This window comes from Capra hircus, chromosome 17 (assembly GCF_001704415.2).
Source record: "Capra hircus breed San Clemente chromosome 17, ASM170441v1, whole genome shotgun sequence".
NCBI lineage: Eukaryota > Metazoa > Chordata > Mammalia > Artiodactyla > Bovidae > Capra > Capra hircus.
In genome coordinates, this window is record NC_030824.1 from 14022012 (window position 1) to 14149627 (window position 127616).

General features: G+C 43.8%; 4 protein-coding genes and 1 pseudogene across 8 annotated transcripts; 2 read left to right on the forward strand and 3 right to left on the reverse strand.

Annotated features, from left to right (window-relative positions):
• On the forward strand, positions 10253-20658 carry RFC5 (replication factor C subunit 5). 2 transcript variants are annotated; one of them, XM_005691464.3, is made up of 11 exons: positions 10254-10456; positions 11957-12021; positions 12286-12422; positions 13557-13636; positions 14283-14356; positions 15542-15701; positions 16435-16516; positions 16890-17019; positions 17544-17621; positions 18657-18711; positions 19760-20658. In XM_005691464.3, exons 1-11 carry the CDS (start codon positions 10395-10397, stop codon positions 19854-19856), a joined length of 1020 nt encoding a protein of 339 aa, XP_005691521.1. In that variant the 5' UTR covers positions 10254-10394; the 3' UTR covers positions 19857-20658. The 2 variants fall into 2 exon arrangements, with proteins under 2 accessions (XP_013826065.1, XP_005691521.1); XM_013970611.2 differs by lacking the exons at positions 17544-17621; positions 18657-18711; positions 19760-20658 and adding an exon at positions 17368-17533 and having other exon boundaries at positions 10253-10456; positions 16890-17045.
• WSB2 (WD repeat and SOCS box containing 2) lies at positions 19336-41089 on the reverse strand. Of its 2 annotated transcripts, XM_018061223.1 has the most exons (9): positions 40894-41089; positions 34759-34927; positions 28391-28635; positions 28112-28243; positions 25392-25492; positions 24084-24256; positions 23270-23380; positions 23049-23156; positions 19336-22460 (listed from the first exon to the last, which is right to left on the reverse strand). In XM_018061223.1, exons 1-9 carry the CDS (start codon positions 40904-40906, stop codon positions 22298-22300), a joined length of 1215 nt encoding a protein of 404 aa, XP_017916712.1. In that variant the 5' UTR covers positions 40907-41089; the 3' UTR covers positions 19336-22297. The 2 variants fall into 2 exon arrangements, with proteins under 2 accessions (XP_017916712.1, XP_013826064.2); XM_013970610.2 differs by lacking the exon at positions 40894-41089 and having other exon boundaries at positions 34759-34961.
• VSIG10 (V-set and immunoglobulin domain containing 10) lies at positions 44139-83975 on the reverse strand. Of its 3 annotated transcripts, none has more exons than XM_005691462.3 (9): positions 83645-83965; positions 74535-74822; positions 61774-62076; positions 59592-59852; positions 52681-52974; positions 49787-49897; positions 49457-49472; positions 47760-47974; positions 44139-46912 (listed from the first exon to the last, which is right to left on the reverse strand). In XM_005691462.3, the coding sequence occupies exons 1-9, from the start codon at positions 83721-83723 to the stop codon at positions 46860-46862; spliced, it is 1620 nt and encodes a 539-aa protein (XP_005691519.1). In that variant the 5' UTR covers positions 83724-83965; the 3' UTR covers positions 44139-46859. The 3 variants fall into 3 exon arrangements, with proteins under 3 accessions (XP_005691519.1, XP_013826063.1, XP_013826062.1); XM_013970609.2 differs by lacking the exon at positions 44139-46912 and adding an exon at positions 46942-47403 and having other exon boundaries at positions 49457-49469; positions 83645-83975; XM_013970608.2 differs by lacking the exon at positions 44139-46912 and adding an exon at positions 46944-47403 and having other exon boundaries at positions 83645-83971.
• Positions 96491-96699, reverse strand: LOC102184179 (annotated as a pseudogene).
• Positions 117137-121586, forward strand: PEBP1 (phosphatidylethanolamine binding protein 1). Its single transcript, XM_005691461.3, has 4 exons — positions 117137-117406; positions 118546-118655; positions 119048-119148; positions 120762-121586. The coding sequence occupies exons 1-4, from the start codon at positions 117272-117274 to the stop codon at positions 120977-120979; spliced, it is 564 nt and encodes a 187-aa protein (XP_005691518.1). The 5' UTR covers positions 117137-117271; the 3' UTR covers positions 120980-121586.

The window sequence follows — 127616 nt, forward strand, 5'->3', positions numbered from 1 at the left end:
TGAAGATAACCATATTTAACAAATCAGTTCGGGTTGACATTTGCCAAAATATGACATATTGAATATGTTCTCTTTATTCAATACCCCTTAAATTGTGAAAAAATTAAAGCAGAGAGTATAAAATAACTTTCTCCTATGAGATGGAACTTTAATTAGATACCCCCTTTGAGAAAGAAATTTGCTTCTGTTGAGTTTTTTAAAAATCTGTACCTTAAATGACCTTCAAATTTCAAGACTTCTTCAAGATACAATTGCCCAATCCTCATATTAATGAACAAGCCAGATATTTTAATTTCCTGCACATCTGCCAAGTATCTTCAGTTTAGAAAAGATTCAATTCTAAGGTGACTCCCCATTTAAAAAAACACAATTTCTCTTAAGTAAAAAGAATTTTAAAAATTATATTTTGACCATCTATATCATTGAAACACTTAAAACACTTTCAAGTTTAAAAATTCTCCTCCAAGCTGACTTGCGGCAGTCTTCACTCTTCAACTTTCAGTACTACTCTCTTGCTGTACTTTTCAGCATTGCAACTGATTTTAAATACTCATTTTTTTTTTATCACATTGCCATTGAACTTGGGCCAAATGCTTTGAAAGAGTGAGTTTAGGGGGATTGGAGGAACAAGATGAAATGTCTATAAATAGCAGTTATCTGTGTAGCATGCACTGTATAATAAAGTGTTGTGTAATTCTGCCATACAACGTAAATAATGATAGTAATTTGCATTTTCTTATTACTATTTGTCCTCGAATTGAATCTGTGGTCTTTTGCCAATATTAAGGTTTATTTCTCACTTCCTTATGTGTCCAGGGTCTCTACTATGATGGAAGCAAGTGGTCAACAGTCCCCTTTTTAGCACACAGCTCTTACAACAGGTACACACTCAGATGCTTTCTTTTTTATTTTTTGCCTCTGCGTTTCCAGTCTCACAAACATAAAGACAGTATGGTCCATGACTGGACCAATGCCAAACAGAGTCATACCAATGTAGCCACACTTCCATCACCTCTTTATTAACACTCCTTTCTCTTTTTAAATCAGGATGACCCCAGAGATTCTAGCCCGAGGCAATTAAGCTGGCCTCCAAGTAGGGAGAATCCGGAAAGGTTCCAGATGAAGAAATATCTTTAAAATTTTACTAGCCTGGAGGGCCTATTATTAGTGTGACAGAATAATATGATTGTGAATTAACTGGACTTATTTTCTACTCTAGACTCATCACAAATGACTAAGGGGGAATTTTTTTTCTCCAAGCAATTAAGTCTTAGAGTCCTGGGGAGCTGGGCTCTCCTTGCTCAAGAGAGCTAGGATGCCTAGGAACTTAGGGAGATGAATTATCAAAATGAAGGGCCCTTAGAGGAGAAGAGGTGGGAGTGCTGTTTGTGAGAGAGGAATGGCCCAGCTCCCTGAAGATCCACACTAGGGATGCAGAACAGAGATGGGGAGCAGGATGCGGGGAGAAAGATACATTCTGCGATCCAGGTGTCATCTGAAAGGTGCATGCAAACTGGCTGGAGAACTTGTTAAAATGGAACTCTGATCTGGGTGGTCTGGAGTGGGTCTAGAGACTCTGCATTTCTAACAAGCTCCTTGGTAGTGCCCGTACTAACGGGTCCTGGGGCCTCACTTGAAAGAGTAGGAGGAGGTGGTGGAAGGACTTTGAAGGAGGGACACAGGGAAGTCTAAACTTCATACTCTGTAGCATTGGGAGGGATGACAAAAGTTCTGGGTGGCTGAGTTGTTTGTTGAGGGAAAGGATACTATTACCAACAGAACTGTCCATCTTCAAAAGGATCATTCCCATCTGTACAAAGAGTATCTACTCCAACAGACTATGTAAAGAACTGAAAACTAAGAGTCCTTCCTCAAATTTTCTGGCCTGTTTCCCCACAACCTCTTAGACATCTTGAATGACCCTAGAGAAGGGAAGGAAACCAACTCCCAACCCCTCAGTAGACTGTTTCCAAACTACCTTCCCCTGTGGAAGGAACAGTAGAGGACCTTGAGCCAGATGTATTTAATGTAGAAAAACTGAACTTTTTGAGCACTAGTGTCATGGAGCAAATTCAAATGAGGTACCCTTTCAATCTCAAACTTGAAAAGAATCAAATTCAGGAATCTATAAATAGCCATTTCATTAGTTATTCAGTCAAAACATGTTTCAATTCAGTTCAGTTCAGTAGCTCAGTCGTGTCCGACTCTTTGCAACCCCATGAATTGCAACACGCCAGGCCCCCGTCCTTCACCAAACTCATGTCCATCGAGTCGGTGAAGCCATCCCATCCTCTGTCATCCCCTTCTCCTCCTGCCCCCAACCCCTCTCAGCATCAGAGTCTTTTCCAGTGAGTCAACTCTTCGCATGAGGTGGCCAAAGTATTGGAGTTTCAGCTTTAGCATCAGTCCTTCCAATGAACACCCAGGACTGATCTCCTTTAGAATGGACTAGTTGGATCTCTTTGCAGTCCAAGGGACTCTCAAGAGTCTTCTCCAACACCACAGTTCAAAAGCATCAATTCTTCAGCGCTCAGCTTTCTTCACAGTCCAACTCTCACATCCATACATGACCACTGAAAAAACCACAGCCTTGACTAGATGGACCTTTGTTGGCAAAGTAATGTCTCTGCTTTTGAATGTGCTATCTAGGTTGGTCATAACTTTCCTTCCAAGGAGTAAGCATCTTTTAATTTCATGGCTGCAGTCACCATCTGCAAGTGATTTTGGAGCCCCCCCAAAATAAAGTCTAACACTGTTTCCACTGTTTCCCCATCTATTTCCCATGAAGTGATGGGACCAGATGCCATGATCTTCGTTTTCTGAATGTTGAGCTTTAAGCCAAATTTTTCACTCTCCTCTTTCACTTACATCAAGAGGCTCTTTAGCTCCTCTTCACTTTCTGCCATAAGGGTGGTGTCATCGGCATATCTGAGGTTAGTGATATTTCTCCTGGCAATCTTGATTCCAGCTTGTGCTTCTTCCAGCCCACCATTTCTCATGATGTACTCTGCATATAAGTTAAATAAGCAGGGTGACAATATACAGACTTGACGTACTCCTTTTCCTTTTTGGAACCAGTCTGTTGTTCCATGTCCAGTTCTATTTGTTGCTTCCTGACCTGCATATAGGTTTCTTAAGAGGCAGGTCAGGTGGTCCGGTATTCCCATCTCTTTCAGAATTTTCCACAGTTTATTGTGATCCACACAGTCAAAGGCTTTGGCATAGTCAATAAAACAGATATAGATGTTTTTCTGGAACTCTCTTGCTTTTCCCATGATCCAGTGGATGTAGGCAATTTGATCTCTGGTTCCTCTGCCTTTTCTAAAACCAGCTTGAACATCTGGAAGTTCATGGTTCATGTATTGCTGAAGCCTGGCTTGGAGAATATTGAGCATTACTTTACTAGCGTGTGAGATGAGTGCAATTGTGCGGTAGTTTGAGCATTCTTTGGCATTGCCTTTCTTTGGGATTGGAATGAAAACTGATCTTTTCCAGTTTATGGGATGCTGAATGAATTTCCCTAAGTTCTGATGTAGACTTCTGACAAGAGAAACTGTAGGGGACAATTACCCCCAAAGATCTGAGGACTTAATTTCATCAGTCAGTGAATTTGCCATGGTCACCAAATAAGATGGCCCTTCCCCCTATATAAACTCTTTGAATTGTCCTTTGAGATTTTTTCCCTCCTTCAAGACCTTGCTCTTCATTTAAACATGATAAATTTCACCAGTATAAACATGTTGAAGAGAAAGACCCAGTTTGATTTTCTTCTGCCAGCCTCTTCCAAAGATAGTCCTTGAATCCCATTCTCTCATAAGAACAAGTCTTAAAAATAAACTAAGGCAGTAAGTGCTGTGTGTCCAAAGCCAAGTTTGTTCCAAAGCTGAGAATAATAAAATTCAGGGTTCCCTTTCCCTAATTCAACTTTAAGAGCAAATGTCTTTTGTTGTTAATCTTGTTTGCAACCTCTGATCCTACCATCTCCAGAACCTGATGTTTTATTAAAGCATTTCCAAGTCTGGTTCTGATTATACAAGAAAAGTTTGTGCCTGTGTTCATCAATGTCACAATTCACATGGAGATACCAGCCAATTTGCCATATTCCTCCAGAAGGTCTAAAATCAAGGTAGAGGATAAGAAGGATATTTTGATCATCTGTTCTTGTGAAATCAAAAGTCACAAGTGCTCCTACAGTGTTTTTATTTGGCCAGCAGTTTTATTTTCTTTAACTAGTTTTCAAGGTTTAACATACCAAATTTTCACATACAAATCCAGGTTTCTGGTTTCTCTAGAAATTCAAAAGAGCTGGCAACATTTACCTGCGGTCCCTCATGGCTCAGTACTGGTATAGTGGACATTTGTGAACCTTTTGGCTGCCAGCATCTGAACCCCTTTCCTATTATTTAGGGATGTTACCAGTTCACAAGTGTTGGTGGGAGGCAGATGTCACTTTCCTCTACTCAAGCTATATACCTGGTACTCACTGGCACATGACCCAGGCCTGGCTAATTAGGCATGTCTCCCCAAAGTTTTGTTGTTGCTGTTGTTTTAAAACATTTTAGTCTGTACTGGAGTACAGCCTATTAACGTTGTTGTGATAATTTCAGGTGAACAGCAAAGGGGCTCACCTATGTGTCACTGGCTTTAGGAAGACTCCAGTACAGGAGAGAACTGGTGAATTCTTTCTGATATTAGACATAGTGAAAGCAACATCCAGTGAGTAGGGGCAGTAGGGTCCAACGGTAAGCAGCAGAAAGAGTTTCCTTACTGGCTTGGCTCTATGGAGTAATTTTGACCATGGTTCCAGTTACATGGCCTGTCTTTGTTCCATTTTCCAAGCAGGGTTCTCCAAGATTCTTACTGACTGTGAGTTATCCAATATTTCATTGCTACAATCCTTTTCTGCTTATATCTTTCATCTACAAACTCTGCTCCCTTTGAGGCAGGGCATAGGGTCCACTCAAACTTCTTCCTTTATATATTAACTTCAGGCTGCTAATCAGATATGTGAGCTTGGAACTTACGTCTTCTCTCTCTCTTTCTCTTTGAAGTTATAGAATTTTGTCACTGGGAGAAAAGCTAAGGATCATCTAGCGCAACGATGAGCAAAGTAAGGAGCAAAGTTTCCCAGAGGCGCCTTCCCCACCCACCGCCATTTCCTCTTACATCTCACTGGAAGGAACTGGGTCACATGTTATGTCTTAGGCCAATCAAGGAACTAGGGTCACTGTGATTGGCTTAGCCTAAGGAAGTAGTCCAACTTTGGCTGAATATTAGAACAACTGAGCAGTTTTTAAGATGCCAATGCCTGGTGGTGCACCCTAGGCCAAACTTAATTGATCTGATTGGACTTCTGGTATTGAAATTAAAAAAAAAATCCTGTTGTGCTTCTAATATCAACCCTCTTTCTAGTTCAGTCCCCCTAACCCCATCCATTTCACAAAAGCCAATACTGACCCAAAGAGATACTAAGTTGCCTAAAGGACTGCATCTTCAATTAATAGCAAAAACAGATACAAGCAAGACCACACCACACACACACACACACACACACACACACACACACACACACACACACACACACACACACACAGAGAAATGACATTTACTAATCGTTTTTCCAAAATATGCATGAGTACCCATTCCTTTTCTTAGAAAGTGAACTCCTGAGGAGCTCAAGGACTGAGAAGCAGTAGAGTGTAAGGCACTGTTAATCAAATTTGAGCACATCAGAATCCTCTGGAGGGCTTGTTAAAACAGGGAGGGCTGAGCCCACCCCCAGAGTATAAAATTCAGTGGTTTTGGTTGGGGAGAGGGGGTGGATAATTAGCTTTTCTAACAAGTTCCCAGGGGCGGCTGCTGCTGGTCTGGGGACTACACTAGCCACTGGCAGAGTGGCTAAGACTTTTGGCTATAGAATCACAGCAAGATCCAGTTCTGTACCTTACACCAAGTCAGAACATGGGCAAGTTACTTAACATACCAATGAAATGGGGTCAATAATAACAGAATGCTGGCCTTATGACAACAACTAAATATGAACTTAGAATGTAAAGCAATTAGAACAGTGTTTGGCCCACAGCAACTGCCTAATGAACATTAGCTATTACCATTCATTTCTTCCTTCATCAAACAATTATAAATTGAGTTTTTCCTTTGAGACATGCACTGTTTCAGGCACCAGGAATACAGTGGTGAGGAAAGCAAAGCCTTGCCTTTCCATGAGCTTACAATGCACTGAGGAGGAGCATGATAGATGACCTTGTAAATATACAGTATAACACAGAGGAATTTTGCATTCCAAGCAAACAATATCAGCTGTACATAGAGCTTTATGAAAACTTGGTCCAACCTTGTTCACATTTTCCAGCTCAAGGAGGCGGTGGCATTGTTTCTTTCTAATGCAAAAACTTCTTAGCAGCATGGCTTTTACCATGGCAGCTGAATAAAGCTCAGGTTATGGCTTTTCCAGTCAGGTTCTCCAGAGAAACAGAACCAATAGTGTGTATGTGTGTGTGTAAAATTTAAATTTACACTTATGTTTAAAGCATGTTCAAATATAATTTGGGAATTCCCTGGCAGTCCAGTGGTTAGGACTCTGAGCTTCCACTGCACAGGGTATGGGCTTGATCCCTGGTTGGAGAACTAACATCCCACAAGCCAAGTAACGTGCCAAAAAAAAAGTTTAAAAAAATATGATTTATATTTATACTTATACTATATAGTATATTTATATGTAGATTTAAAAATACTCTACTTTAAATCACTAAAATGTACTACATGAATTAAAGAGCCAAAGGAATTGTGAAAGAAAGCAAAACATGCACAAAATCCTGACTCTGAGCACCTTCTAACATTTTTAACAAATTCCAACTCCATCAAGATCCAGATCTTTGATATCAGGTGCTCTCTCTCACTTCTCCCATCCTCAGAAACAAGGGAAACAATAGCTCTAAGATGAATCATGAGAGACCAGGGTAGATGAAAGAGATAACTTGCCTCCTCCCCCTGAATAGATCCAAGGTTGTCACTTACGCCCCAAGGATTTCTCCCAAATAATGCTGCAGGCATAAGGATAAGATAGAAATTTGGCAATTAACTATTCTTACTTAACTCTATGTTTACTGGGTGAGGAACTCCATCAAAAGCTATTAGAATTAATCAGCCGGTTCAATGAAGCTGCAGGATATAAAATCAACATTTTATATACTAACAATGAACTATCAAAAAGAGAAACAGAGAATATAATCCCATTTCCAACTGCATAAAAAAATAATAGAAATGCATTTACAAGGAGATGAAAGATCAATACAGTGAACACAACACATTGAGAAAAGAAACTGAAGAAGACACATATAAATTGATATTCTGACCTCACAAACTAGAAGAATTAATATTCTTAGAACCCAAGGCCATCTATAGATTCAACATAAGCCCTAGCAAAATTCCAATAATATTTTCCACAAAAGTTAAAAAACAAAAGTCCTAAAATTTGTATGGAACCACAAAGGACCCTAAGAGAAAAACCAAATTGACAACATCACAATTCCTGATTTCAAACTTTATTACAAAGCTTTAATTATCAAAACACTATAATACTGGCATAAAAAAAAAAGACACACAGACCAATGGAACAGAATTGGCAGCCCAGAAAAAAACACATACATATATGATCAAATAATACTTGTCACCATGAACTTCCAGATGTTCAAGCTGGTTTTAGAAAAGGCAGAGGAACCAGAGATCAAAATGCCAACATTCGCTGGATCATGGAAAAAGCAAGAGAGTTCCAGAAAAACATCTATTTCTATTTTATTGACTATGCCAAAGCCTTTGACTGTGTGGATCACAATAAACTGTGGAAAATTCTGAAAGAGATGGGAATACCAGACCATCTGACCTGCCTCTTGAGAAACCTATATGCAGGTCAGGAAGCAACAAATAGAACTGGACATGGAACAACAGACTTCTTCCAAATAGGAAAAGGAGTACGGTCAAGGCTGTGTATTGTCACCCTGCTTATTTAACTTATATGCAGAGTACATCATGAGAAATGGTGGGCTGGAAGAAGCACAAGCTGGAATCAAGATTGCCAGGAGAAATATCACTAACCTCAGATATGTAGATGACACCACTCTTATGGCAGAAAGTGAAGAGGAGCTAAAGAGCCTCTTGATGAAAGTGAAAGAGGAGAGTGAAAAAGTTGGCTTAAAGCTCAATATTCAGAAAACGAAGATCATGGCATCTGATCCCATCACTTCATGGGAAATAGATGGGGAAACAGTGGAAACAGTCTCAGACTTTATTTTTTCAGGCTCCAAAATCACTGCAGATGGTGACTGCAGCCATGAAATTAAAAGACTCTTACTCCTTGGAAGGAAAGTTATGACCAACCTAGATAGCACATTCAAAAGCAGAGACATTACTTTGCCGACTAAGGTCCATCTAGTCAAGGCTGTGGTTTTTCCAGTGGTCATGTATGTATGTGAGAGTTGGACTGTGAAGAAAGCTGAGCGCTGAAGAATTGATGCTTTTGAACTGTGGTGTTGGAGAAGACTCTTGAGAGTCCCTTGGACTGCAAAGAGATCCAACTAGTCCATTCTAAAGGAGATCAGTCCTGGGTGTTCATTGGAAGGACTGATGCTAAAGCTGAAACTCCAATACTTTGGCCACCTCATGCGAAGAGTTGACTCACTGGAAAAGACTCTGATGCTGAGAGGGATTGGGGGCAGGAGGAGAAGGGGACGACAGAGGATGGGATGGCTGGATGGCATCACCGACTCGATGGACATGAGTTTGGGTGAACTCTGGGAGTTGGTGATGGACAGGGAGGCTTGGCATGCTGCAATCCATGGGGTTGCAAAGAGCTGGACACGACTGAGCGACTGAACTGAACTGAACTGAATACTTGCCAAAGAACCAAGAACACAATACTCATTGGATAGTTTCTACAAAAAATAATGTTGGAAAAACTGGATATCCATATGATAAAGAATAAGGTCATTATACTAAATGAAGTAAGTCAGACAGATGGACATTGTCATATCACAGCCCCATCTGACCCCCTTCCTGTCCCCTCCCCAGGAAGGGACCAGGGTGAAGCCATAACTGTCATTTTATATTTGCCCTCTGTCCCTCTATTCTACTCCTAAAATGGGTGACAGTGTGGTAGTAAGAGGCAAGGAGCAGCTACTTCTAAATCAGAACACTTGTAATCCTGGGTCAGCCTCATCTCCTCTCAGGATTGTTGTCTTTCTCAGCATGGCAAAAAAAAAAAAAAAACAACAACCAACAAACAAAAAACAGGGACTTCTCTGGTGATCCAGTAGCTAAGAATCCGAGCCTTCAAAGCAGGGGCCTGGCTTCCATTCCTGGTCAGGGAACTAAATTCCACATGCCACAGTGAAGAGACCGTATGCTGTAACAATGATCCAACAGGCGGCAATGAAAATCTCGCGTGATACTGCGTGCCACAACTAAAACCCAGCGCGGCCAAAACAACAGCCACACTTTATTACGGATATAATACACACTTATTGCTGGGAACTACAGACCAGCAAAATAGAAAACATAAGTGGTTCATAATCCCCTTACCTCAGAAAAAAATACTAACATTTTGATACCAATTCTCCTCAGCAGCTTCACGTCAGAGGGACCCTGTCCTCTTCGCTTACTAACTAGCCCTTTCCAGTTACACATATTAACTTGGAGGGAAGTTACTTATTATTTATTTTTTCCTCTCTGGAGTTGTTTCTGGAGGTCGTTCTGTAAATTTTGTTGGGTGAGGGGCATAGATTTGAGAGACAGACTGAAGTTGGAGTTGTGCTTGGAGTTGTTTTTCAGTTTGAAGTGCTCACCTCCTAGCTTTGGGGGCAAAAAGTATTTCAAGCCTTGTTTTTTATGGTATCTGTATTCAAGAACTGGTCATGTCATTTGGGGTTGTTTTACCTCAGAATTTTTTAGCGCTGGCCGCTTTCTGTTCCTTTGAAGGGTAACAGCTATAACTCTGGTGACGACTGGAACTGGCTTTGGCCGTGAGACTTTAATTTGTAATGACGATTGGTGGCTGTAGGGGGTGGCCGTGCCTCTCCGGCGCACTCCCTCTGGGTTCAGGACTCTGGTCCACACCAGAGAGAGGAGATCCAGCTAGAAAAGGGCGGAGCTGGGGCGAGGCGTCCGCCCGGGCCTGCCGGCAACCAGACAACATGGCCTTAGCAACGGGGAGGGGGCGGGACCTAGGGAGGAAGTCCGATGGCCGCTAAATCTCGCGAGAGTTGAGTTTGCGCGCTAACTCTAAGTGCGAGGGTCCCGGGGTCTGGTTGCGGCTGCTGGCGAGGTTCGGGCCTCTGGGAAACGCGACAAGCCCACCGGCCACCATCATCACCATCATCATTATGGAGACCTCAGCGCACAAGCAGCAGCAGCCTGAGGCGGCCAAGATCAGAAACCTGCCCTGGTAGGAGGGGGCCTGGCTGCTGCGGGGAAGGGGATCGGCCGCGCGCGGAGGCGGTGGCCCGAGTGAACTAGTGGCCAGTCTCCAGCCCGACCTCGCCCCGCAGTCCCCGGACTTGAGGCCGGGGTGGAGCCACAGAAGTTCACCTGCCCTCAACTCCCCAGTCCTGCTCCATTCTATTTATAACTGGCTAGGTCTCCCTTCACCCCTAACCCTGGGCCCCCTTTCCTGTTGCGGAAGAGGAAAACGGCTTCCCCACTTGGGTGACAACATGGGTTCGATCCCATGTCTTCTGACATTGCCTTGGCCTCTGTGGCAGAATATTCTCTCTTGCCAAAATAGTCTCTTCTCTCGGTGCGATTACTGGTCACATTCTAAGCTAGAATAATGATGAAGATGATGACAGCACTTCCTAGTTAACTTACATTTCAGTGACTTTGTTACACGCACCCTATTAGATGTTGGAATTTTGCAAAGACCCTGGGAAGAAGATACTGTTATTCCAGCTTTACCAAAAGGTTAAATGACTTGCTTAAGGTCTAGGGTTGGAAAATGGGTTTGGATTTGAACCCAGGTGGTCCAGATTCAGAGCTTGCATTCTTAGCCAGTCTGCTTCCACAACTGTGTCTTACTGTTGTTTTAAAGACTGATAGGATTTGGCTTGATTTTGAAAAGCTCTTGTTTCGTTTCAAAAGTTTTCAAGATAATGAGTTCGGTTTGTTGTTACTACAGTAAAAATACATAACATACAATTTACAGTTGTAGCGATTTTGTAGTGCATTCAGAATGTTGTGTGATCATCCACTATCTAGTTGCAAAGTTTTTCATATACCTCAAATGGAAACAATATACCTATTGGCAGTCACTCCCCATTCCCCTCTCCCTCAGCTCCTGGCAACCACTCATCTACTTTCTGTCTCTATGAATTTGCCTATTCTGGATATTTCATGTAACTTGAATCATACAATATGTAGCCATTCATGACTGGCTTCTTAGATCAGCAGTTCATGTCCTTTTATTGCCAGTAACATTCCACTGTATGGCTATACCACCATTTATTGATCCATTCATCTGTTAATTTATATTTGGATACAGGTTCAATTTTGGATTAACGTTAGGTGCCCATCCAGGTTGAGATTATAGGCAGATAGCTGGAAAGGTGAAATGAGAGCAGTTTTTCAGCATTATTGACATTTTTAACCAGATATTGGGGGGGGGGCGTGGCCACAGGGGTTAGCCTGTGCATTTCATAATGTTTAGTAACTTCCCTGATGATTGTCTACTAGATGCCAGTAGCACCTTCCACCCAGTTTTGACAGGGGAAAAGTCTGTAGATATTATCAAGAGTTCACTGGAGGACAAAATTGCCCCAATTGAGAACCACTGGGTTAGAGGTTTTTGTATCTCTCTTTTAGTTAGGATATGTATGAAAGGACTCTTCTGCACCTAACAAAATATTCTGGCCTTTATATATGTTGTAATACATGCTACATTGTATTTTAGGGTTGAAAAATACCGGCCACAGACACTGGATGATCTCATTTCTCATCAGGACATCTTGAGTACTAGTAAGTATCCCTGTGTCAGTGGCTGGTATCCTAGTTGAAGAACCTGGATACATTGCTTAGGGATGTGGTCTCTGCTGTGATAACCTTAAAGAATCTGACTAAGCTTTTGGGATGTGGCTCTGACAGCTGCATCCTTCAGACGTTTCATTCCTGCCCGTGCCCTGGATTTGAACACAGATGTGAAGTAGACTCAGCCCAACTCTGGCCCACGGTGAATGAGGCGACTGAGACTGATAGCATCTCTCTTTCTCCCCCCATCTTCAGTTCAGAAGTTTATCAGTGAGGACCGCCTGCCGCACCTCCTTCTGTATGGTCCTCCAGGGACAGGAAAGACATCCACCATCCTGGCCTGTGCTAAACAGCTGTACAAAGATAAGGAATTTGGCTCCATGGTCTTGGAGGTAAATGAGAGGATTACCCTTAACTTTCAGCGGACTCTGGTTTCTTATTTTTATTTCTGCTAGTTTTGTTTTCCAAGTTAGTTGCCCTGCTGGTGGTTGGGAAAGAAGCAGATATACAATATTTCAATTCACTTTTCCTATAATTGACATTTTTGCCTGGAGATTTTGTGTGTAGCTAGAGGGCAGTGGTAGGGCCAGGTGTTTTTGTTTGCTTTTGCCAGCTTTTACTCAAACACTCAGGGGTCACTTGGTTGCTAGCTGTATCCATGTGCCCTTCTCCATGTTGCTCCACACTGTTCTTGTCCCAGAAGACTGGGCGGTGTTGCAGACAAGCTCCCTTGCCCTCTGGCTCCTATTGGGTTTGGCCAGGAGTTGGGGGGAAAATGATGCCTGGTCCAGCCCCGGGTCACCACAGACAGACAGTGTCCCCACCCACAGGGCACAGCACCCAGCATTCCCCAGGAGCCAGCACCACTCCCCCAACAACCCCTTAAGACTTGGGAGTGGTAATGGGCCCCAGTAGCCCATAAGGTATTGCATAGCTCTTGTGGTTTCTCCCACACCTCACGAGCACCTTTTAAAATATCTCTTCATTTAATTCTCTTCAAATTACCGAATTTGAGTGTGCTGTTTACTGCTGGGACACGACTGATCCACTTAGATTATGAAATTTTAAATATTGTCTATTGTTAAGAAAAAAAATGGTTTAACTTACTTTTTTTGTTATAGATCTTAGAATCTTTCTGCTACCAAGATTCTTAATTGTTCTTACTTCAGTTTATTAAAGACTTGCTAACTTCTGGGTTGCTCTGGGTTGTGGTAGCTAAAATTAGTATCATTCTGCTCCTGCCTGGGGTGCTATTCACTGTGACCAGACCAATTAATTATTCCTCCAAAGCATGTCAGTGATTGTCCTCAAAAGGGAGAAGAAAGATAGTCATTGGCCTTTCAGAATATAGTGGAATGATCTAGTGAGCTGTTTTAAATATAACTGCTATCTTTTTTTTAATGATCGTCTCTTTATCTGTCCTTAGACCTAGAGACCTAGCTTGCTGAGCAGGACTGATAAAAAGATACATTAATTCATAGCACACTAATATGTTTTCTATTTATTCTGGCTTCTTTCACATTTAGCTGAATGCTTCAGATGACCGAGGAATAGATATTGTTCGGGGACCAATCCTGAGCTTTGCTAGCACAAGGACAATATTTAAGTAAGAATTCTTTGCATAATTTCTCTCCTTAAAGATTTTGATCAGTGAGTTGTTTTTTAAATCCTCTCCTTTGCCAGTTTATAAAAGTGTAAAAAAAAGAGGGGGGAGGTTTTGTCAAAAGCAGCCATGAGAAAGACATAAAGTACAGGAATGGTGGTAAGAAATACTAAAATGAAAATACTATCTAAATCTATTTGCAGGTACTCTCGGGCAGCATTAGTTTCATTTTATTGGTTAACAGAGAACTGATTACATCATGAGACTGGGTGAGCTAGTTTGAATTTAAACAAAAATGAATTGAGATCAGGGTGGATAACTAGGATGGTGGTGAAAAAAGAGAGGAAAAGACAGTAAAGGTGGTGGGGAGAAGGCAGCACTAGGATAATAGGATTCTGGGTGGAAGAACGAGGAAGGTGCCAGAGGACAGAATCTGACACAGAAGTTAGACCTCTGTTCCCTGTAAGAGTTGAAGGAGCAGTGGGGTATTTGCTCTGTGTGACCACAAATGTCTGCTTTGGTCAGAGTTCTAGGAAAAATGAACTTTATGAGCTAGGGCCCAATGGCACAAATGTGAAGGTGTAGGTTTAGGCCTGGAAGTCACAGTGAGATTGCAGAAGCTTTTAGAAAGTACCACTTGTTTTCCTAGGAAAGGCTTTAAACTAGTGATCTTGGATGAGGCCGATGCCATGACTCAGGACGCCCAGAACGCCCTGCGGAGAGGTAAGGAGTATGGCCATGTACAGTGTGTTGGTGAGGACAGCTCTAGAGGAGAATTAGCATCTTTGGACATGAGATAGGACATGGCTTCTTTTCAGTTTTCATTCAAATCTCTGTATGCCTTTCACTTCATATCCCATCTGATGATCTAGACAAAAATCTCTGCACTGGGGTATTACCTCTTTTAGTAACTTAAAGACATAAACCTTTTGGGGACTCTTAGGTAATGACCAGACACTGTTGTTTTATCCTCCTTTCCCCCCCGGGTTCAGTTTCAGGGTTGGGAATTTGTACTGATGGATGGGAGTGGGTAGGAAGTTGTTCATTCCTAAACTGCTAGATAGGCCTTTCTGCTATTGGTACCCTTAGATACAAAGGAGCCAGGAAAATAATACTAGAAATTTAGTTGCATCAGTCATGTCAGAAAGCTGATGTGATTTCACTTCTTGCTGGGAGAATGATTTGGCTGGGAAGGGAGAGTACGCTGTAATTTGTCAGTCTTAAGGGGCCTGGTGCAGTTAGTTTCTTTGCAAGGACATTCTTAATCTCTCTCATTAAGATTCTGCAGTGAACAGCTAAGAGAGAAGAGAATCTTTAAGAATCTGAGGGAGGAGTAGATTCCAGCCCATGTTTAAGGAGGAGGAGAACAGAATATCTTCTGGTCCTAAAGGCGTTGGCAGTCTTTCTGCAGCATCTTGTTCTGTTGTCAGTTTGGGCAGATCCCAGCGTGAGAATGTTGGTACAGAATGAAGCTGATGTCTTAGGCATCTCTGAATTCATATTAATGCTTTGCGAATGCTCTAAGAGTTTGAGACAAAGTCCATTGGAAAGTCTTCAAAAAGCCATCCTCTTCCCCTGCCCAGTAAAAGTTGGGGCAGCATCCATCTGCCAAGTAGAATTTTATGCAAAAGGGAAGGAATACTGGATTTCACATCTTAATGGAGTAGAATGGCAACAGTGCCAGAATCATGGCCAATCGTGGAAGAGGAAGCGTTCTGTACTGTCCTGTTCATCAGCTCAGGAAAGGATGGCTGGTCTCCAGGGACATCCTCTCTCGCTACCATAGCATCTCCACTTGTCTGCATTCTTGTTTTCTGTTCCTTTCACATGACCCTAGAAAAGTGCAGGGTTTCTGGGTCCCTTGAAGAATCAGAATGGAAGTGAGGTGGTTTTCTTTTCCCTTGCCAGTGATTGAGAAGTTTACTGAAAATACCAGATTTTGCCTCATCTGTAACTATCTGTCAAAGATCATTCCCGCCTTGCAGTCCCGGTGTACAAGATTCCGATTTGGACCACTGACTCCCGAACTCATGGTTCCCCGCCTGGAACACGTCGTAGAAGAAGAGAAGTATGTTGAAAAGCAGGGAAGAAGGGTGGGCCTTGGGAGACTGAGTGTTGGGTAAGGCTACTGGCTGGTATGTTTTAAGGTGATACCGTTTGTAGACAATTCAGGAAACCTGGCACTGAACTTGAAACCTGGCATTCAGGTTAAGCCTCCCTGTCTGTCAGCTGCCCTGGCATCTCACAGACATTCTTCATGAAAGTCATTTGGTTCTTCACTGGATTCCATCCTTCTCCCCTGGAAGCTGTCCCACCTTCTTCCTGCTCTTCTTTTGTTGTTGGGAACTGCACATTGCCAAGTCCCCTCTGCTAAGATGCCTCTAGCCTTTCTTGACTAGAAGGGAGGGTCCTGAGCCATCACATTCTGTGTAATCAGATGCCAAGCAAGTAAGCAGCCCAAGCCGCTGCTGTTGTTAACAGGTGCCTTGGCTCTACAATTGCAGATCTCATCAGGACCCTATCCTCCCAGAGAACAGATTTCAAAGCTACCTGCGCAACAGTTGATTAAGCAACACTTGATCCCAATAAGAGTCCTTCTAGACTTGGACTGGACTGTGACTCAACATGAGGCCAGTGTCCCCAAAAGCCAGTGAATTCTGGAGTCTGTAGATCAGGAGAGTATTGTTAACTCTATCCTTCCCTTTTCTTTAAATTCCTTGATCATCCCAGGCCATCTTGTTCCCTCCATAAGCACTTGTGTTCTCAGGACCTCTGAATCCCTTCTGCCTGTTTCCTTTCAGAGTTGATATAAGTGAAGATGGGATGAAAGCGCTCATAACTCTTTCCAGTGGAGACATGCGAAGGGCTCTGAACATCTTACAGGTATGGCACTACTCCAAGCAGATCTCTAGTTGCTTTGGAATAGTTTTCCAAGAAAGACATAAGCAACAATACAAGAGAACTGGTAAAAACTTGATCTTGTTATATATTAAAGATGTACCCCACCCTTGTGTTTCAATTAATTGAAAGAATAATTTGTTGCAAACAAGGGAGAGATAGGGAAGGACTCTGCAGCAGTAACCAGTAACATAGCTGATAAGCAGCAGCATCCTCCGGACATGGCCAGATCTTAGCAGTGTAAGAAGTACAGGGTTCAGCCTGCCGGGTGCCTCCCCACCCCCACATTGCTGCCACTGAAACTGCCTCCTGATCCGCCTGCAGCAGCCATGGTGATTCTCCCCCTCTGTCTGCACAGAGCACCAACATGGCCTTTGGGAAGGTCACAGAGGACACCGTCTACACCTGCACAGGACACCCACTCAAGTCAGACATCGCCAGCATTCTGGACTGGATGTTGAATCAAGACTTCACCACGGCCTACAGGAGTATCCTTTCTCATGCCCTACGGTCGGTGCGTAAGTGTCCAGGGTCTGAACATGGAACTCCTTTCAGCTCATGATGGAGCACGATGTCTGTGGGCGGAATGAGTGCTTGTCTTTAATGCCACAGAGTTCTTCCTGAAGGGCCCTGACCTGGGTGTGGCTTGCAGCCACTCCACTCACAGATGGGAGGGAAGCACTTAGACATTGGATGGAAGATGCAGTCATTTTCAAGATGTCAGTGTTACTCTTGTTTTCCTGTAAAATTAAGAGCTAGGTGTAGTGATGTAAAGCCTTTTAGGGAACGCATTTGGTTCTGTTCTCTACTAGACAGATACAACTGTTATCTTTCAGAAAACCCTTATTGGACGGAGATGAAAAGACAGAAAAATAAGAATTTGGGTCCAACATATGCCACTTCAGATGGAAAGCAACAGCTGTGTTGGGGTGAAAAGCCCTGCTTTCAAAAGTCACTCTCTACAGTGTTTGTCCTGGAACTTGGTCCCTTTGCCTTAACTGCTCCTCTCTAGATATCATGGAGTTAAAAACTCTGAAGGGGTTGGCGTTACACGACATCCTGACGGAGATACACCTGTTCGTGCACAGAGGTAACTCATGTTCCTCCCCAGTTCAGAAGCTGTGTATAAGGCAGCATGCTTTGGGGTTGGGGGTGGTTGGAGAGGGAACCTGAAGCTCCACTGTCCACTTTGGAAACAAAGAAACAGGAATGAAGAGGTGTAAACCTGGTCCCTCATTTTTTATCTTGCTATTTAAAACCTTGTTCTAAAAATACTCTTGACCTCTAGAATGCTAGGGGGAAAGAAGAAATTCGTGAAAGGCTAACTTATTTCCTCCAAGGGTTCATATTTTAAAGCAATAAGTAGGATATTGTAATTCGTATTTCTAAAAGGGTATTTTCCCCAAAAAGAGAGGGAGAAGGAAGATCTAGCTTCACGTCAGCCAGAGTGGTCTCACCTAAACCACCTTAAGTTCCCCACTTGGTCGTGTGTTCTCTACAGAAAACTGCTGCTCGACCCTGGCCCACATACTACCCACCCCAGGCCAATCCAGTTAGCCCTTTGAGGGAGGACCAGACACTTATGTCTCTGAGCTCTGAGTGGTCTGTTCAGCCTCATGGAGAAGCTCCTCCCTGACCCACAGTCACCTGCGGACAGTCTGGTCCATGAACACTGGTTCTGCCAGTTCCTTTCTAAGCCACTGGCTGGTGTGTGAAATTCTGCCCAAGAACATGGTTGGCTCAGGCCCAGCTCTGCACTTTGTGGACACTGAGAATGAACTGACCTTTAAAAATCAATCGTTTTTAAAATTGAGATAGCAAGTGAGAACTCGGCTTTGACAGTAACTTAAGAGTGACCCAGTGGCTGAAACAGCATTGTGGATGGGTCTTCCACCTTCTTATGATCACTCTGGAACCTGCTCATTTTTTTAGCTACCCTACAAAGACTCAAAAAGAACAAAAACCTTGAAAACCTACACACTTTGTACTTCTAGAAGCATGGTGTCTCAAGATCTATAGCTTCAAGAGATTAGTCTTATCTGATGTGGAAACTCATACTTGTCCTCTGTGATGTTTTTAACAGTAAATAATGACTGACCCCACTCATTTGATTTTTTTCTCCCAGTTGACTTTCCATCTTCAGTTCGAATACATTTATTGACCAAAATGGCAGACATTGAGTGAGTATTTATTTTCCGGTTTTGTTTTCCTGCTTTCCCTTTGTTCTGAGTTTTTTATTTCTACTTGTTTAGTATCAATGGTTTGGTCTAAATCATTCATACATAGTGGAGTTTAGTTTTGGGTGGGATTACTGAACAAAGCGGGGGGGAAGGGCGTGGAGCTGCTTTTTTAAAGCACAGGGGTTAAACAAGGACAGGTACAGCTCAGTTACATATTTGAGATAAAGGCCTCTCCTTCAGCCTCAGAGGCCGGGTCCACCCTTGTTCTCCATGTGCTCTTGTTATTTGGGAGGCCTGCTTTAGTTCAAACATCCAGGTTGTTTGGGGACAGCCAGCTATCCAGCTGTTATTAAGGCATTTTGGCATACGAAAGCATATTGCAGGGAAAGTAAACATAAACTCAATTTTCCACTTTGGCTGCTTCAGTAAACACAGTTATTAGCCCCCAGTGAAGCTGGCAGCTCTCATCTGAGTAGACAAAAAGCACTGGGTTCAAAATAGACATCCACATCAGCCAACTCCAATTCACCATCACTGGCATTCACACGCACCAATTAGGTCACTTCTTACTGCTACACTGTGAATTGCATGGTTTCACTTTCAATAGCTGGGCACTTGAAAAGGTTGCAAGATAAATACCAGTGTCTTGCTTTATTGACTAGACCACAGAACCACAGATACGGCAAACCAGACTTCCCAGTGAATTAGGAGGAAGGAAACTTAATTAAAATCCCTCTCAATGCATTTTGTAGGTGAAGAAATAATCCCTAGTCACATGCATTTTGCATATTCACAAAGAGCTTGAACAAAGTTCAGTTCAGATCACCGCTACTGGCAACAATTTTTAAAAAAATTTTTCCTTTGTAGTCTGAATCAGATTTATGAATGAGTATTTGAGGCAGCAAATAAACTGTCTGGGACAAGACTGCTGCCTGGGATGACTTTCCATTCCCTCCTTCCAGTCCTGCAGCCGACTTTAGGTCTGATTGCTATTGTTCTTTGGTCAAAAGGCAGTGCTATTCTCTTACTTCGGTTTGCTTTCTTTTAGGTACAGACTTTCTGTTGGCACCAGTGAGAAGATTCAGCTGAGTTCCCTCATTGCCGCTTTTCAAGTCACCAGAGACCTGATTGTCACTGAGGCCTAGATGCTGGGGACCACACGCTGCCAACTCACTCTCAGGCCCAGCAGTGACAGGAGAGCAGGGGACTGTGTCACAAATGAACAGCTGCCTGGGCTGGGTGTTTACACAGTCACCCTCAACTGTGTAAAATTGTTCCAGGCATGGATGGGCAGACATTTAAAAAGTACTATGTGTGTGGCTGTTTGGAGCAGGGCTATACAAAGCAGTTTTAATGTCCAGCTCTCTTCCTGCACTATGCATATGTGTCTTACAAGGGAACAAAGCAAAACCCATTTTTAGCCTTAAGGCTTTTACTCTTCAGTTGCTTGGATGATAGGAAATTGGCGTACCCCACTTGAAACATCAGGCTTTCAAATCTAATACGGCCCAAGTATCTTCCAACACAAGGTAAAAAGAACATCACCAAAGTCACATTTGTAAATCTAATCTGTGGTATACTTTAAATAGGTGTTAATGGGTTTCTGGTCCAAGCCATTATGCTTTTATAAAATGAACTCAATTTTCTTCCTTTAAAACCTGGCCTTTTTATTTTTGCTCTTGAAGTAGAATAATTGTTTGTTGGTTCCTAACTGTAGTGTGGACAGGAGAGAAAACGTTCGTTTGAAATGATGCCACTGGGGCCAGAGATCATCCAACACTGACTTGTATAACCCAGGGCACATGAGATGAAGCCTGACTAAGCCTGCAAGTGCTGAAAGGATTGGAACTCTTTGTATTTAAATAGAAGACAGTTTATCTGCAAGCATTTGTGCTACATCTGTGACAGGGTTGTGCACAGTAAAAATAAAGCAGCTTACTTACTGTTTAAGTGACTCCTCTTTCCTTAGCCAGCTATACAGAGGCTGCCTTGTTTGACTTGCATTTATATGAAAAAGCCGCCTCTGACCCTGATTATCACAGAATTAACTTTCTTTGGAGGCTGTTCTTTATAAAGGTGTCTAATTCTTATACCGTCAAAAGGGAGAAGTTGGTTACACCCATCACTCATGTGGGCCTCGTCTGAAGCTAATGGCCTAGGGGTGGGGGTGGGAGATTGTCTCAAGGAAGCTGCCCAGGGCCTCTCAGACTACACCGTTTGATATTTCAAGATGAACATGAAATCTAAATGTTGCCCAATCTATTCCCAGCTGCCTTGTACTTACTTGTTTTAAAAGGTGATTTTTTGTGTTTTCCTTAATGGAAAAAATGAAACGGCGAGCCAAAAGCGTTCTACCTTTTTTCCTTCAATGAAAGCCTCTCATCTTGAAAACAAATGTTTTTCTTTCAGCAACAAAGGCAACAGAGGAGAGGCTCCTCTACCTTTCCAACATGTTTTTTTCATAATACACAGGCCTCCACCAAGTACCTAGTAAGAAAGCCAAAGGATAAGATGTTGCATTTCTTTTAAAATAATTTAAAATATATTAAATTTTCCAAAGGCAGATTTTGTTTGAATGAGGTGGCTTGATTAGATAACTATACACCACTGAAGGAGAACAGTACTTTTAAGGAGCTAGTTGTGTTTAGGGGCAGAGTTGAGACTGGCTGATGAGTCCAATGAGTTGAAGCAGTCAAGTCAGATCTCGTACAGAAGAAAATCAGCTGAAATGACACCAATTCTTCACACAATTAAGAAGAGACATCTTCACAACTGTTGGAATTGAGTACTATGGTTTTTAGATACCATTGAGAAAAACACAGCTGTACCTTAACATCTGTTGAGGAAATATAAATATATGCTAACTGGCAAACAACTGACAGATAACTCAGCAGCCACTGCAACAGTCATGCAGTTGAATACGTTCTGCGTAACCTGACACAAATCTGTCGCCTCCAGCACATGCACACCATTATTTTTTAAAAAAAGCCAAATCTACTGTCTATCAGGAGCACGGCCTCTTGAGTCACCTGGACTTGAGCTGATAATGCCTCCCACCAGACATCTTGATGACACCTGTCCTGTGGGCCAGAGAGAAACGGGGGGAAGGAAAGCCCTTGCTCACTCACATCAGAGCTGCTCTGACCAGCAGGACAGAACTTCACCAAGGCCTCTTCTGCATCTGGATCAGTGACAAGACACTTAGCAGAAGCCACACTCCAATCAAGGGAGTGGGAACTTTCCTGCTGCCACAGAGGCGTGAGGCCCAGGCGCTCCTCTCAGTAAAACAACTGCACTTGGAATCAAAATGACCAGAGGGCCCAGCACTGCTGTGCATAAGTGGACTGAAGGTAAAGCTCAGGCTCCATCATTCTGTTCCTCTTCTAAGACTGACACTCGTGTGTCCTGGGGAAGAGACCCCGGCGGGTCCACTGGAATCTGGCTTTGCTACATTCTGTTCATAGCTTCCCAAACAGAAATTGTATTTCAACCCAAGGCCAGATGTTTGGCCCATTATTCCACCTACTCCTTTGTCAGGAAGATTTATCCTGCTACAAAGAAAACAAGTAAGACTATGGAGACTGGGTTAGAAAGTCCTGTACGTGAGGAACTCTTTCATTTTCTTGGGGATTGGCAGTGCTAGCACTTGGTATGTCGTGAGGAAACTTCGAAGGGCTTTCCGGCATAAGTGCTTCAGTGATGACAGGACCCGAGGAGCCGTCCAGAACTGGACGTGGCCATCCCTTGTCCTGAAATGAAACAAAAGACAGACCTAGGAAATGTCTTTTCACTGTGATTATTAACATTTCTACTGACTTGCAGGAGACTGCAGAGAGTGAAATGCAACCTGGACCTTGGAAATACATGTAAAGGCTGTGGTGCTGAATAATTAAGGCTGCTGAAAGCATTACGAGAACTCTAGACACCTTTGAGTCCAAAGTGCTATCTCTGGGAGTGCAGGCCTTTATAAATCATACTATGGCTTCAAATGTAATGGGGCAGAGTACCACTTACTGAATTATAGATGTTCCCTGTAAGGTGGTCTCTGCCCAAAATGGTTTCCATATAAATTCTGCATCATCTTAATTTCTGTTTCCTTGCAGACTTGGCCTGTTTGGTAGCATGAATTGTAGATCTTTCATTACATTTAGGTTAAATATTAAAAGTGAATGATAAACTACACTGGCAGAAGTGAATATTAAAATTTTATGTAGTCTCAGATTTCCTTAAAGCCGTCCTCATAAGCAAGAAAATTCTAGATGCTTTCTTTCCTTAAAAAGCTGCATGGAATACTCAGCAGAAATCGCCACCCATCTGTTCAACTAACAGATACATACCCTGTGGCAATAACTCCACCATGTGGAAAAAATGTGCAGCAAAGACCATTGGTCATAGGAGCAAACGCAATCGGAGTCTTCAGTTCCAGGGCCCAGATCCTGAGGAGCCTGGAGGAGAATGGGACGCGTCAGTAGGCCTGAGGTCAGACCCTGAAGGTGATGGTACAAGTCCTTTCAAGCACTTGGCTCTGAGGCTGCATAAAGAGGTTTCTCTTCATTACCTGTCATCTGCCACTGTGGCGAGGTACAAGCCTTCGGGGGAGAAGCACACAGATCTCAGGGAGCTGATGTGGACGTCGCTGTCATCCATGGGGGGGTTGAGCTGGGTGTGGCTGAGGAGGACACAGGACAGTAGGTGGGCCTGGAGTTGCGGCCACCCTGCACCCTTCAGTGTTCGTCCCCAGGCAGGAGGCCAAACTGCCTCAGCCATGAAGAGGTTCCAGACATGTCTTAGACCCTATGTGGAAAACCTGGGGATTTGCAGACTGGGTAAAAGACACCTGGCAACAAGTGCATTTCATAGCTCCAGTGTCTCATGGAGAGGGCTGAAGAGTTACCAACACTCCCTGTGCTAATTTCCTTATGCAAAGTAGGTCAGCCCTCACTTTAATGCCCCAGTACAAACTGAAAGTCTTTTTTAGGCTAAGATACATGATAATTATAGGACTACCTATTATTTGCTTCAGAAAACAACAGAGACAAAGGGGGAAAGGAGACCAAGTTGGTGAGAACATGAAAACTCACTTTGGAAATAACAGTTTCGATAAGAGGATCATTCTGAACCTGTTACTACAGTTATTAGTAAATGGAAAGAGAGAGTCACTGTGAGGTTTCGTAATGCTGAATCCAAGCAATACAGTGAGCCTCTGATCACAGGAGACTTGAAGGCACTGGGGGCTCATTTGAGAATGCCACTGACAAACACTGCTGCACACCAGTGCCTTAGAACAGGCAGGACCACACTGCATCCGGCACCAAGATAGGTTTCTCATCGCTCACCCCACCAGGAAGCTGAAGCAGGGGAGCGGTCCTTACTGGAGTGATCGCAGCCGCTCGCCGGTGTAGGGGTCCCACATGATCACATTGGTGTCATAAGAAGCCGTGACGAGCAAGGCAGAGTCAGGGGAGAAGTCACAAGACACCACGCTGCTCTGGTGGCCCTCCAGCTTCCGGATTAACGTGTAGGAACGCATGCTCCACAGAAAGACCTATGGGAAGAGCAGGTGCCTGGTCAGGGTGGAGACAGCACTCAGGACACGACGAGTGAGGGGAAGGTACAGCCCTGCCTCTCCCGGCTCTACAGCCAGGGGAAGCCAAGCTCTCTACCCGCTCTTCTACGTTTCTTCCAGAGCGTGTCATCGGAGCTTAAATAAAGTGACGGGTCTGAATTCTTGAGGCGCCTAAGCAAGGGACATGCTCAAGACGCTTACTTTAAGGGAGATCAATTGACTGACCTCAGGAAGATGGCCGCCAACATGGCTCAGGGGAGGGATCTGGGTTCTGCTTCTGAGCTCTCTTAGCAAGTAGGGCAATGCATGCTGAAGACCTAAGCCAGTGGCTCTCTTGCCCTTTCACTTAAAACCAAAAACAGGGGTCAGAGGTGAATTCCAGGGTACCCAACAGAGCCATCTGACAACCCCCTCCCCTTTGGTTTATAGGACCACAGAAATCTGCCCCAGAGCTGTAGGTTTGACCTAGCTCATTAACTTAAAACTTCTCAGAATCATTAAAAGAATAATCTTTTTTCTTTCCTTTAAGAAAACTCTCGTTTTCACCTAGTTCCAAACCTCAAATCAATGATTAACCTCCTAGGCCATACCAAATAGTGGACTCTCTAACTTTCCCAAGTCAGTCATAGCAACCAACAGCCCAATGCAGATACAAAACTCAAACGGTTTCCAAACTGTTCCTGGGTTTCCAGTACTTTTCCTATAATAGATAGGATTTCAGGACAAAGTTCAAGAAGGTTCTCTATGTTTTATGATTTGAAATGGAAATCCTAATCAGATGGATTCAGATTAGATGGTTCGAAGGAAATATGGATCCAAGTGTGGGTTGCAACTTTTAAAATCTTAGACTCTGAGGGGGAAAGACATTTTAAAAGCACCACTTTTCCATCTTGTGAAGGCAAACGGCCCTCCAGTGATGGAGCGGGTCCATGTCACAGTGCAAATCAGAAGGCAGGCGTGCAGGAGGGGCCTCAGCGGGCAGCATGGCTCCCGCTGGGGTGGATCTGCAGGCGAGCTTCAAGGACACTGGCTCGCTTACCCTCTCACACACAGGCCTCCACGTCTCATGGAACTGAAGCAACACAGCAAAGGGCACCCCTAGTTTGAGACTCACCGATTTTTCTCCGGCCGCGGAACATAGCATGCTGCAGTCTGGTGAGATGGAGCAGCAGTAAACCCACTGCAGGTGGCCCGATAACACCTGGATCTGTTTACCTGGGAGAGAAGGGGGAGCACACAGTTAGCCAACTCCCAGAACCACAAAGCAGGAAGCCCAAAAACCAGCGGTGGTGGCCCCCCTACCTGCTATATCCAGTGGTTCTCCAGCAGCTGAGCCCACACTCCCCCGTTTTTATTTTTATTTGGAAGACAGTTGCTTTATAATATTGTGTTGGTTTCTGCCATACATCGACATAAATCTGCCATAGGTATATATACATCCCCTCCCTATTGTGTATCCCCTCCCTCCCACCGCATCCCACCCACTCTGGGTTGTCACAGAGCATAGGTTTGAGCTCCCTGAGTCATACAGAAAATTTCCACTGGCTATCTCTTCTACATATGGTAGTGTATCTGTTTCCATGTTACTCTGTCCATTCATCCCATCCTCTCCTCCCCCACTGTGTTCACAAGTCTGTTCTCTGTCTACATATCCACTGCTGCCCTGCAAATAGGTTTTATCAGTACCATCTTTCTAGATTTGGGCTCCTTTTTTAATGCAGAGACGTATGACAAGACTTGTCATTTAAATGCCTGAAACCTATTAACGTGACATTACAGTGCCCAAGGGAAATCATCACCAACGGCTTCACCAAAATCCACAAGGTCAATGGGATAAGGGCTGGCCACAGATTAGATTGGACACATTCCTTTTAGAGCAGACTATTCTTTTCAGGTCCTCCAACCACCTGGATTACTCTGAAGCATCCTCTCAAATTTGAGACCTTCAATTCTCTGTCATTCATGCTCTGTAATGGTATCCCCCAGTCACAGGACCCCACTCTCCACACCTCACCAGGATGAATGGATGGGCAGTGGTGCAGGGTCATTAGGGCCACGTGCTCTGAGGCAGGCAAACTTGGGCTTGAACCCTGGCTCCACTGCCTACTCAGTGCATTATGCTGGGACACTCATTTCATCTCTCCAGGTCTCCATTTTGGGAAAAAATCAAATGCCCATCAACAGAGGAATCGATGGATAAAGGGTAGTATTTCACCTGTTAAGTCACATGAAATTAAGGAACTAGATTTTCTATGGAGTGTTTAATTAAAAAAAAAGAGCAAGAAGCAAAAAAAATGTAAAAAACGAGATTCCATTTTTGTGAGACAATGACCCCCAAATCCATAAATGGAAACGTGAGTGTCTGAATAGATTATGTAAGTATAGGGAAAAGCATGGAAGGAAGCATGGAAGGCTCTTAGCACGGGTGACAGCACTACAGGGGGGGCTATGGAGGAATACAGTTGAGGGGAGGCGAGACTGCTTAGGGGGAGAAACCCCAACAAAGGCGGGGAATGTCTATGGTCATATATATGCATTTATGAGTTATGTGTATGTGTGAGTATATATTGGAAATAAATTTTTTTTAAGTCGGTCATGGTTTCTTTAGTTGTAAGAAGTGCACCTGCCCCCGGGTAGGTGTGAGTGACTATATCAAGGCAGGGTAGCAAGGCAGGGCCTGGTACCTAGGGACACAACTCTAGCCCTTCTCTCCTTGAAAGGCCCTAGTAGTTGGCCAAGGCCATTCTGTCCCCTCTCGGTCCCTTCCCCTCCTTGCTGGTGGCAAGCTGCCTGCGGACACACATTACAAATGGTGTTGCCTCTGAGCAGTCCTCCCAGTCTGCAGGCCCGTCTCAGACCACGCAACTACGAGCTCCACAGCAACAGGCAGAAAAGGTTCCAGGGCTCTCTGGGTGATGAGATGCCTCCAGGTAAGGCCACCACAAGCACCTCCTTAGTTGTCTGACAAGCTAGCAGGCTTGTTTCTGAGAGGAAAGGGGCAGGTAAGCTGGAGCTGGAACAGTCACGACGCCACTTCCTCTTTCTGCCACCTCCCTCCACACCCATGTCCCTGCCCACATGAGGGAGAAACATCCTGGAAATAAATTCCTCTTCCCTGTGTCACCATTGCAGCTAAGGATCAACACCAGAGATGAATGGAATTCCTCAGGCCACTCCTGGATACTGTTCTGCTTAAAGGAAAAATGAACACCCTGCTCCGCCCCACCCCTAGCCTGAGAGAATTCTTCTAACCTAGATTCTAACAGGAAGTACCCAACATGGATGATTTCTTCTCAATCACTGGTTCTCAACCCAGGGAGACTGTGGCCCTCCATGTGGAAACCAGGCAATGTCTGGAGACATTTTTGGTTGTTATCACTGGAGAAGGTGCTACTGGCATCTCATGGGTATGAGAAGTATACTGCTCCACAATCAAAAACCCAAAGGTTGGCTCATAAGAAAGAATTATCTAGCCCAAAGTGCAAGAGTGCCAGAGCTGAGAAAAGCTATGATATACCATGTATTTTCATCAGGGATGAAAACTGGTTCTTGATGGTCAGAAAAATCTTACCTTTTTTATGTACAAAGCATAGATAAGCATTCAGCACTTGAAGAGACACAGTGTATCTCTGTATCTCTGGTATGAAAATCTCCCAGGTAGTCGGGGGGTGGGGGTGGTGACTAGGAAAAGTATGTCTAAAAAGTCTCCTTAGGAGGCACTAATGGAAAAAAGGTTAAGAAACACTGTTCTGGATAAAATGACACTGGTCAAGCAGAGAGAGGGGCAAATAAAGAGTATATGGCAGCTTCCAAGTCATCCCTTCACCTCCATACCATGTTTATTCAGGTCCCAAATGCGAAGAGTCTTATCCCGAGATGCAGAAACCAAAATCAAACTGCCACTGGGTGTGAAGCTGAGATCTCTCACGACATCCTGATGGCCGGAAAGATTCAAAAGCAGGAGCCCTAGAGTGAGAGAGCGGGGCACTAAGTCAGGGGGAGACGAAGCCCTGGTCCTCAGGTCACAGCCACACCCCTCAGTCAACAGGCCGTCCCTGATCAGAATGCACAAGCGAGCCCTAGGGGCCTTGATCCCAGCCAGAAATGACCTACCTGTCTGTACCTCCCAAATCTTGATCTGCCCATCGTTGAGCCCAGTAGCAAGGATCAGGCAAGAGACGTCTGGCACCTGTGGATGGTGGCGAGCCCAGAGTTTCTTGCTGGGTGGAGAAGGCCATGGGCTGAAGGCCAAGCCCCAGACAATCTGCCCACAGTCCAGTGTCTTCTCCTTTGGGCTGCCTCGCCCTTTTGTCTCATTTTTGCTGCTTCGACTTTTGGCTTCAAACCCTTTAGGGATGCTAGGGAAAGCAGAAGAGTTCTTAATGAATCTGAAACTGCCACCAAGTCAACCAACCTTTCACTCTGGGCCATCTAAGCCTTTGAAGTCCTAGAAACAACTTTGGTGAATTCTAGCATGACTTTTGGAGAAGGCCAACGGCAATGCACTCCAGTACTCTTGCCTGGAAAATCCCATGGGCGGAGGAGCCTGGTAGGCTGCAGTCCATGGGGTCGCGAAGAGTCAGACACAACTGAGCGACTTCACTTTAACTTTTCACTTTCGTGCATTGGAGAAGGAAATAGCAACCCACTCCAGTGTTCTTGCCTGGAGAATCCCAGGGACAGGGGAGCCTGGTGGGCTGCCATCTATGGGGTCACACAGAGTCGGACACGACTGAAGTGACTTAGCAGCAGCAGCAGCATGACTTTTCTTCCTGTTTCTTTTTAGAATGCTTGTAACAGGGACTTCATTGGCCGTGGCTCATTCCACTTCTGACAGCCCTGCAGTGACGTGACCTGCCTTGTGGGAGAGAACTAGGTCACAGATGCTCCAGGGAGTCATTCTCTTCTTTGGAAAGTTCTCCCAGGTTTTGGTGCATGGAAGGAGAGAGACATTCAGTGTTCCTCATGAGAAAGAAAGCATGCTGTAGGTCTAGAACTAGGACAGAACTTAGAGCCTGATTACACATTTGCTACTCTTCTGCCTCATAACACTCCTTTATCTCTGGCTTAGAAAGCACCCTAAGAGCAGAAAGTAAACCCCTTTCTGGCCAACAGTTTGCTCAGTACACATGATTTCCACCTTCCCTCACTTTGCTCTGATCCATGAGTGAGGCTCTTTCATTTCTTTTCTGATGACTCTTCCAGCCCAGGAACCAACCAGCAGGGCATCAAGGAAACAACTCAGAGCTGTTCAGAGGTACGCTGACCTCAAAGATCTTGTAGCGCAAGCCTTGCCTTTTACCTTCTACTTATGCTGAAACACAGGCCTAGACAAGCTAAATAAGACTCTGTCCCTAAGAAACAGGGCCCTGCCCACACTCTGCCGCACATACCTCTCAAAGGAACAAGCAATTAAACTGCCCTGCAGTTCAGCCTGCAAACGCAGTTTCTGGCCTGTGGTATACTTTGTCAGTGCAAGTACTCAGTCCTGCTTTTCTAGACTCTGATCACACTCTCGGGTTTATCAAGCTGAAGGAACGGTGATGATAAAGCTGCAACTCATTTCCATGAAGAATCCTATAGTCGACGTACATGCAGCTGAACCTCTTTCTGTATTACATTTGTTCCCCAAAAATTAGGTAAATCACGCTTTTGTCAATCACGTGGTTGAAATATATTAAAGATTTTAACCAAGTTCACCTACAAAACTGGCAGCAAGAGACTGAGGCCAGTGTAGGTTCTTTCAGCTCTGGAAACTCTATTATTCCATAGCAGAGGCTGGCAGGGAGTGCCCAGGTGGGCAGTCTGTTTTGCACACGAAGTCTGCTTGTTTGCCTGCATCTCATCAAGGGTCGCTTAGACACTCTAGCAGCAGAGCTGACTTGTCCTGATGGAGACATATGCCCCAAAGCCAAAATATTTACTATCTGGGCCTTTAAAGAAAAAGTTTGCTGACTCCTGGTCTAAATGGCCAAATGTGCTCGGAAAATTTGTCATTCTGACAGAACACCTGAATACGACAGTGAACGTCTTTTCAGTGAAGGCTGCCTGGTGCACACGTGGCCCCAGACAGGCCTACACATGCACGTCAAAGACCTGCTCTGACTTGGGAGCCCAAGCTGGCCATGCGACAGCTCTGCAGGACAGCTTGGAACCTCCAAAGTTACCTTTTATTTCTTTTATATAATCCTAACTTCTGTATTTGAAATAAGAGATACATCTGTAGCTACTTTAGTCCAAATGAATTAAGGCACATTTATATTTCAATTCATTTTAACATCATAGTTTTTCTTTCTGGAACAAGATTTTAAAATCTCCATATGTGGGATAGAGATAACTTTCCCAGGGCCACAAAATCAGAGGCAGAATCAGAGCCAAGTCTTGGGTGTCCTAGCCTAGTGTCCAGCAAATGCCTTGGACTTCAGAGTCTGCAATGAATTCAAAGGGTGAGCCACATGGAAGGTAGGGGGTAGCTCGGGGCCAGGGTAGAGTCATTAGAACTTAAATTCATCAAAATTAAAGTGTCTGAAAATGTTATTTCTAAAAGTAGTACATTATTTCATTAATATCAATTATTTGCTCAATCTTGAAAGCACTGTATGATTTCTTGTGTGTAACAATCCTAATAAGAATATAAAGGACTCAGATCTTCTCTTTTAAAGAACTTTTAAAATAACAATTATTTCAAACTATAAAAATAATAGTGGAAAATGGGGAAATTTTGGAGATGAGAAAATTATAAAAATTACCCAGATCCTAATGACAAAGATCCATCTAGTCAAAGCTATGGTTTTTCTAGTAGTCATGTATGAATGTGAGGGTTGGATTATAAAGAAAGCTGAGCACTGAGAATTGATGCTTTTGAACTATGGTGTTGGAGAAGACTCTTGAGAGTCCCTTGGATTGCAAGGAGATCCAACCAGTTCATCCTAAAGGAAATCGGCCCTGAATATTCACTGGAAAGACTGATGCTGAAGCTAAAACTCCAACACCTTGGCCACCTGATACAAAGAACTGACTCACTGGAAAAGACCTTGATGCTGGGAAGGATTGAAGGTGGGAGAAGAAGAGGACAACAGAGGATGAGATAGTTGGATGGCATCACTGACTTGATGGACACGAGTTTGAGCAAACTCCGGGAGATGGTGAAGGACAGGGAAGCCTGGTGTGCTACAGTCCATGGGGTCGCAAAGAGTCAGACATGACTGAGCGACTGAATTGAACACCACTCTAACCACAGTAAACACTGTACCATGAATTTTTATTTATGTATATACATGTTTTTCAAAAACAAATTTGGGATCGTACTGCACAGAGTTTCATAGCTTGCTTTTCTGAGTAAGCCTTGTACTGTAAATATTTCCTCAAGTTATTACTCTTCAAAATATATGGTTTTTCCCTAAAATAAGTAACATGCCATTTAACATGCTAAACATGTTCCCTTCATTATATTAAACAAAAGATGCACAAAAAGGGTTAATGCTCAAATTTCTATTTTCCTTAATTAATATGGGAAAGACATATTATGTCTAGGAGATCAACCCTGGGATTTCTTTGGAAGGAATGATGCTAAAGCTGAAGCTCCAGTACTTTGGCCACCTCATGCAAAGATCTGACTCATTGGAAAAGACTCTGATGCTTGGAGGGATTGGGGGCAGGAGGAGAAGGGGACGACAGAGGATGACATGGCTGGATGGCATCACGGACTCGATGGACGTGAGTCTGAGTGAACTCCGGGAGATGGTGATGGACAGGGAGGCCTGGCGTGCTGCGATTCATGGGGTCACAAAGAGTTGGACACAACTGAGCGACTGAACTGAACTGAATATATATATATATTTGAATACAGAAGTGATTTTCAAGGAAGTAACAGATTTTCCACTTTATGCTTTTTTAAAAAATATTTTTCAGACTAAATCTACGTCATACCCAAGTCTGGATACGAAGCTGAATCCCTTGCATTTAGACTGGGGGATTAATAAATAATGAATGATCTTAACATTTTCATTAAACGAGTATAGAAGGAACTGAAAAATGTGATTAAAAAAAAACAAACCCCAGGGCTTCCCTGGTGGCTCAGTGGTAAAAAGTCCCCCTGCCAGTGCAGGAGACACGGGTATGATTCCTGATCCAGTAAGATCCCACATGCTGTGGAGCAACTATTGAGCCTGTGCTCTAGAGCCCAGGCACTGCGACTACTGAGCCCACCGTGTGGCAACTACTGAAGCCAAAGCAACCGAGAGCCTGTGCTCTGCAACAGAAGCCACAGTAACGAGGAGCCCTCGAACCACAGCTACAGAGGAGCCCCTGCTCGCCACAGCCAGCGAAAAGTTTGCACAGCAATGAAGACCAAACGCAACTGTAAATAAACATTTAAGAAAAAAGCCTATACTGCAATCTTTGATGGCTGCAAAAATATCAGATGGCAATGCCATAATTTCTCCTTAACTGTTCTTGTTCCCAGTTTTTAAGCTATTTCTGATTTTTAACTATCATATGATTAATTTCATGTTGAAAAGCAGTGTATGTAATACATGACCTCCCATTTATAGCAACATGGGGGAACCTAGAGGCTGAACTACTGAGTGAAGTAAGTTAGAGAAAAACAAATAACACAGTATAGCACTTATATGTAGAATCTAAAAAAAAAGCTACAAATGTACTTATTTTACAAAACAGAAACAGAGTAGCACATGTAGAAAATAATGTTATGGTTACGGGAAAAAAGGGGTGGGATAAATTAGGAGACTGGGATTGACAAATACGCATTACTATATATAAAATAGATAATGAATAAGGACCAACTATACAGCACAGAGAACTCTATTCAATATTCCATAATAACCTATATGGGAAATAAATCTAAAAAAGAGAGGCTAAATGTGTATATATAACTGATTCACTTTGCTGAACAGCAGAAAATAATACAAGATTGTAGATAACTATATGCCAATAAAATTTTTTAAAAAAACAAATAAATAGATGACCTCATTTCTGAGATTTTTTTGATTGCAGGAAGAGCAGTTTTAAGATCGTTGAAATGGCCTTCCTTCCAGAAAATGCGCAGATGTACACTCCTCAACCCCTGCAGCACGCACAGTACTCATCTCAGCAAACTTGCATCATCATTACCTATTATCAAGGCAACAAGCTTCAGACCGGACTTATGAAAACCTTTAATAAGCTACTTATAAAATGCTTAAAGCGAAACAAATGAGACCTTCAAGAGCAGGGGCCATGTTTAATATATTTCAGAATTCTCAGCCCTTGGCTCCTGGTCAGGCAAGGGAGACGTGCAAAAAATGCTGGCTGAATCAATAAATACAGACATAGAGTTGCCCTGGGACAAATGAAAAAAATGCAGATGCTCCCATCTGACTGGGAGCTCACAGCCTTCAAACACTGAGACTTGTCCAGCGCAGAGAAAGAAAAGCTAGTTAATATCAGAAACAACTTGGTTGATAACAAAAAATGCAACTAGCCCATTTTAAAATGGCCCAAGGATCTGAATAGACATTTCTCCCAAAAAGATAAGCAAAGGGCCAGTAAGCACATGGTGTGGGGAGAGGGGGCGGGGGGCCGGGAGGCACAACATCAGCAGTCAATAGGGAAATGCAAATCAAAGCCACAATGAGATGCCACTTCACACCCACTCCGATGGCTATCCTGCAAGTGTTGGTGAGGTTGTGGAAAAGTCTGGGAATCTCCAACACTGCTGCTGGGATTATACAATGGTGCAACCACTCTGGAAAACAGCCTGACACGCCCTCAAATGGTTAAATGTATAGGAAAACATACATCCACACAAGATACGAAAACATATCCACACAAGAACCAGTGTGGAAGTGTTCGCAGAAGCGTTATTTTTTATAGACAGAAAGTGAAAACAACCTAAATGCTCACCAGCTGATAAATTTATAAAACAAAATGTTATGTCTCCATAAAAAGGAATATCATTTGGGAAATTAAGTCATGGACCATGCTAAAACACAGATAATCATGAAAATAGTACCTAAGTGAAAGAAGCCAGTCAGAAGATGACATAATGTATGATTCGATTCATATGAAATGCCTAGAATAGGCAAATCTTTAAAGACAGAAAGCAGATTAGAAGCTGGTCAGGGCTGGAGAGGAGAAAGGTATTAAAGAATGATGGGTTTCTTTTGGGGGTGACAAAAACGTTCTAAGATTGGTCATGATGATGGATGCACAACTCTGTAAATATACTGAAGTCACTTAACTGTACACTTTAAATGGGAAAATTGTATAGTATGTAAATTATACCTCAATAAAGCTGTTTAAAAAAACACTTGGGGCTATCAACAGAATGAGGTTTCACAGGTACAGGACGAAGGACCCTGGAAACCCCGATGATCAATTTCTGAACTGTTCGGCCACCTTCCCTCTCCTGCTCTTGGGCAGGAAGTCGTTTGGGAAAGTTCCCAGGACATCTTCATTCCTTTGGGTGTGAAAGAACTTACAACTGCTCCTCCAGAGGCCAGGGGATCAGCTTCACAATGCAGTGTCCTTGAGACCAGGCGAACCAGGAACCATCTGGGGAGAAGGCAACGCTCCACGTTTCACAGCTCGACTTCCAATCAAACTGGTGGGGGCGCCCGGGCTTCAGTTCGGCCAGCAGCAGCGGCTCCTCTGGGGCAGGAGACAGCATACTTCAAGAAGGCACCCTCGCCTCACCGGAAAGGGCAGAGCCCAGCCCCCCAGCACCTTGCTGACTCAGACACAGGAAAGCAGAGGTCATCCCCTGGCAAAAAGTGACAGTCTGGATTCCGAGAGGGAGTTGTCATTTAAATGACCCGGGGCAATAACAGTAGCCACAGGCCAAATTCCAGTGGGGTTACTCAGTTCTGGCACTGCTGGTTAACCGTGACTCAGAGTAACCTTTGTCAGGGTGAACCCAGCGAAGGGGGGGGCCTCGTTTTCCCATGAAAGCCCAAAGAGGAAGAAAGGAGGCATGCCAGGCAAGGATCGAGCTAGAAGGTACTGATCAGGAGGCTTTCAGATGTACTTAAGTTCTCTCCCGAAAGAAGTATTTGAAACTCACAGACTTCCCCTCACTTGCCACCATCCCTCCCATCACCAAGGCTAACACCAGCCCTGCTCACCACCTCTTGATCTACCTTCCTCCTTCCATCTCCTCTCTGTTCTGGCTGAAATCTTCATCCCATCTTGCCCAGATTTTTTACAAGATTCATTTTTTTTTCCTGCCCCTAGGGACCCTGCTAAAGCTGAAACACACATTACATCACAACATTTCTTTCAAATACATTCCAAGGCACCCACCTGCCTACCACTAAAGGCAACCTTCCTCCCCACCCCACTGGCCCCAGCCTCCCCTTTCCAGTCCGTGCCACGTGCCGGCCACACACGTCTCCCTGTCATGCCCCAAGAAGCTCATTCGAGTTCACACCTGGACTCATATTCTGCTTATGAGAATCCCACCAAGATTAGCAACTGAGAAGCGTACCCAGATCTCACACTATCAAAGCGGAAGTAAGTCCTACCCTGTTTATTTCACTGCTCTTCTGTAGTTATCAATTCCCTCTGTCCCAACCGCATCTCCAGCTCGGAATTTATACAGCCTCCTTCAAACACCAAGCCAATTCAATCCTTATTTCTTAGGGTGAAGGGTAGGGGCTGGACTGGTGCTTCTTCAACAACTTAAAGGCCAGTCCCTAATTCAACTCTATCCTCTGACAGAAGATTCTCAATGGCTGACAACGTCCGTAAGTTCAAGGCCTTGAGAACTGATCCTTTGATTGCGATACATATGAATATAAAAACTGGCTTCCATCCTGACTGAGGTCACTGTCTGATGAGTATGTTCCACTTAGCAGTTGAGACTGACCCGTTTATAGCTGTTACCAGATAGATACTAATTTAACAGCTCCTGTTTTGTGTATTTTAGGACATATCTCTATATGTCTTCTCATAGTTTGACCTTGTTAAAATCAGGATGCGTCAAGTGATGACTTCTCATAGTGTAACAGGCAGTATTTTTTCAGTGATACATAACGGCAATATAATCCATGATCTCTTAGATTCAATGAATCAGATGGTAAACATGCAAATATGTATATAATATTTTTATGTGTGCATATATATAATATTTCCTGATGTATGCATTATAAGAAAATATAGGAGTACATCTTATTTACATGGATATATTTTGCTGAAAATTCTCTTTAAATAGAATTTTAATAAATTATATCAAGACTTTGTGGCTTTGCTATTTAAAGAAAAATTTTAAAGTTTCCTTTGTAAAGAGAATATTCATTCCCTGAGGTTCTATGTGGAAATCTAGGTTTTGAAATATTAGGTCTGTCTAAATTGGCATTTGTACAGGCCTAGGTAATTCCTCCTAGAAATTTGTATTTTTGTATATGTGACCCTTTAACTTACACAATTACTTGTGTAATCAAGCATACTCCTCTGGATGTGAATATTTGCATGGTAGGACATTATATTTCAAATTGAAAACAAGACTCAATGTTAAGCAGCAATCCTGTAGTGTTTTCTTTATTATTTCTAGGTATCTTAAGGTAACAAGGCCCTACCCTGTCAACGCCTCCTTCATGTAATCCAGTTCTCAGCTGGGGGCACTTCTGTCCCTTGGGGACATGTGGCAATATCTGGAAATATTTTGGTTGTCCCGACTGGGGGTGGTGATGGTGCTGCTGCTGCTAACTTGCTTCAGTTGTGTCTGACCCTGTGTGACACCACAGACGGCAGCCCACCAGGCTCCCCCATCCCTGGGATTCTCCAGGCAAGAACACTGGAGTGGTTGCCATTTCCTTCTCAAATGCATGAAAGTGAAAAGTGAAAATGAAGTTGCTCAGTCAAGAAAATTTTCTTGTCCGACTCTTAGCGACCCCACGGACTGCAGCCTACCAGGCTCCTCTGTCGATGGGATTTTCCAGGCAAGAGTACTGACCGGAGTGGGTTGCCACTGCCTCCTCTGGGAGGTGGTGCTCCTAGTATCTAATGGGTGGAGGCCAGGGACTCTGCTAAACATCTTACAGCACACAGGACGACCACCCTCGACTCCCACAAGAAAAAAATTATTTTGCTTAAAACGTCAATGGAATGGTGTTGAGGCCGAGAAACCGGGAGTAGTCAAATATTAAACGACATTGACCTGGAGGTACATTTTTATCACCTGACTTTATTCCATCTTGGTAAGAGCCACACTTGGTTCGCTTCCTCCAGGATATGTATGTCATCCATTCTTTCAACGCCATGCAGGCTCCACACAATACGAAAAGGGGTCATCCCCGACTTCTCTCTTTTCTTGACCTCCCAATCCAGACCCATGAACAAGTTCTATCGAGCCTGCTCCCAAAAGACTTGGCAAACCTAACTTCCCTCCACCTCATGGCTGTTTATTCTCAACTATGTAACACCATCTCATCAGCATTAGCTCATCTAGCCAACATTGTCTCTAAGCAGCTTCCGACTGCTCTCCTAGCCCCTTCTCTGGCCCCCACCACCCATTCTCCTCACCCCTCAGTGATCAGTTTTGATCCACCTCATAATAAAAACCTCACCCTACTCTAGAAGTCCTGCACACAGGCCTTTTCTCACCCCTTGGTGGTGCTCAATTAGTTCCAACCTCAGGGCCTTTGCACCAGCTATTCTCTTCACCTTAGAATATGTGACGAGAGAGAGCCCTTCTCTGATCTCAAGTCAAGGTTCTTCATAACTTCTCACTTTATTTTATTTACAGCACAAACACCATTGTGATCGTTATCTGTCACCTTCCAACTAGGACATCAATGCCACAGAGTCGGGACCTTGTATGTTTATCTCCAGTGCCTAGCAGAGTTCCTGGCAGAGAGCAGGCCATCAGTAAATATTTGTGGAATAAATATACATGGTATCTCTCTATAATATACATGAAATGAAGTCCCTTAGACTGTTATGATGCCTTTGCCAAAAATTTAACATGAAATGCTTCTTAAACATAAGCCATATCCAGATTTCACACTCTATTTTTGTCATTTGGGGATTTAATCTCTTGCTATCTCAGGCTCGATAATTCAAAGACTAAAATAAGGAGGAAAAAAAAAATGAAGGAACTATGAAGATTCTGAAAGGGAGTCTGGGCCCAAACTAAACTTGGCAGCTGGAAGAGAAAGCCATAATTAGTGCAGAACTTAAAAAAAAAAAAAAACAACAAAACAAAAAACCCAGAGGCAAGAGGATCCAGCTTCATCTGGGATTGTACCTGCCCTGGACCTTCTTGGTGAAAAGACCTATGGATCCGAGTTTTTTAATTAAACATTGGGATGTGTTTGGATAATCAGGCGGAGTGGAAAGATACGTACCATGGGCCTCTTCTGTGGGAGGAGATTTGCCTGTACACAGAGACGGAAGCTATGAAGGACTCTAGCTGGCAGGAAGCTTTATGATTTATCCTGCCTTAGAATCTTTACATTAGCCATTCCATGATCCTAGAAAACTCTGCCTGGCTGGCCCCAGATCCTTGTCCAGATTAGGCCTCAGTGCTGGTGTCAAGGTCCAAGGGACCTTTCCTGGCCTCACTACCCAAAGTGGCCCAGTGACTTGCGTTCACTGCACTGAATTTTCCTTTTAAGCATCACTCACCCATCTTCTCTTGATTGCTTGTTTTTAGGTGACTGTAGTTTCTCTCTTCCCCACCCTCACTTCAAACTGTTCATTGCTATCAGGCTGTACTGTCCTATGTGGTTACTAACCTTCTGAAATATGGCAAGTCCCTATTAAGATGGGTTGTTAGCTACACAATACATGCTTTATTTTGAAGACTCAGTACAAAAACAAAAATCTAAAAATGTTCAATAATTTATCACGATTATATGTTGAAACAGATTGACAAACATTTAATTTTAAGGTTAAATCCACCTGTTTCACTTTTTTTTTAACACTGCTACTAAAATATTTCAAATTGCTTATGTGGCTTGACGTTATAGTTCTCTCAGCCAGCGCCGGCCTAGAGTGCCTGACATACAGTAGATACTCAATGAATATTTCAACGTATAAATGCATTCTAACCACTGCTCTGAAGATATCTACTGTTGCCCATTGTAATCCCATCACAAAGGCCTTTATTCAGTTTCAAAAGAACATAAAACTGACCTTTTTTTAAAACAGTAGCTTGGCAGCTCTCAGTAGGCTCAGCCCACACCCCAAAACACAGTCATCAATCATTAGGAAAAATCCAGAACTGGAAACAGATTCCTGCTAAAAAGGGAGACTAGCTCCAGATCACTGTCAGATAGAAACTAAAAGGAGTCAATGGAAATGACAGCGGAAGCTAGAAAAAGATTCACGTAAGATTTCAGGCAAACAATAGAGGCCATTTAATAAGAGTTCTATGGGTAACACACTCACTGAAAAGAAAGCCCTTATCTAGATGGGAAAGTAGAGAGAGCTACCTCTACACCTGGTATTGAATAGCCTGACTCCAGCAAACAAAGAAATGTCATTTCCCAAATTAAAAAGTTACACCACCCTGGGGGAATCCCCTGATTTCAACCCACCCACCCACCAGTAATCCCTATTCCATCCAAGGAGTCAGGGAAACACAAAAACACCCACAATCATAATCTTCCAGACCAGAATGAAGCTTGCACTTCACTGGAAGAATACAAAGAGGTTCTGGAACAAATTCTGAGCCCAGGCCTTGACCTCTTCAGAGAAATTTCCCCTAAGGAAACTGCCTTTAAGCAAGGGAGTATATTCAAGAGTTGGGACTCCCAGAATAAACCACAAGCCCACCCCAAGTTTCTATATTAGCGGGGTTTAGAGGCAAAGTGGTTGGAAAGATTCTGAAGCACGCGCCTTGAGGTTTGGCCTTAGCACAAGCACACCATTCCCACTGAGGCTTATGTTCATTTGGGCTGACCCTCCAAGTGCTTCCAATATTCTCTGACTTCTACACCGTTTTCTGATACAGCTGTTAACAAGGATAAAGGCAAGTACCTCACTCATCGGTGTATCCTAACTTGTCCCCCCATCTATGTCACCAGGCTCGCAATATGGGTTTTCAAATGGAATTCCAGACCCGATTTTCATGCGCAGGCAAGTTTGAAAAGCTCCCAACCGCCCGCTAAGGCAGATACTATTATTAGCCCATTTTGCAGATACAAAAGAGACTTGTGTTAAATGGCTCGTCCACGATCACACAGCTTCTATGGGGCAGAGCGGACTCCCACCCAGACCTCGAGTGCGTCACCTGACACCTGGGCACCCACCCCCTCTCGGGAATCAAAACACCCACACCTCCGAGGGCCTGGCGTCCCAACCGGGCGGTGGCGTCTGGCCCCAGGCGCCCCCCGCACTGTCCCGGGGGTGGGGATCCCCGCTGCACAGAGGCCCGTAGTCCCCGGGTCCGGCCGGGAGACGTTGGAGACGGGGTGGGGGCCGTTGACAGCGAAAGTGAAACAAAGCTCGGCGCCGGGCGTGCACCTCGCCGGCCGCCGACGCGGACGTCCCAGGCCCGGCGGCCCATGCCACCCCACCCCCGCGGACCGTTCCCGGGCGAGCCTGCACCCCCCGCCCCCAGGGGAACGGGCCCTGCCCCGCCGGCGGGGAACGCGCGCCGCGGCCCCACTCACCTCCGGCCTCCATGGAGGACGCGCGCGGCCTCGCGGCAGGCGGCGGGCGCCTCAGCCCCCCGGGCCGCCGGCCCTCATGCCGCCCCCACGCAGCCCGCCCCCGCCCCGGCCCCGCCGCCGCCGCCGCCGCGCCCGCCGCCACCCGGAGAGGCCATCAGCTGCTTCCCGTCACATGGCGGCGGGCGCGGGCGGGGACGCGCGGGGGGCGGGGCCGGGGCGCGCGGGGGAGAAGCCGGGAGCCGGCGGTGGGCGACGCGGGGCGGGCAGGTGGGCCCTGGGGGCCGCGGGAGGCGAGGCTGAGCGGGAGTCGGGGATGTGGGGGCAGGTGGCCTCGGGCAGGATCGAGCGCGGCTGGAGGGGCAGCGGGGCTGATAAGGAGATGGGGAGGGTGGTGGGCAGAAGACCCTGGGGTTTGGAGGAGCCTGGACCAGGGGAAAGTGGGGGCGGGGCGGCGTAAAACCCGGGGTGGGGGTGGGGCTCGGAGGAAAACGGGGGTCGGTGCGGACAGGAAGTAATCTTGGGCGAGGGTGGTACTGAGGGAAAAACCGGCGTGGGAGGCGGGCAGGTGAGGCTCGCAGGATAAAAAGCGGGCGGTGGAGAGCTGGGCTGAAGGGAAACCGGGGCCGACGAGGGCACGGTGGAGGGAGAACCCAGGGGCAGAGGGAACGCCTGTGGCAAAGCTGGGAGGAGCGGGGCTCGGGTGGAAAGCGGGGGCCTGGCTGGGGTAGAATCTGGGTTGGGGGAGAGATGGGTCAAACGGAGTGGGGAGGACTATAAGGGCCAGATAAGGACTGGAGATGGAGGGAGGAGGTGTGGGTTAAAAAGGATGCGGTGGAGCTGAGGGAAAAAGGAAGGCTAGGGTACGGAAAGGCATCGGGAAGCTGAGGAGATGGGGGGAAGCTGAGGAGATGGGGGGAAGCTGAGGAGATGGGGGGAAACGAGGCAGGGTGAAAATCGGAGGGGGCGGGGCGGGAATCAGTTTGGAAGGTGAACCTGAAGACCCAAGGAATCAGTATTGGGAAAACAAAAAGTGAAGACTGAGGAAAGAATTGGGGTGGGAGGGCGAGGGTCTGGGAACCCCGGAGAGAGGGAAGAAATGAGAGGAATAAAACTGGGGACCTGAGGCGGCAGGGAGCTCAGAGGTTAAATGGGAGCCGCGGTAGAGGAATAAAGGGGCTGAGTGCAGGGTCAGAGGAAGGGGTCGTTTTATAAAAAATGGGAACCAGAAAAAGAAAGCCCATTGGAAAATGGAGGATGAACACAGAAATGCTGTGGTTATAAGGGGTAGAGGGCAAGGGGCGAACAGCCAGAGAAAAAGAGGTGTTGGCGCTGGTAATACACACACACACAGGATGCTGGTAATACAGAAGCTGGTAAGACACACACACACAACATGGAGTGAAAATTGCTCAGTCACGTCCAGATTTTTGGGACCCCATGGACACAGTCCATGGAATCCTCCAGGCCAGAATACTGGAGTGGATAGCCTTTCCTGTCTCCAGGGCATCTTCCCAACCCAGGGATAGAACCCTGGTCTCCCGCATTGCGGGCAGATTCTTTACCAGCTGAGTCACAAGGGAAGCCCCAGCACATGGAGAGACTGGATTTAAAAGAACCTGGGAAACAGGTGACAGTAGGAATCATGGGTTTGGTTAGAACGTAAGGAACTTGAAAATGGGACAGCTTTGATTAGAGTTTAGGAAGCTTGGAGTCAAGTAGAGAAACACAGGAGAGACAATGACCCAAGAAAAAAGCCTCTAACAGGGATAGGGAGTGGAGTTGGGCCTCCTCAAGTGGGAGTTGAGGTGAGACTTTGTTACTGTTTCTGTTCAGTCATTCAGTCTTGTCTGACTCTTTGCCACCCCATGGACTGCAGCATGCCAGGCTTCCCTGTCCTTCACTGTCTCTCACACTTTGCTCAAACTCATGTCCATTGAATCGGTGATGCCATCCAACCATCTCATTCTCTGTTGCCCCCTTCTCCTGCCCTCAATCTTTCCCAGGATCAGGGTCTTTTCCAGTGAGTTGGCTCTTTGCATCAGGTGGCCAAAGAATTGGAGCTTCAGCTTCAAAATCAGTTCTTCCAATGAATATTCAGGACTGATTTCCTTTAGGATTGACTGGTTTGAGCTCCTTGCTGTCCAAGGGACTCTCGAGAGTCTTGTCCAGCAGCACCATTTGAAAGCACCAGTTCTTTAGCATTCAGCCTTCTTTATGGTCCAACTCTCACATCCATACATGACTACTGGAAAAACCATAGCCTTGACTATGCAGACCTTTGTTGGCAAAGTGATGTCTCTGCTTTTTAATACGCTGTCTAGGTTTGTCATAGCTTTCCTTCCAAGGAGCAAGTGTCTTAATTTCATAGCTGCAGTCACCATCTTTAGTGATTTTGGAGCCCAAGACAATAAAATCTGTCACAGTTTCCATTTTTCTCCCCATCTATTTGCCGTGAAGCGATGGGATGATGCCATGAACTTGGCTTTTTGAATGCTGTTTTAAGCCAGCTTTTTCATTTTCCTGTTTCATCTTCAGTTCCTCTTCACTTTCTGTCATTAGCATGGTGTCATCTGCATATCTGAGGTTATTGCTATGTCTCCCAATCTTGATTCCAGCTTGAGTTTCATCCAGCCTGGCATTTCACATGATGTACTCTGCCTATAAGTTAAAATTAGCAGGGTGACAATATACAGCCTTGATATACTCCTTTCCCAATTTTGAGCCAATCCATTGGTCCATCTTCAGTTCTGTTGCTTCTTGACCTGCATACAGGTTTCTCAGGAGGCAGGTAAGGTGGTCTGGTATTTCCATCTCTTTCAGAATTTTCCACAGTCTGTTATCATTCAGTCAAAGGCTTTAGCGTAGTCAGTGAAGCAGAAGTATGGGGACTACTATTAGCTGAGCCCAGTGAGAAACTCCAAAACTACCAACCACTGCAGTGACCCAACAGCTTGCAGAAACTGTCTTTTCAGACAGTCCATCAGTCTACTGCTCTATGATGATTCCTACCCTAACCCTTTAACGTTAGAAAACAGGCAATCTGACCAAAAAGAGATATGTATTTGAGGATATGCAAATACAATGGAGATGAGAGAGTAGGTAGCATCTACAAGTCATAGAAAAGAATAAAATGGCAGCAAGAACAATATTGTTACCAGTATTGGGAAAGCTAGTTAAAAAAAAATGTGGATGGCAATCCCATTTCCCCAAATCTTTTAGTTTACTAAATGAAGATCACTAAAGCATTTATTTAAAAATAACTTTATTCTATTATCTTAAATCCATTTTCTAACATCAGGATGAATTTCTCCCAACCCCCCACCTCCATACCAAATATTAAAATGTAAGTAGTGCAGAGAGAGCTGTTTCTTTCTTTTTGCATCAGTTCCTGGCCAGAACCATGGTGAGAAATACCAGTTGGCACATGTTGCATCATAATAAATTTTACCCAAAGTACCTAGGTTAGGGAGATTTTCCATCATGGGCTTTCTTGCTGCAGTAACAGTAATAGGTATGTGCTTGTGAGAATGGGAACTGATATCAAAGCCACAGGATTATGGGACCCGCTCCCCAAGGTCCACCAGGTTTTGCGGAAAAGGAACGTCAGTTGCAATGGCCTGGAAGTATTTATCTTCTAGGTTCTGATAAGTATATCTCCTGGTCTCCAGTTCACAATTCATTCAGGTAAGATTTTTTTTTTTTAAAGCACAATGTAACGAGTTGGACTTTGCCACAGAAAGTCTATAACTCACTGTCAGTGAAGTGCTAGTGGAGTTGGGGATGGGTCATCTTAAAGAACAGAAAAAAAATTCTTTAAAAATCCTTAAAGCTTGAAGACACACACCCCCACCCCCACCCCCACCAGTACTTCAGCTCTTAACTGACCCAACAATATTATCGGTGCACACGGCTCAGATATACGTGACAGCAGTCACAGCTCAGCTGGACAAGGGTTTATCATGTTTGGCACCAAGACCTTGAAGCTCCCATTTGCAAGGGGAAAATCCTTTCTTCAAGATTTCCTATCATCAGGTGTGCATGCAAGAGAAGAGGAAGTCACAAGGAGCATTTCCGTCATCTTGCAAATCATTGTGTGCCTTCCAGGTAGGGAATTCTCCCCCCGCACCGCCCCCCCCCCCACCTACAGTTTCTCTGCGTTTTCCTTTTTAAAATATGGTTGCCTCTGCACAGTGGACTGTCAGATCCAGAAATGGATTCATCAAAGACTAGCTCAGTGTTCAATGACTTTAAACACAGCCTGTCTTAAGTATCCCATCTGAAATGATACTAACTTAGACTGGTGAGAGTGGTTAAGTACATGAGGTTCCATGCAGCAAAAGATCCAGCCCATCAAGAGAACAAGGCCACAGGTATTCCTGAGGGGTGGACACTGCAACCAGCCTCTGACTTCCCCAGTGTTCTGAGCTGAGGACAGGGCTCTCACTTCTGGTGACTTCCTCAGTTTAGTTCCTTCATCCAAGAAAACTGACCTGCCCCAGCCACACCTGCAGGGTAACCCTGCAGATAACCAGCTTCTCATCTTAGAAGTCCCAGGCCCTGGGAGGGAAAGGCCTGAGAGGGAAGTTCTCCTTTAAGTCTTGCCTGTTAGAGCAGAATATGCAGTATTAAAGAGGGCACATTCAAGTCAGATTTTCAAGTTTAGCACACATATTTTACACCCTTAGAAGGTCCCTGACGTTTAAGAGATTAGGATGAAATCAGAATGAAAAGGAAAAAAAACTCTATACAGGGATCTACTGGAAACAATAGCAGCTTCAACTCATCACATGTTATTTTCATTCAGAACTTAGCATTATTGAGCAGTGTATCCTCCTAACATCCTTAGGAAGGAAATACGTTTTCCCAATCCCATTTCTGAGATCAAGAAACTGAGGCCACATGTCTACTATGTTACAAAACATTCCTCCTGCCTTTTTCAAAGCCACAAGAGAAAGGAAGGGTAGAAAAGTCAAAATTAATAGTGCATCACCTAAGAGGCTTTTCTATAAATATGAAGCTCTGACATATGTGAGGTTCTGGTGAAAGGTACTTCCTCTTATCGGCCCCTATCTCTTGAAAAGAATTTCATCTCCAGGACAGCAAAAATCCGCAGGAGAGCTCTGATGGTGCCCTGGTCTGGAACCATTCTACAGAGAATGAAAGGCCCAGGCAGCAGTTTGTAACTGAACAGCAGACATCTTTTTCCCTTTCACTAGAGAAGGCAAAGGAGAAGGTAACTAACATCTGCGGAGCATCTGCTAGGCACTTGCACATCCTGAAGGACCTCAGTCCCCACCATAACCCTGTAAAGTAAGTGTGATTTCACCCATTTCACAGATGAAGAAACTGAGGCTCAGGGGAAAAGGTAAAGCTACCTGCCCAAGCCCATAAAACAGGCAAGGAGCCAGGTCCAGAGTGAAGCCTGGGTGTTTCCAACTCAAAACCCAAAGCAAACTGCCTCTCTCTGATTAACAGCAGTAACTGGCACCTCTTCACCTTTCCAGAGAGCTGATGTTGACCTGGTTCCTCAGCTCACCTAGGCAGTGAGAAAGGAAATGTCCTTATCACCCCACACTGTTCCCTTGTGTACCGGGATGGGCTAGTTACAGACCTTTAATAGTGACAAAGGACAGTGAGGCTTACTGCCTGCCCCTACTCCTGCTCCCCCATCTCAGCATCCATCAACCCTTCATATTTTAGCCCAAATCCAGCTTTCCCCCCCCACACTACCCATTCCCAAAGCTTTTCACCGTCGTTGAGAAAAGTTACAGTAAATCAAGCCAATTTAGAAAAAAAAAAGGCGGGGTAGGAAAGATGTATGTGTGTTTTCCTATTTCGCTGAGAACCTCCAAACCCATTGCAGCCCTCAGGCAGGGGTGCAAGTCAAGTAAAGCAGAATATGAAACTCATCTTGAACATAGCTTTCCAAGCTTTTGAGACAGGATATCAAAGGACAGTTGTCTTCTTCACACTGGCCTGTCTTCTTGAATGATGTCACTCTGCTGCTCACTGCTGTCATCTGTATGGGAGGGAAAAGTAGACCCAACTCTTGAGTGGTGCTCTCAGTAGAGATGACTCTGTTTCCCCCTTCAGTTTTCTTTTTCAGGAAGGTGGGGGCTGCTCAGCTTGTAGGGTCTTAGTTCCCTGACCAGGGATTGAACCTGTGCCCCTTTCAATGGAAGGCTTAACCACTGGACCACCAGGGAAGTCCCTCCCATCAGTTTTCAGTCACCTTGATTTCCAGTCCTTTACTGGTGAGTTTCATGAATGAGTAGTTGGAGCAGGGTGGGTTTCCCTGCCTTTTACCCATTCTTTCTACTCAGAATCCACAGACATGCTTGACACTGTCCACATTTCTTGGTTCCTGACATTCCCCTCACCTGGATCACCGTCTGCTTTCTGCTTGCTCAAACTCAACTGTTCTGAAAGACAGGCCTCATAGCCCACATCTTTCAGAAAATGTCTCCCAACCAATGCATCCCTCTGGGCTCTCATCTTTCTCCTGAGGCCCTGTAATTTGTAAAAGTATCATTCATCAGGCAAGTAATCATTCCTTTGTGCCACAGCTCTACTCCCCTTGCAAAGCATTGGTTAAATCTTCCATTTTCAATTTCCCTTCATATTTTAGTCTGTTCGTCCTAACTGCTTTCGTAAAGCCCATCACCATTGGTCTTGATTTTCTGAGAGCTGGCCCTCAGTAAGTATTTGTCAGTTTAATTGTTGTGTTGGTAGTTGATGGGAGATTCTTAGATTCTAGATTAAACTTTAACTGTCTTTCCCAGCCCTTAAAAAGCAGACCCTTGGAGACTTCTTCCTGGGAAGCCCACCACAACCTTGCAGAGTGCTTTAAAGGGCAGAGAGCTTACCCTGCAGAGCCTGCAGTCCGTTGCCCATCTGGTCCACATTCCCGTTCACCAGCGCAGTCACTCTGTGAATGTGGCCATACTTGGTTATTTCTATTGGTGACTCCTCCCTCTCACTAGCTTCCTCCTCTTCCTCTTCTGCAGCATCTTCCTCCTCCTCCTCCATCTCTTCCTCTTCTGAATCCACCAAAACCATGACATCACCCATGTCTTGCCTCCTAATTTCCAAAAGGAAGAAATGATCAAGAAGATATCCTGTTTTCCCCAACTTCAGCCCTCACTGAATAGGGAACACTTGGTTCTCTGCATCCCCTTTGGTAACATGGACAATTCTTCATGGACTCAACGTGGTTGAGTTGTGAGATGGAGATGATGACCTTTCAAAGAGGTGCTGCCACAGACTGTCTAGATAATCACACCGTGTGCTGGGTGAATTTTATCATCCCCCCTCCCCTCTCCCCGCTGTTCATCCTGCAGGTGACCTCAGGGTCCCAAGCACCCACCATTTGAGTTCCCCTTGCAGCACGCACAGAGATGCTTTGTTCCTTTCCTGAAATGCCCTTATTTCTCCTCTACTCACTGAAATTTCTCCTCCTTTTCATTATTCAAAGCCCTAGGAAAGTCCTCTCCCTCCCCTCGCAGCCTTGAGCTGTGACTGAGTTTGGCATCCACAGCCAGCTGTTTGGCACTGAATTGACCTCTAGATGATTGCTAGTTCTGCCTCCCCAGCCAGACTGTACATTTCATAGGCCAGTCACAATCCTGTGAGCATGACATTCTCATTTAATCCTCACATCCTGCCTCTGAAAAACAGTTGAGGAAACAAAGGCTCAGAGAGGGTCAGGGCTTTTCCAGGAACCTCAGGCTTGAAGGGCAGAGCAGCCATGTGAACCCAGGTCCACTTATTCCAAAGCCTTTTCCCATTATGCCAAGCTGCTCCCTCTTGTGAGAAATAAGCCTGGGGAAGGACAAACTCATGCCAAAAATGACCCTCAAAAATGGGGCAGTACAGGTAACACTCCCATGAAAGATGGTGCCAGAACAATGAAATCTCATTATTTGTCCCAGAACAGTAATACCCCAAATTATAAGCAGATAAGCGAAGCGAAGAGTTCCTCGCTCCCGCGCAGGCTCTCCCAGGAAGTCAAGTTCCACTTAGTTGTTTCTCCCCTACTAAGGTTCCCTCCTTTTGGGAGGGGCTTCTGGGCATACGCAGACTAGTTTTCCAAAGCACGCTGTAAGATGATGACTTATTCTTCCTTTTAGCTCTTTTCAGAAAATTAGATAAATGCATGAATGACTGAGCTCAACACATACATGCTGTCTTTATGCCTCAACGACAAACCAGCAACGTGCCTCGCCCTGAGGTCTGGCGTTGATTTGCAATCAATCAGAACTGGGTCTGACTGCAGGTATGGCCATCACTTCCTAGATGAGCTTGCAGAAACTGCTTCGCAAGCTTGCAGAAACTGCTTCAGTGAGCCTCCCTCACCTTATCTGGAAAATGGCGATGCCAGGAGCACCCTGAGGAGTGTATGATGTGGTCTCTAATGCCTGATGAAGCCCTAGCCCTGGGTCTGGCCCCTAATGGGTCCCCAGTGGTAGTGGTTACTACTGCTCTTATGAAACGTTATAAACAAAACATCCATGGAAACAGATTATGGAAATTGGTTTCTGATTTGAGTCTAGGGGATACTCACCTGAAAGTGCTTCCTACTGAAAGGAGAAAGGAAAAAACATTAATATCCAATAAGATCTACTTTGGCCTCACAGAAGTTTCTAAGCCAGCAAACAGTTACAAAAGGACGGGCAATGAGAAAAGTGACCCAATACGAGAGATGACAGGGTGCTCAGGAAGGGTACTTGGGTGCTTCATTATTGCAAGTCTGGACCCAGTTTGGAAGCCTACAGAATGGAGCTTCAGGTGGGAGCATAACAGGGACCATCTTCCCCCACCCACACCCTCTCAGGAAGCCTGCAAGAGAAACAAAGGGGCCCAGGAAGTCCTTACCATTCCGGGAAGCTCTTACCTTTCCAGCAGAACACAGGGCTGTAATACAACAGGAGCCCGGCAATAATGGCCAGTCCCAGCAGAAGGAGGCTCACGACGGTGGCCACGATTCCCCCGATATTTAGAGGTTCTGCAAAGACACACCACAGCCTTCACTTATCCAGGTGACACACACTCAGCTAGGAGTGCAACACCTCGCCTCCCCTGCCTGGATCCTGCTCTTATCTTGGTTTTGTGACCTTGGGTGAGGCATATGACCTCTTTGTGGATTGTATTAGTCACTCAGTCATGTCCAACTCTTTGCAACCCCATGGACTGTAGCCCACCAGGCTTCCAGGCAAGAATCCTGGAGTGGATTGCCACTGCCTTCTCCAGAGGAACTTCCCAACCCAGGGATCGAACCCTGGTCTCCTGCTTCACAGGCAGATTCATTACCGTTTGAGCTACAGGGAAGCCTCATGACCTCTCTGTAGAGCAAGACAAATATCTCATTTTCTACTTCATACAGTTTGTGGGAATCAAAGGAAGCATGTGATGCAAAAGAACATTGGAAAGTTAAAATCTGTGTCTTCATACATCAAGACTGTTGTTAAGGCTACAGTAATTAGGAATGTGAATTACTAGTGCTGCAATGACGTGATCAACAGAACAGAATAGGAAGGGACTTCTCTGATGGTCTTAGTGGTTTGCACTGGGCTTCTACTCTACAGGGCATACGTTTGATAAGAACAGGTCTATGAACAAAAGGAAACTTGATATAGGACAGACTAGTGAGTGAAAAAGGAACTCTTCAGGAAGTCATGCTAGACCAAGTAGTTATCCAAACTGGGGGTGGAGGAAACTTGATGTCTACTTCCTCCATTCACCAAAGTCAACTGTAGATGGACTACAGAGTTAACTGTGAAAAGGAAGCAATAAAACATTAAGAAGACAATATAGAAGAATGCCTTCATGACCATAGGATAGATAAGGATTTCTTAAGACACAGAAATGCTGCTGATACAAGAAAATATTCATAAAATCAACCCCATTAAACAACCTCTGCAAATCAAAGGATACCATAAAGAAAGCAAGAAGGACTAACTGAAAGATATTTGTAACATGTAAAACAAGGAACTAGTGTGTGGAATTTCTTAAGAACTCCTATATATCTATAAGAAAGAGGGAAACATCAAAAGAGACAATTATGGGGAGTTCCTTGGTAGCCCAGTGGTTAGGATTCCAGACCTTTGTTCAGTCCCTGGTTGGGGAAGATCTAGAAAGCCACGTGATGTGACCCCCAAAAAATTTCTTTTAATTTTTAAATAAACTAAAACTTTTTTAAAAAGCACAATTATATATTTCATAGAAGAAACCTAAATAGCAAATAAACATATGAAATAATGCTCAGCCTTCTTAGTAATCAAAGAAATTCAAATTAGAACCACAGTGAGATTTCATTTTGCACTTACTTGAACAAAAATCACAAAATCTGTGGTTCAAAATCTGGGACAACTGCCATTGCAAATGGAAATTGGTATAACCACTTTGGAAAATAATTTGGTATTATTTATTATAATTTATTAAAGATAAAAATGTACATAACCTATAATCCTTCATTTCTACTTCTTGGTACAGATATGCTGGAGACATATTTGCCTGGGGACCTGGGTATATGTGCACAGGGGGCTGGGTAAAAGATTTTCACAGCAAGACTGTTCATCACAACAACAAAAAATCAGAACAACACAAATGTCCATCAGCAGGAAAATCAACAATTTAGTTGTGGAATAGTGCTACGGTGGAAAATTAAGCAGCCATGAAGAGGCATGAAATATAATTACACATGTCAGCATGAATAGATCCTGGAAAACAAAATGTGGGGTAAAAACAGCAAGTCACAAAAAGACTACATTTGTATAATAACAAAATTTTTTCAGAACTCTAAAACAAAACCTAAACAATGTATTTTCAAGAAATATGTACATATGCCGCAAAATTTTTCTTAAATAAAACATGAAACTCAGGAGTTACCTTTTTCAGAAGGCCCAGGATGAGACTGAAAACAGGCCTACAGGTAGGGCTGCCAGATAGAATACAGTATGCCCACTTAAATTTGGATTTCAGATAAACAATGAATAATTTTTTTAGAATAAGTATGTCCCAGGATTTCCCTGGTGGGACAGTGGCTAAGCCTCCATGCTCCCGATACAGGGGGCCTGAGTTCAATCCCTGGTCAGGAAACTGTATCTCACATGCTACAACTAAGACCCAGTGCAGCCAAATAAAAAATAAAAATTTTAAAAATTAAAAAAAATAAGTTATGTCCGATGCAATATTTGGGACATAACACTAAAAAAAAATTCTTTCTTTTTCTAAAGTGCAAATTTAAGTGAGCAGCATTTTTTTTAGCTTTGCTGCTATTGTTTTCTAAATCTGCCACACTACTTACAGGTAACTTCAGCACTGTTGATTACTGTTGTATATCTTAAGTGGGATGGTAGTTTCTTGGGTGTTCATTTTGCTGTTATGTTTCACAGCTTACATTATATATATATATCATTATATCTTTTAGACATGTATTTTAATATATATTTATGTTTTATATATATATATATTTTTTTTTTCTTTAGGATGTAACTGATATTAAATAACTTTTGTATCTTCCCTGGTGGCTCAGGTGGTAAAGAATCTACCTGCAATGCAGAAGACTTGGGTTCGACCCCTGGGTTGGGAAGAAATAAATTTTTTATCTTGATACAATAGTTAGAGATTTAGGACTGGACAGTAATTTTCCCATCCCTCTTGTCAAGCCGCAGGTAAGCAGATATGCCTCCTCCCTGATGGCAGTGACACATGTAGAGGGAAGCAACAAGCTGTCCCCATGCTGGTCCTCTGAAGCTCTACTCCTCCAGGGTCACTTCCATCACTCACCTTTCACACTCAGCCAGATGTCCACCTCCCTCACCCCTACAGCATTCTCAGCCCGGCAGACGTAGTAGCCCTCGTCCAGGTCCTGGGAGCAGTTGCGGATAGTGAGGGTGGAGCTCTGGCCACTCTGGGTGATGAGGTGGTGGCCGCTGGGCTGGATGACCACCTTGGGCTGGGTGAGGTTCCTCAGCCACATGATCTTGGCAGGGGGGTAGGCTCCAGACACCTGGCAGGTAAGCGTCACATTGCCCCCCACGAAGCAAGTCTTCATGGGCTCAGAGAGAAGGGAGGGGCTCCCTGGCCATCAGAAGAAAATAAAGAAAGATAAACATTTAAGGAGATTCAAGCAGTGACCTGAGAATTTCAAGAATGTTACTTTTTTTGGAACAAAGCAACTCCAGGAATATCTGTACCACACCTGGTCTCATATAATAATAAAAGATAATATTTGTTGAGGATTTACTATGGGCTAGGCACCCTATATATTAACCCAGCTAGTTCTCAACAATAATCTTGTTATTCCCATTTTGCAGACGGGGAAACTGAGGAACAAAGAAAGTCAAGTAACTTAAAGTCACACAACTAAGGAAGTGAGCAACTAGAATTTAGGGGTACCAGCTGTCCTGGGTTGCCCAAGATTGAGGGGATTCCCAACACCTGGGGGCTTTCAATGCTTGTGAAATCCTAGGCAAACCAGGATGAACTGGTCTGTGTAAGAATGGAACCCAAGAAGTCAGGCTTTTGTGGTCCACATCTCCTTACTTCCTATGTTCTAGACTTCTGTGTGTAAAAACCACACTGATCAGATAAAATACGGGCACACACCCTGACAAGGGTGTTCCAGGGGACAGAAGGGCACCTGAACTAGTTTCCTGTTGCTGTAACAAATTGCACAAACTTAACAGCTTAAAACAATACAAATTCATCCTTTTATAATTTTATAGTTCTAGAGGCCAGGCATCTGAACTAATCTCACAGAACTAAAGTCAAGGTGTTGGCAAAGCTGGTTCCTTCAGGAGGCTCAAGGAGAGAATCCATTTCCTTTTTTCTCAGCTTCTAGAAAGAAGCTACCTGCATTGTTCGGCTCATGGCCCCTTCCTTGAATTACTCCTGCTTGCATCTGTCATAACAAATCACTACCGCACTGACCCTCCTGCCTCCCTCTTATGAGGACCCTTGGGATCACACTGGGCCCAACCAGAGAATCCTGGACAATCTCCCCTTCTCAATATCCTTGATCATGGATGCCAAGTCCCTTTACCATGTAAGGAAACAAATTCACAGGCTCTGGGGATTAGGATGTGGATATCCTTGGGAGGCCATTCTTCTGTTTACCATAGGTCTGTCCTAAAAAAACTCAGACTGTGCATCCCTGTGGCCTTGGGGTCTGATTTAAGGGGGAGACGGGGAGCCATGAGATCTACTATGAGGATCAGTCTGTATCCTTCACACAGGAAGCCTTTCCCCCTAATGCATATCCTCTTGGGAAGGGTAGTGAATTCATCTTGGGAGGATTTATTAAATCCATATTTTCAGCAGCTGAGGGATACAGAGCAGCATGCTGGGTTCCTGCCCAGGAGAGTGAAACTACACGCTTCCCCTTGGCAGTTGTTCCAAGAGAGAAATCTAGGGTTTCACTGCTGGCATCCAGAGAAGAAGGAAGGGGGAAGGGGGAGGGGGCTGAGGGTGGAACAACCTCTCTCTAGTTCGGGTCAACAGAGGAGAATCGCCCAAACCTGGTTTTGCTGAGAAAAATCACCTGCGAACACCCCTTCTTGAATCAACTATCAGATTCCCCCCATGTTGTTGCTAAATTACTCCTTCCCTGCTTGTGGTTAACCAGAATTTCCTTTGGGGTCACAAAGCCAGCAGCAGTGACAAGCCTCATCAGTACGTTTGTATTTCAGGGTCCCAAACCAAAGTTTGAGAAATGGCCCTTCTTCTTTTACTAAAGGCAAAACAAACAGTCCCCCAGTGCACCTCCCCTGCAACCCAAATGTACGTACTTTAGCCAAACGCAGCATTCACCCCTCAAAAAGCTATGTCACCAGCCAGCTCGGGTGGCACTTATAAATTCAGTTTTGCTTAAGACGATGCTGCGTGCAAGGGTGGGGCAAGGTGGGGTTGGTGCTGCAGAGCCTCACAGATCTGCAGGAGATGGACAGCATGCTAGGGTCCTCACACACGGGGCTCCATAACACTGCAGCTTGTCATGAGTTGAGTTGGTTTCTTCAGTTTTAGGGGGCCTACATGCCATACAATATGGTAAAGGACAGGGAAGCCTAGAGTGCTGCAGTCAATGGGGTCTCAAAGAGTCTGACATGACTGAGTGACTGAACTGAACAGAACATGCCATATAAAGAAGGATCTGGGGAGTTCTCTGGTAGTTTAGCGCTCAGGAGTCAGTGCTTTCACTGCTGTGGCCCAGGTTCAGTCCCTAGTTGGAGAAGATACTGAAAGCCATGCAGCAGAGAAAAATAAAGAGAGATCTGGGCAGCAGGAATCCCTGAAAGCATTGCTTTTCATCAGCTTGGGGGCTATGCTGCCCTGCATCCCTGGGTGGATGTTAGTATTGCCCTTCAGTGATGCACTAGTCCTTCTGTGTAGAATAATCCAGAGCCCCTCAACCCCGAAGGCATTGCTACTCAAGGTGTGGTCCTCAGACCAGCAGGATCAGCACTTCCTGGGAGCCAATTAGAAATGCAGTCTTGGATCCACCCAGACGCAGAGAGTCAGAATCTGCACTTTAACCAGCCCCTCAGGTGACCAGCATGCACATCCAGGGTCGAGTGCCCATGAGGGAGGTGGGTTGAACTGGATGGCATCAGAGTTGAGAAGGGTCCTGGCTTTATACCTATTTCCCGTGCTCCTGGAATTGGGAAAACTTCCGGTCAGCTCCCTTTTCCAGACACATTTCTTAGCCCTGAGCACATATTTAGATTCAGATTACAGGTCAAGTCTCAGGGCCACAGGAATAATGACTTAGGCAAGATCTGCAAATAAAACGAGAGGGTGAAGGCAAAATAACAAAACTCGCCAGCTGCCTCTGCCAATTTCAACCTCTCTCAGCATCAGTCCATCATTTATTCACTTCCTGGGACAGTCCACAACACACTTTGGGCATCTCCCCGTTATGTACCACCCTGAGTGTGTCTACTGCTTTCTAGCTGCATGAGTCTGAGCAAGTGTTTCACCTTCTGTAAAATGGAGCGTCCTCCCAAAATTTGTGTTCATCTACAAGCCCACAATGTGGTCTTACTCAGAAATGGAGTCTTTGCAGAGGTAACTAGTTAAGGATCTCAAGATGAAATTATCCCAGATTGAGGGTGACCCAAAATCCAAGGACTGGTATCTTATAAGAAGAGGAGAGGGACTTCCCTGGTGCTCCAGTTGTTAAAGACTCCATGCTTTCACTGCAGGGGGTGCAAGTTAGATCCCTGGTAAGGCAACTAAAATCACACGTGCTACGTAGCAAAAAAGAAAAATGAAGAGGGGAAGGCATAGGGAGACATACCCACAGAGAGGAAGGCCACATGAAGACAGACGCGGGCACCAGAGTGATGGAGCTGCAGGAACACATAGAGCCATCAGGAAGTGGAAGAGGCCATGAAGGATTCTGCCACAAAGGCTTTGATGGGAGCATGGCCCTGCCAACACCTTGATTTCAAACTTCTAGCTTCCAAAACAGAGAGGATAAACAGCTGTTGTTTTAAGCCACCACCAACTTTGTGGTACCGCAACTCCGGAAAACTGATTCTGGGGGATAATACTGCAAGGGCTCAGCTCACCAGCTGATTGAGGACTGAACAAGACACTGTGTGCAAAATACTCGGCACCTGCACAGGGTCTGCACTCAATAAAACATTACTGTCTCTATTGCAGTTGACCCTAGAACAACATGGGGGTTGGGGGGGGGCAGTCTGTGTGGAATCTAAAATCTATGCCCTGCTATCTCTGCCTCAAACACAAAGAAAATGACTCACCCAAGGACAGGAAGCTGAAACAGTTTTGGATAGCATCAGGACTCAAACCCTACTTCTTTTCATTCCACATCTTATGCTTTCTAATCAGACACAAACTTTCCCCACACTGAGTTAAAGATCTATAAAATGAAAATATAGGTACTATATTTATTGGGGAAAAAATCCACATGTAAGTGGAACCTCGCAGTTCAAACCCGCCTGTGCTGTTCAAGATCGGCTGTATTATGATATTGCCATTTTCTGGTTTAAGTTTGCCAGACTTCTCTCTCCAAGTTTAAGCGTTTTAAAGGGAAGGACTCCGTATTCTTCCACAGCACCTGGCACCATACATGCATCGTGTCTGCCTTCAGTCTTGTCTGACTCTTTGCAACAGTATGTAGCCTGTCAGGCTCCTTTGTCCATAGGATTCTCCATGCAATAATACTGGAGTGGGTTGCCATGCCCTCTTCCAGGGGATCTTCCTGAACCAAGGATCAAACCCGCATCTCTTATGTCTCTTGCACTGGCAGGCTGGTTCTTTATCACTAGCCACCTGGGAAGCCCACTTGGCACCATGTTGAGTACCTAAATCCAACACGAAGAAAAGATTTACCAGATCAAGTCTGGAAAGAGGTCACCTGGATAAAAGCAAGGGCCCTGGCGTCAGACCAGCCTGGCTAAGTGCTGCTCCATCACTTAAGAGGTGGCTGATCCTGGGTAAGTTAGTCTACACATGTTATCATCTACAAGTTACGAATCATCCTAATTTGCAGGCTACTATGAGGCTTACAGATAATAAGTTAACAAGTAAGAGACAAAGACCTTTTGAGCACAGAAACCTAAAACAGGACTGACAGAGGCAACCCTTTCAAAAGCAGAAATTGCTCATCACTAGCATTAATGTCACAAATATGGTTTAGGAACAAGATATGCCAGAATAATATCTATAATGTGCATGACAGTTCTATGAAATTAAGTGACTCTTGTGACATAATAAGAAACGATGAAGAAGCCAATAAAAAGAATGGACAAGATATGAACAGATAACTCACAGATAATATATAGGAAGCCAATAAGTGAATAAAAATTATCAACCCCACCAGTGATCAAAGAAACCCAGATTAAAACAATTAGCCATGTCCCAACCAGCAAACAGGAAAAGTTTTAAAAAATTAAGAAGACTCAATGTTGGTGGAGATACTGGGGAATATCCTCGCATGGTCTTTCTAGAGAGAGTGACTGCCAGTAGGTACAGGGTTTCTTTTGGGGTGATGGAAATGTTCTGGATTAGAATGGTGATGGTAGTACAACACTGTGAATGTACTAAAAAAAAAAAAAAAAAAAAAAAAAACAACACTGAATTATACAATGTAAAATAGTGAATTTTAGGGAATTCCCCAGTGGTCCAGTAGTTAGGACTCCATCCTTTCACTGCTGAGGGTGCAGGTTCATCCTGATTGGGGAACTAAGATCCCACAAGCTGCATGGTGCAGACCTCCCCCCACCCAAAAAAACTAGTGAAATTTACATTATGTGAATTATATCTCATTTCTTAAAAATTCCCCCCAAACAGTTCAGTCAGATTTGGTCCATGGGGCACAGATTGCCAACCCCTGTCCTTGGGCAGAAAGTGAGTCCTGGTCCCTTATGTTGCCCAAGGCCAGGTGCAGTGCCTGACACAGAGGGGACACCCGGGGACAGTGTGCTCAATTAGTGAAGGGTCAACCATTCAAATGCCACTCACCTAGAGAACAAGCACTTGCTGGCACACCAGGGCTCACTTCTCAGCATGCCCACTGTCCACACTGCACCTCTGAGGATTATTATCATAAACTGTGAGGACAACCTCACCAGGGCCAACACAATCCAACATACTTTGGCCCTGGCTGACTCACCGTATTTGTCTCCTGAGGCCGCTGTAACAAAGGACCACAAACTGGGCGGCTTAAAACAACAGAAACTTTTTCTCATAGTTCAGAAAGTCTGAAGTCCTAAATCAAGGTGTCAGCTCCTTGCCCTGTATGAATTTTTGGCCTACAGAAATCATGAGATAATGATTGTTGTTTGAAGCCATTAAGTTTAGGGATAATTTGTTCCATGAACAAATTGAACCTCTGTCATTTGTCAACAGATAAATGAACCTTGTCTGTTTTGTTCATGACTCCATCTCCAGGACTTAGAAACTTGTGCCTGGCATGTAGTATGTGCTCAGTTAGTATTTTCAAGAGAAAACCAGCTTGGACTAGAACCAAGAAGTTTCACTATGCATCTTTAAAGTTTGAAAGGAAGGAAGCAAAGCATAAGGAAGGGCATAGGGAAGGAACGGAGTGAGAGTTTGGAGTTAGCAGATGCAAACCAGTATACATACAATGGATAAACAACAAGGTCCTACTGAATGGCACAGGGAACTATATTCAAGATCCTGGATAGGGACTTCCCTGGTGGTCCAGTGGCTAAGACTCCACACTCCCAATGCAGGGGACCTAGGGTCGATCTCCGGTCAAGAACTAGATCCCACATGCCCACATTGAAGATTAACGATTCCGTGTGGCACAGCTAAGACCTGGCACAGTCAAATAAATAAATATTCTGTGATAAACTACATTGGAAAAGAATATTAAAAAGAATATGTATATATGTATGTGTGTGTATAACTGAATCACTCTGCTACCCAGGAAAAATAACACAATATTATAAGTCAATTATACTTCAATTTTTAAAAAATTAATTTTAATCAATAAATTAATTTAAATTAATGATTGATTTTGTTAATAAATAATAATTAACAATACTTCGATTTTTTAAAAAAAGAAAATGGGAGGAAGATATGAAAGGAACTCAGTTCACTCCAACACCCTGGGATCTCTTTCCCAGAACTTCTTTCAAAGGGTTGTCCCAGAAGACAGGAAGGTGAGTGGACCCCAACCCCAGGACAAGGCAAGGCAGACTCACTGATCTGTACCACACAGCTGGCTCCCAACTCCGGCCCCACTATGTGGCTCCCGACACACTTGAACTTCTTGCCATCTGACAGCTGGGACTGGCTCAGCATCTCCACCCCCAGCTTTGATGTTCCCACGACCACACCTCCTGGCTCTTCTGTCCACAAGAAGTCTGGGTCTGGGTATCCCCCAGCCCAGCGACAGCTGAGCTGCAGTGAGAACAATCCTGGCGACACCTCTGCCCAGCACTGGGGGGCTGATGGAGGGGGAGCTGCAAAATACCAGAGAACATGGCCTTAATCACAAGCTAAAATGAGCCACTGGGCTGACTCTAAGGATTATAGAACCAGGGTATCAAAGAAACAGCAACTCCAGTTAGTGTACCTTGAAATAAATCCTAGCACAAATCAGTGCCTGGCAAAAGTCAGGTTTCCCTTGCTGGGTGTTAAGTCTCTGAAGAGATTTGCATTTCTCACTAGCCACATGTGGCTATTTGATTTAAATTAATTACAAATTTAGCTCCTCCATCATACTACCCACATTTCCTAGTAATCACACGTAGGAGGTGGCCACTGAAGTAGACCACACACAAGAGAATATCTCCATCATCATAGAAAGTTCTACTGGACACTGCTGATCCCTGGAGGGCATAACAGGAAGAGAGACTTATTCATCCCCAATCCTCAACACACACTTTTTTTTGCTATGTGCAAATACAATTTAAAAATATATATCTATAAAAATTTAACAAATTACAAACTTGTAATGTAACCCATGTAGTCATAATTATACATAAAATAGTTATATATTATGTATATATCATATATTTATATATTTTATATAATATATATTTTACATAAAAGTATTTTCTGTAATATGCAAATATTTTAAATACTTTATATATTTTATATAATATACATAAATAGAAATCTGGATCTCATATGAGTAGATATGTGGCATCTATAAGAAAAATTATTGGAAATACATCAAAACGGTGGTGAGAGTACAAGTGATTCTTTCTACTCATCTGTGTTTCCTGCAACAAGGAAATGACTTTATATAACTTTATACACAATAAATGTCATTTACGATAGCGAGCATTGAGACTTACAAAGGCTCTGAATAATGTATAAAGTAAGTGTGTTATTACGCTGTCTACTAATTTGTTGTTCTCATGCTCCCTTTCATTAGCATGGATTATGAGTGCGCCCTGCATTTCTACAGTGGTTTTCCTCCCTCCACTGAATGTGTGCATGAGTATATTTGGTTGTTTCTTCACCTGCAAAATAAAGCTTCATGAACTACATGTTCTTAACAGCGCTAGAGGGCCTGAGTGAAAGGACAACATGAGTAAGGACAGATGAATGAATAAACAAATTGTAGTAGATCCATAAAATAGATACTCTTCAGCCATAGGTGAAAACAAGTACTGACACAAGCTGCAGCAGGGATGAACCGTGAAAACATGATGTTAGTGAAAGAAGTCAGTCCCAGGAATTTCCCTGGTAGCCCAGTGTTTAAGACTCTGTGCTCCCAGTACAGGGGGTGAAGGTTCCCTCCCTGTTTGGGGAATTAATGATCCCATATGCCATGCATTGCAGCGTCCCCCCTAAAAATAATAACCTCCATTTAAAAAAAAAAAAAAAGAAGCCAGTCCCCAAAGGTCACATAGTGTATGATTCCATTTATATGAAATGTCCCAAATAGGCAAGTTCATAGATATAGAATGTAGGTTAGTGGTTGCCAAGGTCTGGGGAAAGAGGGTTTGGGAGTGACTGCTTAATGGGTACAGGGTTTCCAATCTGGGGTGGTGAAAATGTTTTGGAAATAAACATGATGGTTGCACAACACTCTGAACAGACTCAATGCCACTGAATTGTACATCTTAAAATGGTTAATGTTACATTATATAGTTTCACCTCAAAAAAAAAAAAAAAACTTTAAACCTGGCATAAATTCCCTTCTGTGGCTCACAGGGACTCTCCTGTACCCCTAGTTAGCAGCGAGCTTTCAGAAAAGGCAACATTCTCTCTGACATGCAGTTCGGGTGTGTCCGTGTGTGTCGAGGGAACCACAGAAGCAGGTTAGGACCCGTGTATCAGGGAATTCTTTGCGCACAAAGGGAGGCACAAACACACAGGTCACAAAGGGTCAAGGTGGAGGAGAGGAGGAGGGGAGCATTTCTTACGCACAGTAGACCAGGAGTTCGGTGGTCACCTTTCGATGTCTCCCGCTGAGCACGTTTTTGGCCAAACAGGTGTAGTTCCCTTGCAAGTTCTGTGACATCAGTAACAGCGTGAAGCAGCTGGCTGTCAGGTTGTTCCCGAAGAGTTCAGTGGTGGAATCTGGGGCCTGGAACCACCACTCAACCATGGGCGGAGGCTGGGATCTGCTGCTGCAGCTGAAGTCCACCTGGGAGCCCTTGGCTGCATAGAGGGTGCCGTTGGGGAGCCTGCCAGTGCTGGAGATGTTGACCTCAACCTGAGAGGGGCCGTCTGCAGACAACAGGGCAGTGGGAAAGGCAGAAGAGTTAACTGGAGCCCTTCACCAGCATTAAGGGACATAGAAATGATCAAGCAAGGCTGTGCTGAGTGCCCTTAGGCATGCTCTCATTTGTTGCTATTGTTAAGTCGTTAAGTCATGTCCAGCTCTTTGCAACTCCACGGACTGTAGCCCGCCAGGCTCCTCTGGCCATGGGATTTCCCAGGCAAGAATACTGAAGCAGGTTGCCATTTCCTTCTCCAGGGGATCTTTCTGAAGCAGGGATTGAACGTGCGTCTCCCTTATTGCAGGGGGATTATTTATCAGTGAGCCACCTGGGAAGCCCATGATATCACTTATTATGTGACAAATGCTGTGCCAAGTGCATGCTCTCATTTACTCCCGAGCAATGACATGAGCTTTACTGAAGGGATCAATCCTTATACAATAGGGAAAATGAAAACTGATCCTTTTCAAAAACACTGATGAGTGGAAAGGGTATCTGTGCATTAAAGAGTTAACATAGCAGGACTTCCCTGGCAGTCCAGTGGTTAGGACTCTGTGCTCTTACTGCCTGGTCAGGGAACCACAAAACAAACAAAAGGAGAGTTGAGGTAACAGACCTGGGTATGATTTCCTTAGAAAAGCCTGTCTGTAAGGTTGGCCTTGGCTGGTGACTAAGACCTTGGATTTCAGGGGGGTTCCCACCATTCCCAGAACTGGTAAGAGTGGGGTTCACTGGGTTTATGCTAAGCACCTGCTTTCCTTCTGAGAGTCTGGAGTTTTGGAATGTGCTGGGCAGAGGATGCCTACATGACCAGCCTCAGTAAAAACCTAGGGCACTGTGTCCCTGATGAGTGTCCCTGGGAGACAATATTTCAGACGTGTGGTCACAACTTGCTGGAGGAATTAAGCATGACCCATGTGACTGCACTGGGAAAGGACTCTTGGAAGTGTGCTCCTGGCTGTTCTGTGAATTCTCCTAGGGAATCAGTGAGCCTGGGAGTGGTCTTGGGGACCCCCACACAATGTCACACTGAAAGAGAAGGAACACTGGTCTTGAACTCCACGTATTAGCTGTGTGACTTTTGGCAAAGTATTAAACCTTTCCTAAGCCTCTGTTTTCTCATCTGTAAAATGGGGGGATGCTAGAATCCATCTTATGCAGTTGTCATGACAACTAAATGAATTACCATTATACAGTATTCAAAACAGTGCCAGAAATGTCCTCTCACCATTTTTACCCAATGCACCTAAAATGCCACATCCTCTTTGATGAAGAGATCCATCACCTATTTATGCTGAAGTCCTGTAGAGTGTTACCACTGCCAGAGACTTCCTCTTAAGCAGAGTTCAGAAAGGGCAATGCTTGGCCAAATGAATAAATCTATGACTGTAGAATTTTGAACAAAAATATTCCAGAAAGGACTTCCCTGTTGGTCCAGTGATTAAGAATCTGCCTTCTAATGCAGGCGACACGTGTTCGATCCCTGGTCCAGGAAGATTCCACATGTTGTGAAGCAAGTAAGCCACAACTACTGAGCCCTCAAGCTGCACCTGCTGAAGCCTGCATGCCTAGAGCCTGTGCTCCACAACAAGAGAAGCCACCGCAATGAGAGGCTCAAGCACAGTGGAGAGTAATCCCTGCTCACCGCAACTAGAGAAAGCCTGAGCGCAGCAATGAAGACCCAGCACAGCCAAAACAATTAATAATTTTTTTAATGCCAGGAGGATACATTATTAGAGGGAGGAAACAGCCTTCCCAGAGCCCCTTAAGGTACAGAAGCTACTTCACCTATTTGGGGGCCACTGTGTAACTATAAAATTGTTTCTGAGAAAACTATTCTTGACAATATCCATTTCTAGTTGGAGCTGGCTTCTAATAGTTGCAATGATTTGCTGGAATCATGTCACTTCCCACAGAGGAAAAGTTATACTGTGGTTTGGGAGGTGCTCAAATCTCCCACTGAATGTTGGCAACTAGCTGGGTAAGTATGTGGACCGGCAGGTCCTAGGGAGTGCCCACAGTTGGTGCGCGCCCGGTGCAGCACAGGGCATCTCTGTGGTATTAGCAGCCACGTCTGGACCAGCAGAAGTATTGTGGTAGTCTGGGCAGCCTGGGTCTACCAAACTGTGGTCTGGAGGGTCACAAAAGCCTGTCACGAACAGTGCAGACCCCCAGAAACTGACTGGGAAGAGCTTTCGACCCGCACAATCCTCAGAAAAAAAAAAAAATAGTGTTGGATACAGAAAATGGATGAGAATGAAGCAGATGAAAGGGTTAAAAAAAATTAAATGAGGGAAACTGAAGGGTTTTCTGAATTGAGTGTTCAAAAGTTACAGTTCATCTATAAACCCTTGGGTTGAGTCTGCTTTTTTTTTAAAATTTTTTTAATAGTTCTAGAATGTAGGACTCCTCATTCCCAACCTAGGGCTTAGGAGTCCATTTATCCTCAGTTTTATTTGCTTATTTATTTTTTGGCCACACCACTTGGTTTGTGGGATCTTAGCTCCTTGACCAGAGATCAAACCTGTGCCCGCTGCATTGGAAGCATGGAGCCTTAATCACTGGGCCTCAAGGGAAGCCCTGAGTCTGCTTTCTTAATTAAAGCTGATGCCACCCATATAAGATGAACTTTATAAATGTGTGTGTTCTAACTGCTCCACCAAAAAAAGCTGATGCCATCTTCTTAAACCCGTGGGGTTTTTCCCCTACTCTGACTGTGAAGAAGGTGGCACCCATTTCCATCCCTCCTACCTTTCTCTCCACCCTGCTGCTATTCCTAAACAGAAACCACCAGCCACTTCTGCTTGCAGGATGATGGTGGCAATCACTCCAAGAGACAGATGGGGAGGAAACAAAAATAAAACAGCAAACAAACAAATAAAATATAGAGTGGTTACAAAGGTTTAGCATCTTACAGAGGCCGTGATCATGTCAAGTTCTGACTTGTGGATGAACACCTTAGCCTAATTGTTATGGGCGTGGACTCTGGACCCAGACACACCTCGGTGTAAATCTTACAGCCACTTCTAGACAGACAACCTCGAGCAAGTGACCTTCCCTTCTCTTAGTCTCCTGTCCTTCCTGTGAAATGAAGAGAAAAGGAGTAGCTTCTGCCACCAGGTTACCAAAGGCTCCAATGAGATGAAAGAAGAATTCTTACCCTGGTATTTTGACATGTGGTTAACATTCTATGGGCTTTTCCTGTGGCTCAGCTGGTAAAGAATCTGTCTGCAATGCAGGAGACATGGGTTCAATCCCTGGGTTGGGAAGATCCCCTGGAGAAGGGAAAGGCTACTCACTCCAGCATTCTGGCCTGGAGAATTCCATGGACTGTAATAGTCCATGGGGTCGCAAAGAGTTGGACACGACTGAGCGACTTTCACTTCACTAATATTCTATACATTGTTATCAATAGTACACCTGTAGACTGATTCTAGAACAGGCATCAGCAAATGATAGTCCACTGTCTCTTTTTGTACACCCCACAAACTAAGACAGTATTTACAGATGAACGTTCAAAATCGATTTGAGAGAAAACACTAACTTTGAACCTCAACTAAGTGAAATGTTATCTCCCCGACAAAGAATTCCATTCTTCTAATTAATAGGCCTTCTACCAAAGAGTACTCAATTCTCTGGTGGTCCACTGGTTAGAACTATGCTTTCGCTGCTGAGGGTGTGGGTTCAACCCCTGATTGGGGAACTAAGATCCTACAAACCATGTGGAGCAGCCAAATTAAAAAAAGAGAGAGATGAAATATAGAGGCAAATGTTACAACCCCATTGACTCCCTATCTCCCGATTGGCCACTGTTCCTGTTCAAAAGGCCAAAACCCAGAGGCTGTTATAAGCATATGTCTCTGCTTCACATGAGCTTGGCAAGACTTGAGTTAATCAATCTTGGGCAAGGGCCATTCCATCTTCTGATGAGGCCAGCAATCATTCTTCGGTACACCCAGCACCCCCTTTCTCTAGGACCTTATGTTGTGACAGGGCACAGTGTCACTGCCACCATCACAGAACGTGTACAACTCAGATGGGCCCAATTAGTCAGAGAACATGGGGCTTTCTCAAGACTCCCTTTCCTGCAAGTCTGGCATGGCAGTCACATCCCTGGCTAGACAGAAGCACTCCTATCCTCCAAACCCCAACTGAATCATCCAAAGGGGCTCCTGAAGGTTGATAAAAACCAGCTTCCTCATTGCTCATGTGCCCACCAGCTCCAATGCTCCCTCAACACTTGCCTGGCCTGGGAAAAACAGACACAGCGAGAGGCTGGCATAGTGTACCACTCAACTCCCAAGTGGCTGAGAAACGATCTCTTGAAAGAAGCACAAAGTCTACTGCAATGTGTTAAGGTCCATGCTACCCATTCTAAAGGCAGAAAGTGGAGAGGCACTAAAGAGCCTCCTGATGAGGGTGAAAGAGGAGAGTGAAAAAGTCTGCTGGAAACTCCGCGTTTAAAAAACTAAGATAGTGGCACCCAGTCCCATCACTTCATGAAAAATAGAAGGGGAAAAAGTAGAAGCAGTGACAGATTTTATTTTCTTGAGCTCCAAAATCACTACAGATGATTTTAAAGCCATGAAATTAAAAGATGCTTGCTCCCGGGAAGAAAAGCCATGATGAACCCGGTTGTTTGTTGTTGTCGTTTAGTCGCTAAGTCATGTCCAACTCCTTTTCGACCCCATGGACGGTAGTCCAACAGGCTCCTCTGGCCATGGGATTTCCCAAACAAGAATACGGAAGAGGGTTGCCATTTTCTTCACAAGGGGATCTTCCCAATCCAGGGATCAAACCCGCATTTCCTGCATTGGCAGGTAGACTCTTTACCCCCTGGGAAACCACCTGGGAAGCCCATGACAAATCTAGACAGTGTATTAAAAACCAGAGACATCATTTTGCCAACAAAAGTACCTATAATCAAAGCTGTGGTTGTTCCAGTAGCCATGTATGGATGTAAGGGTTGGACCATAAAGAAGGCTGAGTGCTATACTTTTGAATTGTGGTGCTGGAGAAAACTTTTGAAAGTCCCTTGGACTGCAAGGAGATCAAACCAATCATTCCTAAAGGAAATCAATCCTGAATACTCATTGGAAGGACTGATGTTGAAGCTGAAAATCCAATACTTCAGCCACCTGATGTGAAGAGCTGACTCACTGGAAAAGACTGGGATGCTGAGAAAGATTGAAGGCAAAAGGAGAAGGACATGGCAGAAGATGAGATGGTTTGATAGCATCACCGACTTAATGGACAGGAATTTGAGCAAACTCTGGGAGATAGTGGAAGACAGAGGAGCCTGGCATGCTACAGTCCATGGGGTTGTAAAGAGTCAGATACAACTTAGTGACCGAACAACAAGAGCTAGCCCCCCAGACTTTCTGCAGGTAAACACACGGCAGTTCTAACATCATGCCCACCCAGTCTGGAGGCAAAAGGGGATGGGTAAGGCAATGGAAAAAAACAGCCATGGAAATTCTGAACTGCTCTGGACTAAGGGATTTCTGTACCCTCAGAAGCAGCAGCCCCAATCCTGATGGCTAGATTCTTCAACCACATCATTAAATTAATAAGGAACAGTGCAGAGCCCTTGCTCCTGAAACAAATAACAAAATCACATCACAGCACCCATTCCAGGCAGGTTGAATCACCCCTAGCCTATAGAAAACCTTCCTCCCTAGAAGATAGAGGCACCAGATGCCCACTGATAGATAAACAGAGATCCAGGTGGTAAAGAGGGTGAAAGTTACCAGCCCTCATACAGCCAGCTTCGTGTTTCTGCAGCATTTCTGTCCATTCACACATTCAAGGTAATTTTCAGTTCTTTGTATGTTTTGGATATTGATCCCTTATCATTTGCAACTGTCTTCTCCCATTCAGTATTTGGCCTTTCTGTTTTGTTGATAGTTTCTTTCATTGTGCAAAACTTTTCAGCCTTATGTAGTCTCATTTGTTGATTTTTGCTTTTGTTCCCCCTGCCTGAGAAGACATATCCAAAAAAAATTACTGGGGAATAAAAAGAAGACAGCATTCCAAGCACTGGGACAGTCACAATTGTGTGTCTGACAAGATCAGAGTTGTAACAGAATGGACAGTGAGGTACAGAGTGATAGAAGGATCTTGGATTTGATTGATGTTGCAAGGCCACTGAATGAGCTTCCTGAACCTGAATAGGACAGGAGCAGCACCACAGAATCTGTTAAATAACAAGAAATGTAGTGGACCGACGTGGCCTTACAGTACCTCCATGACAGTGTTCCTCCCATAAGAAACCGATGCCTGGCTCCTTGTTCATCATCAGATTCTTTATAAAATACACAGATATAAAACATTTTTTTTCAATCTCCTAACTTGAATCTTTTAGCGATAGAGCAGCACTCAAAAGTGTACAACTAATTTTGCAGTAGCAAAATGGTATATATACCATGTACATACCATGTGTGTACATATATATATACAGATATATATATATGCATAATACAATGGAATACTGCTAAGTCGCTTCAGTCGTGTCCAACTCTGTGCGACCCCAGAGACGGCAGCCCACCAGGCTCCGCTGTCCCTGGGATTCTCCAAGCAAGAACACTGGAGTGGGTTGCCGTTTCCTTCTCCAATGCATGAAAGTGAAAAGTGAAAGGGAAGTTACTGAGTTGTGTCCAACTCTCAGCGACCCCATGGACTGCAGCCCACCAGGCTCCTCCGTCCATGGGATTTTCCAGACAAGAGTACTGGAGTGGGGTGCCATTGCCTAATGGAATACTATCCAGCCATAAAAAAGAATGAAATCTTGCATTTGTGACAATATGAATAAACCTAGAGAGTACTATGTCAAGTGAAATAAGTCAGATTGAGAAAGACAAATACTGTATGATTTAGATACGTGGAATCTAAAAAACAGAACAAATGAGCAAATATAAAAATCAGAAACAGAGCCACAGATACAGAGAACAGGTGGTTGCCAGAGGGGAGGGAAGTGAGGAGAGGACAGATATAAATGAAGGAGATTAAGACTTTCAGTTACAAAATAAATGAGTCATGGGTATGAAATATACAGTGTGGGGAATTCAGTCAATAATTATATAATACCTCTGTCTGGTGCCAGATCATAACTAGAGTTATTGCAGTAATCATTTTGAAAAGTACGGAAATATCAAACCATTGTGCTGTGTAACAAGAACTAACATAGTGTTGTAGGTCAATTATATTGGGTTGGCCAAAAAGTCTGTTCGGATTTATCTGTAAGTTTGGCCACCCCAATAGTTCAAAAACAAACAAATTCATAGAAAAAGAGATCAGATCTCTGGTTACCACAGGTAGGCTGATGGGAGGAAGGGAAACTGGACAAAGGTACAAACTTCCAGTTATAAGATAAATCAGTATTAGGGCTGTAATGTGTAAGACGATAAATATAATTAACACTGCTGTGTGTTATATATGAAAGTTAAGAGAGTAAATCTTAAGACTTCTCATCATAGGGAAGATTTTTTTTCTATTTAATTTTGTATCTATATGAGATGAAAGATGTTCACTAAACTTATTGTGGTCATCATTTCATGATGTGTATAAGTAAAATCATTGTGCTGGATAGCACAATGTCAACTATACCTCAATAAAGCTGGAAGAAAAAATTTTAAATAACAAAACAAAACCAAAGTCACTTACAGATAACAATTTGTCACATCTCAGAATTCTCCCCCTAGTTTCCAAGGCCATCTTAGAATGTTCCCAAACTCTTCTCCTTAAGAGACTAAGTTATCAACCACATCAACAATAAGATGGGAAAAGCAAAATTCAGGCCCACAGAGTCCCTGACACACAGCAAATCTTGTTGGAAAAGCTCAGGTGTACTGATTGTTGGGAATTTAAGATGCATTTTTCCCCCACAGGAATCCTGTCACCTGCTTAACCAGCTGAGAGAGAGAACATGAACCAAGTGCATATACACGGGTGCCAATTCTATGCTGAAGGCTGCACATGTTTATCTCATGAATGTGTGCAGGGAATCTCTGCCTAGCTTGTACCATTACTCCTGAATTCACAAATGATAACTAAGGGTGGAGGATTTCAAGTGACTTCCCCAAGGTCACAAGGACAACAGCCAGCAGGTCCTGCATTTGAACCTGGGTAACTAGGCTTCAGAGAGTATGCTCTCAGCCATTCAGCAACACCACCACAGAAGTAATGGTGGGGTCAAGCCTAATCCATTTTCTGAAACTCCCATGCAGAAATGAGGGCTGCGTTCCAATCTGAGATGCCAAGGCCTCACCTTCAGCCACTGTCTGAGGAGCAGGAAAGGGCTCCCTGGTGCCTGGAGGGGTATGGTGTAGCTTGGGGTCTCTCTGAAATGGGAACACAGCCTGACATTCCAGAGGGTTCGTTTTGGTGTATGTGAAACCAGAGGATATCTGTGTTGTGGACTGAACGCTTGTTTCCCCCCAAATTCATATGCTGAAGCCTGTGTCCAGTGTGATGGCATTTGGAGGTAGGGCCTCTGGGAGGGGTTAGGTCCTGAGAGCAGAGCGCTCATGAAAGGGATGGGTGTCCTCATAGGAGGCCCCCAGAGCTTGCTTCTTCCCTCCTTGTTCTCTACCAAGGAGAGAAGATACTCATTTACCAATCAGAGAGCAGGCCCTCACCAGACACTGCATCTGCCAGCACCTTGATCTTGGACTTTCCAACCTCCAGAACTGTGAGGAAGAAACGTTTGTTCTTTAAACTACTCAGTCTATGCTATTGTTATACCAGCCCAAACTGACTAAGACAGCCTATGTCCTGTTTTCATGAACAAGCCCTACACCAGTCAGGGACACCGTATGTTTTCAAATCAAGTTTCCATAACACAAATCACACCACAGTAACTCAGAGAGCTCAAAGCACCATTTGAGTTTAGTGACTTTAAAAGAATATTTTCATCACAAGAAGACCTTGCATTTATCTCCCTCTGGGCAATAATGAAACTAATCCATCCTCCAATAAACTTAGCCAATGATTAATAAGTTAGTGTCAGATAAAATCATCATATATCAGAGAGAGTGATGATAAAATAAAAACCCAAAGTTGTAATGCCACCTTACTCCGCTGAGGTCAAAAGCAAAGACATTTAGGGACTTCTTTGGTGGTCCAGCGGTTTAGACTCCACACTTATACTGCAGGGGGTATGTGTTTAAGCCCTGGTCAAGGAACTAATAAGATCTTGCATGCCTCATGGTGCAGCCAAAAATTAAAAAAATAAAAAAGACATTTACTGACAGACTGATATGAAGGAATTATTATTATTTTTAGTCACATCATGCAGCATGCAGAATCTTCGTTCCTCAACCAGGGATCGAACTTGTGCCCTGTGCAGTGAGAGCACAGTATTAACCACTGGACCGCCAGGGCAGTCCCAAAGGAATTGATACTGTTTGGCAGCTGGAGTGAGGGAGGTCTGTTGGCACCCGCCAGGAACCAATAAAAACTGGGCCAAATTGGGTGACATTTTTTGATACACCCACATTCATTCCGGGTCATTCAGCAATTTATCCAGACCCAAAAACATTGCGTTTGCAAATTCCATAAGCCTTGAGAGTTGGTGGGAACCTCAGAAACCATCCAAAAATCTAGACATGTCCTTGAAGACTCTCTTTCCTTCAGCCTCCATTTGCAACCCAGCAGCAAATCTTGGCAGTCTCCCTCCGAAATATTCTCTGAACTGTACATTTTCACCCTGACTCTGACCACTAACATCTTGTACCTCTGACTGGCTTCCTTGTTTTTTATGTTACCAGTTTTCTTTGTGAGGAGACACATCCATTCTCTATGTGTAATTTAAATGATACAAGACCCCTGCTAGCTTACAGTCGCAGGGGTGCCGCCTACACCTAGAATAAGAGTCCCAATTGTCTTTACCAGTTGTATTAGTATCCTTGGGCTGCCTTAACAAAGTACCTCAAATTAGACAGATTAAAAGAACAGAAATTGGGACTTCCTTGGTGGTCCAGTGGCTATTCTCCATGCTGCCTACACAGGGTACCGGCTTTGATCCCTCGTTAGGGAACTAGACCCCACATACCGTAGCTAAAGAGTTTGTATGCCGCAACTAAGACTCAGTGAAGCCAAATACATAAATAAATATTATTTTAAAAAAAGAATAGAATTGACTCTCCCACCATCCTGAAGTATGAAATCAGATGTCAGGAGGGCCATATTCCTCTCAAGGCTCTAGGAGAGAACCCTTCCTTGCCTCTTTCCTCGTGGCTGCTGCTTGGGGCCATCTGTCTTTGGCATTCCTTTGCTTGCAGCTGCACTACTCCAATCTCTGCCTGCCACTGTGTGAGTTCTCCCTGTGTCTCTGTCTTTGCATGCATTTTCCTCCTATAAGGATAACAGTCAATTTTAATTAGGGCCCACTCTAATGACATTATCTTCTGGGCTTCTCAGGTGGTGCAGTGGTAGAGAATCTGCCTGCTAATGCAAGAGATGCAGGTTCAATCCCTGAGTCGGGAACATCCCCTGGAGGAGGGCACGACAACCCACTCTAGCATTCTTGCCTGGGAAATCCCATGGACAGAGGAGCTTGGCGAACTCTAGTCCACGGGTCACAGAAGAGTTGGGCATCACTAAGTGACTGAGCACTCAATGACCTCATCTTAGGTTGATTGTAATTGCAAAGAGCCTATTTCCAAATAAAGTCATATTCACAGGTACTGAGATTAGGAAATCAACATATCTCTCTGGGGATACAATTCAACCCACAACACTAGTCCTACCCAGCCCCACGTGGTCTGGCCCTACCTCTCATATCTCACAGGTCCTGCCTTCTCACCTCCTGGGTTCCCATCATACCAGCTGCCTTCTCACCTACACATGCACCATGTTCAACCCGTCTTGCACCAGTTCAGTTTCTGCCTGGATCCCTCTCTCTCTTTTGCGTGACTGGCTCCTACATATCATTCACTGTCAATGTCACTCCTTCCAAAAGCTCCTCTCTGACACACCCATGTAAAGTGTTTCAGAGAATCACATCACGCCATCTCAATTCTCTGCACAACACCTGTCACTCTGATACTGCCTGATGCATTTTTTTACCTGCTGACTGACTGTCTTCCCCCAGTAGGATGTCAGTTCCGTGAGGGTAGGGACAGTTTCTGTCCGATCCATTCCTGTGGCCCAGTGCCTAGAACAGTGTCTGGCATCGGGCTCTCAATAAATATATATTGACTAAAGGAATGAGTAAATTCTTTAATTTATAGATGAGAAAATCAGGGAGCAATAAAATGACCACATGAGTATTTCCATTCAACTAGAATGTGGATGTCCCTCTAAGACAGTGATCAACAAACTTTTCTGTAGGGGCCAGAGAGTAAATATTTTAGGTTCTGTGGGACATACAATCAGTTTCACAGTCACTCAGCTCTGAGATTATAGCACTAAAGACAATCAGAGATAATATGTGACTGGATAAGCATTGCTATGTTCAAATAAGACCTTATTTGAACCGAAAGTTGAATTTCATATAATTTTCACATGTCACAAGTATCATTCTTCTTTTGATTTTTTCAACCATTAAAAATGTAAAAATATTTGCTGCTTGCAGATCATACAAAAATATACAACAGTCTAAAAATGGCCCACAGGTTATAATTTGCCAACTAAATCCATGCATATATATTGACAAACATGATATACTGATTTAGGAAAGACAGTAGTAAGAGTTGTTCATACTAAGCCCTGTATTTAGCACTAGAGCATAAGAGCATATATCTGGTAAGGCATGCAATGCATTTTCCCCAGTTAACAAATAAGAAAAACTGAATCTCAGCGATATTAAGTTACTCAAGATGACCTATCCTTAGGGTTGGAACTCAGGCAGTCTGACTTGCTTGTGTTATACTTTGACTTTGTTACATAATAAAATGAGATTAATAGCAAGGATGATATTAATAAACTAAAAGTAATAGCTAACTATTAATAAATAATATGCCAGGATCCATTTACAGCAATTTACATAGATATCAGTTAAGTTCAGTTCAGTGGCTCAGTTGTGACTGACTCTTTGCAACCCCATGGACTGCAGCACACCAGGCCTCCCGGTCCATCACCAACTCCTGGAGTTTACTCAAACTCATGTCCATTGTGTCGGTGATGCCATCCAACCATCTCATCCTCTGTCGTCCCCTTCTCCTCCCTCCTTCAATCTTTCCCAGCATCAGGGTCTTTTCAAATGAGTCAGTTCTTCGCATCAGGTGGCCCAAGTATTGGAGTATATATGTAGATATACTGGCATTTATTCCTCACAGCAATTCTATGAGGCAAGAATTCCTATTATCCCCATTATACAGATGAGGAAATGACAGATGTGAGAGATCACTCAGCTTGCACGTGGGAGTGCCCAGAATGAAACCCAGGCTACTGACTCCAAAGGCCTCCTCAGGTCCAAGGCTCTGAGCCCCTCCCCACCAGTTGCAATCCCCACCCACCACTTACTGGCCACCTGCAGCCACACTTGGAACCTCCGTGTCTCAGTCTTGTTCAGGACCTCAGAGCAGGTGTAGTTGCCCTCATCCTGCAGGTTCAGCGCCTCAATGTGCAGGGAGCTGGCATTCACCAGAGAGAAGCGCGACTGGGCTGGTGGGAGGCTGGAATTGGAGGACAAGAGGAAGACTGACTCCGAGTCATTGCGGCACCAGGTCACAAGGCCCCTCGGTCCCGAGATGTTGCCACAGTGCAGGGTGATGTTTTCGTGAATTTCTCCAATGATGACAGCCTCCAATCCTGCGCAAGGAAAGGTCAGGCTGTTACTATCTTTCTTGTCCTAGACAATCTCCTTTTCTTGCCGTTTCCCTGCATTAAGATTTAAAAAAAAAAAAAAAACAGGCATGTATTTTTGAGATGCAATAATACACTGAGCCCAACCCTGTTGGGATTATTGGCCAGTAATTGACAGTAATGAATTTGTGGTGGATCTCAACTGCAAACAGTCCTAATAAACCCCTTCTCCACTGTCTATGCCCTTCACAATGCCCTCCCACTCTTGACTCTGGTAGCACCATGCGACTTACTCTGATCATTGGGGTGTTAACAAATGTGTTGCAAGCAGAGGCTTAAAAAGCACTGGTGTGACTGGGCTTGCTCACTCTCACCTTCTGCTACCACCTTGAGAAGGATGTGCCTGGGCTAGGTAGCAGGGGAGGGTGAAAAATATATGGTGGGGACCCCAGCTGCCTCAATCCTCAGCTATGGCCACTCACCTGATGCCCAGACACATGAGTGAGCCCAGGCAAGATCAGCAGGGCCAATTGCCCAATACTCCCAGGCCCTTCAGAAATAAGCACTCATTGCCATTTTGTGATGCTTTGTCACACAGATTATTGTGGTAATAAATAACTGATACAGAATCTGAGTGGCTTTACTTGCCTAGAAATCCAGAACGGTGGAAGGAAGAGGGCTCTGGCTTTGTTTCCTCTTTCCTGCTGCGCGCTCTCTCTCTCCACCTCAGGTACAATGCAACACCACTCAGCAGCTCCATGCAGGAATGGGCTCAGAGTGGGGACTTTGGGGCATGCTCTGAGCTAGGCACTGGGGAGCCAATGACAGGCAAAATAGAAACCTGCAGGATCTCACAGTCTAGTGGAGAAAATAGGCAATAGGGACTCCCCTGGCAGTCCAGCAGTTAAAACTCCACGCTTCCACTGCAGGGGGAATGGGTTCGATCCCTGGTCAGGCAACTAGGATCCCATATGCCATGCAGCATGGCAAAAAAAACCAAAAAACAAAAAAAAACAAAAACAACCAGACAATAAACTGGCAATTAGGATGCAGTGTGATAAACAGCATGATAGGAGCTTGGAGAAGGGGCTCTTAAGTCTAGCTGTGGTTTTTGACAGGGAAGGCTTCCTCTAGGAAGCCACACTGAGATCTGATGGTCAGGAAAGCACTAGCTAGGTAGGGTTGAAGCTGGTGTTCCCAGGCAGAATGAAAAGTGCAGATCAGCAGCAGCGCTGTCAGAAATTCAGATTATCAGGTCCCACCCAGAACATCTAAATCAGAACCCAGGGGTGGGGTGGGAGGTAGCACTCTACATTTTCACAAGCCCTCCAGGTGACCCTGATGCTCATTCAAGACTGACAAATGTTCAGGTAACTGACTTGGCATTAAGACTGCCACCAGGTAACAAGAAGCGAATGCAGCCCATTTTGCTGAGAAATGTCCTAATATTTCAGCCCCCTCCACAATCAGCACCCGTATACAAAGAGGTCACAGGCGCAGGAATAACAGGCAGAACCAGTCTTACTCATGTTGTCACATTCAATAGATGAGAAAACTGTGATGCAAAGAAGGGAAGCAGGCTGGCCTGAAGTCCTACAATGAGAAGGTAGCGGTATGCGACCAGAGTCTAGATTTCTTGCTCCATTCAGTGCTTTTTCCACCACATTGGAAGTTTTCAAAGTATGTGAATATTCTGGGGTTTTGTGAAAGATGGTATTTCATTACAAAATAAACTGCCCTCAACAGTGGTATTGGGACAATTGGCTGTCCACACACAAAAGAATGAAGTTGGACCCCTTACCTCACATCACACATAAAAATTAACTCAAAATCAGGAGTTTCCTGGCAGTCCAGTGGTTAGGACACAGCACTTTTACTGCTGTGGCCTGGGTTCAATCCCTGGTTGGGGAACTAAGATTCTGCAAGCCAGGCAGAGATGTCAAAAAAATAAGGAACTCAAAATAGACCGTAGAAAACTATAAATTACTTAGGAAAAAAAAAAAAAAAAAAAGAATGTATCTTTGTGACTTTGGGTTGAGCCTGTGCGTCACAGTAAGAGAAGACACTACAATAAGAAGCCTGTGCACTGCAACTAGAGAAAGCCCACACCAGCACAGCCAATAAATAAGTAAGTAAATATTTTTTAAAAAGCACCCTGAAACAAGATGAATGGGAAACCATCCCACTAAACACATTTTGAATACAAAAAAAAAAAGTGAAAAGAAGACCCACAAGTTGAGAGAAAATATTTACAAATCACATCTGAGAAGAGATCTGTATGTGGAATATATATATACAAAACTCTCAAAGCTCAACAATAAGACAGTATAAAATGAGCAAAAGATTTAAATTGACATTTCTCCAAAAGATAGATAAAAGGCCAATAAGCACATGAAAAGCTCAACATTAGCCACTAGGGAAAATGCAAATCAAAACTATAATAAGATACCTAACACTTCACACTTGCTGCTGCTGCTGCTAAGTCACTTCAGTCGTGTCCAACTCTGTGCGACCCCATAGACAGCAGCCCACCAGGCTCCCCCTGGGATTCTCCAGGCAAGAACACTGGAATGGGTTGCCATTTCCTTCTCCAGTGCTTGACAGTGAAAAGTGAAAGTGAAGTTGCTCAGTCGTACCCGACTCTTAGCGACCCCATGGACTGCAGCCCACCAGGCTCCTTCACACTTGCTGCTGCTGCTATGTCGTTTCAGTCGTGTCTGACTTTGTGCGACCCCATAGATGGCAGCCCACCAGGCTCCCCCGTCCCTGGGATTCTCCAGGTAAGAACACTGGAGTGGGTTGCCATTTCCTTCTCCAATGCATGAAATTGAAAAGTGAAAGTGAAGTTGCTCAGTCGTGCCCGACTCTTAGTGACCCCATGGAGTGCAGCCTACCAGGCTCCTCCACCCATGGGATTTTCCAGGCAAGAGTACTGGAGTGGGTTGCCATTGCCTTCTCCGTCACACTTGCTAGGATGGCTAAAATGAAAGACAATAACAAGTGTTGGCAAAGATGTAGAGAAACTGGAACCCTTATACATTGTTAGCAGGATTTTTAAATGGTGCTGCTACGTTGGAAAACAGTTTGATATTTCCTCGCAAGGTAAAACTACCATATGACTCTACCTTAGCAAGTCTAGCCCTAGGTGTATAACCAAGAGAAATGAAAACTTGTCCACACAAAAACTTGTACATGCATGCTCACATTATTCATAATAGCCAAAAGGTGGTAACAGCCTCAATGCCCATCAACTGATGAATGAATAAAATGTGGTATATCCATATAATGGGAATATTACTCGGCCATAAAAAAGGCCAAAGCTATAGCATGGATGAATCTTGAAAACACTGTGTTAAGTGAAAGAAGGCAGTCATAAAAGACAACATATTTTGTGATTCCAATTATATGAGATGTCCAAATAGGTAGACCTACAGAGATGTCCAAATAAGTAAATCTACGGAGATAAAAGAGGATTAGCTGTTGTCTAGGGCTGGAGAAGTGGCTTGTCTGGGGGCAGAGGCACATAGTGGGGCGTGACTTTTTAAAAATTTTATTTATTTTTGGCTGGGTCTTCATTGTTGCATTTGGGCCTTCTTTAGTTGCGGTGATGCCAAAGAATGCTTAAACTACTGCACAACTGCACTCATCTCACATGCTAGTAAAGTTCTCCAAGCTCAAAATTCTCCAAGCCAGGCTTCAGCAATATGTGAACCGTGAACTTCCAGATGTTCAAGCTGGTTTTAGAAAAGGCAGAGGAACCAGATATCAACAACATCCGCTGGATCATTGAAAAAGCAAGAGAGTTCCAGAAAAACATCTATTTCTGTTTTATTGACTATGCCAAAGCTTTGGACTGTGTGGATCACAATAAACTGTGGGAAATTCTGAAAGAGATGGGAATACCAGACCACCTGACCTGCCTCTTGAGAAACCTCTATGCAGGTCAGGAAGCAACAGTTAGAACTGGACATGGAACAACAGACTGGTCCCAAATAGGAAAAGGAGTACATCAAGGCTGTATATTGTCACCCTGCTTATTTAACTTCTATGCAAAGTATATCAGGAGAAACGCTGGGCTGGAAGAAGCACAAGCTGGAATCAAGATTGCCAGGAGAAATATCAATAACCTCAGATATGCAGATGACACCACCCTTATGGCAGAAAATGAAGAGGAGCTAAAGAGCCTCTTGATGGGAGAAGGAAATGGCAACCCACTCCAGTACTCTTGCCTGGAAAACACCATGTACAGAGGAGCCTGGCAGGCTACAGTCCGTGGGGTCACAAGAGTCAGGCACAACTTAGCAACTAAACCATCCACCACTACAAAGTGAATATATGCCTAAAGATAATGTGTGAAAAGGATATTTGCCAGGTACTAGCTAGTTTTTTGGTGGGAAGGTGGGAGTCAAGGAAGACTTGGGGTTATTTTTTCATCAACTTCTATTTTATACTTATTTGCAATGGCCATTTTTTTTTTTTACTAATACTGTAAAATTATGAAAATGAATAAAACACTAAAAGTTTCATAAAAAAAAAAAAGCCTCTTGATGAAAGTGAAAGAGGAGAGTGAAAAAGTTGGCTTAAAGCTCAACATTCAGAAAATGAGGATCATGACATCTGGTCCCATCACTTCATAGGAAATAGATGGGGAAACAGTGGAAACAGTGTCAGACTTTATTTTGGGAGGCTCCAAAGTCACTGCAGATGGTGACTGCAGCCATGAAATGAAAAGACTCTTACTCCTTGGAAGAAAAGTTATGACCAACCTATATAGGATATTGAAAAGCAGAGACGTTACTTTGCCAACATAGGTACGTCTAGTCAAGGCTATGGTTTTTTCAGTGGTCATATATGTATGGATGTGAGGGTTGCACTGTGAAGAAAGCTGAGCACTGAAGAATTGATGCTTTTGAACTGCGGTATTGGAGAAGACTCTTGAGAGTCCCTTGGACTGCAAGGAGATCCAACCAGTCCATTCTGAAGGAGATCAGCCCTGGGATTTCTTTGGAAGGAATGATGCTGAAGCTGAAACTCCAGTACTTTGGACGCCTCATGCGAAGAGTTGACTCATTGGAAAAGACTCATGCTGGGAGGGATTGTGGACAGGAGGAGAAGGGGGCGACGGAGGATGAGATGGCTGGATGGCATCACTGACTCGATGGACGTGAGTCTGAGTGAACTCCGGGAGTTGGTGATGGACAGGGAGGCCTGGCGTGCTGCGATTCATTGGGTCGCAAAGAGTCGGACACGACTGCGTGACTGAACTGAACTGAACTAGCTGCGTGAGCAGAGGCTGCTCTCTCGCTGCGGTGACTGATCTTCTCATTGCGGTGGCTTCTCTTGTTGCAGAGCATGGACTCGAGGAGAACGTGCTTCAGTAGCTGTGGTTCCTGGGCTCTACTGCACAGGCTCAATAGTTGTGGTACACAGGCTTAGTTGCTCCATGGTATGTACTATCTTCTAGGATCATGGATCAAACCCGTGTCTCCTGCACTTCTTAGCAGGTTCTTTACCACTAAGCTACCCAGGAAGCCCAGGAGAGACTTAATACTCAAGTAGAGGGCGTCTTTCTGTGATGAAAATGTTCTGGAACTAATGGTGATGGCTGCACAATCTCGTGAATATACTAAACACCACTGAATTGTACAGTTAAAAGGGTAAAGTATATAGTATGTAAGTGAATTATATCTCAATTAGGTTGTTGTAAAAAAAATTGTTACCTGCCTTTGGAACTCATTCTCTTTTATAAAACAAAGAGTAACCGTTATCTGTCTTTGGGCTTTTATCTGGTTGGAAGGGGCTACCTCTGAAAAATCACGAGACAGCTGAAGCTACAGCATGTTCCCACACTCTCCCATTGTGGCTATATCATTCCCTGAAGCCAGGGTAAAATGAAAAAAATAAATAAATAAATTCGAATCACTTGTTGGAAGGCAGAAAATGTGACCTAATGCTGGAGATTCCAAAATAGCAAGAAACACTTCTAAACAATCACTTTAAAAAATAAGTGAGAATTATTTTTAAATAGTTAGGCCTGGGAACCCAAGTTCTCAGTGGCAATCCCCACTGAGGAGAAAAAAACCAGAATTACAGATGCAACAATGTGTTTGTGAGACCTGAAGACCTGCCCTTCCCAGGCTCCTTGGCAAAGGAAGGAAAAAGAAAGCCTTGGAAAAGCCCCAGTGAAACTTTAGTCTTAGAACTTGAGCTAACACTGTCTTTTCCTCCAAGGACTAGAATGACATAACCACAAACTACACCATTTTAAGGCATTTCACTTCTCCTGGCTTAGCTCACTCTGTTCTTTTTAAATACTGACACTGAAGGTGACCTTAGAGATCTCTCAGTCCTGAGGGCTGAGTTCAGGACAGGCTGAGTCAGGGTTCCGTAGGGAAGAACACAGTCATCAACTAGTGATGTCTGGCAGGGAGAAGGAATGGGTGGTCCTTGAGGGTGCACTGGTTCCATGCTTAATCATCCTAAACCTCTGCATGTTACAGCTGAGAAAACTGAAGTCCAGAAAGCTTAAGTGATCTCCTTGAGCTCCCACAAAAGCCACTGGAAGAGCTGGGACTGTCATTCAGGTCTTCAAGGTGCCAGGTCACAGGAATTTACTCGGTCTCCCAACCAGAAGAGTGAGACATTCTGTGTTACTAGAAGTGGTCCATAAGGTATCCGGAGGGCCCTTGAAAGTCCCCCAAGCTTAAATTTGGAATATGGACTGGAGGGGTGGGATGGTAAGGGTGGTAGGGAGGCTCAAGAGGAAGGGATATATGTGTGTGTGTATATATATATAGCTGATTCACAATGTTGTACTGTAGAAACTAACAGTTATATACAATCAAAAAAAGAATACGGACCAAAGGAAGAAACAATATAAATAACCCTTTTCCAAAGCTGCCATCATATTAACATTTACAGAGTTGGGACTATATCAAAGTTATTTTTTTTTCCTATTCTTTTCTCAAGAATGACCCTAGGTTTACAACCTGAGGTTGGGCCTTGAACACTGTCTGGAGTTAAGTGACAGGAGAAAGATGGTTTTCTCTCCCAAAACAACTCCCAGCTTGAAAAACAAAGAACAAAAATACATCAAGCAAGGAAAGCCCTCTGGCACTGTACACAAAGGTGAACTTGACCTGGGAGTCAAAATAACTGGGCATGGCAATGGAGGAAACATCTTTGTGTGGAGAGCTACAGCCAGTTCATTCCACAATTATGATTTCAACCCAGGGTTCTGATGTCCCCAGGCCCTTGATATTCCCAGTACAGTAAACACTGCAGACAGTTGGGAAGTAGGGAATACACAATCACCTTTGAGGGTCAGCCGACTGGAGACGGTATATCCACTTCTCCTCCCCAAAGCACAGTGACCACCCCTCCATATGACTGGAGGTGCCAGCCCAGTCATGTCTATGACTTCAGTGGGCCAGGGGGAAGCATTAGTATTAATACTACAGCCAGGAGCGGGGAACAAATTTGAAGTCACCTATCCTAGATGAAAACAGGTGACCACAACTCAGTTCCATTTGGGAAAGCAGGCCCTGCGCGGCAAGATCCTCAGATTTTCCCACCTAAACTAGAAAGCTAGCTTATGAGGAATTTTATTGTTTTTAAACAATTGCCAAAAAGAAAGCAAAATAAAAACTTGTGAGAGCCTCCCAATTAGGAACTTTTGGCACTTGCTGCTAGGAAGCTCACAGGGGGCAATTCCTCTAGGCACCTACAAGAGATCAGCAGACCACACTGGACTGGGTGATTCCTGAAAATAGGACTCTAAGTATTCTGGCAAACTCCATCTCCTTTCCCTCACCTCAGGTCCTCTCACTGCTTGTCACACTACCCTGAATGCAAAAGACATGCATTTGCTGGTGAATTAAGTTCAAAAATATTTTTTCAATCTTTTAAAAATTCTGTATGTTTTTGTAAGGGCTTCCCTGGTGGCTCAGTAGTAAAGAACCTGCTAGCCAATACAGGAGGCATGGGTTTGATCCCTCCGTCAGGGAGATCCCCTGGTGAAGGAAATGGCAACCCAATCCAGTATTCTTGCCTGGGAAACCCCATGGACAGAAGAGCATGGCAAGTTACAGTCTATGGGGTCACAAAAGAGTCAGACAGGATTTAGCGACAAGACAACAGCAACAACAAAATGTTTTTGTAAGCAACCCTCTGTTCTTTATTGCTCCAAGGCAGATCACAGATGGAGCAAGTTAAGACTTCGCCAATCATATCAAGAGTAAGAGGCAATGTGAAGTGTAGGGGAAGTTTCCTGTAAATTTGAAATTATTTCAAAATAAAAGTTTTTTCGTTTAAGTAAAGGAGAAAAACACAATTTTGCCATAGTCCACACCGGTCGGCTTGCGGGAGTGTGTAGGGAAATCACAGGTTACAGGTGCAAGGCGAGTTCAACCTTGGGCAGAGGGAGGAGAGGAAACTGAAGGAGCCTCGAGTTTGAGAACCAGCGCACCACGTAAAACCAAACCGCGAATTTACATAGGCCATTTAAAAAAACAATAAAAACAAACATTTTACACCTCTTCAACGTTTCTATCTTCAGTTTCCCCAATTTTCACCTCCGCAGGCCCTTTGCAGCCTCGCCTGCTGCCCACTCTAAGAGGGTAGGGATGTCTTGCTCTTTATCAAGCGCTCGGTAAAATTCTTTCCTGCAAAAAGCTGAGCTGCGAGCAGGAAAGTCAAGACCCTCCCAGGGCGACTTCGAGGCCTCGGCCACGACTGGATCCAGCGAGTCGGAGGGATTCCGTCCCTGGCTCTCCCCTCCCCACCGTTGCCTCGCATCAACTTTTTGCCTCCAGATCGTCGCTCCTTACCTGCGGCGACCCAGCGGGCCAGTAGCGCTCCGAAGCAGACGAGAACCCAGGACTCGGACGCCCGGACGCCCGCGGCCATCTCGCCCCAGATGCGGGCAGGGGCCCTTCGGGAAACGCAAGCTCCGGCTTGGCTGGATGTGCGCCCCCCAGGGGTACCCAGTACTTCTCCCAAGTCCTCGGAACGACAGAGTAGCTCCACTTTCCGCAGCCCCCAGGAAGGATGCTTGGGGTGAGCCCGATGTCAGGGGCTAGGAGCTGCGCCGGGCTCCAAGCACCACTCTCTCCCGAGCGCCCGGCCCCTGGTGGGAGGGCGCACCCCGCCCCCGGCGCCCGCCACTCACTCCCGCTGACGGAAAACAACCGGAGCTGGGTTCCCTCCCGCCTCCCATCCAGGCGGGAGCCCAACTTCCTCTACCTTGGCCGAGGAGGAGGGCTTTATGCAAAGGGCGCGCGCCCGGGCGCGCCGAGTCGGGTCGGGGCAGGCCGGGGGCGGAGCGCCGAGGCTGGTCCCTCCCCGAGCCCACTCGCCCGGGACAGCGGCCCTGAGTCGCGGGGAAAGTGGGCGGCGCAGAGCCCTGCAGCTGCCGCAGGACAGCATTCCCCCCTCGACCCGCCGGCTGCTCCCTCCCGGGCGCCCAGGCTGCGGCACTCGAAGGACCGTCTCGACTCGGAGGGGCAGGTGCCAATCTGCAGAATTCACGGTCCCCTCGCTTTAGCTGTTCTAGGGATTCCCAGTTGTTTTCCTGTGCCTCCGGGTGGACTCCTGGGCCGCCATCGCTGCCTTTCTCTACCCTTTGCAGAAGGAAGGCAGGTCTGGAGGAGAAAGATGATCCTTTAGACCTTCCAGCCAAGAGCTGCCACGAGACTCTGGTCTTCGGGCTGTCTGGTAGAGACCACACAGTAAGCGCGAGGGCAGCGGAACTGGGTGCTGGGAGCTTTTTTTCATTTTTCTAGTCCCCCCCCCCCCGCCCCTGCCCCATCCAGTCTGGCTCCCAGAGAACTACTTTTCCAAGCTAAAATCCCCCTCTTCCTGCCACACCCCTAACCCATCCTCTGTCCTAGGGAAAATGCGGTTATGACATCCTGAGGAAGAGATGATCCTTGAAACAGCCCTAACAGAAACTTACTCTTAAAAAACAAACAAAAAACTGCAGCTAACATAGTGAAATATTAACTGTGAATAAACTAGAAGGTGAATATATGAGAGTTCCCATTCTTTCAACTTTTCTATCTTTGAAAATTTCCCCATCACCTCATTGTAAAATTTGGGGGAAAAAAAAAAAAAAAAAGAAAACAATGCTATTAAGAAAATCATTCATTCTGTTGCCGGAAGACCCCTTATTGAAATACTTCTTCCATCAGGAAATCCTCTTGAAACCAATAAAAATGTGTTTTGCCCATGAATGAGACATAAAGTTGCACAGTCCCTTCCCCCCACCCCCGGCTTTTGTTCAATGATTTTATGTCTTCAGCCAGCTCCTGAAAGTTTTCCTCGTTCCTCTCCTCCTTTTTTGTTTTTCATCTTTTACTTGGTGACGGAAAGTAAATAATACAGGACCTGGACGCGCACGTCCTGTATTCCTAGTGCCTGGTACCTCAGGTACCACCCAGTGTATATTTGTTAAATAAACAAATGAGAGTTCATTGGTTTTGATATTACATCTCCTCAAACTTTTCTGACAGACATCTCACATCCTCACCTGAAGTTAACAAGATGCAAATAAAATCAATAAGGGGCAAGTTTTTCAGCTGAGGGTCTGGAATTTTCTGTGACCCTACTGGTGCCTCACAGGGAACTTGCTCAGAGCACGTCCTCCTGGTATATTTGCTGAATCAAACACACTGCTCCTGCATCCAGTTCTCCACCCCTGGAAGGATCAACCTCCTACACAATGTTTTACAACACTGATTATAGCACCTCACATTTGCATAGCTGGGGCTTTTTTCTAAAGAGCTTTAGAAACTTAATCTCACTGGTCCCTCCCTCCAACCCTTGGACCTAAAAAATCATTCAGTCCCATTTTCACTGAGAAAGTACAGCTAGGAGGTTAAGCTCCAGGGCCTGAAGCCAGTTGGCGGTAAAGCCAGGACTGGAACCCGTGTCTGTCTGACTCCAATTCCTGCCAAAGCAAGTTCCATTCTTGTTACTTATACAGAGCCTTGTTGACTTGAAAGAAAAATGCACAATGTGAAAGTTGTGAGTTAAGTTGTATGCCAAAACCTTACCGAGGATCACAACCATAGAGACAGTCTCTCAAATAGCACTGAGAAACCGCTTGAAGAGGTAAGGGATGAGCCAGATTATATATGAACTTTCTCGCTGGGAAAAACAAGTAGTCAAGCTTCAAAAGATTACTGCCAATGATGAAGAACAGACATATCAAATTAACGATTTTAATGTTTTTCTGTGTAAGAAAAGATGCAAGAATTTGGGGTCATTTGAAAATTTTCTTTATCTGTGCATCTTAAAAATTTTTTTTGGCGGCTTTGGGTCTTAGTTGTGTCATGTGGAGTCTTTCCTTAGGGTACACAGACTCTCTAGTTGTGGCACAAGGACTCAAGCATCTAGGCTCAGTAATTGTGGCCCGAGGGCTTAGTTGTTCCACAGCATGTGGGATCTTAGTTCCCTGATTAGGGATCGAACCCACATCCCCTGCATTGCAAGGCAGATTCTTAACCACTGGACCACCAGGGAAGTCCCTAGATAGGCATCTTAACTATTCAAGGGGCTGTATATCCAAAGCACAGAATGTTTCCTGCTTTTTTTCCCATCCTGAATTTCCTGGAGGGTGCACTGTCATGGGCCACTGTAGTGGCTAATGGCTTGATCCTTGTAGAACTGGAATGGCAGGCAATAATTGTGTCTTTACACTCTGGATGTTTTGGGTGTCACCAGGCCAACAGACATGGGCATTCCCCTAAGCAATGCTCAAAGGAAGCCTCCAGACCACTCAGAGCTGGGACAGAGCTGGTGCAGTTAACACCCACTCTCTCTGGTTTGAGCAAGGCTGTGACTGACTCTGAGAGAGGACCTGTTAGGAAACACCCTGCCCTAACATCCGGTTGTGTTCCAGGCCACTCTGGACAGTAGAAAATGCCCTACCTAGAACAGTGATGTTGGGGGTGAGTTGGGGGTTCACTATGGGGTCTCTAGCAAAATAGGAGTCTTTCAAAGCCCTAGTTTCACTATCTGTACCTTATGGTCAATGTTTATTGTATTTGCATACATGCTCAGTTGTGTCTGACTCTTTGTAACCCTATGAACTGTAGCTCCCCAGGCTCCTCTGTCCATGGGATTCTCTAGGCAAGAATACTGGAGTGGCTTGCCATTTCCTCCTCTGGGGATATTCCTGACCCAGGGATCAAACCTTCATCTCCTGCAATGCAGGCACATTCTTTGCCACTGAACCACTAGGGAAGCCCCATGGTCAATGTTTACATCATGAGATTGTCACAGAAATAAAGTTAGGGATTCAGTTTTTAAAGCATCGTTTTAGGTTTTCTGTTTGAGATGCACCCTGTCAGAACCTGTCAGGACTTTTAAATCCCACAATTGGATATTAAACATGAGGCTCAAACACCTCTTAGCTCAGGCTGCTATGCATGGCTACTTTTGTTTTCTTTCATTTTCACCTCCAAAGAATTGAAAAAACTCTATGCTAGGTGCTTTGTGTCCGTTCATTGAATCCTTAGCACAACCCTAAGAGGATGGCATTAAAATTTTCAGTTGACAGATGGCTCAGAGAAACCAATTTACATCTCCAGTTAAAGGGGGAATCTGGATTTGAACACATATCTGAGGCAGTGTCACCCTGATCAGTCTTGGTGGGAGGACTGTGCTGGGGCTCCTGCCTGACTCCACAGCCAACAGTCTTTGAAGCATCCTAGGTCTTTGAAGCCATCCAGCCACCTATTATTTCTGCCCCACTACTCCTCTTGCCAAGTCCCCTCCCTAGAGGTAATGCTGAAAGGTTTCTTAGCAACAACCTGCTTTTCTGTTTAACCTCTTGGGGGCTCAGAAAGGATGGGCCAGTCAGGAACAGCTTGAGTAGCAGCCTGGCCCTGGGGTCTGGCTCTGAACCCCTTGCTTCAAGAAGTACTAAAAGCCAGATGACAATATCTTACCAGTCCCCTGAGAAAGGGTTAACCAGGGACTGACAAGAGATGGAAGACTCACTCATCCTAAGGGATGAAAAGAGCCCAGTCATGTGCTGGTGAAAGGAGCCCAGTCACTCTTGGCAGTGAGAAGACAGTATAGTGTCTGTCAGTTTCCATAGTGTAAATATTTCCACAACAGCCAATTACAAGTTATCCCTGTGAAGTTACTGAGCCATAAGCACACTCAGCTCTCCCAAGCCTGTACCACTGGAACTTTGTCCCTATGAGATGACTCCAAGGTGGGAAACTGGCCAGGATTATCCAGGAGGAGAACTGGGAGCCAGCTGTATCAGATGACTCAGGTGAATACATTCTCCCATCAAACTCCTGTTGTCAGGAGTTCCCTGGTGGAACAGTGGTTAGGACCGCCACCCTCATTGCTGAGGGCATGGGTTCAATCCCTGGCTGGGGAACTATATGATCTTGCATGTGTGTGACCAAAGGAAAGTAAACAAAAAAGTCCTATTCTCTGCTCTCACATTCACTTTTTTTTTTTAATTAATTAACTTATTTGGCTGCACCTGGTCTTAGTTGTAGCACTCAGAAGCTGTGATCTTCCGTGTGGCAGGCAAACTCTTAGTTATGGCATGAGGGCTCTAGTTCCTTGACCAAGAATTAAACCCAAACCCCCTTCATTGGAAGTATGGAATCTTAGCCACTGGACCACCAGGAAATTCCTTTACCCTGATCTATTGAGTGCATCTGTTGGCCAACATAACTGTTATCTTCCTAACTCCAAATCAGGACATATGGATTGACAATCACAAATGTACTGAATCCATGGGGACAGAAAAAACTAGCAAACTCAAGGTACCCTGAGAAAGCTTGATGAAGCATTTCCCCGAAGTTGTCTGTTTTTCAAACAGCTTTTGCTGTATTCCTGATTATCAACATAGGCATGTTATGCTCATTCTAGACTAATGGGGGAAAAAAGAGACAATGTAACCATAGTCATCTAGAAGTAATCACCATCATCACTAGAAACTTCTTGTCTTTTCTGCTGAGTTCCAATATGATTTTTTAAATGCAAAGTTGTGATGACATTTTACAGGGCGTTTTCATTCCTCCTTTTTCCCCTTAATTCTATATTAAAAGTAGACTTTGTGTGTTTTTGATAGCTATTTTTTTAAAACTGGAAAATGAATAAAATGCTAGTGGCTTAAAAAAAAAAAAAGTCCAGATGAACCTTGCAGACACTGTGCTAAGTGAAATAAAGCAGTCACAAAAGGACAAATACGGTATGATACCAGTTATTTCAGAGGTACCCAGTGAAGTCAAATTCCTAGACACAGAAAGTAAATGGGGTGAGGGGGTAAATAGGAAAATGAGGAGATATTTAATTTGTCTCTCATTTCCATTTTCCAAGATGAATTCTGGATGGAGATAGTTGGTGGTGATGGTGGCACATCCTTGCGAATGTACTTCATGCCACTGAACCATACACTTTAAAAGATTAAGACAGTAAATTTAATTTTAGTTTTTCATTTTGGCCACACCGTGCAGCTTGCAGGATCTCAGTTCCCCAACCAGGGATTGAACCTGGGCCACGGCAGTGAAAGCCCAGAACACTAACCATTAGACCACCAGGGAATTCTCAAAACAGTAAATTTTATGTTATGCGCCCCACTCCAGTACTCTTGCCTGGAGAATCCCATGGACAGAGGAGCCTGGTGGGCTACAGTCCATGGGGTCGCTAAGAGTCGGAGACGACTGAGCGACTTCACTTTTACTTTTCACTTTCATGCATTGGAGAAGGAAATGGCAACCCACTCCAGTGTTCTTGCCTGGAGAATCCCAGGGATGGGGGGGCCTGGTGGGCTGCCATCTATGGGGTCACACAGAGTCGGACACGACTGAAGCAACTTAGCATACTTTAAAAAATATATTATTTATTTATTATTTGGCTGTGCTGGGTCTCAGTTGTAGCATGCAAACTCTTAGTTGTGGCATGCGGGATCTAGTTCCCTGATTAGGGATGGAACCCATGCCCCTGCATTGGGAATGCTGACTCTTAGCCATGGACCACGAGGGAGGTCCCATGTTACGTGTATTTTACCACAAATTTTTTTAATGCAGAAAAAAATGGGAAAGTGACAAAACAATGAAGGGAGAAATGATACATAGACAGGATAGAGAACAGAGATACTTCAATAGGGGTGATGAAAAAATCAAATCAGGACTTCCCTGGTGGTCCAGCGGTTAAGAATCTGCTTGCCAACGCAGGGGACACAGGTCCAGTCTCCAGGGTAGGAAGATCCCACATGCAGCGGGGCAGCTAACCCTGTGCACCACAACTACTGAGCCCATGCACCTAGAGCCTGTGCTCCAAACAGGAGACGCCACTGCAGTAAGAAGCCTGCGCACTGCAATGAAGACCCAGAACAGCCTAAAATAAAATTTTAATTTTTAAATTAAAATAAAAATAAGATTTTTAATTTTAAAAAATCAAACAGAATCCAAGCACTTTTATAATGCAGTTATATCTTGAAAGTAAGCCATCTGCCCACCTCCCCCAGGCTTCTATCCTCTTCCCCAGAGACAACCAGACCCAGCAACTTCCAGAGACTAGTCTTTGCTGGTTACCTAATATGCACCCATTGGAATATTATATATCCAGTAACACTTGTTTTCAAAGTTTATGATATGAAGTAATGATAGTGAAGTGAAAGTCCCTCGGTCATGTCCAACTCTTTACAGCCCCATGGGCTGTGTAGCCTGCGAGGTTCCTCTGTCCATGGAATTCTCCAGCAAGAATACTGGAGTGAGTAGCCATTTCCTTTTTCAGGGAATCTGACCTGGGTCTCCTGCACTGCAGGCAGATTCTTTACCAGCTGAGCCACCATGAAAGCCCGGTAATGATAGAAGATCCATCTATTATGATTACCCAGGTGTGTGACTTTCAATAAAAGTTTTTTTCAGCATAATTATTGAGGTATGTTTCATATGCCATACTTTCAATCTGCCATTTAAAATCTATAACTTTTTAGTATAGTCACAGAGTTATCCAACTATCACCACAATCAGACTTTTTTTGCCCCCAAAAGAAACCCCCTACCCTTTAGCTATGACTCTCAGTTCCTTCCACTTGCAACAGGCAAGCCCTGGCAACCACTAACCTACCTTCTTTCTCTACAGATTTGCCTATTCTGGACATTTCATATAAATGGAATAAAAAAATATGTTGCAATAGGCTGCTTTCACTTAGCATAATGTTTTCAGCTAGCAAAACATGTTGTAGCGGGTATCAGTACTTCTTTTCTTTTTATGGTGGAATTATATTCCAGTGTATGGAGAGAACCACATAGTGTTAACCCATTCATCACCTGATGGCCATTCAACAGACATTGAAGCTTCTAAGGGACTCAAAGAACTTAGGGCACCTCTTTTCTAATTTCCTCTCTGCCTCAACCGTAATTCCACTCACATCTTCTGGAAAGAGACTGTTCTCACTTTCTGTGAGGCTGAGGAGATGCTGGCATTTTACAAAAGCCTGCCTCTCTTTACTTAGACTGGGCTCTCTGTGTGCCAAGGCACCTGCCTGGAATGTGGTCAAGTAGCATTTTATGCCATTATTTTTTCTTTTTCCAAAGTCAAACTCCTTTGGCTGTGTAGCCAGAAATTCCCAACCTCTTAGGGTCCCAGCATCTGATCTTTGTTTGATTTGGTTCTTTCTCCTGCGTGCTGTGTAAGTTCTATCACGTTTCTCAAATACAAGTGTATTACGACTGATTCCACTGTAAGATTTTTGCATTCTCTCTCTGGGAGAATTCCCTGTCTCTGCTCAACATGGCATGTGGGATCTTAATTCCCCCAACAGGCACAGAACCCATGCCCCCTGCACTGGAAGGCAAAATTTAACCACTTGACCACTGGGGAAGTCCCTCTTGTAAGAGTTTTGAGAAATTTTTCTCATAATATATACTAATTGCTCTTGCCAGGCACACGTTCCATGGATTTTCTCCTATCTTTTGAGCAAACTTCAGAAGGGAGGCACTAATCTTATCTACATATTATAAATGAGGAAGCTGAGGCTCAGAGAAATAAAATAACTTTCCAAACAAAGTCATAGCCTTGAGCCCATGCTTATTGAATGAATCACTTCTGCTCTGAGCCTCACCTTCAATGACAGTAGTAAAAACTTCGATTGAAGAAAGGGAGGACTAAGAAATGTTGGATGAAAACTATATACCCTCTTCCCAGGACAATGGACATATTCACAACATTTTAAAAAGCAATTTCAAGAAGTTAGGGGAAAAAACCATTCTGCAGGTCTAAACTGGAACTGTCAACTGGGTTAGCTGGGCACAGGAAGTGAAAAATCTCACTTACAAGTTTGAATCACCAGGTGGCGCTCTCAGCCCTGAATGGACTTCGGGTTCGACAGCCAAGGTCTTCCAAGAGATAGGAATTGGCCCAAGTTGCCTGGAACTCAAAGAATTTCAGAGATTGTTGATTCAAACAATAACCTTCACCATCCAGGGGAGGAAGCGAGGCCCAGAGTTGTTAGGCAGCTTGCTCAAGGTCAAAGCTCATGGACAAAGCCAAAACTCACCCACTTATCCAAATTCTGTTATTTCTGAAATGTAACACATAGTTCCCTTACTCTGAACAGAGCACAGTGGACACAATGCAATCTTTTCTCATAACGATTCCAGGAATGAGCTTTTTCGCGTGTGAACATCGGCTACCATGCTAACTGTGGGAACTAGAAGAGCTTATCCCACACACAGAATGGCCCCAGACTGCTGTTTCATTGTTAATTCCTCCTGCAGATTAGGCACTGGGTTTGGGTCTTCCTATCTGTCAGACTTGCTTACATTTCATTGTGTCTTTAGGAAAGTTATTTCCCCTCTTAGAGCCTCTGTTTCCGGGGGTTATTGAGTGGATTTGATGAGGCATGTGCCAGTAAAGTACCCTGTAGACAATAGATGTTCAGTAATTGATAACTACTGATATAATTGTTCTTGCTCCAGTCAATTTACTGCTTTATATATTCTCTACCTTAGAACCCAGACAACTAAACTTACTAGACCTGGGTAAAATATCTGGGACTTGCCAAGTAGTCCAGGGCTAAGGAATCTGCCTGCTAATGCAGGAGACACAATCCCTGGGTTGAGAATATCCCCTGGAGTGGGAAATGGCAACCCATTCCAGTATTCTTGCCCGGAAAATTCCATGGACAGAGGAACCTGGCGGGCTACAATCCATAGGGTCAGAAAGAGTGGGACACGACTAAGCATATACAAACACACACACAAAACATCAGTAAGAATACAGAGACGCTAAATGAGAAAATTACCTGCTCCATTATGGACTCTATGATCTTTGTTTTGTAACTTGGCAGTTCGGATTCTTGGCTGGGTTCTGGAGAGGCAGGGTTTCCAGGTGGAACCTTCTTCAAAGGATATAGAGCATTTGTGGACATAGAAGGGAGATGGAAGATTAAACTTCTTGACAAACAAGTTACTTTTAAGTTTAACTTCCCTAAACCTCTTCTTTCTTTTCAATATGTATTTCTGACCATTCTGTGGACAGAAAGAAGAAAATGTAAAGACTTGTGAGTTTAAGTTTTATTCAGGGATCTTACTGAAGAATACAGTCTGAGAAAGTATCTCTCTGTAACTCTGAGAAACTGCTCCAAAGATGTAGGAGAGGCCAGTATATGTATGATTTTGGAGAGGGACTACGTGCAGTCAAGCATATATCTCAGTAAAAGGATGATTGCTAGTCATAAGGAACAGGTATCTTAGTTCATGATTTTAGTGGTTTACTACATATGGAAAGATCTAAGAATCTGGGTTCATTAAAATTAATCCTGAAAAATATACCCTAACTAAGGGGCCTGTTTTCCAAAGCATAGAGAGCCCCATCCTGTTTTTCATCCTGAATTCCTATCAGGATGCACTGTTGGTCAATCACTGGAGTGGCTAATGACTTAATCCTTGTAGAAACGGATGGTGAGCAACATTCTTTGTTGTACAATTCCAATGTCAAATAGCAATGAAATTGTATTTTTACAAATAGGAGATCTCCAAAAGGCAAAGCTCTAAGAAATGTGAAATTTCACTTTTCAGTAGATATGTTCATTGCCAAAGTTCTTTTAGAGATGTACACCCTTCAGTTATTCACACAGAATAACTCTCTTCCCTCTGTTCCCACACTCCTCACTGGAGTTCTGACCTTTTATATATATATACATGAGCAAGTATACACACACACACACACACACACACACACACACACACACACACACAATATCAGTAAGAATACAGGGACACCAAATAAGAAAAATACTTGTTCCATTATGGACTCTATGCCCTTGTATGGTAACTTAGCAGTTCTATTCTTGACTGGGTTCTGGAGAGTCAGGGGTTCCAGGTGGGTACCTTCACAGGATATAGAGCACTTGTGGAAATAGAAGGCAGCGTGTGCCAGCCACTGTGCTGGATACTACAGTAACAAAGCAGAACAAAACACAGAGTGGCCTTTCCCCTTGTGGAGCCCACACTCACTCCCATAGCTCCAGCCATGTCTGACAATGAATGTTGTATACTCTTTACACCTCCTTATCCCTCACCCATGTTCTTGCTCTTTACTACTTGTTACTTGTTCTTCACCTAGCTAATTTCCAGCAATTCTTTGGGCTCAAGTGGTCACCTCTTCCAGAAAGTCTTCCTTGATGTACACAACAGAGACAAATATACTTCTTCTGCCTTCACGTAGCACTCTGTGGAAATTCATATCAGAATCCTTGCCACTCTGAATTGTGAGAATCACTTTCCATGTCTGTCTTCCTGCTCCAGTCTGGAATCTCCTTAAAGGCATGGACAATGTTTCATTCACGTCTCTGTCTTCAGAGTCTAGCACAGGACTTGGTAGATGTTCAGTAAATGGTATGCCAAATTGCTTCAGTCATGTCTGACTCTTCGCGACTCCATGGACTATAGCCCACCAGGCTCTTCTGTCCATGGGATTCTACAGGCAAGAATACTGGAGTGGGTTGCCATTTCCTTCAGTGGATCTTCCGCACACAGGGATTGAACCCACATCTCTTAAGTCTCCTGCATTGGCAGGTGGGTTCTTTACCACTAGCGCCACCTGGGAAGCCCTCAGTAAATAGTATGTGAACAAATAGAGTGTTGGTCCCAACGGAAGCAAATGGCAAAACTAAATATAGCACTCAGGAGAGGATTTATTTTGGCAACTCATGCTCACAAAGATCTGGAATCTTGATGATGTTTCTTGTTTGCCCAAAACTATCTTCTTGACGATCAGTTCAGTTTGTCCCTTTCCAGGGGACATCTGGCCTCCCCAGGAGTTGCTTATCTTCCCTGCTTCAGGCTCAGCTTGTCTTTTGATCATCTTTAATGGGGCATTTTCATTTCAGTTTATATAAAGTCACAGGTAAGTTTCACTGCTCTTGTCCTCAACATTTACCTCCTTCAGTTCAGTTCAGTCGCTCAGTCGTGTCCAACTCTTTGTGACGCCAGGCCTCCCTGTCCATCACCAACTCCCGGAGTTCACTCAGACTCACGTCCATCAAGTCAGTGATGCCATCCAGCCATCTCATCCTCCGTCGCCCCCTTCTCCTCCTGCCCCCAATCCCTCCCAGCATCAGAGTCTTTTCCAATGAGTCAACTCTTCGCATGAGGTGGCCATACTGGAGTTTCAGCTTTAGCATCATTCCTTCCAAAGAAATCCCAGGGCTGATCTCCTTCAGAATGGACTGGTTGGATCTCCTTGCAGTCCAAGGGACTCTTAAGAGTATTCTCCAACACCACAGTTCAAAAGCATCAATTCTTTGGTGCTCAGCCTTCTTCACAGTCCAACTCTCACATCCATACATGACCACTGGAAAAACCATAGCCTTGACTAGATGGACCTTAGTCAGCAAAGTAATGTCTCTGCTTTTGAATATACTATCTAGGTTGGTCATAACTTTTCTTCCAAGGAGTAAGTGTCTTTTAATTTCATGGCTGCAGTCACCATCTGCAGTGATTTTGGAGCCCCCCAAAATAAAGTCTGTCACTGTTTCCACTGTTTCCCCATCTATTTCCCATGAAGTGATGGGACCCGATGCCATGATCTTCGTTTTCTGAATGTTGAGCTTTAAGCCAACTTTTTCACTCTCCTCTTTCACTTTCATCAAGAGGCTTTTTAGCTCCTCTTCACTTTCTGCCATAAGGGTGGTGTCATCTGCATATCTGAGGTTATTGATATTTCTCCTGGCAATCTTGATTCCAGCTTGTGCTTCTTCCAGTCCAGCATTTCTCATGATGTACTCTGCATAGAAGTTAAATAAGCAGGGTGACAATATACAGCCTTGACGTACTCCTTTTCCTATTTGGAACCAGTCTGTTGTTCCATGTCCAGTTCTAACTGTTGCTTCCTGACCTGCATACAGATTTCTCAAGAGGTAGGTCAGGTGGTCTGGTATTCCCATCTCTTTCAGAATTTTCCACAGTTTATTGTGATCCATACAGTCAAAGGCTTTGGCATAGTCAATAAAGCAGAAATAGATGTTTTTCTGGAACTCTCTTGCTTTTTCCATGATCCAAGGGATGTTGGCAATTTGATCTCTGGTTCCTCTGCCTTTTCTAAAACCAGCTTGAACATTTACCTCCTTAGTGACTTCATTTTTTTTTTAATTTTTAAAATTTTAATACAGTTCAAACCAGCACACGTGGTTCATTTCAGCTTCTTCACTGTCCAGTCTGGAGGAAGGGACTGCTTCAGTTTGTCTACCTTCTCTTTGTGATAATTAAGGTGTAAACATATCTGCTGCATCAAATTTTAAACTTCACATTATCCTTATTTTTCTTGATCTTGACAGGCTTGAGGTCCTTTTGCCTGGCTGTAAACAGAAAGTCCTTGATTTCCTCCATTTTGCAAGACATGGCAATGAGGCACAAAGAGTGGGGCCAGCACCTTCGATCTAGGCCTGGGGTCACCAGATGTCATCTGGTCTGGATTACCAAGGCTTCAGTGGATTAACCCCTATTCCCCAGCCTGAAAAACACTCCCTGGCATTTCAATTTTCTTATGCTCTCTATTCCCTGGTCTGCATTCCAATCTTTTCTAACTAGATGCAGGATAAGACCCTGAGTTCTGGTATCAAACACACTTGGATTTATATATCTATCCCACTGCTTCTAAGCTTCCCTAAGAGATCTCTCTGAGCCTCAGTTTCCTCTGCTATAAATGGGAATGATAATTATAGCCCTTACCTTAGGATATGTTAGGAGGATTATATAAGAGAAAATCATTATAAGATGCTTAGCATGGAACCTGGCAAAGAAGAAAGTGGAATAAATATCATTATGTCACTTGAAAGTGAAAGCGAAGTCGCTCAGTCGTGTCTGATTGTTTGCAACCCATGGACTGTAGCCCACCAAGCCTCTCCGTTCATGGGATTCTCTAGGCAAGAATACTGGAGTGGGTTGCCATTTCCTTCTCCAGGGTTATGTCACTTGGGACATGCACAATATGTATAATATTATTTTATTTTATAATTTATTATACTGATAGTATTATAATTATAAAAATATAATTGTTGAGTCCTGCCCCAAGGCCACAGAAACGGAGCCCAGAACCAAAGACACCTCCAAAGCTAATTGAGTTCCTCTGTAACTGTTGTCAAAAGCCCCTGATTATTAGCAACAAGCTTCCTGATGCCAAATCAGGCAAAGATGCCCACTCCAGTAAACACCTTATATATCCTATAGCACCCTAACCAGTCACCTAATGCCAGCCTTCCAGGAGGAATTTTGTCTCGAGGCTATAAAAAGTGGCTACTAACCCACACAAAGTTGGCTTTCCCTGCTCTGTTAGGAGGTCAGCCCCCTGCGCTCACAGTGCTCAATTATCTCTGCTCTTTGTTCTTAAAAAACTCACTCCCTTCTGAAATGTACTCTGTCTGGAAATTCTTTTCCAACCCGTGCTTAGATTGCCTCAGCAATAATATTCATAAAATAGGATAGTAAATATCACATTATAATTATGTAAGTTTATAATACATTACAATTTATAATACTTTCAATTACAACTATAAAAATTATAATTTTCTCTACATTTTATATATTAAATAATCAACATGACCATACTAATAATCTGGATTACTTTAGTCTCCTATCTTTTAAAATGCTTTTTGCTTGTCAACTAAGAAAAGATATGTTGTCTTAAAGGGAAATTTTGTAAATCTTTAGTTTAAAATAATTTAGTCCACTTGTGGGAAATAAAAGCCCCTGTAACAAATCTTAAATTTTAGATTTCTCGCTGAAGAAAACCACAGTTGAGTGTTATTTATGCTTCCAGTTCGGAGAAGACAATGGCAACCCACTCCAGTGTTCTTGCCTGGAAAATCCCATGGACGGAGGAGCCTGGTAGGCTGCAGTCCATGGGTTGCTAAGAGTTGGGCACGACTGAGTGGCTTCACTTTCAGTTTTCACTTTCATGCACTGGAGAAGGAAATGGCAACCCACTCCAGTATTCTTGCCTGGAGAATCCCAGGGACAGAAGAGCCTAGTGGGCTGCCGTCTATGGGGTTGCACAGAGTCAGACACGACTGAAGCGACTTAGCAGCAGCAGCAGCAGCAGCAGCGTGCTTCCAGTTGTGTTTATGTACACACACATTATATACATGTAAAGAAATAGATTTTTTTTAAAGCATAGATGAGATCACACACTATATAATTTTAAGCAACTTGCTTTTTTTGTTTTTTACCCTTTTAAATGAAGTGTACAATTCAGTGGGTATTCATAAATTCTCAAGGTTGTACATCACTACCACTAATTCCAGCTCATCCTCATCACCTCAGAAAGAAACCTCATATCCACTGGTAGTCACTTCCCATTTCCTCCCCTCCCAACCCCAGGTCCTGGCAACCATTACTCTAATTTTTGTCTCTATGGATTTGTCTACTGTGAATATTTCATATAAGTGGAATCATATAATATATGGCCTTTTGTGTCTGACCTCCTGTCACTATATTTAAGTTCAGCTAATACCTTTTAAAGATTGCCCAATATTCTGTAGTTATGATGATTCCATACTGTGGCTTCACAGTAATTCGGTTAGTCCTCCACTCAATGGTCATTTAAATTGCTTCCTCTTTTTCATTATTACAAACTACAAAGCGACGAACATCCCTGGCTTCACAGCAATGTTCAGGCTTTATGAACCTCATGAGATTTCCTGCAGGAAAAAGTCTTATAAGAGAGGTATTATTATTGGATAAAAAAGCATGAATAGTTGAAATTTTGACTGATACTCCCAAACTGCCCATCAAAAAAGGTATACTCCTCTCTACTCCTGCCAACAGTACATTAGCTGACCATTGCCCCCCACCCTTATTAATGATATATTTTTTTTCTTTACTTTTTTTGGTTATGCCACACAACATGTGGGATTTTCTCTAACCAGGGATCGAACCCGTGTCCCCTGCATTGGAAGTGCACAGTCCAAATGCTGTATATTGTAGATTTAAAAGAGAAGTTACTTCAAAGCCCACTTGCAATCACACCAGATTTTGTGGTAGAAGCAGTGATATTTTGGGGTACATTGAGTTTAATGGACTATACTATTAAAATTAATTTTACCAGCTTTTTTTTAAAAAAAAACACATTTTTTAAAAGTGACTACATGAAAAATTTTAAATTACATATGTGGCTCAACTTTTATTTCATTGGATGCTGCTGCTCTAGAGTTAACCATGATCTCTATCCTCCTTTTGAATATCCTGTTATTGCCTTTTATAATCAATGCACATTGATATTTATTCATATATTTACCAGTTTCTTTGTTCTCCAAGACTTCTTTTTTGTTTCTTTGTTTAATTTTTTTAAACTTATTTTATTTTTTGGCTGCACCACATGGTATGAGGGATCTTAATTCCCTAGCTAGGAATTGAACCTGCGCTCCTGAATTGGGAGTGCAGAGTCTTAACAACTGGGCCACCAGGAAAGTCCCGTTTGTTTAACTTTTATTGAAGTGCAGTTTGTTCACAATGCTGCGTTAGTTTCAGGTGTATAGCAAAGTGAATCAGTTATACATATGCATATATCCACTCTTTTTCAGATTCTTTTCCCATATAGGTCATGACAAAGTATTGAGTAGAGTTCCCTCTGCTATACAGTAGGTCCTTATTAGTTATCTATTTTATATATAGTAGTGTATATGTCAATCCCAGTCTCCCAGTTTATCCTTCCCTGTTACCCCCATCTCCATTAGTTCTTGCATCTCTTTCCTTCTGGCACATATATATCTTCCCCAAAGAACTATTTTAGGGGTAGTTTTTTCAGCACAAATATGTGTGGGAACCACTCTATCTTAGTCTAAAAGGTTATTGGAAGATAGCATGTGTGTGTGTATATATATATATATATATATGTACATATATTTCTGTGTAAGGGGGTCGGTTATCTAGACTTTTTGTGGGTGGAGGAAGGGTTGAGTTAGACAGATGAAAGATACTTCAGTGAAATACAGTATCTTATTGCCCATGACAGCAATTGAGATGTAAAATCATAGTCAAGGGTTCTCACAGGAAACTGAGAAGAACAATATACCATATCTTATGTAGGAGTCCAACGTCAGTGTGTAAGGCCAAACGTGTAGCCCCCTAAACGACTTACATTATCATCAATTTGAATTTTAAAAGTAAATTTTTTTTTTCCAGCAGGGGGCTTCCCTGGTGGTCCAGTGGTTAAGAATTTGCCTTGCAATACAAGGGATACTGGTTTGATCCCTGGTCCAGGAGGATCCCACATGCCATGGAGTAACTAAGCTCCTGTGCCACAATTATTGAGCCCACACACCGTAACTACTGAAGCCCTCACACCTAAAGCCTGTGCTCCTCAACTAGAGAAGCCACCACAGTAAGAAGCCCGCACACTGCTGCTAGAGAGTAGCTTCCACTCACCGCAACTAGAGAAAGCCTGCGTGCAGCAATGAAGACTCACCACAGCCAAAAAATAAAATAAATAATGTTTTTAAAAAGTAAATTTCATTTTAAGTAAACTTAAACTCTCTTTCCTAAGTGGAACTCACAAAAATTATATATGTAGATAATACATTTATTACTTAGTATACATATATATTTCTGTATTTGTGACATTTGCCCTTCTAGAACTTTGACTAAGGGAAATAGCTGGGCACCCCTTGGTTATCTAATCTCTGTTCACTTGCCTTGAACTTCTGGACAAATGTTTCTGCTACTGCTGCTAAGTCACTTCAGTCGTGTCCGACTCTGTGCAACCCCATAGACATCAGCCCACCAGGCTTCCCCATCCCTGGGATTCTCCAAGCAAGAACACTGGAGTGGGTTGCCATTTCCTTCTCCAATGCAAAGTGAAAAGTGAAAGTGGAGTCGCTCAGTTGTGTCTGACTCTTAGCGACACCATGAACTGAAGCCTACAAGGCTCCTCCATCCATGGGATTCCCCAGGCAAGAGTACTGGAGTGGGGTGCCACTGCGATTAACAGCAAAACCTTCCTAATTCGAACAAGTTGGGGAAGTCAAAGCAAATGGTAGGTTAATATGTTTTAATAAATGTACAGTTGACCCTTGAACAACATACTGGTTAGGGGGTACCAGTTCCTTCATGGTCAAGCCTAATGCTGACCACAAGCCTTACTCATACCATAACAGTCAACGTATATTTTGTATGTGATATTTTTATTTTGAAAATTCTGTATGTTATTTATTTACATACATTTTATGCACTCATGTCTTACCTTTTTCTTACTTTTTTCTGTATTTCTAGGTTATATGGTTCATCTGCCAGTTTTTTCAAATTGTCACAAATATTCAAAAGATTTTTCAATATATATACTGAAAAAAATCCATGTATAAGTGGACCTGCGCAGTTCAAATCCATGTTGTTCAAGGGTCAGCTGCAGTTGCTTAATTTCTGGAGTATGCAGAAAGTTCTAGTAAGCTCATAAAATTTTAATAAGTAACGATGGAGTGTAAAAAAGTGGCCAGTATCATAAGTAATTAGTATTAGTATTAGCTGTGAACTCATGCAAAGAGCTTACTAACAGTGCTTGCAAGCTGCTCTTTTGAGCTGGTTAATAAGATCTCTGCAAAGGTGCATACTTTTACTCCCTTGCTACCTGTAGAATATATGTCTTGCTTTTGCTTTTCTGCCCCTGTTTCTCTTCTTTCTGGTATTGGCACAATTATTTTCCTTTGGAAAGCTGCCCCGCCCCAATTCTAAGCAAACCCGGTTGGAATGGAGCAATGGAGGGGATGAGGACCCAGGCTGGTCAGAGTGATAATGAGTGGGTTAAGGCGGGGCCCACAGCTGGTCTGGATTAGTGAAAGGCAGTCCCTGTATTCTGCTGGAGGTATGGGGCAACCCCTCCTCCTGCTGGAGTTGCTAACCTGAACAAATTCAGGCCTGTAGCAGCTGTTGGCTGTCATTGGTCAGCTATTGCTGCATAAGAAATCACCACAAACTTTGCAGTTTAAAGTAATATTAATATATTATATGTCATCTCACAATTTCTGTGCACCAGGAGCTCTGCCTCAGGGTCTTTCAAAAGACTGCAATCAATGTGTCAGACTTCCCTGGTGGTCCGGTGGTTAAGACTCTATGTTCCCAATATAGGAAGCATGAGTTCAAACCCCGGTGAAAATTTGGCATAAGCTGGGGTCTCCTTGTCAGGATCCCAGTCTAGCTGGGACAGAGTATTAAAGTGTCAGGTGTGCAAGTAGCCAATTAAAGCTACAAGCTGAAAATGAATAAGTTAAGCCTTTGATCATTTGCTTAGATGGTTTAGAGAAGAGACTGAAACTGGAGGAAGTACCTACTCTTTCCGTTGAATTTTCCCCTATATACATCTCACTGTTGAAGGGATTTTATAGCCCCTAGGACTTCCAGGGTGGGGATGGAGAGAGAGGAGGAATAGGAGTAGAAAAATACTGGGTATGAGGTCAGAGTGAGCAAGTGACTGCAAGGTCATGCCCCCCCTCCGCCAAAGGAGGCCTTGGCAGAGGTGCCTGGAGAGGACCTCTGTCTAGGACCTCAGATAACAGGACCCAGGAAGCAAGGAGCACAATATACATGACAGTCTGACAGGTCAGAGGGGCTGAGTCCTTGAATGCAACTCCCTTAGAGACAGCTGCCCATGCACCAGGTCTGGTGTGGGAAGGGCAGCTTTCCTTCTGGAGGCCTGCCAGGTAAAGCCTTTGAATTGCCTATGACCTGAGAAATTACACATAGGTTTTTCACTGGAAGCCAGAGTTGGTTCATCTGGAGCCTTGACTGGAGAACAATCTGCTTCCAACCTCACCCGGTGGTTGTTGGCAGGATTCAGTTCCTGGTGGGACATTGGACTGAGGGTTTCAAGTCTTCACTGGCTGTTAGCCAAGGGTCACCCTCAGTTCCTTATCACATGAGTCTTTCTACTTGGCAGGAGATTTTATAAAATTTAACCAGAGGAGATGGCAATAGAGTCTGTGCCAGTAAGAGCTAAGTCCGAGGCTTATATAACTTAATCACAGAAGTGACATCCCATTAACATTGACACAGTCTATTGATTAGAAGCAGGTTACTCAAGGGAAAGGGATTACAAAAGGCTGTGAATACCAGGAGGTAGGGATCACTGGAGCTGTCTTAGAAGCAGCTGACCACAATGGCTGTCTGGTAACATTAAGGGAGAGTCTACTTGGGATTGACACCAGCCCAGAGGCCAACAAAGTTGAGAAATAGAAGGGATACTTAGGGTACCATTTAAGCCTGTGGATCCAGATACTTCTGAAGTCAACTATCCACTGGCATCCCAGTACCAGGACTAATACCTTTTCTTCTTTAAGGATTCCTTTTGCACTGCATTTTAGTCACTTGCAACTGAAAGAGTACTGATTAACATAAAAATAATGTGGGCAGGTTCTCTGGGTTTCTTGGGACAGAGAAGTGCTGGGGTCACCTTAAGAATAAGGTGTTTCTTTTGGTGGTAGGAATGTAAATTGAGAAAGTAACTGTGGAGAACAGTGCGGAGGTTCCTCAAAAAAATAAAAATAGAGTTACCACATGATCCAGCAATCCACTCCTGGGCATATATCTGGACAAAACCATAATTTAAAAAGATGCCTGCACCTCAGTGTTCATAGTAGCACTATTCACAGTAGCCGATACATAGAAACAACCTAAATGTCCTTGGACTGATGAATGGGTAAAGACATGGTACATACATACAGTGGAATACCGCTTGGCCATAAAGAAGAATGAAATAATGCCATTTGCAGCAACATGGATGGATTTAGAGAATATTAAGTAAGAAAAAGACAAATACCATATCTATCACCTACATGTGGAATCTAAAATATGATACAAACTTATCTACGGAACAGAAACAGAGTCACACAGAGAACAGAATTCTTATTGCCAAGGGGATGGGGTTGGGAGGGATGGATGGGGAGTTTGGAATTAGTAGATGCAAACTATTATACAGAGAATGGATAAACAACAAGGTCCTAGTATATAGCACAGGAAACTATATTCAATATCTTGTGATAAGCCATAATGGAAAAGAATACGAAAAGAATGTGTATATATATATATATATATTATATATAATATGTATATAGCTGAATCACTTTGCAATATAGAAGAAATTAATACAACATTGTAAATCAACTATACTTAGATAAAAAAAAAAAATGAAATGTTTGCTGAAAGGGTGCTGGTGGTCTGGAACCCACCTGGAGCCTTTTCGTGGAGTGGGTCAGCTCTGGAGAAGGGAAGCTATCTCTCCGGTGCTCATTTTTCTCTGTGAATCTGCTGTTTTCCCACTGTCTATGGGCCATTTCTCCTCCATGCTATTTACCCTTTACCCACACTCCCTGTTGCCTCCGATTTCCAGCCTGCACAAGACTCCTTTAACAGCCCCTTTGCACCATCCGTACATCTTCTCCTTTCTGCACTAGCTCCTACCAGTTACTTATACCTGCCTGTTCCCTTCTCATATACTAGTGCAGATTCAAGAGGTCGAATCTGATTGGTGTAGGTCATCTTTTTTGAGCCAGGCTAGTTCACAGGTGTTTTGACAGGCCTGTGCACTGCCTATCAGATGGGGCAGGAATGGACTCATGAGGACTTCCCAGGGGCTGTGGGCAGGCTGGGCATTTTATGGCTTCTCTTGTTTAAGGCATAGGCAAGGGACTTCCCTGGTGGTCTAGTGGAATCTACCTGCCAAAAGCAGGGGACATGTGTTCAGTCCCTGGGCAGCGAAGATCCCAAATACTGCAGAGCAACTAAGCCCATGCGCCACAACTACTGAGCCCATGCACTGGAACTACTGAAGCCTGCATGCCTAGAGCTAGTGTTCCGCAACAAAAGAAGCCACTGCCATGAGAAGCCCAAATAACGCGACAGAGTAGCCCCCTCTAGCTGCAACTGGAGAAAGCCCAGCACACAGCAACAAAGATCCAGTACAGCCGAAAATAAACAAACAAATCTTAAAATAATAATAATAATAATACAGATTCCTGGATACAGGGATTTGGAGTTTTAAAAAAGACATAAGGCAAGCCATTTTTCATGAAGATAGTAAAGATTCCACTCTGAATAATCACTGTCTTGATAGTTTAAGGTCTGAATGAATGAGGCTTCACTGAGTTTTAGCATGACTTGGGAGAACTTGTTTCTATTTCTAGCTACTTTTTGATGAGCAGATCATCTGCAGTGATCAAGGACTCATTCTGTTGCAAATGAAAAACATTCAACTTAAATAGGCACACATCCAAAATGGAATTTGCTGGCTCCTGTATCTGAAAAGTCCAAGGGTAGATCTTGTTTCATGCTTGGCTCCATCTAGGGGTCAAACAGTGTCAATGTCATCATGTCATGATGACCGTCTCAGAGATACTTGCCTCTGTATTGGCTCCTTTCCCAGGCAGCCTCTTTGGTCCTGGTGGTAAGATGACCACCAGCATCTCTAGGCTGACATATTCTCTCCTCAGCAGCACTGCTGGAAGAGAGATTCACTCTTCCCAGTGTCCTGGAACTGAGTCTCACTGGTTTGGCTTGACTCACATGTGCAGATGACACCATCCTTATGGCAGAAAGTGAAGAGGAACTAAAAAGCCTCTTGATGAAAGTGAAAGTGGACAGTGAATAAGTTGGCTTAAAGTTCAACTTTCAGAAAACGAAGATCATGGCATCTGGTCCCATCACTTCATGGGAAACAGATGGGGAAACAGTGTCAGACTTTATTTTTGGGGCTCCAAAATCACTGCAGATGGTGATTGCGGCCATGAAATTAAAAGACACTTACTCCTTGGAAGAAAAGTTATGACCAACCTAGATAGCATATTCAAAAGCAGAGACATTACTTTGCCAACTAGGGTCCGTCTAGTCAAGGTTATGGTTTTTCCTGTGGTCATGTATGGATGTGAGAGTTGGACTGTGAAGCGGGCTGAGCGCCGAAGAATTGATGCTTTTGAACTGTGGTATTGGAGAAGACTCTTGAGAGTCCCTTGGACTGCAAGGAGATCCAACCAGTCCATTCTGAAGGAGATCAGCCCTGGGATTTCTTTGGAAGGAATGATGCTAAAGCTGAAACTCCAGTACTTTGGCCACCTCATGCGAAGAGTTGACTCATTGGAAAAGACTCTGATGCTGGGAGGGATTGGGGGCGGGAGGAGAAGGGGATGACAGAGGATGAGATGGCTGGATGGCATCACTGACTCGATAGACACGAGTCTGAGTGAACTCTGGGAGTTGGTGATGGACAGGGAGGCCTCGCATGCTGTGTATTCATGGGGTCGCAAAGAGTTGGACACGACTGAGCAACTGAACTGAACTGAACACCTGTGCATCCCTGAACCAATGGCTAGACAAGAGGGATCCAATGCTTTGATTGGCTAGAGTTGGGTCACGTGATTATCCCTGCAGCTCCACCTAAACCACAGGAACTGAGAGGGACAGAAGGATGATTCCAAAGGAAGAGTGGGGAGATATTAATTGAAAGAGAAATGGGTGTTGGCAATAGCAACACCAGTGTCTGTATTCCTTAATCTATTGTTGTTTCCCAGTCACTGAAAGCACATGCCAATTGCAGAGTAACAATGTAAGCAAACTCTGAGCCTAAAAACATTTGCAGGTGACTTCTAGAATTTGCTTATTTTTTTAAATTGAAGTAAGATTCATGTAAGACAGCAAAATGGCTGTCTGAGGAGGCCTTACAAATAGCTGTGAAAAGAAGTGAAAAGCAAAGGAGAAAAGGAAAGATATTCCCATTTGAGTGCGCACTTCCAAAGAATAGCAAGGAGAGATAAGAAAGCCTTCCTCAGTGATCAGTGCAAAGAAATAGAGGAAAACAATAGAATGGGAAAGACTAGAGATCTCTTCAAGAAAATCAGAGATACCAAGGGAACATTTCATGCAAAGATGAGCACAATAAAGGACAGAAATGGTATGGACCTAACAGAAGCAGAAGATATTAAGAAGAGGGGGTGAGAATACACAGAAAAACTGTACAAAAAAGATCTTCATGATCCAGATAATCATGATGGTGTGATCACTCACCTAGAGCCAGACATCCTGGAATGTGAAGTCAAGTAGGCCTTCATCACTACGAACAAAGATAGTGGAGGTAATGGAATTCCAGTTGAGCTATTTCAAATCCTAAAAGACAATGCTGTGAAAGTGCTGTACTCAATATGACAGGAAATTTGGAAAACTCAACAGTGGCCACAGGACTGGAAGTCAGTTGTCCTTTCAATCCCAAAGAAAGGCTATGCTAAAGAATGCTCAAACTACCACACAATTGCACTCATCTCACATGCTAGTAAAGTAATGCTCAAAATTCTCCAAGCCAGGCTTCAGCAATACATGAACCATGAACTTCCAGATGTTCAAGCTGGTTTTAGAAAAGGCAGAGGAACCAGAGATCAAATTGCCAACATCCGCTGGATCATCAAAAAAGCAAAAGAGTTCCAGAAAAACATCTATTTCTGCTTTCTTGACTATGCCAAAGCCTTTGACTGTGTGGATCACAATAAACTGTGGACAATTCTGAAAGAGATGGGAATACCAGACCACCTGACCTGCCTCTTGAGAAACCTCTATGCAGGTCAGGAAGCAACAGTTAGAACTGGACATGGAACAACAGACTGGTTCCAAATAGGAAAAGGAGTACGTCAAGGCTGTATATTGTCACCCTGCTTATTTAACTTCTATGCAGAGTACATCATGAGAAACGCTGGGCTGGAGGAAGCACAAGCTGGAATCAAGATTGCCAGGAGAAATATCAATAACCTCAGATATGCAGATGACACCACCCTTATGGCAGAAAGCGAAGGAGAACTAAAGAGCCTCTTGATGAAAGTGAAAGAGGAGAGTGAAAAAGTTGGCTTAAAGCTCAACATTCAGAAAACGAAGATCATGGCATCGGGTCCCATCACTTCATGGGAAATAGATGGGGAAACAGTGGAAACAGTGTCAGACTTTATTTTTTTGGACTCCAAAATCACTGTAGATGGTGATTGCAGCCGTGAAATTAAGATACTTACTCCTTGGAAAAAAAGTTATGACCAACCTAGACAGCATATTCAAAAGCAGAGACATTACTTTGCCAACAAGGTCCATCAAGTCAAAGCTATGGTTTTTCCAGTAGTCATCTATAGATGTGAGAGTTGGACTGTGAAGAAAGCTGAGTGCCGAAGAATTGATGCTTTTGAACTGTGGTATTGGAGAAGACTCTTGAGAGTCCCTTGGACTGCAAGGAGATCCAACCTAAAGTTGGATCCTAAAGGAAATCATTCCTGAATATTCATTGGAAGGACTGATGCTGAAGCTGAAACTCCAATAATTTGGCCACCTGATGTGAAGAAGTGACTCATTTGAAAAGACCCTGTTGCTGGGAAAGATTGAAGGTGGGAGGACAATGGAACGACAGAGGATGAAATGGTTGGATGGCATCACCAACTCCATGGACATGAGTTTGAGTAAATTCCAGGAGTTGGTGATGGACAGAGAGGTGTGGTGTCCTGCAGTCCATGGGGTCGCAAAGAATCAGACACGACTGAGCAACTTGAATTGAACTGAACTGAAGATTCATGTAACAAAAATTAACCATTCTTAAAGTGTGGAGGGGCTTTCCTTGTGGTCCAGTGGTTAAGACCCTGAGCTTGTGCTGCATGGGGCTCAGATTCGATTCCTGGTGGGGGAACTAAGATCCCACATGCCACGTGACATGGGCAAAAAAATAAATAAAAATTAAAAAGTGAATCGTGCAGTGGCATTTAATACATTCACAGTGCTGTACAACCACCACCTCTATCAGGTTTTTGAACACTTTTATCACCTCAAATAAAACTGTAGTAATTTCCCATTTCCTACTCCTAGGAATGGTGACCATCAATCTGCCTTCTGTGTCTGTGGATTTACCTATTGTGGATATTTCACATAAATAGAGCCATAAAATATTTGATTTTTATGTCTGGCTTCTTTCACTTATACCAAGGTTTTCAAGGTTCGTTTATATGGTAGCATGTATCAGCACTTCATTCCTTTTGGTGGGGGGGTGCTGCTGCTCCTGCTGCTACCAAGTCGTTTCAGTCGTGTCCGACTCTGTGCGACCCCATAGATGGCAGCCCACCAGGCTCCCCCGTCCCTAGGATTCTCCAGACAAGAACACTGGAGTGGGTTGCCATTTCCTTATCCAATGCATGAAAGTGAAGAGTGAAAGTGAAGAGTGAAAGTGAAGTCACTCAGTTGTGTCCGACTCCTAGCGACCCCATGGACTTCAGCCTACAATATTCTACTGTGTTATTATATTAGACCATTGTGTAACCAACCTCTGGGACTTTTTCATCTTGCAAATCTGCAACACTATTCTCATTAAACAATTCCCTATCCCCTCCTCCCCACCTGGTTCTTGGCAACACTATTCTATTTTCCGTGTCTGTGAATTGACAACTTTAGATATCTCATGTATTTGTCCTTTTGTTTCTGGCTTATTTCATTTAGCATAATGTCCTCAAGTTTCATTCATGTTGTAGCTTACATCACCATTTTCTTTATAAAGCCGAAGAGTATTTCATTGTATGTATACACCACATTTTGTCTATTTATTCATCTGTCGATGGACAGTGGCTGCTTCTGCTTCTTGGATATTGTGAATGAGGCTGTTGTAGACACGATTTACGAAGATCTCTCTGAGACTCTGCTTCCAGTTCCTTTGGATCTACACTCGGAAGTGGGGTTGTTGAATCATATGGTAATTTCATTTTTAATTTTCTGAAGAACTAGAATTTCCTTGTTTTTAAAATTAATTTTCTGCCTCTTTCCTAAAATATTTTATGCAGAAGGTGCCAATGGGAATGAGTGTGTTTTAAAATGTTTTGAAATTCTCGGAGAGGAAAAGCAAAAATCTCAAAAAAAAACTAACAAGTGGAATGATGGAAACAAGTTGAAAGTCAATTTCTAGAACAATGTCTCAGTCCATCTCCTTGGCCAAGAGCCAGAGCCTGGACCTCTGGAGTCACAGTTCCAAGGTCACTGAAATGGCCTTGATGACAGTTTATGAACTCAAGTTTTGGCCATAGGTGGCAGATTTATCTTTGTCCAGGCCTCCCTTATGAAACACTTTCTCTAGCAGAAGCACAAGAGTAAAACTGGAATGAAGCCATTCCGCTGAATAACCACATCAGTGAATTTCCTGCCCTTACTCAACAAACAAAAACAGCCTGTGGTTTTACAGGCTCATTCATTCTAGTCTACCCACAGCAGGCCTACAAAAGCTCCTTGCCGAGACTCACAGACAATTTACAACCCAAAAAGGCAAGTTTACAGAGTAGATGTGTGTCCATAAATACTAACATTGTTTTTCTTTTTAAAAATTGCTTTCTCCACCTCCTTTAAGACCTCTACCTTGACCTGAGTAAGCAGCAAATGTCAGGAGCTCCAAAAGGCCCCCAGGGCTGAGCTTTTACCTGGATTTTTAAAGCACTTATTGGTATCTAGACAAAAACAAGGCTTTCCGGAGGCATCTGCAGGTGTGCCTGGCTCCACCGCTCTGGCTGGCAGAAGTCTTCTCCCCACAGACAAGACAGGTTCTCCTTTCAGTTGGATTTCAGCCTTTGGCGAGTCCCTGAGGCTTTCTGAATATCAGTTTCCTAAACTATGGGAGGGTAAATGAGAACCAGTCTCAATATCTAACAACAAATGCATGATCAAATTATTCATGACATCATAATTGACAGTTGTCAATGATTTTTTGAAATGTATTTAGTGACAGGAAATGTTCAACATAGATATTAAATAAGAGATAATACAGAAGTTTGTGTTCTTATATGGATTGGATATATTCTACATATATTGTTAAAATCATGAATATAAAACTTCACGGGGATAGAAAGGAACACTGAAAAACAAGTGAGAAGGTAAAACGAAACAAAACAAGCAAACAAAAACCATGAGAGAAGGACGTTCCTGGTGGTCCAGTGGTTAAGAATTTGCCTTGTCTGAGTCCCTTCACTGTTCACCTGAAACTACCACAACACTGTTAATTGGCTATGCTGTGCTGGGCTGTGCTTAGTCACTCAGTCCTGTCCGCTCTTTGTGACCCCATGGAATGTAACCCGCCAGGCTGCTCTGTCCATGGGGATTCTCCAGGCAAGAATATTGGAGTGGGTTGCCATGTCCTCCTCCAGGGGATCTTTCTGACCCAGAAATTGAGCCGGGGTCTCCTGCATTGCAGGTAGACTCTTTACCAGCTGAGCTAACATAGAAGCCCATTAATCAGCTATACCCCAATATAAAATAAAAAGGTCAAAAAAAAAAATCTGCCTTGTAATGCAGCAGACGTGGGTTGAACCCCTGGTCAGGGAACTGGGATTCCCCCATGCCACAGGGCAACTAAGCCTGAGCACCACAACTACTGAGCAGGCCCATCCTGTGTGCTGCAACTCAGACTCAACACAGCCAAATAAAAAAAAAAAAAAAAGACAAACTTACAACAGAATGAATCTGTTGACCACAAGGTTTCCTTTTGGCTTAAAAATCAGTCAGTCACAGAGACTTCACACAGTATGGAATATGGTACCCCAAACTTAAAATGCAAATGTTTGGCTCACTTCTATGATTTTCGTCCTTAGGAGAAAACAAACAACTAAACAAGTGTACATGTAAAGAATATGTAATGTAAAATAACATACATTGTGAGATGTTTCTAGAGCCTAGTAGTGAGATCACCTTAAGTATTCCCAAATGGGAAATATTGTGTTTTAAACAAGCGATTGATAGACACAATAGAATCCTGTGCAGCCATTAAGAATGTTGCTGTAGAAGTTTATTCATGGACATGACAGGAGGAAGTGAAGAACAGCAAATTACACAGTGGCATGTATGTATAATTTGACCCAGTTCATATTGAATCCAAATTATCATATATGCATATTCACATTTATATACAGTGAAGTCTGGAAGGAAAATCGCAAGATGCTCATTGCTTTTGGTTCGTTGGATTGTTAATCAATTAGTTAATTTTATGTTTGTATTTATGAGTTTTATATAATGTAAAAATAGTAATAGCCTCCCATTAGGAGGTGCTAGGTTGTGTATGAAGCACACCACCTGTGTTTCATTTAATTCTCACTATGATCATTTCAGGGGTGTTGATAAACCCATTTTAGAGACAGGAAAACTGAGGCTTAGTGAGGAAAGGTCATATTCTGTATAACTTTCTTATTGTTGCTACAACAAATTACCAGAAACTTAGTGGCTTACGGCAACATGAATGTATTATCTTACGGTTCTGGAGGTCAGAAGTCTGAAATGGGTCTCATTGGGCTAAAATCAAGGTGTCAGCAGGGCTACATTCACTCTGGAGCCTCTAGAGAAGAATTTGGTTCCTCGCCTTTTTCAGCTTCTATAGGCTCCCTGCACTCCTTGGCTTCTGGCCCCTTCCTCCACCTGCAAAACCAGCAATGGCTGGTCAAGTCTTTCTCACGTGGAATCCCTCTCCTTCTAACAAGCCTGCCTTCTTCCCCATTTAAGGACCCTTTGTGATTACATTGGGCCCACCCAGATAATTGAGGGCAATCTCCTGATTTTAAGGTCAGCTGACTCTAACAACCTTATTTTCATCTGGTATCATAATCCCCCCTAGTCATGTAAATGGAATATATTCACAGACTCTGGGAATTAGGATGTGGCCATCTTTGAGAAGCCATTCTTCTGCCTGTTCCCCTTGCCCAAGGTTTCACAGGTACTAGGTGATGAATTAGAACTGTGAATGCATTCTGATCTCCATTCCTGTGCCCTTAGATTATGTTATTTGGCTGATTAATTGGTATCAGTGGTGGTGGTTTAGCCACTAAGTCGTGTCTGACTCCAGCAATCCCATGGACTGTAGCCCACCAGGCTCCTCTTTCCAAGGGATTTTCTAGGCAAGAATACTCGTGTGGGTTGCCATTTCCTTCTCCAGGTGATCTTCCCAAACTAGGGATCGAACCTGAGTCTTCTGCATTGTAGGCAGATTCTTTACCACTGAGCCTTCAGAGAAGCCCACTTGTATATTACAGATGGTTAAAATTATTTTATATGTTAAAAAAAATAAAAGGACTTTCCTTTCGCTGTCCTTTCAGCTTTTTTTGCTATGTCATCCATCTGCCCCTACCTAAATCTCCCATCCTAGCAAAACCAGTCTGCTCACTGGTCCAAGCCCAGCACCCTCAAGCACACCCCAAGCTTGCTTCCACTGCAGGTGGTCCTCATACTGTTAAACTTGGGAGTGTCACTCTTGGTCATCTGAGAAGCTGATGACAAGATGGGATTCAATGTGCAAGGAATTTATTAGGAGATATGACTGAGAAAAAATGGGGAGAGAACCTGAGCCAGGGAAGGTAGTAACCTAGCCTGAGGTGCAGTTCCAAGGAAACAGGCAAGCTGGTCCTGACCACAGAGATGCCCTGAGCCTCCCAGCTGTGGCAGCTTGACCCTGCCAAGTTTGGTCATGGGCTGGGGGCAGTCTGCCAAAGCATAGTCTTGGCCTCAAAGCAGAGACCAGCAGTTGGGGCCCTGACCAACTTCTCTCCTTGCAGTCAGAGGTGTGAGAGTTGCATTCTCATGGCAGCTGGACAGGGTCGTAATGGTGATTTACTGTATAAACCTTCACCAGTGGAAAGTTTTCTGGAGTCAAAGACCATGCTTGCCTCATCTACTGCCAGCACTTCCAGCTAAAGTATGCTTAAGGACTTTGTGTCCATCCGACATTGGGGGCCAGGTGGGCATTTAACCTGCTTTGTCACTTCTACTTCTCCAAGTCACAGTTTATTTATTTATGAAATGGGTGAAGAGCAGTGCCTCGCACACTGGATTGGTGTGAGGCTGAAATGAAACTCTGAGCATCAAGGTCTTCGGGCAAGGCCTTGCATGGGGAAGTGATAACCACCAGGTAATGGAAGTTGTTCTCACTAGAGCACACTGACTTGCACGCAGTGCTTAGTAATGATAATTGTTGTTATTGGGGTATACATGCAGTGGAGCTTGGTAAATGTTAGTCATTCTTGGAATGAACTGACCTATAGGGAGCATGCACTTGGTAATGGCAGCAGTCCTTATGGGAGCAGGCTGATCTGCACACAGTGGATAGTAGTAAATACAGTTTGGCTGGTTCCAACTTCCCTGATAGCTCAGTTGGTAAAAATCTGCCTGCAATGCAGGAGACCCCGGTTTGATTCCTGGGTATAGAATAGCCTCTGGAGAAGGGATAGGCTACGCACTGCAGAATTGTTGGGCTTCCCTTGTAGCTCAGCTGGTAAAGAATCTGCCCACAATGCGGGAGACCTGGGTTCAATTTCTGGGTTGGGAAGATCCCCTGGGAAAGGGAAAGGCTACCCGCTCCAGTATTCTGGCCTGGAGAATTGAAGGAATGTATAGTGCATGGGATAACAAAGAGTCGGACATAACTGAGTGACTTTCACTTTTAACCACTGTTTTAATGGAAGTGGTTCTAGTTCTCTCTTTCACACACACATTCATTTCAGTGACATTTGTAAAACGAAAAAACAACAAAAAAGCATAAACGTCCAACATAAAGAAGTGAATAAACTGTGGTGCATCTAGAGTGGACAAAGCCATTAAAATAATGAAGTTTTTAAAAAAAATTTTTTTGGGATGTGGATCATTTTTAGTCTTTACTGAATTTGTTACAATATTGTTTCTGTTTTATGTTTTGGTTGTTTGGCTGCTAGGCATGTGGGATTTTATTTCCCCAATCATCAGGGACTAAAGGCACACCCCTTGCATTTGGGGAGAAGCCTTACCACTGTACTGTCAGGGAAGTCTCATGAAGATCTATTTTTAATACAAATATTCTACAGTGGTAAAGTAAATGTAATTGTTTTGGTGAACAAACAGAACAAAATTATTTCTATTCATAATTTTAAAACTGGAAAGATATGTCCCAAATTGTTACCGATGTTTATGTCTAAATAGTAGAAGCAATTCTTAATTATTTCTTTGGATTTTTTAAATCTTAATTTTCTACAAAGCACTTGTATTATTTCCTAGTAGTAACTAAAAAGCAACAAACAACTTGGGGGGTGGGTAGTGATCAGTGTCAAAAACTGTCCTATGGTCATACTGCTAAGTCGCTTCAGTCGTGTCCCACACTTAGCAACCCACAGAAGGTAGCCCGCCAGGTTCCTCTATCCATGGGATTCTCCAGGCAAGAATACTGGAGTGAGTTGCCATGCCTTCCTCAAGGGATTGAATCCAGGTTTCCTGAATTACAAATGGATTCTTTAATGTCTGAGTCACCAGGGAAGCACCCCACTCCAGTACTCTTGCCTGGAAAATTCCATGGATGGAGGAGCCTGGTAGGCTGCAGTCCATGGGGTCGCTAAGTCAGACATGACTGAGCGACTTCACTTTCACCTTTCCCTTTCATGCACTGGAGAAGGAAATGGCAACCCACTCCAGTGTTCTTGCCTGGAGAATCCCAGGGACGGGGGAGCCTGGTGGGCTGCCGTCTACGGGGTTGCACAGAGTCAGACACGACTGAAGTGACTTAGCAGTAGTAAACAGTGCCGATCATATTTAGCAAAAATAAAGCATCTGGTGGCCACAACGAAAGCAGTTTTGAGGCAGAGTCACTTGTCAACAAAGGAGGAATAGTAACTATGGTTTGTTGACTACAACAAAAATGCACAGCATAGTTCTGAGGAACTGCTTGGAAGAGGAAGGGGGAGAAGCCAGTACATATGTAATTTTGGCTAAGGGGTATGTGTGATCAAGCTTAAGTCTTAGTATAAGGTTGCTTCTAGGAGCAAATAGTTCATGATTTTAACGCGTTTTAAAAAAAGTATGGAAAGATGCAAGAATCTGGATTAATTAAAAAAAATTCTCTTAGAATGTATCTAATTATCTAATAGTTTTGCCTTTTCTTCCCCAAAGCACAAAGTGCCTCGTTCTGTCCTGAATACCTTTCAGGGTACCCTATATTGTAGGCCGGGGACTGCAGTGGCTGACTTCTTTCTTTTAAAACTGGATGGTAGCAACTATACTCCAATAAAAATTAATTAAAAAAAAACACACTAGATGGTGAGCAACATTCCTTGTTTCACAAGTTAAAAAATCATTTCTCAAAAAACAAAAATTTCCCCCAAATCTTGGCAAGACCAAGTGCGGTTAGGAGAATCATACGCTATGTGCAAATATTCTTGCCAGTTGAGAAAAGCGCAGACGGAAAGAAAGTGAAGTCACTCAGTCGTGTCCAATTCTTTGCGACCCCATGGACTGTAGCCTACCAGGCTCCTCAGTCCATGGAATTTTCCAGGCAAGAGTACTGGAGTGGGTTGCCATTTCCCTCTCCAGGGTATCTTCCCGACCCAGGGATCAAACTCGGGTCTCCCGCATTGCAGGCAGACGCAAGAGGGGATAGGAGAATCAAACGGTGTGTGCAAATATTCATGCCGGTTGAGAACAGCGCCGACAAGCTCCCCCCAAGACCTTCTCCAGGCCGTTACCGAAGCCAGTGAGCATGCGCAAAAGTACAAAGAGGCGGGGCAATGTGGGTTGCTTTAACAAGTGCGAGAGAAAAGCAAGGCCTTACCATTTCTGCATTTATAAGGTTGAACAAAAAAAAGGCAAAAAGCTTAAAAAAAATCGAAAGCAGCTCAATTGTAATTCTTGAAACAACAGTCTTGCAAGCTCAGTCATAACTCTTGGGAACTCCTCCAGCAGCGAGTAGCTAGATCTCCCTCTGCAAAAAGAAAGGCCAAGCCTGGTGCATTGACCCGGGAGCGCCGGACGGCCCGCGCTACAGAGCTCGACCAATCAGAGAGCAGAGTGGGCCTCCCCGCCGGTGACTGGAGGAGCGGGGATGAGGCGGGGCGGTGGCTCAGGCGCATTCCCTCCTCGGCCGTGTGACTTGAGCTACCTCGGTACAGTGTGCAGACTGCTGTGAGTCCGCAAGCCGCTTTCTCTGCTGTCTGACCTGCTCGGCTCCGCGATGCCGGTGGACCTCAGCAAGTGGTCCGGGCCTCTGAGCCTGCAGGAAGTGGATGAGCGGCCGCAGCACCCGCTGCAGGTCAAATACGGCGGGGCGGAGGTCGACGAACTGGGCAAAGTGCTGACACCCACCCAGGTACCGAGGGCGGAAGGGGTGCAGCTGCTGGCGGCTCGGAGGCTTTTAGGTCGGCGACCCAGTAGAAGTGGGGAGGACGTTCCGGCCTCTAGTGCGCCGGATCCACTTAGGGAAGGGAGTCGCGGTGCCCAAGCCGCAGGCCTGCCGATCGCTCCCTCCCCCTAACCAGCGCCCGGAACCTGGCACGTGGCGGGCGGGGCTTGCCCTGTGGAAGAAATTGATACACTCTCCTGGGACTTCGAGGAGCAGGCAGGGGAGGAGGCCTTTCCCCGGAGGAAGTGGGCAGTGGCTGCTCACGCCCCCAGAGTGTCCCCTCCCGGCCGGGAATATTAGGCCGCAGTATGGGGAGTAAAAGCCCCACCCGAGGGCATTTGACGCATTACGTAACTAGTGAGCAGCAGGGCCCTGTGATTCCTCCTTTGTTTTTAACGGTCTGGAGCTGGAAGCTACCCAAAGGTAGGTGCGTTCTGCAGCTGGAAGGCTCGAGGGTAACGGCCGGGCCGGCCGTGTTTTACCGTTTGTCTTTTGACCCCCGACCCCCTCCCCACTTGGCTAAGGCCTAACCAGGTTCTGGCTGCTGCAAGTGGGGGAACTAGGTGCTCGGACACCGTGGCCAGTAGTTGGTCCTGAAGCTTCGGGGCAGCAGTGCGAATAAACAGTGCTCAGATGGTTTATTAATTTAGATGTTTACAGAGTTTATTGTTTTGTGTGTGTAAAGTGCCCGTCTGGCAGCCTCTTTTTGCCAAACTCACTGTCCACGTCTGTCCATCTTGGTTTTCTCTGCCCTTTTAAATGTACACTTAATTCAGATTTCACTTTAGCAGCCCCCAGATAATGTGGTCTCCAGTCTAGAGATTGTGTCGTTGCAAATAATGTAAGGTTGTAGTCAGCAACCCTTGAAATCCTGACCTACCTCTTTCTGTTAATAACATGCTAGGATACTAGCCCCATAGTGTTGTTGGGACTAAAATAAATAATGTATATTAAACATCAGTTCTGGGTTCTTAGTAGAGTCAGTACAGTTGAGCTTTTATTAATAATTTCTGTGCTTGACCTTTGAGGAATCCAAGGTCAAAGAAAGAGTGCTGGTTTTTTCAGCATTTCTGACTTTTAAGCTCCAAATCTGTTCCTTTCTACAGGTTAAGAACCGGCCCACCAGCATTACATGGGATGGCCTTGATCCAGGTAAATTGTACACCTTGGTCTTGACAGATCCGGATGCTCCTAGCAGGAAGGACCCCAAATACAGGCAAGTTGGAGAAAGATGGGGAATAGTGGGTCATCCAGTGTGACCCAGTGCTTCTTGCACTGTGTAAGTCCCTTGCTGGACATGCTGTGTGGGAAGAAATAGACTCAATTTGGGGTGTTCACGTCCATGCTTAAACCCAAGTGTGCTTTTTGCTCCCTAGAGCAAGATTCTAGAATAGCCGAGAGCTGGATCTGCTCAGGCCTGTTTTTGTACAGCTCCATGAGCTGAGAATGACTTTAACATTTTTAAAAGAGCAATAATACTTTGTGACATGTGGACATTACATGAAATTCAGACTTTGGTATCCCTAATTAAAGTTCTGTTGGCTGACTTTGCCTGTGATTTTGTCCTGACTTCCTGTGATGCTGATGGTCCTCTCTTCCTCCATGTAGGGAATGGCACCATTTCCTGGTGGTCAACATGAAGGGCAACAACATCAGCAGTGGCACGGTTCTCTCCGATTATGTGGGCTCTGGGCCTCCCAAGGGCACAGGTCAGTAAAGGTTGCATTTGGAAGGAGATGGGAGGGGAGCCTGGGTGTATATTAGGATTGGTATAAAGTGCTACAAACTCTTAGTCTAGTTTTTAGAGTTTTTTATTTATGAGAGCCCTTACCCTAGTGAAGATTTTAGGCAACTCAGTTCCCCTCTAAAGCAGCTGCCTGACGGGGACATTCAGACCCATTATAGTGTCAGGTGGCCAGAGCCCTGGGTACTTGGTTAGATGGACGTTTTTTTAGAGAATAGTGTATTGGACCTCGCCAAGTTGGATCAGTGCTGCCTAGGCTAATGGTGGGAGATGCGCTGTTATCATGTTGTGCCTGACAGGTGTTTCCATTTCCTGGAACAAGGAACTGGAATGAGGCAGAACACTTGATCTTGTACACACTGTTTATAAGTTACTCTGAAGAGGTACAAGAAGATCCCTGACAAGGGACCTGGTTTATCTGTAGGCCCAGAAGCTCAAAGCCCTCTCATGCATTCATAAGAGGGACCTCTCTCCCAAGCATCTCTTTAAGTTCTCTAGAGCCAGTTATAAAATCAGGCAGTTTAATTATGGAAAGTATACCTATGAGAATAAAGCAGTTCTCTCAAGTAGCAGCTGTGTTCTCATTAACAAAAAAAGCTTCAGTGACTCACTTCTTTTTCCTTTTCACATTTGTTTAGTAAGGTATAATTTAAATATAATAAAACACACAGATCAGGAGGGTTTAATCAATAAATATTGACCACTGCATACATCCATGTTAGCACCATGGGAAATAAGATGTAGGATGTTTCTGTCACCCCAGAAGGTTCTTAAGGGACTTTTTAAGTTAAATTTCCCCAGAGCTAATCATTTTCTGGCTCTTCTCTCTATGGATTACTCTTGCTGTTCTTGTATTCTTATAAATGGTGTCATGCAGTATGCATTTGTGACTGGTCTTCTGGATTTAAGGTAGTGTCTATGAGACTCATCCATGTTATTATGAGATTAGTAGCTCCTTCCTTTTCATTGCCAAGTAGTATTCCCTTGTGCAGATATACCACAAATATACCTCAGTTTGTGTAGCCATTCCCTGGACATTTGGCTTGTATTTCTAGTGTTTGGATATTATGAATAAATTTGCTGTTGCCATTCTTGTCCTTTTATGGGCATGTTTCCATTTTCCTTGGGTAAATACTTAGGAGTAGAATTGTTGAGTCATAGAAGTCCAAAATGGTTGAAAAATGTCTATGCTCTAATCAGCAGTATTTCAGCAGTGTACTGAAAGAAAGTTTCAGTAGCTCCATATAAGATCCATGCCATATGTACTGATAGAACCATTCCAAGATTCGTCCATGTGGTAGCATGGGACAGGATTTCCTGCCCCCTTTTTTTTAAGGCTGAATAATATTCCACTGTATATATATACACTATGTTTTGTTTATCTTTTCATTTGTCAGTGGACATTTGGAGGGCTTTCACCTCCAGGCTGTTGTGAATAAAGTTGCAGTGAACTTAGCCCCCTCTCATAAACGGAGTGGTCTGGGTCCCTCCGAGTTGGTGCATTCTCAGAAAATGGGTCACATCTCCCTCTCAGATGCTTAGCTCTGTGTATGTCTTCCCTCCTGCCTCTCCCTCCAGGCCTGCACCGCTACGTCTGGCTGGTTTACGAGCAGGAAGGACCACTGAAGTGTGACGAGCCCATTCTCAGCAACCGATCTGGCGACCACCGTGGCAAATTCAAGGTGGCCTCTTTCCGCAAAAAGTATGAGCTTGGGACCCCAGTGGCCGGCACATGTTACCAGGCCGAATGGGATGATTATGTGCCCAAGCTCTACGAGCAGCTGTCTGGGAAGTAGAGGAGATGGACGCTGTCCCAGAGTTCCCAAACAGTGTTTCAGTTTAGTGATGCATGTAGATTTTCCTCCATCTCTCTGCCTAAGCCCTGAGCAGTCAGATTTAGATTTAGGGTGACTTTTCTTTCCTTCTGCCTGTATTGTATAATTTTAGGGGGGTTATGTTTTGATCAAATTTGAACTCCGTTTTGGTGGGGGATTCTTTGGTACTATGATGCAGTTTATCAAAATGTTAATACAAGAACAACAACCCAGATGTTAAAGAAGAAAAAAAATTCTGGTAAAAGACCAGGTCTGCGGTATTAAAACAGAACTTCAAAGAATCTTTAAGGGAGGTTGAAAACAAAAAAGAGATTGATTGCCTCTGCCTTTGTGAGCCTGAGCACAGAACTGTGTGTGAAGGCACCTACTGGCATGTATTTTCACGGCTCTCTCTCACCAAGACAACCAGGGGCCTGCATGTCCACTAACCCCCAACATCTCAGGCTGGTTACTGCGTGTCAGTGTCCCGCTATGGCTCCTTTAAAGAGCAATACTGGAAAAAGCTCCATAGAAGAAGTTGCTTTGCTGTTAAAGCCTGGCCATCTAGGTGAGCAGCACGGCTGGGTAAGAGGTTATCAGAATCTGAGAGTCTGTGCTTGTTAAATTGATCACTCTTTGGTTTAAAAAAGAAAGCCGAAAAAAAAAATAAAAAAATAAGAAAGCCGGTCTGGAGTTGGTGAATGTTATGTTAATTTTGCTGTTTGCTTATAGTTGAATAAAAATAAAAACACTGTGGATGAACGCGGCCTTCAGATACTTTGCCTTTTTTGGTGTGGGGTTTCCTAAATAATGAGACATCAAGAGACAATCTCTAGGGAATTCCCTGGCAGTCCAGTGGTTAAGATTCTATGCTTCCACTGCAGGGAGCCTGGGTTTGATCCCTGATAGGCGGAAGATCTGCAAGTCATGTGCTGCAGACCAAAAAGAAAAAACCCCCTGACCATCTGTTAAGTGAGAAGCCCCTTTCCCTGATCAGCAGTGACGATTGGGACTTGATTTAGGAACTATACAGGGGGTTCATACTTGTATACGTGCCATTACACAACAGCAAGAGCAACTATTAAAACTGGAGGTCTTAAAAAAAAGTCACAAAACTTTAGGCCAAATCTTGCCTGTAAAGCACCTTTGTATTTTCTAAGTGGTCCTTTCCAACCTGAGCGTGAAGCTGGTTGAAAACATTCCCTTTTGGTGTAGTTCAGTATTGAAACCACAACAATGACTAAGAAGTTAGTCCACGCTTCTCATTGTTCCGACCGTGATCCTATAGATCAGTACCAAAAAAGGCGGGGAAGGGGAGGCGGAGGTCTGTTTCACTGACCTGGTCTGTAATGGAGAGGCATTCAGGCCAGACCTGGCAGTGTCAGTCAGCAGGGCTGGGCCTTTCCCCACCTTTGGCTGCAGTACCTCCTCCTTTGAAAAAAACTGTTGGGAAATGTTGCCTCGTGTAATCTCTGGGGATGAGTAAGGGAGAAAGTAATTTTTTTTACCGTCAGGGTTTTAAAATTCAATTTTTAAACAATATTTTGTAAAACAAAAGCTATAAAGGGAATGGGTACCCTATTGCCCTTAAAAATAAATGTAAGGGACTTTCCTGGTGGTCCAGTCGCCAAGACTGGGCTTCCAATGCAGGGGGCCTAGGTTCAATCCATAGTCGAGAAACGAGGTCACTCACGCCACAACGCCCGACCAAATACATACATAAATATATATTTTTTAATGTGAGAAGCAAGACATGCACTTGTTAAGACAAGGTAAAGAAAATGCCTAGCCTCCTCCATGGCAGTTAGCAGTTACTTGTTTTCTTTCAGAAGCAAATGTAAATATTCATATCAGCATATATCTGCATATATATTGTTTAAAGATTAGTCTATACACTGGTATACATTGTTCTGTACTGTTCCCCCTAGCTAATGTACCTTCATGTCATATGTCTTAAGTTAACAGTTCACTACAATTCGTATCATTATTTTGAATAAATTATCTACTTTATAGATGTTCCATAATTAACCAGTCTAGTGCCTTCTGTGGTTAGATTATTTCTGGTTATTTGCTGTTTTAAAGAGTGCTTCAGCAAACTTTTCTATATGTATAAAATGCTTTTGTGAGTAATTTAGTGGGGTAAATCCTTAGCATTTTCAGTTCTGATACTGATAAACCATCCTCCAAAAAGATCACTCTGATTATATTCATGTCAGTGGTACATGAAAGCACCTGTTTTTCCATCTGCTTACCAATTTTCTCAAACTTTACCTGTTTGAACAGTTTGATATTTATGTATATTTTAAATCATTTATTCTTTTTCTCTAAACTCCTGTTTTCTTTGAAAGTTTTTAAAAATCTGCTAACTCACAGTATTTTTTTGATTCTAGATACAGAATCTAAAGAGTAATGAGGAATTATAGTAATCTATTAGTTTCCTTGTTAAAACAGGTATGGACTCATAAATGATTCAGAAAAAGGTAAGCAGCCCAACCAAAAGTATCAAGTATATGCACAAGAAGTTCACACAAAAAAGAATACATATGAAAACATATTAATAACCTTAGAAGCAAGGGGATACCCTGTTTCACCTGTTAAATTGGAAGAAGTGAATTTGCCCTCAGGCACCCAGCTAGGAAGTAGGGGATTCTGGTTCTGAATGTAGCTCTGGCCTCAGAGCCAGCTCATCACCACTTCACCCACTTGCGCACTAATTCCTTTTGAGGTTTAGTATCCTCGTGAAAAAATGGGTGGGAGGGAATCATTAATCTGCCTTATTTACCTCAAAGGGTTTTGGAGAACCAAAAAATGATCTGTTGAGATTAAATGGATTAAAACAGATTAATAAACTTGACCTGACTGACATACAGGGATCATGTCTACAAATGGCTCACTTTCCTAAAGGCTACACAAAAGTGTGTCTATAGGTTTTAGAACAGAAAGACACAGGAGTCTGTTCTGTAACATGGTGCAGCTTTAGCAGCCCTGCAGAGCCCAGTATTTCTAATAAATCTGAACCCTTGGGAGCTGCTCATCATGCTGACTTCATTATAGAAAACATGGCAATTACTCTGGAGGCCCTCAATCACTGGTGAACACAGACTCTAAGACCATATCTAGTCCAAGCTCACAAAAATTTTCTTGTTTTCTTCTAGAAATTTTATAGTTTGATTCTTTACTTGAATCTATCATCTATTTTGAATTAATTTTTGTGGATAGTGAAATAAGGATTGCTGTTCAGTGTTTCCCATGTGGATGTCCAGTTGATCCAATACTATCTGCTGAAAAGATTTTCTTCTCTTCATTAAGTTGTACCTTTATACAAATATATATAAATTGACCATATGTATTAATCTATTTCTGAATTGTCTGCATGGTCCCATTGTTCTGTGTCTATCTTTTTGCCCATAGTAAAGTGTCTTGAAAACAACTAATCTCAAATATATACAAGCAACTCCTGCAGCTCAATTCCGGAAAAATGAATGACCCAATCAAAAAATGGGCCAAAGAACTAAATAGACATTTCTCCAAAGAAGACATACAGACGGCTAACAAACACATGAAAAGATGCTCAACATCACTCATTATCAGAGAAATGCAAATCAAAACCACAATGAGGTACTATTTCACGCCAGTCAGAATGGCTGTGAGCCCAAAGTCTACAAGCAATAAATGCTGGAGAGGGTGTGGAGAAAAGGGAACCCTCTTACACTGTTGGTGGGAATGCAAACTAGTACAGCCACTATGGAGAACAGTGTGGAGATTCCTTAAAAAACTGGACATAGAACTGCCTTATGACCCAGCAATCCCACTGCTGGGCATACACACCGAGGAAACCAGAACTGAAAGAGACACGTGTACCCCAATGTTCATCGCAGCACTGTTTATAATAGCCAGGACATGGAAGCAACCTAGGTGTCCATCAACAGACGAATAGATAAGAAAGCTATGGTACATATACACAATGGAGTATTACTCAGCCATTAAAAAGAATACATTTGAATCAGTTCTAATGAGGTGGATGAACTGGAGCCTATTATACAGAGTGAAGTAAGCCAGAAAGAAAAACACCAATACAGTATACTAACACATATATATGGAATTTAGAAAGATGGTAACAATAACCCTGTACGCAAGACAGCAAAAGAGACACAGATGTATAGAACAGTCTTTTGGACTCTGTGGGAGAGGGAGAGGGTGGGATGATTTGGGAGAATGGCATTGAAACATGTATAATATCATATAAGAAACGAATCGCCAGTCCAGGTTAGATGCAGGATACAGGATGCTTGGGGCTGGTGCACTGGGATGACCCAGAGGGATGGTACAGGGAGGGAGGTGGGAGGGTGGTTCAGGATGGGGAACACATGTACACCCGTGGCGGATTCATGTTGATGTATGGCAAAACCAATACAATATTGTAATCACCCTCCAATTAAATAAATTTAAATTAAAAAAATAAAGTGTCTTGAGTACTGCAGCTTTATAGCAATTCTTGAAATCAGTAAAGTAAGTCATCCAATTTTCCTCTTTTAAAAATTTGCTCTGGTTATACACATACATTTTAGGATCTGCTTGTGAATACCTATAAGAAACTTTGCTGGAATTTTTATTGGGATTGCATTGAAACTACAGATGGATTTAGGGAGAATATATATCTTAATACTATTGAGTCTTCCTATCCATGTGCAGAGGATGAAATGGCTGGATAGCATCACTGACTCAATGCACTTGAGTTTGAGTAAACTCTGGGAGATTGTGAAGGATAGGTAAGCCTGGCATGCTGCAGTCCAGGGGGTTGCAGAGTCAGACATGAATTAGCGACTGAAGAACAACAATTATTGATATGGTGGGATTTAGGTCTACCATTTTACATTTTCTGTTTGTCCTTCTTTTTCTTTATATCTCTGTTCTCCCCTTACTGCCTTCTTTTGGATTATTTAAATTTTAAAATTTTTAATATTATTTGAATATCTTAATTCATCCCTTGGATTTTTGGCTAATACTTTTTTGGGTTTGTTTTTGGTTAAGTTACTCCAGGAGTTAAAATATACTTTGTTTTTTTAAACTTTTTGGTCGTGCCATTCAGCATGTGGGATCTTAGTTCCCCAACCAAGGATCAAACCCATGTCCCCTGCAGTGGAAGCTCAGAGTCTGAAACATTCATTGGACTGCCAAGAAGTCTTATACATAACTAATTTTTCATAGTCTGCTTAAAATAAGAATTGTACCATTTCATGTAAAATCTAGAAGCATGGCAACCATATGGGTCAAATAACCCCAACCTTTAATTTATGGTTCTCATATGGATTGCATTTATATACAGTGAAACCCTCCTCAGACAATGTTATATTTATTGTTTGTAAGTATATGTATATATCTGTATATTTTGAAGACTTACAGGGAAAAAAACCTTTTCTATATTTATCTAGATATTTACCATTTCTTGCTCTTCCTTTCTTCCTAGAGATCCAATTTTCCTTCATGTTATCATTTCCCTTCAGTATGAGGAGCTTCCTTTAGTGTTTATTGTAGAGTAAGTCTGGTATTTGTTTTAGTTTGCTTTCTTTCCTCTGTCTAGGTTGCTTCTCCACAATCCACCTGCTTTTATTCCTCTGTATCCTCAGATAGTTGTTTTTGCATTTTTGTCTGTTTTTTAGCTGTAGGAAAAGCACACAGCTATGCCAAACTAGAACAGAAAAATGTTTTGTTTCATCATTTCTATGGCAAATATATTACTAAATTAAAATCAGAGGTATATGTAATTCTTACATGTGCATGTTTTCAGCTACCCAGGAACTTTTTTTTAATCAACTAATTACAGTTGGTGGTAAGTTCAATAAATAAATTTTTACTCAGTTAATTAGACATCAATGGTAAGTATTCTCTGATATTCCCTATGACTGTAATTTTTCCTTTAAACTCCTGGTTGCACCTGTCCTTGTCCACTATTGATTTAAATTACTCCATGCTTATTTACTTTTCAGTGGAGATTTAAACCATGAGCAGACCCCATCCATCTTACTTATTGCTACATCGCCAGGCACACAGTAGATGCTCAGTAAATATTTCTTGAATGCATGAGCTGAATGTATGCTGATCCTGGCACTTCTGACCTCCCCCTTAGTTTTTCCTTTATCTATAGCACTTATTTCATTTAAGATCATTTAAAATTGTAATTCTTATGTGTCAAAATTTTCCTCCTACCTCTAATGTAAGCTCCATTTGGGTGAGGATCTTTAAGGTTAAGATACATTGACAGAGCATAAGCATCTGGCGTTTTACCTGACATACAAGGTACTCAGTAAATATTCAGTGAATAGTTTCAAACCAAAGGGAAGCAGCCCTTATAATATTTATGACAAACCTATAATAATTAACTCAGGGGAGTTTAGTATATGCTGGAATAATACCAGACACTGGCTCTCTGCTCCCGTCGCCAGTACTTTTATACCTTTTCTAGCTACTATTCTGGTCCCTGTCTATTCTTACTGCTTAAGGTACTAGAATTGATGCTTTTGAACTGTGGTGTTGAAGACTCTTGAGAGTCCCTTGGACTGCAAGGAGATCCAACCAGTCCATTCTGAAGGAGATCAGCCCTGGGATTTCTTTGGAAGGA

What these genes read in the sequence shown, in the direction of transcription:
- VSIG10 (XM_013970608.2), bottom strand. Translation starts at nt 83,723, where the DNA reads ATGGCCGCGGGCGTCCGGGCGTCCGAGTCCTGGGTTCTCGTCTGCTTC. An exon ending in AGTGTGGCTGCAGGTGGCCA is followed by an intron (nt 62,077 to 74,534) that starts GTAAGTGGTGGG and finishes TGTTGTCTGCAG; the next exon opens with ACGGCCCCTCTCAGGTTGAG. An exon ending in CGGACTGCAGGCTCTGCAGG is followed by an intron (nt 47,404 to 47,759) that starts GTAAGCTCTCTG and finishes TACAAATTACAG; the next exon opens with GGCCTCAGGAGAAAGATGAG.
- RFC5 (XM_005691464.3), top strand. Translation starts at nt 10,395, where the DNA reads ATGGAGACCTCAGCGCACAAGCAGCAGCAGCCTGAGGCGGCCAAGATC. An exon ending in GGGCTCTGAACATCTTACAG is followed by an intron (nt 16,517 to 16,889) that starts GTATGGCACTAC and finishes CTGTCTGCACAG; the next exon opens with AGCACCAACATGGCCTTTGG. An exon ending in ACCAAAATGGCAGACATTGA is followed by an intron (nt 18,712 to 19,759) that starts GTGAGTATTTAT and finishes GCTTTCTTTTAG; the next exon opens with GTACAGACTTTCTGTTGGCA.
- PEBP1 (XM_005691461.3), top strand. Translation starts at nt 117,272, where the DNA reads ATGCCGGTGGACCTCAGCAAGTGGTCCGGGCCTCTGAGCCTGCAGGAA. An exon ending in AAGTGCTGACACCCACCCAG is followed by an intron (nt 117,407 to 118,545) that starts GTACCGAGGGCG and finishes TCCTTTCTACAG; the next exon opens with GTTAAGAACCGGCCCACCAG. An exon ending in TGGGCCTCCCAAGGGCACAG is followed by an intron (nt 119,149 to 120,761) that starts GTCAGTAAAGGT and finishes CTCTCCCTCCAG; the next exon opens with GCCTGCACCGCTACGTCTGG.
- WSB2 (XM_013970610.2), bottom strand. Translation starts at nt 34,946, where the DNA reads ATGCTGTCTCCTGCCCCAGAGGAGCCGCTGCTGCTGGCCGAACTGAAG. An exon ending in GATTTGGGAGGTACAGACAG is followed by an intron (nt 28,244 to 28,390) that starts GTAGGTCATTTC and finishes CTCTCACTCTAG; the next exon opens with GGCTCCTGCTTTTGAATCTT. An exon ending in GGTGGAGTTATTGCCACAGG is followed by an intron (nt 22,461 to 23,048) that starts GTATGTATCTGT and finishes GTTTCATTTCAG; the next exon opens with GACAAGGGATGGCCACGTCC.